The 144,179-nt window shown below is 41.0% G+C and overlaps 3 long non-coding RNA genes and 2 pseudogenes across 3 annotated transcripts; 1 reads left to right on the forward strand and 4 right to left on the reverse strand.

Annotated features, from left to right (window-relative positions):
- Positions 1–352: 352 nt before the first annotated feature.
- Positions 353–2,739, reverse strand: LOC123587479 (annotated as a pseudogene).
- A 6,652-nt stretch (positions 2,740–9,391) lies between these two features.
- Positions 9,392–30,719, reverse strand: LOC123587570. Its single transcript, XR_006707391.1, has 4 exons — positions 30,674–30,719; positions 14,048–14,160; positions 10,735–10,855; positions 9,392–9,961 (listed from the first exon to the last, which is right to left on the reverse strand). It is a non-coding gene; the product is annotated as an uncharacterized LOC123587570 (long non-coding RNA).
- Positions 30,720–34,974: 4,255 nt separating this feature from the next.
- LOC123587724 lies at positions 34,975–103,534 on the reverse strand. Its single transcript, XR_006707483.1, has 8 exons — positions 102,709–103,534; positions 101,992–102,145; positions 97,464–97,708; positions 92,125–92,273; positions 54,266–57,841; positions 53,935–54,111; positions 35,142–35,185; positions 34,975–35,049 (listed from the first exon to the last, which is right to left on the reverse strand). It is a non-coding gene; the product is annotated as an uncharacterized LOC123587724 (long non-coding RNA).
- Positions 103,535–120,636: 17,102 nt separating this feature from the next.
- LOC123588078 lies at positions 120,637–121,427 on the reverse strand (annotated as a pseudogene).
- A 14,038-nt stretch (positions 121,428–135,465) lies between these two features.
- LOC123587898 lies at positions 135,466–142,503 on the forward strand. Its single transcript, XR_006707595.1, has 3 exons — positions 135,466–136,484; positions 137,562–137,571; positions 142,493–142,503. It is a non-coding gene; the product is annotated as an uncharacterized LOC123587898 (long non-coding RNA).
- Positions 142,504–144,179: the final 1,676 nt, after the last annotated feature.

Below are 144,179 nucleotides of genomic sequence, written 5' to 3' on the forward strand. Positions count from 1 at the left end.
TATCTCATTCGATGTTCTGAGATAAAAGGGTTAACCATTGGGGTGCCCAGGTGGCTCAGTCGGTTAAGTGTCTGAATCCTGATTTTGGCTCAGGTCATGATCTCACCGTTTGTGAGTTGGAGCCCCGCAATGAGCTCTGAGCTGACAGCATGGAGCCTGCTTGGGATTCTCTCTTCCTCTCTCTCTCTCTGCCCTTCCCCTGCTTTCTCTCTCTCTCTCTCTCTCTCTCTCTCTCTCTCTCGGTGATAAATAAACTTAAAAAAAAAAAAAGGGGGTTAACCATTAATTGCATTATAAGTCCTTTTTCTCACACTGAAATCTGACGGTAATTAAATTCTGATGTTTCTCCAAGCTACTGTATGAAGAGGAGGCTGAAGGCCAGAACTATATGGCACACTGCAGCATAAGGACCCTGTCTTCCGTTCACCAATTCTGGCACATTTCTAAAAGGTACCCAACAATCCAGTTTTATTTCTGTCCAGGGGCCTGGGTGCCAAGGATCAGATATAAGCACAGGTTCATTTAAGCAGCAAGATTACAATCAACAGACTCTGAACATTGAAAATGGCAGACTAGCGAGGCCAGTGAAGCCCCAGCCTCACCCCTTCTGGGTCCAGGACCGAGCAGGCATCGCCACAAACTTAACGATGGATTAGTCTCAGCTGTGAGGTCACAGAAATTACAGAACACGTGGTACCTGGATATCCAGGAATGGTTCGCAGTTCTGCTTCCTGCTTGCTGTGCAACGTTGGACAAGACAATATACCACTCTGCATCCCAAGTGTAGAGATAAAAATGAAAGCGTTTACTTCATTGGGTTATTTTGAAACAAACAAACAAACAAACAAACAAAAAAACACAAAAAACCATCATAATGTATGTGAACAAGCATTATTAACTGGCAGAGATATTGCTTTTAGTTATTGTTTGTTTCGGGGGGCCAGTTAAATGAAAAATACTTTGAAGGTTGAATTTGCAGACACTTGCTGCAAAAAATATGTTTCTAATTTTTATTATACACAATGATCATTGGAAAATAAAAGCGCCAAACACATGCATGCCCTCACTCTTCCAACGTCAGAGTGTCTGTCTGGTGTGTCACTGACAGTGTCCTCCCCCCTGGCTTCCAGGCAAAGGAAAGCAGTGACACATTGACACTGCACATCCCTTCTTGATGTGGAGCATAATCTGTCAGCATTGCCCTTCCGCCTTCTTTCCTTGCAATCCTTCTTAGGAAGCCCTTCGCTCAGGTTGTATCTGTATTTTATTCTAGAAGTCTGAGCATTTCTTTTACAAATATTTAAATTATTAGTCCATCTGGAATTAATCTGATATAGGGTGGGAGAGATGTGTCATATTTTTGCAAATGCTAAGCCATTTACAAAATAGATATTTTTGCAAATGGCACTCAACACCATTTATTGAATGACCCAGCCTTTCGTCACTGATAGGAGTTGCAAACTTTTCCATATACTAAGTTACTAAATATATATGAGAAGGTTTCTGGATGAAACATTCCACTGAATTGTTCTTGGCCCCGTCACTACCACATATTTTAATTAACTTTATAGAAGCTTTCCTGTCTAATGAGTGAAGCCTTCAACCTTGTTTTTCCAACATCCATTGGCTTTCCGGCATGCTTATTCTTTCGGAAGGTCTTTAGAATTTTTTTATTTTCACATTCTAGACATCCATGAAAATACAGGAAAATCTCCAAACTCTCAACAATATGATAATTAAGGTGACAGACAATATAAAACCAGAAGCAGGATTAAGATTTCTGAATCACAAGGAAGATGGAGCTGTATTTAGAAAACCTCCCAGCCACTTGGAAGATCCCGTAGCTTTGCTGCTCTGAATATGCACACCTCTATTACTGCAGTTGGTTTGCATTTTATTTTTTAAATGTTGGCTTCCCCATCGGAGTCTGAGCTCATTTAGGGCAGGGGCTATCTCTTAAATATCTTTTGTACCATTGCACAGTGATAGGGACATAGTAGATGCTCGAAAAATATTTAGTGAATTAATTCACAGTACACAAAATTTCCATTCGGCAGTTCCACGGCTGTATTTTCCCTCTGTCTTTGCTGGAGGGCAGGATCCCGGAGTACCTGAGACTCGCCCCGCTCCAAGATGCTTTCCTCCCCAACCTGGCACACAGTAGGTACTCAGAAAATGTTGCCTTCTTCCATTTCCATAGCCTCTGTTTAGCTCTCCTCTCCCAGGGGCAGGGGAGGAAAAACAAGGCCTCACGTGTAGTCCACTAACATTTTCAAAAGAAAATCCGGATGTCTGCTGGAAGGACATGACAAGTTAAAAGGAAAACATGGTTCCCAACTGCGGCAGCTTCCACGCCCGGGGGGAGACTGACACCCTGAAATGCCCTCCTGGAGGCCAGTGTACCCAGCCTTACTTTTGTTAAAGAGTGAAGAAACGGGACCCTTGAGTTTGACTTTGAAGTTTGAAGTCTCTGGAGGACATGGGGAAGAAGGAGGTGCTAGCTGATGTCCGTGGGTGAGGGCGCCGGGAACAGCACATTATTCTTTTGAAGTCGCTCTCCCTGGGGTTCGCTTTAAAATGTCCCGGGCAGCTTTCCTTTTACAGCTTCTGGGTACCCTGCGTATGTTAAATAAAGAACGAAGGTTTTCTCTTGCACCACAGGATTAACTGGTCACGGACGCCTCTCTGATCGCGGACAGCTGCGGAGATGCACTGGTAGAAAATAACGTACCAGCCCATGTTGATGCCCACTTCCCCTTTGTGGCCGGTTGAAACTTTGGGAATGCCTCATTTAAAGGAGGAAAGAAAACAAAATTGTGTGACTGAGCTCTCTCTTTACTGTCCTTTCTCATGTTTTCATAGCAGTTTTGGGGGGGCTTAGAGTTGATCTGAAGAGAATTTCCTAAAACCCACCAGAAGTCAACCTGAGGCTGGAGACAGTTTGGGGGGCTTCTCATGCTTCCGCCAAGGATATCTTCCTTGGTCTAGAGGCAGCCAAAAGCTCTCCTGGGGATCTCTAGGACAGAACTCACATGTCCTGGGCACGGGAATTCCCACCCTTCCTTCAGGTTTTCCTCCCCAAAGTGCTTCCAAACATTCCCCGTTCCACCTAAGATGAAGAGGCCATACACAGACCCAGCGGGACCGTCACCTGCCCAGAGTGACCAGGAGCCTGGGCCCAATCTAGCTTCCTGCTTTGCTAGTTTGCTTGATGTTTGCAAAGGAAGCCTTGATTGTTCAGCTTGTGGGAGAGAATATTCTCTCAGGCTCTTCTGGCCTGTTTCTTCTGTTGAACAAGGACAGGCTCAGTACAATGTTTTCTTCTCTAGCATAGAAAGCAAGGCTTGAGGGACCTCTTTTGGATTAGGGGCAGGTACAGAGAGCTCATGGGCCTGGGGGCAGCAAGAGGGGTGACTGTGCTGCCCTCTATTTAGGTGTTGAGCTCGGACCTTGGGTCTTAGGAGGGTGTGCCTTACGGTTTGAAGAAGGGCCCTACCTCAGTGTGGGCAGGTCAGCTTTTTTTTTTTTTTTAATTTAATGTTTATTTATTTTTGAGAGAGAGAGAGAGAGGGAGACACAGAATCCGGAGCAGGCTCCACGCTCTGAGCTGTCAGCATAGATCCCATTTGTTCAACAAATGTCTGAGAACGTTGCGTGATTCCCTGTTTGGGTCCCACTCTGCTCCCGTTCTCCCCAGTGGAGAATGACGGACACTCACGCAGTGCCCACGTGCTCTTGGTCTCAGATATTACCTCGTTTCAATCTTACAAACCCTGCTGTCTTACAGAGCTTACAACATTATAACCTGGGTAGAACCAGCACTCATTTTCCCTTTCCTTTTTGTTATATTTTCCACTGAAGAAACTGAGGTTCAGAGAGGCCAGTGACTTGTCCCATGGTCACAAAGAACTTGAATCATGTCACAGGCTTAGAAGGAGGTCTGTAAATGCTTGTGGGTGGTGAAATTTAATTTAAAGAAAAGTAAAAGGCAAGTGATTTTGTGGTTTCTTTTCATCCATTATTTATTTGTTACTACCTCTCAGGTAGTAACATTTCTTTCTCCCCTAGAGGTACCCATTTCTTTCTCCCCTAGAGGTACCACACTACTCTGTTTGGTACGTATCCTTGGGTCTGTGTCCTTGAAAATATATGTGTAGCATTATTTTATATAGAAATGTGTGCTAGATTGTATATGTGGCATTGCACTCTCTGTTTTATTCTATTTCTTATTTTTTACTTAAAGATTTTGAGTTCTCTATGTGTTGCTTTATGTCCATTTAGCTCGTTGCTTCTGAGTGCCTTGTTCTATTCCACAGGATACATCTACATTCCCCCGATGCTGGGTACCTGGACACTTTCACCTCTAGCTCTCTGCTGCACACATATTGGTGTAGAGCATCCTTGAACGTGTGAGAGCTTCTCGGGGGCAAGTATCAAGTCTCTGTACTTTCTGTGGCGGGTCAAAGCCTGAAAGGAGAGCTGGACAGCTGGAGATGGTGGAATATTTATTTTAAATGCAACCAATAGGAACCAGAGGGCATCCCCCATTAAAGGGACTGCTCTGCTCTACAAAGAGAACCATTAAAATGAATGTAAATCACAGTAGCCTCAGGGACTGTTTAATAACAATCTGACTTTTTATTGGGTGAGCAGGAGATGTGCCAGCTTTCTCCTTACAGAGTCTCCTGGATCTTTTACAGAGGGAGAGAGAGAGAGAGAGAGAGAGAGAGAGAGAGATCCTATCTGAACTGCTATGGAGATTATCGAGGGCAGAGGGCTGCTCAGGGAGTAATGGCCATAAATCCAATTAGTAACTCACTTTCTCTTTTGCCACAGGCTCCATTTCCCCCAAATACATGGAAGATAATTCTACACTCTGGAACCGGTCTATCCCGAGGGCTCCATGATACCATGCCACCAAGACACAAAAGTTTCTTGCATGGGAAAAGGACTGGGATGATCCACACTAAACCAGTGACAGCAGAAACCACGATTGTTCTGGAGTGGCGTGGGAGCCTTGCCACACTCATGTATCACTTCCAGCAAAAATCATGTTCCTGTCTCATTTGTGAAATAAGGAAATGGGAGAAAAACTTCAGGGATTTTCCAGAGAAATTTAAGCAAAACTAGAGATCACAGGAACCCCACTTATTTCTGGGTGGGGAAACTAAGGCAGCAGGAGCACCAAGACGGTTAAGGGATCCTGCTCCCAATGAGGAGGGCAGACACAGGGGCCGGGGCTTCTATGTCTCCTGACTCTCCCACTCCAGTCCCGGGTCAGCCGGTGAGCTCAGTCAGCAGAACCACTAGGGGGGCCAGGAGCCCGAGTGCTGAGCCAAAGAAGGGTCTGGGATCCCAGGCCACTACTTGTTTGGGAACTTGCATACTTAAAAGACCAGATTCTTTAATGACAAATCTTTATGATCCAAAACAAAGAATCGAGATGCCTGGGGTAAAAATAAAATAGGTACCAGCTTAATTTTGTTGTTTAAAAAAAATACTGCATGACTGCTTCACTTCTTTTTTCCTCTGAGGTTAAAAACAAAACAGAAAAACCAAAGCAACAACAACAACAAAAAACACGTTGAGAACAGCTCATCTAGAGGATGCACACAGTCATACCAGGTTCTTTCTTTCTCTTGTTGCACATACACTTGTTACAAACATGCTTCTTTGGGGTTTGTAGTTTTGTCAAAATTATGATTGAAATCAATATATGACGGACACATTAGCATGAGTTGATAGAAAAAACACAAAGGATTTGAAAAAATTAATTTTTTATTTATTTTTGAGAGAGAGAGAGAGAGAACACAGTGAGGGAGGGGCAGAGAGAGAGGGAGACATAGAATCTGAAGCAGGCTCCAGGTTCTGAGCTGTTAACACAGAGCCCAACGCGGGGCTCGAACCCACGAACTATGAGATCATGGCCCAAGCTGAAGTCAGATGCTTAAAGAACTGAGCCACCCAGGTGTCCCAACAAAGGATTTGGATTTGAATCCCTGACTTGTCATTTACTAGTAACCTTTAATAAGTGATCTAACCCTCTTAAGCTTTAGTTTATTACCTTAAAAATAATATGAATAATATGTAATTCATAAGATTCTTGTGAGGATTAAATAAGATACTGTAAGGAGAGCTTTCAGTACAATGTCTGGCACATAGTAAGCTCTCAATAATGATACCTATAGTATTTAACAGGATCATATTTATTACTGTTACTTTCCCTTGTATGATTCCAGGGATCAATGAGGTGTTTGTTAGGTAAACTAATATCTTGAATTCTTCAAAAGCAGAGCCTGAGACAATGATTTGTGTGCAGGATGTTTATTCAGAAGGTGATCTCAGAAGTAGAGTGAGGAAGTGAGCCGAGAAAGAGAAGAAAGCCTGTAAACGTACCTCTTTAGGCAACGGGACTCAATCCTCTAGACCTCCTGTGGGACTGTGTGAAATATACTTTAAACAGCATAGGATGGGCACCAATAGTGCCTCCTGCAACTATATAAATTAAGTCTCCAATTAGGTTTTGAGTATGTATCACCTTTGTGTTTAAAATTTTTGTTGTTTTTGGGGCACCTGGGTGGCTCTGTTGGTTAAGGGTTTGACAGCTCAGGTCATGATTTCACGGTCTGGGAGTTCGAGCCCCGCATGGGGCTCTGTTCTAATAGCTCGGAACCTGGAGCTTGCTTCAGATTGTCTCCCTCTCTCTCTGCCCCTCCCTCGCTCGCACTCTGTCTCTCTCTCTTTAAAGAATAAACATTAAAAATAATTTTAAGGGGCGCCTGGGTGGCTCAGTCAGTTGAGCGTCTGACTTCGGCTCAGGTCATGATCTCACAGTTTGTGAGTTCAAGCCCCGCATCAGGCTCTGTGCTGACCGCTCAGAGCCTGGAGCCTGCTTCAGATTCTGTGTCTCCCTCTCTCTCTGCCCCTCCCCCACTCATGCTCTGTCTCTCTCTGTCTCAGAAATAAAACATTAAAAAAAGTAATAATTTTGGGGCGTCTGGGTGGCGCAGTCGGTTAAGCGTCCGACTTCAGCCAGGTCACTATCTCGCGGTCCGTGAGTTCGAGCCCCGTGTCAGGCTCTGGGCTGATGGCTCAGAGCCTGGAGCCTGTTTCCGATTCTGTGTCCCCCTCTCTCTCTGCCCCTCCCCCGTTCATGCTCTGTCTCTCTCTGTCCCAACAATAAATAAAAACGTTGAAAAAAAAATTAAAAAAAAAAGTAATAATTTTAAAAAATAATTTTTTTTTTTTTTTTTTTTTTTTTTTTTGTGGTTGTAAATCAGACAATTGTCTCCATTAGCTGACTTTCTCCTTGTTTGGAGGAAGCCGCTCTACTACTGTAATCTGTTTGCTAACTCCTTCTCCACCAGGTGATATAAGGCCTGGTTTATGTTGCAAAATGTTTCAGCGTGGTAAATACATCTGTCACACTAAGCTTAAATTCACATGTTTACCATTCCATTTAAAGTTGAGGTAGCTTATCTCTTAGACCCTAGTTCTCAAAACTTAGGTGAAGGAGGAGCTTCTGGAAATCACGGAGCTCTTTATAGAGAGCACCACACTAATGGCAGAATACCACATAATTCTGACATATTTAATTCCAAAATGTAAGTAGAAAAAAATGATTGCAAGAAACATGTCATATTACAAAATTTTAACATGGACATGCAGACACACGTATCAGTTCAGTGTAAATGGTTCTTTGAGTTTACACTAATATTTGTTTGATAACTAATCATTAACTTGTTATCCTCTGGAATTTGCTAGCAGATAAGCAATAGTAGGCACCGTAGGTATCAGAAAAACGTGTAAACAGAAACATTAAACATGGACAAAATTTTACCCACTTTTACATTAATCTGAGACAGAATCCGTGACCGTCCAATTTATAAAACACTGGCATTTGAGAACCCACTTAAAAGGCCAATTAAATCACTGAACTGCCAGTTTGGGGCAATGTTCACCAATCAAAATGAGGGAGGTACCATGATTCCAGGCTACTTGGAAGTTTCCAAAGGAGGAAGAGCACATAGAAGCTATGTCATAGCCACTGTGGAAGCAAAAGGTGAACTTCTGACCAATACATAATATGTTGCTCTTTTTGGGAAGTTTTTTTTATTTTAATATTTTGCTCTAAATTAAGCAAGAGACGACTGAATATAATGGAAATAGCTGCCTCCTTTGCTTATACTATCCCTTACTTCTAGACACCCATTTCCCAAAACTGGAATGCCCTCTCCCATCTTTACTTAAGGCTTACCTCAAATCTCTTGTCCCGACAAAACCGAATCTCAGCCACCTGCAATCAGGCCCTCTCTGGAATTCTTAGGATAGTTTCTGTGCTGCTCACTCATTACTCAGTGCCACCCTATACTGGTGGTGATCTCTCTCTCTCTCTCTCTCTCACACACACACACACACATCCCATACACTCCTCCTAGCTTCCCTAACTAGACGTAGCTTACATTCTATCACTGTTTGTGCCCAGCAAGTGCCCTGTACACAGTGGGCACATGCCAATATATTAGAATCATACAATCAGGCATTACCCCAACATTATTTACACTACACTCCAACAAACATCAATGTTTCTCAGGATCAAATCCCATAGAGGTCCCATAAAGAAAAAGAAATTTGCACACCTTTAGTGTTGGCTTAAAACTTTTAAGTATTAAATGTACTCAAGTATAAAATAAAGTATGAACTCCATGTGCTTTTATCTCTAATACAACCCTGAAACTAAAACAGTTTACAACTACATGCAAATAAACCCAGTGCATTCAAATGAACATTAATACGACAGATGATGCTGTTTAGCTGAAACTAAATTGCTGTTCCGGATGTAAATTCGATGTTGACTGCTGTAACGCAGGCTCTTTACAACTCAGCGTGCCTGTTCTGAGGTTTGCTCTGTCACCACTCCATTTTCCCACCCCGAACCACTTTGAAACCACCATTTGTACAATTAAACATCATGTCATTTGCACTTTCCTTGGCACGAATGCATCCGTTTTGTATTAATTCCAACCTCTCTTCCTTTCTTATTTACTTGTGACAATGCACGTGCTTCTTGGCATCAACGTGGCCTTAAATGCAGATACTGCAAAATCATGTGGTGATAACTTCGTTGTACGGTGATCGTCCAAATGACAATGATGATAATAATATTAATAGCTGATATTTACAGACGACTCACTACGTGTCAAGCACCTTTCTCTATCTAGACTATCCCACTGAATACCTTTATTTACTGCTTGAGAAAGATGCTATTGTGATCACGATTTTATAGATGAGCAAACTGGGGCTCAGAGAACTTCAATAGCATTTTCAAATCCATGCCATGTATATAGAATTTAAGCCCATAAAGTCTGACTCCAGATCCTGAACACAATACTTCTATTAATTTGTTTCATTTATCATTAAAATGAACACAAAATTAGAACAAATGTTGTACAGAATAACGCACTCCAATGTTCGATATTTCTATACACTTACAATTCATCACAGGCTCAGTAATCATGCCAGTCAATTTGTTTTGAACCACTAGGTGCATGTGTCCTTAGAGCTGACCAAAACATGAAAGAACTCAGCTTCACGTCCGCAATCAATAAAGTGCTTTACTGATAAAAATACATAACTTAATTGTAGTTCTCAATAAATGTAATATATTCAAAAGAGCAGAACAGTATGCGTTTCATGCTCGTCTATTATACTTGTCAGACAATGTCTTCATTCAGAAGTCCATTGATGTCCCCAGTGATCAGCTTGGTGCGAGCTGTCAAGGACAGCAGAGAGCAGAAGACCCACAAGGCAGAAGAACCTATGAATCCATAGTTTAACACGCAGAAGCCAAGTTCTTCTGAAATTGGAGTTTGAACTTTTCTTTCAGCTTATTGATTCAAGCTCTCCAGAAGTCAATGTGTCCTCACCCAACGTGGGAAATATGCAGACTGCTTTATTCCTTCTAATTGCCAAAATAAACAAAATAAACTCTTAAAATATGACTTATTACCAGAGTCCTTCCTTGTTCAATTGACTGGTTCAGTCAGAAAAACATTTGGACAAGCAAAGGATGTACCCTTGGTTGCACTCTCCCCCTAGCCCCACCCCAGATTCAGCAACACAGTACTGTACATGTTTGGTCAAATCTCTTGCCATTCTTTAAAAAAATAATAATAGTGTGATTAATTTATTGGCTTCCCAAGTAAATAGGCAACTTAGGAATGAGGAAAGAGTTTGTGCATTTTACACCTGCAAGGAACAATGATCAATTTCCTCCCAATACTGCAAAAGATGTTGATTTTCTCTGATTTGTCATCTGTTGCATGCGCAGTACCTTGCACTCACCAAGGGGAGACCCAATGAAGTACAAGCTAAGTTCTCTAAGCTTATGAACATTACCAGTTATTGTTATATTTGGAGTCATGCACATAGCTACATTCAGAATTGGACTACCATTCCTTCCATCTTAAAAACAACTTGGTTAGATAAACTTTGAGTTATTGTGCTCACGTAGACAAGGCTATTAGGGCACAAGAGGTGAAATCTAAGGTCATACAACTAATTAGTGACTGAGTCAAATTCCGAAGTTAGGTTTCTTTGCCTTCAGTTTCTCCCAGTAGATCAAATTGCTTCTTCAGAACAATGCAGAAACAGCATTCAAGAAGGCATTTAGATTTATTTCTAAAGTTGATCTGGCTCCATCATGAATATTAAAAAAAAAAAAAAACAACCCACCTGATTTGTAATTGGAGCCTGGAGAATCACCCATGGCCTGAGTTGATGATTTGGTTACCAGCTGCTGGAACACTTCAATGGGAAGACGTGAAATTCCTGCAGGAAATGACTCCAGGCAGCTCTGAATTAGTAAGGAAATTAAATGACTAACTTCAATATTTCCTGGCTTTTGTCTATCTTAATTAACAATTTATTTTGGTAAAGGAAAAATTGAACAACTTTCTAATAGTCAACACGTAAAACTTAATATTTGTTTATAGTAAAAACACGATTCCCATGTCTGTTTTTATTTAAAGAAAGGAAAAACATTTTTGAACAATTTGCAGTAACCATACTTATTAAATCATTCTTAAAAAAAAAAAAGAATCCAACAATTACAGCATATGTGTGTGGGAAATATCAATTTCCTTTTCATAGTTCCCAAAGGTGCACTTGAGAAAAATGTGTTGATTATTAACAGGGCTAATATTTTTGTGGTAATGTTATTACTGAACATCTACAATAACTGGAGTTTGGGATTGACAGAGGTATTTTAGCCAGCATTTATTATTGATTTCCATGTCACATTGAATATAGCATGGACCTAGATGTATGTCATTATGACTTTTGATACATATTTTGATATGACTCTTATTTTGCCTTCATTCATTTATTCAACAATATTTACTGAATGCGTGCTATGTGCCATTCTTCTAGGTGCTGAAAATACACGATAAATTAAAGCTCTTGCTCCCATGGACCTCACGTTCTAGTTGAAGGGAGGTGGATGATGCCAAAAGGCAGGGGAATACATCAGGTAAATGGTAATAAGATGAGAATGCGGGGGTGGGGGGTGCTTCCTTAGATGGGGTGGAATCAGGGAAGCAGAAATGTCCTGCGTCAGAGTCTTTGAAGAAACTTGATGACGTTAACGCTTAATTCATCATGGACAAGTATCATGTCACCTGTCCTGTCCTGGACTCCACAAATGTTTAGGATAAACTTCTGAGTTCAAGGATAATGGAAAGCAATTTCAAGAAAGCTGCTTTTTTTTTTTTTTTATAACTGTGTGAATTTTCTTTCTTTCTAGCTTTCTTTACTATATAACATCTCTTAGGAATGAGGAGAATGAGGCAAAATTAAGATTGCCATCACAGAGCTAGTCAGCTGTATTGCCAAACAAACTTGTATGTGAACTTCTATTACTAGTTAAATTTGGAGGCGCCAACTTTATTTTCACTAAAATTGAATAAAGGCAAAATCTATTTGATGTCTTCAGCATGCCTATGAACAGCAACAACAGGTGGTACCTTTCGTTGAACGATATAATATGCCAAGTACAGAACTTCTCATACATTTTTTTTCTTATTCTCACAAGATCTCTGCATATAGTATGATTGTTCCCATCTTATAGGTAAGGAAATTGGGACTCAGGTATGTTACATATGTTCCCGGAGGTTCCAGAACTAATAAGGCCACACATAATTGGAGTGCCATGTCACTTCTGCTGGACCCCACATCGCTGGGAGGAATGAAGGAGGTTGTCGGATTTAACATCATTTTACATATAGGCAAATGGAGACAGCCCTTGTGACCTGCCCAAAGTCACAGAGTCAGTGAGTTGGTGGCAGAGTTGGGACTAGCTCCAGCTGACACAGGCTGCCTCCCCATGAAAGCTGTGAAAGCCAGACCCTGTAACTCACTGCCTTTCCAACAAATGTCCAGGGCAGTGGATACTCATTTGGGTCAAGAATCTTGACCCCTCTCCCATAACATACTTAAAAAAAAATCAATTCCAGGTGGATCAGTGATCGATCTAAACATGAGAGATAAACAACAAAGTTTTTAAAGGAAAAAATAGGGGAATACCTTCATGACCTCAGGGTAGGCAAAGAAGTGCTGACAAACATGATGGTTAAAAATAAGTACATTGAATTACATTAAAATTGAGGATTTCTGTTCATCAAAGGGTACTATTAAAAAATTAAAAATGTGGGGCGCCTGGGTGGCGCAGTCGGTTAAGCGTCCGACTTCAGCCAGGTCACAATCTCGCGGTCTGTGAGTTTGAGCCCCGTGTCGGGCTCTGGGCTGATGGCTCAGAGCCTGGAGCCTGTTTCCGATTCTGTGTCTCCTTCTCTCTCTGCCCCTCCCCCGTTCATGCTCTGTCTCTCTCTGTCCCCCCAAAAAAAAATAAACGTTGAAAAAAAAATTAAAAATGTGAAAAGGGGGGTGCCTGGGTGTCGCAGTCTGTTAAGTGTCTGACTTTGGCTCAGGTCATGATCTCATGGTTCATGAGTTCTAGCCCCACGTTGGGCTCTGTGCTGACAGCTCAGAGCCTGGAGCCTGCTTTGGATTCTCGGTCTCCCTCTGTCTCTGTCCCTCCCCCGCTCACACTCACTTTCTCTCTCTCTCTCTCTCAAAAATAATTAAACATTAAAAAAATAAAAAAAAAACAAAAAACAAAAACAAAACAAAAAATGTGAAAGGGAAAATCACAAAATAAGACCAAGATATATATGAGGCGCTTGCATAGTTCAGTCGGTTAAGCATCTGACTCTTGACTTTGGCTGAAGTCATGTTCTCATGGTTATGAGATAGAGCCCTGTGTCAGGCTCTGCTCTGACAGCATGGAGCCTGCTTGGGATTCTCTCTCTCCCTCTGCCCCCAACCCCCTCTTGCACACATGCTCTGTCTCTCAAAATAAATAAATAAACATAAAAAAAAAAAGACAAGATATCTGCAATACACATATCTAGCAAATGGCTCATATCAGTGTGTGCATGTGTGTGCACTCATTTCTACAAATAATGGCGAAAGGTGGTTAATCCAATAGAAAAATGGACAAAAATCTTGAACAGGTATTTCACAAAAGAGGATATACCACCAGCTTGTTAACAGACGAAAGGGTGTTTGATATACTTAGTTATTAGGAAAATTCAAATTCAACCTACGATTTGATACTGTTACACACTCCCAAGAATGATTAAAACGAAAAAAAAAATCAAATATTCAGTTGGACCATATGAAATTGCAATTTTTTGCAGGTCAGAAATAAGCACGTATCAACACTTTCATATAGTTTAATCTATACCAAGTATTGAGGAGGGTGTGGGGACCCCAGAGCTTCAGACACCATTGAAGTGTGAGCTGGCACCATGCTTTGCAAATCATAACTGAGAGTATGGCAGTTAGCTATTGCTCTGTAACCAACTACACTAAAGCTTAGTGACTTAAAAAACAAACAAACAAACAAACAAACATGTATTAATTTATGCAAGTTCTATCAGCCAGGTGGGCAGCTCTGCTGGTCTGGGTTAGGTTCAGTTAATCTCACCTGGGCTTGTTCATGCATCTGTGGTCAGCTGGCAGGATGGCTGGGGGCTGACTAGTAGGATGGCCTTGTCCAGGATTACTCTGCCCCTCTCCTCATGGCTCCCACATCTTGGACTTGTCATCACAGGGAAGCAAGGAGAGAGCAAAAACACAGAAGTGCTTTTATGAGCTTTACTTATATCAACTTTTCTACTGTCCCATTGGCCAAAACAAGTCACTGACCAAGCTCAGAGTCGGCATGGGAGGGCAATATGGTGGCATGAATGCAGAGATGCATGAAAAATTGGGCTAGGATTTCTTCAAACTGGATAAATATGTGTATACCCTATGACCCAGCAATTTCCCTCATATGTACCCAACAGAAAGGACTACATGTGCTCACCAAGAGACATGTACAAGAATATTCACAGAAGCACTATTTATAACAGCTTCAAGCTTAAAACAACTCAAATATCCATCCATGTAGAGTGGATAAGCAAGCATGCTGTGCTATATTCATGCAGTGGAACAGTACACAGCAATGAGAATGAATGGGCTACAATAACATGTAGATAGATACATAAGTAGGTAGGTAGATGATAGATGATAGATTTTACATATATACATATATATATATATATTATACATATGGATGTATATATGTATATATACATCCATATGTAAAATATATGTATAATATATATATATATATATATATATGTATATATTCCTGGGATTTTAAATATCTTAACTATTTTCTTGTCCACCTGTCCCCTTCCTTTGTGATTATTCAGTCACACAAAGCATTCTTAGCAACTCCATCTACCTTTGTTGTTTGTGTTAACTGCTGGTTTCCCTCTAACGTCATCACATCTCTTTTGTTATTAGTTGTCTACATAAAAAATTCAGAGCATACTGGGTAATCTCACAAGACCTATACAATGACTGTCAATTCCCTCTATTTCTATGACATGGAACACCTTCATAAGCGTCTTGTTAGAGTTTTGGCGGCTTGCCTTCTCAAGATCTGTCATGGATTCTTACAGTGCACTGTTTGCTGTCACTTCAGGGGTTTGTAGGTGTACTGAGAGGGTGTTTATCACTCCCTAATGTCAACTCATCTACCAAATATTAGTATTTCAGATAATAGCTGCCATCCTTTTTCTGGCTCGCTCCTTTCATGGACCATACTTCATTTGTCATGTGGATGTTTAGAGGAGGGTTTTGTTGATGTCAGAGAGACCAGTAAGTGAGGTGTCATCTGAAAAAGCCGTCAGCTTACAGTGATACCTTCTTCAGACTCATCAGCACAGTTATTTCATTAATAGCAGTAACAAGGCACATGACATTTTTCCAAAGCTTGATGAAAAGGAAAATAATTCTTTACATTTAGTTTTCCACTCAGGTTTCTCTCCATGTGACAAGGATATTTATTTTTCTTTTCTTTTTTCTTTCTTTCTTTCTTTCTTTCTTTCTTTCTTTCTTTCTTTCTTTCTTTCTTCATTTTATTGTGGGAAGAACACTTACCATGAGGTCTATCCTCTTAGATTTATAAGTGTGGAATACAGTCTTGTTATCTCCAGCCACAATGTTGTACAACAGATCTCTAGAACTTAGTCATCTTGAATAACTGAGATTTTATAGCCATTGATTAGCAATTACCCATTTCCCTTGGCAGTCACTGGAGACCTATTTCTTTGTTTCTATAAGTTTGGCTATTTTAGGTACCTCATATAAGTAGACCCATATACTATTTTGTCCTTTTGTGACTTGCTTATTTAGCACAGTGTTCTCAAAGTTCATCCATGTTGTCATATATTATAGGAATTCATTATTTTTAAAGGCTAAATAGTATAATACAGATGTATGTATTACTTTTTCTTTATCCATCTGTCAGATATTTCCATTGTTTCCACATCTTGACTACTGTGAATAGTGTTGCACTGAATATGGGAGGGCTAATAACTTGTTGATATCTTGATTTTTCAATTCTTTGGATAAATGCTCAGAAGTGGGATTGTTGAATCATATGGTACTTCTATTTTAATTTTTTGAGGACTTCAATATTGGCTTCCACAGCAGGTGCACCATTTTACAATCCCACCAACACTGTTAGTGTGACCGCTCACCTGAGCCCTGGACTCCATTTTCCCCAGGTCCTCAAGCATCCCCTCTGTATCTTGCATGTTCGGTCTCCCTTGCCTGCAAAAACCTCTGCTCTGCTCACAAACATGCAACTAAGGGATGTTACCGTGGCTATAAACCGTGCCATTTTCTTAGGCTCCTTGAAAACATGAGTGTCTTCCTCAGTGATGAGTCCTTCATCATGAAATCACTTCCCATCTGCCTCCTCATTCCCAAATCAGTGTTTGTGCATAAGTACCAAATAAGGGGGGGGGGAGGCCAGAAGCTGCCAGTCTCTCACCTTTTCTTTATCCCTCAGCCCATGGCCCCTGTTTCCCTATCTTTCCTTCTGGCCTCTCCTGAACTCTGGCTCTCAGGTGGGGTTGCTCTCCTTGAGGGTGCCATCCCTACGCGGGCCTCAAAAGGTATCGTGCCCTCTCCAACACCCCAGTCTGGATGAGGTCAGAAAACACCTTTAGTGATTCCCTGAAGAACAACTAAGACCATCCAGAAACATTTCAACAAGACAGGACTGAAGATTTGGGGTGAATAAGGGAATAACCCGAAGCCAAATTATCTGCCCAGCAAAGTAGGCTAGGCTTCCCCATAGACCTTCAGCCCGAGGATGCCTCCCTGCTAGTTCCCTGTGGCAAGGAGCATCTTTCTTCTATCTAGGAGCTTCTTCAAGTCCTTCTCAAACTCCTCTTGAAGTCCAGACTTAAGAAAGTGAGACCCAGAGATAGCTAACGATCCTCTCTCCTGCTTGCTTTCAAGTTTCATTGTCCTTGCTGAATTACCACCTTTCCTGATGCCCAAATGTCCACCCTGCTCATGGTACGTGGGTCAGGCCTTGGCCTGTGGCCTGAATAGGCCAAACCCTTCCAGATACAACATAATAAATGCAACCTCTATAGGAGACACAGGCATAGCCAGGCAAGTATAATTTTGTTATAGAATCACCATTTAAGACTATCATTGACCCCTCAATTATTAAATTCACTGGCCTCTTCTTGGTTTTCCTTCTCTTCTCTTCTCACTGAGGCACTGGACCCCACTGCTCCCATTTGACACTCTTTCCTCTCTTGGCTTCTGTGACACTGTTTTATTCTGGTTTTTCTCTAAACTCTTTCTCTCTGTTTTCACTGTGTATACTTCCTCCTCTTACACATTGGCATTGCCCAAAATTGGGTTCTTGGCTGTCTTCTCTTTCTCTTTCTCCTTCCAATCACTCAACTGAATAGGGTGTTGGAACATTGGAATGACTCTTCTCTGTACAGACACAGCTCCTTTCTCCCCAACACACTTCCTCTTTATCCCTAGGACATCTGAAACACCACCCTGAAAAAAAATTCTATTCTTTCCTTATCCACCTTCCCCTGCTCTAATGTCACTTCTTCCTTTGAATGCATGATGCATTTAAACATTTTATTATGTGAAAGGCACCTTTCCAAGGTGTTACATCCTCACAACACCTATTGACTGGATATTATTATCTCTACTTTTGAATGGAGACCAGGCTTTGCTGAGGTCCAGCAACCTGCCTAGTGTCACCGCCTAATGTCACACGATTAGTAAGTGGTGGACCTGGGACTCTGAATATAAAATAGCCATACAGCCTTATTTGTGCCCTCTTGGGGCACCTCTCTTACTCTGCCTTCTTCTTTTTTTTTTTTTTTAATGTTTTATTTTTGAGAGAGAGAGGAAGAGATGAGTGGAGGACAGAGAGAGAGGGGACAGAAGGTCCTAAGTGGGCTCTGTGCTGACAGCAGTGAGCCCGATGTGGGGCTCGAACTCACCAACCATGAGATCATGACCTGAGCTGAGGTCAGATGCTCAACAGACTGAGCCACCCAGGCATCCTTCTTACTCTGGCTTCTATACTTATTTTTGTAATTATTTAATTCCTTTGCATGCAAACTCTTGAGGACTTTCTTATTTTTCTTTTCAGCTCCTGGCATCAAGTTTATAATTTGGAATTTTGGAAGACAGTCTCAATTTCAGATATTTTATCTCACCATACAAATAAGTAGTTTTGACCCAATTTGGGGCTTGAAACTGTGGTCAGTGTATACAAATGCCTGGAGCATTGCAGGAAATCAATAAATATCTATAAAATTGAATTGAATCATTTGGGCAAACAAGCTGGGCTTATTTCAGATTTGAGTGAGAGAGATAAAAAGAGAGAGAGTAAATGATCCCAATCCAAATATAATGCTTTATTAAAACAACAAGCATAAATTTGAAGTGGTCACTGATTACTAGCACCTGTGTATGCTTTGCAAGACTGATGCAATACAGAGTAAGAAAGAACAGCTTTCTGCATCATTTCACTTCCAACATCAGAACAGAAGCGGGGGGAGAAGTCTGACCATGGTCTAATTCCTCCGTGACTGGTCTGCGACTATCTGTTCTAACCATAAAATTCTTGTTCTTGTCCAATTTCTCCTCTGTTTAATTATTCTTTAATTTCAGGGTGATTACATCCACCAATTTGTTTAAAAAAATGCTAGTATTTTCTATGTCAACACTCAAGTATAGTCTTCTCAATCCACTCCTTATGGGAAGTAGGCCTTTTTCTAGACATTTCTAGAAATTTAAAATTAGAGGTATGAACTTATTTCCTCGCTCAATTAGCACCAATTCCCTGAGATTGTACAAAGAGGCCTCCTGTTCTCATCTATACCATTTCCCAAATCAATGGCTTGGATGGCCAAGGGTTAATCTCCTCGGTACAATGTGAATTCTTACTAATTGGAGACAGACCAGGGTGTACTATCTTTATCATGACCTTTTCTCCTAGACCTTGGGCCTATTTCACTTCAGGGTTCAGAGTTCAGCTTCTGCTCTTAAATCTCAACACGGAGTTATTTTCTTCAAACGCCAAACTACAAGTGACTGTTGCTCTGGAAGGATATCTGCCATGTATTTGTAAATAATTGTAGGGTTTTCTTCTTACCCTCTACTCTACCCGCCTCTTACCTTCCTATCATTCTATATCCCTCCCCCGCCTTTGAAGTAAGATCAGTTTTTGTCTTAATAGATGAACCCGAGAACAGTTCTCAGAAGGTCTGACAACACAGCAATGGATAAAATAAATCGCACTACATGTTGTCATTCAGCAAAGCCGTTTACAGACAGAGCTATTTTGAAGCCATTAAAAAATGCTATTCATCTCGAACTTGCCATCTGCCTTCTGTTTCTGGACTCGTCTATTGCGTTAGCTAAGAGATTAGTCTCAGCGGCCAGCTTCCCTCTAGCTCTCCCGTGACACTCGGGGAGACTCTTATGGGAAGAAGGCAATTTATTTTCGCCGAACGACCACATGGCTAACTATACACGGCAATTATACAAAGCAAATGTATCAACTTCTGCCACTGGAGGCAGGGGTTCCCTTTCTGGTCATTAATAATGAATGCTCTTCAGTAAGTAGGGAAACATTTACCAAATAAAATGGCCTGTTATAGATGATCCCCCAGGCAGCTGAGAAACCGCATGGCCATTGAGGAAAGAGGGAAACCGACAAGACTGAGCTGCCTCACGACCGCGCTTGGTTGTCCTGGAAGCATCTCCAAACCGGCAGAAGATGTGACCCATTGGCTCTTTGTGCAGAAAATGTCTAGTCCGAAAAGAAGTGGCCTGGTCTTTCTATATTGCTATTCCATTGCTTCCTTTCCTGGCAGCTGCGTAATTGGGAATGCCGTGAAATCAAAACGAGGAGCAAGTAAATTAGAGCCGGGAAGTGTCAAGTTGATCTACTGTGGCTTTGTGGGGCAGGAGTGCCTGGCAAATTCAGATTTCTCCCTGAGCCCCCTCTCACCACTTCACCCACCATTTAAAATGCTTATTCCTTGTGCTCCTGGATCTCTCTGGAGCCTCCTGTTTGCTCTAATGCTTAGGCTATGACTTGGTCCACAGTCACTCATTCAGTGTACTCCTTTGCAGGCATTTTAATGAACAAAATCCCTGAAAAGGTGCTGACATTTTAATGCCTCCTACTGATACTTTATATTGAGGCAACAAGCTTTGTACTGCCTTCAAAGCCCTTGCAAATCCAAATGCTCTGGGGTCTTAGCTACCTTGCTCACACAGGGGGTGTAATTAAAAGAGACATGGAACATATGCACTTACACCCCGTTTTCATATTGAAGACAGCTGACCATTGCCTAATTAATTTTCAACACCCTTACGAGGTAAGTGTATATTGCCCTTCCTTTACAGATGGAGGACTTCAGGCAGCGGAATGATAAAATCCAAAGCCTCAGGACAGAAACTGCGCCTTTGATGAATTCTGCAAAGGGCCTAATGGTGATTGGTTAAAAACAACACCAACAACATTAATAATAGTGTGATGAAACCTGTGGCTTCTCAGCTGGCCCAAAATGTGAACTAGCTCTAGTGTTTTTCTAAACTCCATGAAAATTTTGGTCTACTTGATCATAGTTTTGTCAACTGAAGGCATATATGCATCTCTTCTGATAAGCCACAGAGGATGGATGGGATGATGAGAACCAACCTGGCAAGTCTACACTGGCCTTGAATTTCAAGGCACTTTAAAAACTTTTGAAATGTTACTAAGTTTTTAAAAAATTAGTCATGAGACACATATTCACAGAGGGGCAATTATGTGCAAAGCACTGAGCGAGGTGTTTAGTCTCTTTCTTATTGGATGTACTGTCCGATGGGAGATAAGACATAGGTGATCGCTCTGCAAAGTAATTGCACATAAGGGCAAACCCAGCCTGTTATGGGAGTGGACTCTTATGAGGAACACCTAATCTAGGCTTGGGCAGTAGGAAAGGTTTCCCAGAGAAAACCATATCAAACCATATCTGATAGCTTACGGACTGGTAGAAGTCAACCAGGGAAAGGAATGGGACTTTGGTAGCGGCATATTGGGCCTGCGGGCAGTCATTTTAAAACTGCAGAGGAGACAATGAAAATGCAACATTAGTAAAGGCTGTTCAGTTGGGTTAGGCCAAGTGTATCCTGTTAAAAAACAACCCTCTTGCCTTTAGAAGTGAGGTCTCCTTCTAAAGGAGATGGTCCAAGCAACTGATTTCAGAAATACAACTGATGAGGGGCGCCTGGGTGACTCAGTCAGTTAAGCGTCCAAACTTCAGCTCATGATCCCACAGTTCGTGAGTTTGAGCCCCGTGTCAGGCTCTGTGCTGATAGCTCAGAGCCTGGAGCCTGCTTTCGATTCTGTGTCTCCCTCTCTCTCTGCCCCTCCCCCACTTGCACTCTGTCTCTCTGTCTCTCAAAAAATAAATAAAACATTAAAAAAGAAAAAAGAAATACAACTGATGAGAACATGGGGCTTCTCTATATGCTCTCAGGAAAGAAGAAGTATAAAAGGCAATTAGTGTTAAAATTGTGTGAAGAAATAAGTTCATACCTGCAATTTTAAATTTCTAGAAATGTCTGGAAAAAGATATACCTCCCACCAGAAGCAGTTTTAGAGGAACATACCAGAGAGATGCAGATTTCCCTTGGAAGCTAATGGGAAACTTAAATGATCACAAAGAGAGGAGGGAAAAAGAAAGAAAAGAAGGAAAGAAAATACAGGATTGGCAACCCAGTTCATATGTAATGTGAGTAATCAATGTGGTAAGAGAATTTGAGAAAAACCTTCTGAAAGAAGCAAATAAAAGTTGACCCTTAAAATGGATTTCATACTGGTTCATTATTCATTATTTCAACTATTTTCTCATCTTATGAGAGCATAATTCATAGAAAAAAAACTTAGTAGTAGTCATTCAACAGAAGCAAGCATTTCTTTCTCTTTGTTACAGACAAACAATGTCAGACACAAGGAATTAAAAGGGCATTTTAAATTTCATTCAGGAGACTTCTGGGGAAAGTTGGAAAAATAGATACAAGATTATAATACTTCTCGGAGCGCCTGGGTGGCTCAGTCGTTTGAGCTTCCAACTTCGGCTCAGGTCATGATCTCACAGTCTGTGAGTTCGAGCCCTGCATTGGGCTCTGTGCTGACAGCTCAGAGCCTGGAGCCTGCTTCCGATTCTGTGTCTCCCTCTCTCTCTGACCCTCCCCCTTTCGTGCTCTGTCTCTCTCTGTCTCAAAACTAAATACACATTGAAAAAAATAATACCTCTCTCATCCCAAACTTAATGAAATGGAATGGACAATAAATAAATACCCAATAAATGGTATAGGAGCATTGTTTTAACTTTGGAAAGTGTCTAGAAACAGAAGACTGTGGAAATTGATGCCTGCCTCAATATAAAATCCCTCCAGAAAGAATTCTGTGGAGATAATGCACAGACAAAAGTCTCCTTAATTGTGCCCTCTCCCATTCTACTACCATTTTGGAAATGGGATATGCCACCCAGGGGTGAAAATGAATCATGCCTTTCCAGGGAGTTCTTCCTTGGCACCCTAGATAAATAGTACTCAGGTGTGAAGGAAGAAACCAGTATGGCTCCCCATTTCTTTTTCTCTGACTGGAAGGAAAGCCCCAAGGATGGAATGAAGGTACATCATATCCAAAACCTTTACTTTCATTATTTCACTCAAACTGGGAGTGCAGAGGCATTCACAGCTGGGGAGAAGCATGTAAATCAGGAGATCTTTTTTTATGTTTATTTATTTATTTTGAGAGAAAGAGAGAGGCAGAGAGAGAGAGGGAGAAACAGAATCCCAAGCAGGCTCCCCACTGTCAGCACAGAGCCTGCTGCGGGGCTCAAACTCATGAACCATGAGGTGATGACCTGAGCCGAAATCAAGAGTCAGACGCTTAACCTAATAAAGCACCCAGGTGCCCTGCCAGGGGAATTTTTTAAAACTAGAGCAGATTGTCTCCAACAGAAACAATGATTTGGTGGCTAAGCTTGAATTGGGGTAATACTTCAAAATATGAGGGCATCTCTCAGGAGAACAAGATGCACTAGAACTTTTAACAGAATTCCAGGGAACAGGACTGAACCAGAGATTAAATTCACCAACTGTAATTAAATATAATCCTGGATACAATTCCTCTTGCTCCAGCAAGAGGAAAAGAGAAAGTAGAACACAAGCTTTCAGAACACAGACAGAGAGGGGCGCCTGGGTGGCTCAGCTGGTTGAGCATCTGACTCTTGATTTCAGCTCGGGTCATGATCCCAGGGTCGTGGGATCTAGCCTTGAGTTGGGCTCTCTCTCATTCCCTCTGTCCCTCTGCCTGTCTCCCCTACTCACACACGCACATGCTCTCTAAAAACAAAACAAAACAAAACAATACAACACTGACAAAGGTAAGAGATGGAGAAGACGTCAGAGAAAAATGTGTAATAATTGGGCAATTAAAATATCTGGATAGAGCTGTCCCCATCAAATAAGAATAAAATAAAAAGAAATGACACTACAATTATGCAGCGATACTCTAGCAAAAAAGAGAAGAAGCTTTGAAAGACATATGAAGAAATCATTCTTCAGGAAGACAACAGAACAGGAATACTTTCTGTTACCAATCCTCTATATCCTCAAAGTACCGACAAAAAGGATAGGAAATCTATAAAACAAAAGTTCCAAACTAGATGTGGAAATTTCTTGGTTTAGAGTGAAACAGTTTTTTTTTTTTTTCCCCCCAACGTTTATTTATTTTTGGGACAGAGAGAGACAGAGCATGAACGGGGGAGGGGCAGAGAGAGAGGGAGACACAGAATCGGAAACAGGCTCCAGGCTCTGAGCCATCAGCCCAGAGCCTGACGCGGGGCTCGAACTCCCGGACCGCGAGATCGTGACCTGGCTGAAGTCAGACGCTCAACCGACTGCGCCACCCAGGCGCCCCTAGAGTGAAACAGTTTTTAATAGTTACGTAGTATCCCATCATCCCATTGATACATACTGATGTAGTTCCCATATTTTTTGTTATTTAATGACTTCACTAAAATGTAAAGGTCTCTGTATGACAAAAGAGCTACAAAGATTAAAAAAGTAGAAACTAAAAATAGAACTACCCTACAATCCAGCAGTTGTACTATTAGGAATTTGCCCAAAGGATACAAACACACAATTTTGAAGGGGGTACATGCAATCCAATGTTTACAGCAGCATTATCAACAAGAGACAAAGTATGGGGAAAGCTCAAATGTGCACCAACTGATGAATGGATAAAGAAGTTGTAGTTATATGTACAATGGAATATTACTCAGCCATCAAAAAGAATGAAATCTTGCCATTTGCAATGACACGGAGCTAGAATGTATTATGTTAAGTGAAATAAGTCATTCAGAGAAAGACAAATAACATCATTTAGCTCATATGTGGAATTTAAGAAACAAAACACATGAACGTAGGGAAAGGGGAGAAGAGAAGAGAGGAAAACAAACAAGAGATTTTTTTTTTGTTTATTTATTTTTGAGAGAGAAAGAGCAAGTGAGCACAAGCTGGGAAGGGGCAGAGAGAGAGAGGGAGAGAGAGAATCCCAAGCAGGCTCCACATCGTCAGCAGCAGAGCCCGATGTGAGGCTCCAGCCCACGAACCACGAGATCATGACCTGAGCCAAAACCAAGTCTGAAGCTCAACCGACTGAGCCACTCAGGCGCCCCAAGAGACTCTTTTTATTCTTTTTTACTTTTTAAAAAATGTTTATTTATTTATTTATTTATTTATTTATTTATTTATTTGAGAGAGAGAGCACAAGCAGGGGAGGGACAGAGAGAGAGAGAGATAAAGAGAGAGAGAATCTGAAGCAGGCTCCAGGCTCTGAGCTGTCAGCATAAAGCCTGATATGGGGTTTGAATTCACGAACGGTGAGGCCATGACCTGAGCCAAAGTCAGATGCTTAACCAACTGAGCCACACAGGCACCCCTAAGAGACTCTTAGAGATAGAGAACAAACTGGAAAATAGTGTGGCAGTTTCTCAAAAAATTGAAACCTTACTCTATGAGCCATCAGTTGCACTCTGCATTTATGCCAGAGAAGTGAAAAGTTGTGTCCACACAAAAACCAGTACATGTTTATGGCAGCTTTATTTACAATAGCCCCAAACTGGAAACAACTTAAAGGTCCTACAGCAAATAAGTTGAATTAAAAAAAAATTTTTTTTAACATTTTTATTTATTTTTGAGAGACAGAGCAGGAGCGGGGAAGGGGCAGAGAGAGAGGGAGACTTAGAATCCAAAGCAGCTCTAGGCTCTGAGCTATCAGCACAGAGCCCACTTGGGCTTGGACCCACGAACTGTGAGATCATGACCTGAGCCAAAGTCAAACGCTTAACCGACTGAGCCACCTAGGCGCCCCCTTATGGCAAGTAAATTATTAAACACAGTTCAGTAATCTATACTATGGGATACTACTCAGCAATAAAAAGGAACAAATGATTGATAAAAGCAACAACTTGGTTGGATCTCAAGGGTGTTCTGCTGAGTAAAAAAAGCCCATCTCCAAAGGTCATCTACTGCATGGTTATATTTATATAATATTTTCAAAATGACACATAATTATAGAATGGAGAACAGAAGTAGCAGTCAAGGGTTAGGGATGGTAGGGGTGGCAGGCGTGACTGTAAGGGGCCGAGGAGGGAGATCTTTGTGCTGATAGAATAGTTCTGTATCTTGATTGTGGCGTGGTGGATGAATCTCTATGTGCTATAAATGACATGGACTATACACACTTTATATCAAGGTCAATTTCTGATGTTGATATGGTACTCTACTCACGTAAGCTACAACCATTGGGACAAACTGACTGAAAGGTACACAGACCTCTCTGTACTATCTTTGCAACTTGCTGTAAATATGTAATTATTTACATATTATTGAATTATTATTGAAATACAAAGAACAAAAACCCCAACAGAGTATGATTTGTTTAACCCATCAGATCGGAAAACACTTTAAAATTTGGTAAAAGTAACTGTTGGTGAAGTGCCAGAGAAGAGGTACAGTCATTCCAAAGGGTAATTGATAGTGTCTATTACAGATAAATATAGGACCCTTCTAGCAGATCTCAGGTGTTTCAAAGAAACACCCATGTACAAAGGAGAGGGACACACCAGGATTCCCTGCAGCTTTGCTTATAAGGGTGAAAAATTAGGACAACCTAAATGTCCATCAAAATTGGACTATTAAGAAAATCATGGCATGTTCATATAATTAAACATAGTAGTTCAAAGGAATTAATTGTACTCGTATGTAGCAGTACGAGAAGATTTCAAAAATACAATGCTGCTTTAAAAAAGCCAATTACAGAATGGCACATATGGGATAACACCATTTTTAGAGCAAATGTATAAAACGATGTACTACATTTTCTTTAGGTAAATATATATGAATTAAAGATACTAAAGTCAAAGGTATAAAATACCTCACACAAAAATCCTAACTGTGCTCACATTTGTTAAGAAGAAGAGGGGAACATGAGAATATATTCATCAGGCATCACTTGGGTAATTGAAACTAAGATGACTCTAGAGTTATTTTTTATGTTTATTTTAGTTTTGGGTTGTAGAAGCAGTTCACCCCAAAACAGAGAGTATTGATATGTTGTGTTTTTCCTTTCGACTGTTTTCCTGCGCATATTTTAACTAGTTTTGAAAATGTGTGTGTGTGTGTGTGTGTGTGTGGTGTGTTTGATTTTGAATGCAGCATTTGTAGAAACTTAACAAAAGCCTTATTCCATGGTATAAATACTGCAAAGAAATTATAACAATACTTATTATTAATTGAGCACCTATTATTTACAAAGTTACTGTCCTATGTGATGCACACATTATTTCTAAATGTCACCACAATCTTATAAATTGCTATTCTTTTCATTTTCTTGTGGACAAACTGAAGATGATACTGAAGCCAGAAGAGCTTAAGCAATTTATGCAAGGTTGTAAATTTGGCCAGAGCAAAGAGCCTGGACTTCTCTCCAAATGAGGTGCCTTCAAGTTCATGCTAGGGCTTTAAGTGAGTTTAGCAGTCTTGGTCCCCTGTAGATAGTTTGGCAACATTAAAGCTGGAACACTTCCTCAAAGCCAACTGTGCAAATTCCCATGATTCCCTGCCAGTTAGATGCACCAAGGAGGGAAACAGACAGATTGCCTCTCCTCAGATGGGAAAAAGGGAATGCCACAACAAGACTGTCCCTTGAGGGGCCAAACCTTGATAAAAATCATTCTTCTTAAGCATCCACTTCACCACCACTTTCCTCAGGAGACAGCTGAAGGAAGTAGTAGGTGCCTCCTGAAAACAGCCAATAAAATATCCAAGAGAGAATATGGAATAGTCTCCATTGACAAACACCCCCAAGAGGGGATGTCTTTTTATGAAAAAAAAATTTTTTTTACATTTATTTATTTTTTGAGGAGGGGGAGGGGCAGAGAGAGGGAGACAGAGGGTCCAAAGTAGGTTTGTGCTGTGAGTGCAGAGCCTGATGTGGGGCTTGAACTCACAAACTGTGAGATCATGACCTGAGCAAAAATCAGGAGTCAGATGCTTAACCAACTGAGCCACACAGGCGCCCCTTGAGATGCTTGATAACTAATAGGTTTACATCGTCCTCCAGGTCCTTGGCCTAACAAGGACAGTGGCGACGAAAGAAATGACAACAAGAGCTAGTACTTACATGTGCACACGTGGCAAGCAGTGTTCCAAGCAATATTAATAGGGGCACATGACACAATAACATCACGCATAGTACAGTACTGTCAGAAGCAAGAACTTGTTATCCATTATTGGCATACTTTTAAAAAATCGGTCAAATTACTAGCACATAGGCTCTGCTCAAAAGGCCCTACACAGCTGTCAGTCACCCACACACCTATGGGGAGAAATGATGACACTGCGGCTCTGACGTGTGACTGCAATGACATGATCCACCTGTGCCGAGAGGGTGCTGTGCAAAGTGTCCATCTGGGCAGGCTCAGGGGCAGCCATGATGTTAGTATCCATTGCCCCATTTAGCATTTGCAGCCTGGATGGCGATTCTGAATGATCTTTCCCTAAGACACAGATAAAATCGCTGCTTTCCAGGCAGGAGTTAGTCCTGTGGGTGCATGTGAAACTTCCACTACTCAGGGTGGGAAACCAGCCAATCTCACATTGTGCTTATCTATTGTGCTTATGGTCTAATTTCATACAGGTGCTGACTGTTAGCAGTACAATCCTTTCCCCGAAGAAATAATTATGCAAAAAGCAAGAGAAGGAGCAAGCAAACGTGCTCATTCAGTACCACCTGTCTTCTTGGAGGAAATAGGAATGTATCTTTTCTCCCTTCTTGAGGGGGATCTTCTGAGAAACAAAAACTCTTCTTTTTTTCCAAATAGTAGTTGGCCCGTAATTAGCCCCATTTATCCTTTGGAGATATTAAATATCGTGTTTTCTCCACTTAACAAATGAGAGAATTAGTAGCTTGTCTTCTCTTACACAATCAAAAGTCAGCTCTAGGAAGTCTTTGACCTTGAGACCAAACCATTCAGCTAAAGTGGAAGGTTGAGCAATGATCTAGCTCACTTGAGTAAGTATGTAGACAGTCCATGTAGGTCACTGGGACCAGAATTCCAACAGGACGAGAATTCCTTCGGAATCTCAATTCATAGATCTCTCTCCAAATGTTCTAGCAGAGTGATTCACACCCCAGAAGAGGATTCCCCCTAGCCCCCAGAAAGCATATCAGAAATTCAGGGAAGGAGGAAAGTTTGAAAATGCAAGTCAATTTCATGTATGAAAAAGGAAAGAAGATGCCTATTGATTTTATACAGGAAGATGAGTAATCAAAATCAGTCTCTTTGAGGATAGCAAGACATTTTGTTTTTTCCAGAAGTGGGCGTTGGCTTAGAAATACTGCTCTAAAGTTTAAACGTTCAAGTCTAGATTGACACTTGATGTGTAGGAAGCTCAGAGATTAGGCATGCAGGCTTTGGAGCCAGACTGTCTGGGTTCAAATCCTGGTTCTACTGTCTGAGATAAGTTGCCTTAAACTTTCAAAACCTCCATTTCCTCACCTGAAAGTGAAGACGTAGTAATAAGGTGTCTTGGGAATTAAATGGTATGATGTATGTTAAGCATATAGAAAAGTGTTGCACACATAGGGAATATTCAATGATTATAGCCATTATTACTAAACCATTACTTGATTAATAAAGCATTATTATTAAACCTTGATTATTAAATCATTCTTTGATTTCCTGTTTTGCCCTTGTCCTATTAAGTCTTTCCAGGATCTTCAAGTTCTTGTTGAATGTTCAGGGCTATTCAAAATATATTTTCTCTAGTTCTTTTTTTTTAATTTTTTTTTAACGTTTATTTATTTTTGAGACAGAGAGAGACAGAGCATGAACGGGGGAGGGTCAGAGAGAGGGAGACGCAGAATCTGAAACAGGCTCCAGGCTCTGAGCTGTCAGCACAGAGCCTGACGCGGGGCTCGAACTCACAGACCGCGAGATCATGACCTGAACCGAAGTCGGCCACTTAACCAACTGAGCCACCCAGGCGCCCATATTTTCTCTAGTTCTAAGAAACACATAGGGATAGAGAAGTTCATCAGACATAGTTCTGGTGATACAATAATATACTTTGTGTTCTCTGTACTTCTCCCTATTTGTAATGAATACATTTTTGAACCCCCTAATTTTTCCTTTTACCCACCATGGTTCAGACACTATTATTTGTCTACCCAACATTCACTCTCCAATCCTTACATCCTTGTTAATGGAGCCACTGGGCATCTTCCCACTGCCATTTACCCCAGGGGAAATTGAGCCTTATCCCCAGCTATAGAGGATGGATCCTGGGTAGTTAAAGCTAACCATGATAGTTCCATTTCCCATGCTGAATCTCAGATGATGTGAGAGGAAAAACTCGAGTCTCTTCATTAACCATTAGCCCCAGACAACTATTGCTCATGGGAAGATATGTGAGAGCAATACCACAGCAAACACCACACAGATCAAAGCCACTTCTTTTAAATTTCTAATCTTTTTCTTCCTCTACCTCCACCCCCAAATTACTCTCTTTTTTTCTGTAGCTCGTGTCCATTTGGATAAACACATAATTGTTTTCCATGAGGCAAAAATAAAATAAAATTAGAAAGATGTGTAACATGCTGAGAAGTCATTGGGATCTTCTACGTTCTTTACTTCTAAGAAAAATACACAGAAAGGGATGCCATTTCTTCCCCTTGTCATTGTCTTGCTCTTGCTTGTATGTGACACCTGGAACTACTGTTGCCATCTTAAAACCATGAAGATAGGCCAGGTGAGGGCAAAGTTGACAGCCTGAAGGTGGCATAATGGAAGGATGTTAAGAACCTGGGACCTTGATAACATGCTCAACCACTGAACCAACCAACCAACGTGAAGCCCTTAACTGCCGTTGGTCTTATTCTTAGGTAATGCATTTCCTTGTATTTAACCCAGACTGAGTTAGTGTTTTCTATCATTTGTATGTTAAAGCGTACTAACACATGGCATATGAAATCCACATTAAAATGTCTTAAAATAAACTAGAAGTCAAAAGTGTCTCTCTTAGGGTCTTAACATTGCTCTTGATTTCTTGCAATACCCCCTTCTGTGCACATCAACCGTAATCCTACCAGTAGGGAGCCTCGGTGGCTCAGTCAGTTGAGCATCTGGCTCTTGGTTTCAGTTCAGGTCGTAATCCCAGGGTCATGGAATCGAGCTCCACATGGGGCTCCACGCGGAATGTGGAGCCTGCTTGGGATTCTCTCTCTTACTCCCTCTTTCACTCTCCCTCATGCCTATGCGTGCTCTCTCTGTCTCTAAAATAAAGAAAAAAATTTTAAGTAATCCTCACGGCAATCTTCCAAAACATGTTAGAATCCAGACACTTGTCCTCAGCTCCACTGCTGTCATTCTAGTCCAGGACACCGTCATCCCTCTCCTGTACTACAGCAATAGCCTCATAGCCAAGCCACCTGCTTCCATGCTTGTCCCCATTCCTATAATCTATTATTTTCAAGATTGAGATAAAATTCCCATAACATAAAACTTACCATTTTAACAATTTTAAGGTATACAATTCAGTGGGTTTTAGTATAGTACCAGTGTAGTGCAACCAATCACAACTATCTAATACTAGAACATTAATATCACCCCCCCCCAAAAAAAAAATCCCATACCTCATTAACAGTCACTCCCCATTTCCTTCTCTGCCCAGCCCCTGCCTGGCACTAATATGCTTTATTCTTAGCACAGCAGCTGGAGGGATGTTTTTCAAAGATAAATCAGATCATGCCATTTCCCTGCTTAAAACTCTCCCAATAACTCTGAGCAAGTTTCAGATCCTTAGCTTGACCTAGAAGACCATTCATGGTCTGTCTACCTCTCAAATGTCATCTTGCTCCATTTGCTTGCTAGGTTCGGGCCATGCAAGCCCTCTATGTGTTTCTTGAACACACCAGCTGATTCCTACTTCAGGGCCTTTTTTTTTCACTTGCTCCCATTCCTCAGATGAGCTTTCCCACTTTGTGGATGGGTGCCTTCTCATTGTTCGGGTCACACTTGGACTGTTCCCTCCTCAGAGAAGCCTCCCTGACCCTACTGCTCTTCGACATTCCTCCTTTTAATTTTCCTCATTTTTTGGTAATATGAAGTCCATAGTTGATATAAATTTCTTTAGTTTTTGGGGTGGCTGGCTGTCTTGGTTGATAGTGCATGTGACTCTTGATCTTGGAGTTATGATTTCGAGCCCAATGTTGGGTGTAGAGATTACTTTAAAAAAAAAAAAAGAGGCAAATCTCCTTAGATTTTGCCTCATGTCCTTTATCTTCTAGGACCCCGTCCAGGATTTCACATTACATTTAGCTATCATGTGTCCTTAGGCTTCTCTTGGCTGTAACAGTTTCTCAGACTCCATTTTTGATGACCTTGACAGTTTTGAGGAGAACTGGTCAAGTATCTGTAGGATGCCCCTCTAGTGGAATTTGTCTGGTGTTTTTCTCATGATTAGACTGGGGCTGTGGGTTTCTGGGAGATATGGCTCAGAGGGAAGGTGGCATTTCATTACATGATGTCAAGGGTTCACATTCATTTTTATTAGCTGTCGCTCCCACTGTTAGAATGTTAAGTTCCACAAAAGTAGAGACTATTTTGTTCATAGTTTTATTCCTAGAACCTTGAATAGCATGTAGTACATAGTAAACCTCTTTAATTATTAGTTGATGGGATTAATGAATAAATTGGAGAAAAATGACCAATATACTGCCTACTGCTTTTGCATGTGAAATGAAATATGGGTCAAGAAGATTCGTTGAGCATAGGTCAAAGGCACTAAAACCCTTTCAAATAATATGGCATATCCGTGAGATAAATCTAAACCTTCATGCGAATAAATAATTAACCCGAGGCCAATAGTACACTCAAAATCATTAATGAATATTGATTTTCCTTCTCTGTAGGAGCTGCTTCTCTCTGCTGCACCATAATGCCATTTACAGAGCCAGCCATGATTCATTGTGTTTTATTTCATTTCTACCCAGGGTCTTCTTTTTCTTGAATGATGCTAGCCTCTGTGAATTAAAAAATGTATATCTATTTGGCTGAGTTGGCCTATACATGAGAAGGGTGATTTCATGTAGGTGAGTTTTGAGAGGCAGAACAATGAGCTCATGCATGATGGGAAGCTTGGCTTGCCCGGGAGAGAATTCAGGAAGAGGATTACTGAGCCCCTGTAGCTGCATCAAGGGCTCAGCCAACTGACTTCATGGATGTACAGGAGCAGGAGGAGGAGTCTGTTGGCAGCCAGCTAAATGTCTTTCCAGGAACACGGTGGAAACTGATTAAATATATATACCATCATATGAATTGATAGAGGGAACCTGGGGGATGTCTCCGGCCATTAGAACACCAAACACCAATGGGGGCTCCCTGGTGATCATGAAGGAAGTTTGTTTTCTGGCATGAGCTCTCAGAGAATAAAATCCCTGAAAGGAAGAACTATTTGTATTCCATTCAGATTTCATTTAACCTTTTCTTTTGGAAGCCCCAGTAAGAAAGGCACATTTGTCAAGGCTTCAGGATGAATGGGGAAAGCTTTTGTGCATTAAACTTGCAGATATCTAGAAGGACTTACTGGAAAGGCAGCCCTGGGCTGGGAGTAGGAAGACATCCACTCTAGCTGGCCAGGCAGTGGGGGTTCTCAGCTATTATCACCTCCATTGAGTCAATTTCCTGACCGAGCATAATCCCCCAACCAATTGATTTGAACATGAATTCCCTAGGTAATTAACAGCATTGGGTATGGCTGGTCAGAATATTTGTTTTTCCCAGCATTCCTCAGAGTATGTGACTTAAAGATCAAATACTAGAGAGTTATCGAAGAAGTTTAACACATTTCGCTTAACTCATACTATTATGACATATTTTGTGTTTGCGTGACTCTAAGATGCCATTGGCGGTGGCTCTAGGGATTTAATACATAGCCTTTGGGGGAAAACAATCACAACAAGACACATTCCAGTTTCAGAAATGTTAGTATGAAGGAAATCTATGATATAGAGCTGAAATTTGGGACGTCAAACAGCAACAGAGTGCTTGCAGTGCTTCCTGGGACCTCAGTCTGCAGGGCTCATACATCTCACAGGCAACCACAGTGCTTCCTGGGTGCCGACATTGATGCTTAGTGTTCCAGGTTTTCCAGGATTCCTCAAATTTAGCTGGTCTTGGAGGCTGCCTGGAAAACCATCTTGGTGCCACCTCCCCTCTGGCTACTCTGCTTGCTCCAGCTGGATAGTAGTGGTGGTCTGCTAGGCCTCTCTGTTCCTAAACCCTCCCCTAGAAGGTACAAGAATTCAATCCTGCTGTCACTGCTGGCCACTTTCTGTTTCTCACCTATCTGGTTTCTTGTGTCGACCAACATCAGTCTCTACCTTCAGTGAATTCTCTAAGGTTCCCTCTGTCTATTCAGTCTTCAATCCCCACCATTCTCTATATTGTATCCTTTACTGCATTCCCAATGCATTTCCATTTTTACCCAACATAGGCATTCTTTCTCTTCTATTAAAAAAAAAAGAAGAATTCTGGGCTTTTCCATATTTGCTATAACATACTAAAGCTCCACTAACACTACCACACCAACAACTAGCATTTACTGAGCACTTACTGTGTACTAGACACTGCGTTATGTGTGTATGGCCTCATAATTCACTGTAATTCTGAGGCAGATTCTATTATTATCTTCTCTCACACACAAGGAAAATGAAGCATGGTGTGTAGGTCACTTGCCCACATTGATACAGCTAGAAAAGGAAGGGCCAAGATTCCACCAGGTCTGCCTGGTTGCATGGAACAACCTTATAACCAGCACTCTGCAAGACTTCTCCCTCTGCTAGAGGTCTGCAGCTGTTGTACAAATAGCCTCTGTGAGTGGGCTCCTTGGCTGGATGGAGAGGTGAAGGAGAGAGAGGATTTGAAGATAAAGCCCAGGTTCCCAGCTTGAATAACTGAGTAGATAGTGATACCTTTCATCCATGTCACAAATTCAGAAAGAGGTTCACGAGGACTTTGGCATATACCTTCTCCACTGTGAATCCCATCATCTTCTTGAAGAATTTCAAGTTCAACTCACAGACTGACCTCACACTTCGGCCAATCACGTTCTTGACCTCTTTGTCCGGTGACCTTTGGGTGGACTCCATGTCAGCCATGTGCCTTCTTGGCTGTGCTTGTTCCTTGTCTTCCTCAGAACTTTCCGTATAAGAACTCTCACGTTTGAACAGGGAATGTACCCCTCCTGTGTCCTGCCAGCACCCTCACTGTAGCTACTCACGCCACACATTCTTCTGCCTCAGTAAGACCACCAGGACTTCAGCCTATCTTTCTTCTCTGCATGTGTAAACTCTGTCCTGTCTTACTTTTTTTCCAAACCAGCCAAACCCCATGGATGGTGATTTCTACTTACTTCTGCAGCCTCTGCTTTTGCCATGGCCTTGTCTCTCTTTGTCTCCTTATTCTGGGTAAAACAAGAAGGAAAACAGAATTGTTTTCTGTTGTAGAGGGATTATGTAGAGGGATTATGACACTTTCAGTTCTAAAGCTTCTCACAGTCTCTTTGGTCCCCATTACTCTTCACATACTGCTCCTTCTGTCTGAAATAGAAACAGAAATAAAAGGGTAAATGATCTAGTCTATCCTTTTAACAACAATATAACACGGATATTATTATCTCCATCTTATATGAGTATGTAACTAAAATAAGTTTTAGAAACTTGAATTTCTTTTCTCTCTTAAGGTTACATAGGTAATAAGGAGAATCAAGTCTCAAACATAGGCTTTCTAACTTCAATTCCTATTTGCCTTTCATTCGGCCTCAACATAGCCTGATTCATTAATCCCTATTGGTCCTCTAAGCCTCCCTTATAGTACCTGACACGAGAAGCCCTTACTGACTGCCTTTTCCAGATACAGGGTTGACTCAGTGCCCTCATCTGGGCTTCCTTAGCACCTGTGCATTCCTCAGACTTAGCCCTTTCTGCACCCTTTGGAATGACTACATATAGTGGTCCAGATCACATGTATTTGTATCTTTAAGACCATCTTGGGCTTAGTACATGGTAGACATTCAAACACTAACAGTTTCCCTTCCCTAAAGCCATGTAAAGGCCCCACTGGGCACTGCAACTCTGTTTCATCTTCTTGGGGCCATCTGAACTATAAGAACCACACAGATGTTACTGTTCCTTTCAAGACCTTCAAAAGCTCCCAAGCCTATGTTTTCAGGAAGCCTTCAACATTCACCTTAGAAAATTCTAATCAATATTGCAAATTAAATGTATGCTTTTCTGGCCAAGCTACACTGCAAATGGAGGTTTTCACATCACACCTGAAAAACCTGTTAGCTGGGGAGGAAAATGACTGTCTCAGTTGTTCAGTGTTTGGCCCTGGCTTTTTAAAAAGCCCACAAGTGAATTTTACTGGTACGAGCAAAGGCTTGATGATAGCATAGTCTCCGGGGTAGAAGTGGTGATAGGGGCAATGGAGCAAAAGAACTCTTTCCATGTATTGCTTTCTTTAAAAGTACTGGCCTGGCCAAAGCCCTGCTTAGATGACTCATTGATCTCCGCCTTTGGCTCATGCCAGAGCCTCGCCTGCTGGGTTTTCTGAGTTTCTGGTGAAGCCTTCAGTGCGCCATGCAGGAAGTGAGGTCATGATTGTTTTGGCAGTTTGGGTGGCGTTTGTCCCCTGGTAGCAGCTGAAGTTTATCAGTAGGTTTAGCCTTTGCACTTTGAGAAACCAACTATTATCTCACCCACAATTTAGAATAATAAAAAAGTCCATGGCAGCAAAACGTGCAGTAAGTAAAGATAAAGAACAAACGAGGGAGAATCTGGTGTCCCTGTCGACATCAGCCCCCAGAGCACACATCCTATCCATGGTCTGATAGAGTCAGCAAGAAAGCTCCTCCTGCATTCTCTTTCTTTCTGGAATAAGCTTCAGATGAAGAAAATTTTTAGAGGGCAGCTGAGAGCAGAGAAAATGATGTGACAACTTTAGTTAATAATTTAGATGCAGTTGCTTCCTGAAGTGACCTGTCATAGAGACACTAGGTTTAGGGATACTACTGTTCTTCATCCTGGAGGCTTGTCTCCTCCCTGGGCATTGTCAGCAGAGCAGCTAAAAGATGGAGTAGGGCCCCTACAGTAGTTGCTAGAACTGGCTGGAAGAACCTGGGGACTGTGGGTCGGGGATCCTGCATGGACTGTTCCTGCACCAGGAGGGACACTAACTGGATTTCCGAGTTGGTTCTAAGAGTGAGATTCTATAAGCCTGTGCGTTATACCAGGATTCTCTTTGTAACATTTTGCCCTATAGGAACCGCAAAGACTACAAAGTAACTAAAAAAATGTATTAAAGTCATTTCATATCTTACTTTAACTATCCAAAGCAATGGAAAAGTAACATTATATTGTCATCAAAATTGTCTAAGATTGGTTAAATAGCTGAGACACTACACTCTTGTTAACTGGAGAACAAACACATAGATAAAAGCTGTTGAATAATTTATGATAATTCATCAAGCAAGTGGGGACTCTTTATGCAAATGCAGTGATTCTGGCTTGACTTCTTCAAGTGCCTTTGTTTAGTTTTAAAATCTGGAATATATTGTGGGCCTTTGAACATGTAGTTATAAACCCAACACACACACATATATATGGATTTATAGTTTTGGGGGGGGATCTAAAGGTTATTGTAGAAATGATTGAAGGTTCATCATGTTGGAAGATAAAAGAGAAGCTTGATACAAAGTGTGGACCTTACAAATCACCCTATGAACTTATTCATTCTGTGAACACGCTCACCTTCAAATCTCTTTTCCTTCTCTTTCTCCATTGTCCTGGCTTGGAAAACCCCCAACCCGAGACGGACCCATCAAGCCACTGCTCAGGGCTTCGCCCTCATTCTCTCACCTGATGGGTTGGAGAAATCACTCACACAACCTTCATGCTTTTCCACCCTCATCCTTTCCAGCTGCCAGCACCGTTGACCCAATGACTGCTCCCTTCTTCTTGACTTCTTACCACTGTTTAAAAATATACTTTAAAGTTTTTTTGCCACATTGTTTCAATGAAAACTAAGGCTTTTTCCCCCTTTTCACAGGGCTAAGATAAAGCTTTTCACAGAAGCAGAGCACAGTGATTTTACTGATGAACAAACCACTCAGAGAATGGACGCTCTTTCAAATTTTGGACAGAGCCCTTCTGATACTGTCTCAAACAGAAGACCTATATTGCCACTATAAATGCTAGTGTCTTCAAACTGTGGTTCTTGAGTACCTAAAGAAATTCAGGGGGTGAGGTCAGCAGGCCCTGTAACACTCTGGGTCAGCCTCGGCGTTGACCATCAGTTGACTCCTCTTCATCACTCCTCAGAGGTTGAGACTTGAGGAGACAAGTGGGTTCATTTCACTAGTGAATCACAGGGCCTCAGAGAGAGATTTATAAATACCTGTGTGGTTTCCACTAAGGTCTACGTAGGTGTGGGTGGGACAGGGGAATGCCCAGTGTCTAGGGTGTCGACTGACAGGGAGCAGACATGATTCATGGGCCTAGTCTCTCTGGGAGGGAAACCCAATAGCTACCACACTTCCACAAATGCTTATCCCATGCACCTTCCGCCTGCAAATGCCTGCATTCATTTGCAGAGTTACTTTTTTACAGTATCTTTTACAGCAATTGTTAACTTCCAGCTCTAGAAAAGAGTATGAGGGAGTTCAAGTCACTGCCAGTACCCCTGCAGGAAAAAGAACCAGCCCTCAAAACTGAGTTACTCACAATGTGAATTCATTGAGTAAATAAAGGCTGAATGATAATGGGAAGAGTTACTCATATACGGTAACAGACACTCACTGCCATCTGGCCTCTTCATACCCACATTGCTCCTTCCTCTAAATGAGGTTAATGGGAATTAATACATATGTATTAGGGAAAGGAAGAGTTCCTTGGGGACGTGAGCTAAATACCAGCACAGTGCTCTTCACTAGGTAGACATCAAGGGTGCTTGGGGAAGCACTGAGTCATGGTTGAAAGATAAATTACGTATAGATTAGTCAATATCTTGCCAATTACTCTATTCCTAAATAGGACATTTCTGAGAAAAATCCTGGCATCCGGCAGTTCAAACAGTGGCATTTTGTTATGCTATTTTACAGGGCAATTTCCTTCCATGTGGACTTGCACACAAATAGACAGCAGGCATTTTGTTTTTACATACAAGTAAAATACTTCAAAATTGTATCTGCAGTAATAGCAGTCATTGAGTAGGGAAATCAGTCATCACACGAGACATTGCTTGGTGAAGAATGTCCCTAAAATGTGTGATATTCTCGGCCAAGTGGTGCATTTCTGTCCTACCCAGTAAGAGCAGAGCATTTGAGCAGATCTTCTTGCATGTAATCTCTCTGATTCATATCAATGCCTTCTCAAGCCAATGCTGTTAATTATTTATACAATGCTCATATTGTGAAATATGTATCATGCATTATGAGCATTGGACAGGGCTTCTCTATGGCTTATATCATAGTGCTCTATCAACCCACTATATAAACAACCTCTCTCAGACATAGGCTTGCATGATTACCCTGATGAATTGATCTTGTTCAGACCCCGTGTACATATTAGAGCAATGTTTTATCAGTATATAGAGATATACACACACTCAATATTCACTGGTGTTAAGATAAATATTGTGACTTTGTGGTGAGGAAGGCCTCATTGCATCAGATGGTCCTTATCAGCCATGCAGATAGGAGTGACTCAGCTTGTAGCTTGGTTTGTCTTATTGTTTGGGGTGCTTCCCTTTCTCATCTAACCCAGAAAAGGGTTCTGTTCTTCATCAGATCAAACTCCTGTGGGATGGTCTAAGCCTGTGTCTACTGGAGAAATCTGAAAGCATTCAATCAGTCTAATTTGACTAACGTCTCTACTCTGTTGACTTGCATTTATTGACCACTTAGCGGTGTATCTTGAGCACTGTGGGAGATATTAAAGAACAATAATCCTTTAAAGAGTGTAAGCATGAATTGTTCAAGATCGAAATTGTTTTTTAATAGCTTGATTGTGATATAATTCATATATCATCCAATTTATCCATTTAAAATGTACAATTCAATGGTTTTTTAGTGTACTGAGAGCTTTGTAACCATCACCACAGCCAACTTCAAAATACCTTAGTACCCATAAAGATAGACTGTGTACTGATGAGCAGTCACTCCTCAACCCACTCCTCCCAAATCTCCTAGCCCCAGGCAAAAACAAATCTACTTTCTGACTGTGGTTTATCTGTTCTGGACATTTTCTACAAATAGAATCATACAATATGTGTTCTTTGTGAGCGGCTTTTTTCACTGGGCATAATGTTTCCAAGGTTCATCCATGTCGTAGCATGTATCAGTGCTTCATTCCTTTTCATTTTATTCCTTGTTAAATTTTTTATTCCTTTTTTTTTACAGTGGATGTGGATATACCACACTCTACTTATCTATTCACAAATCAGTAGATATTTATATACTTTCCATGTTTTGTTGCTATGAACATTTGCATACAAGTTTTTGTCCTTACGTACAGTTTCATTTGTCTTGGATATATTGCTAAAAGTAGAATTCCCGGGTCATATGGTAATTCTATGTTTACTATTTTGAGGAATTTCCAGAATGCTTTCCAAAGTTACCGCACCATTTTTCATCACCATCTGCAGTACATAAGGGTTTCAATTTCTCTGTCCTTTTCAACACTTGTTATTATCTGTCTTTTTGATTACAGCCATCCCTATGGGAATGAAGTGTTATCTCATTGTGGTTTTGATTTGTGTCTCCCTAATATCTGCACTATTAATGTTGATCATCTATTCATGTGCTTATTGGTCATTGTATATCTTCCTTGAAGAAATGTCTATTCATATCCAGTATGCCCATTTAAAAATTGGGTCATTTTTCTTATAATTGAGTTGTAAGGGTCCTTTTTGTATTCTAGATACAAGTCCCTTATCAGACATATGATTTTCAAATACGTTTTCCTGTTTTATGGGTTGTCTTTTCACTTTCTCAATGGATTTCACGGAGGCACAAAATTTTAAATTTTTGTAAAATCGAATTTACCTAGTTTTCCTTTTGTCACTTGTGTTTTTGGGGTCATGTATAAGAAAGCTCTACCTAACCTCAGGTCATGAAGGTTTACACCTATGTGAAAGTCCTTGTTGATCTTCTTCCTAGTTGTTCTATCTATTATTGAAAATTAGGTATAGATGTCTTCAACTATTACTTTTGAATTGTCTATTTCTCTTTTCAATTCTGTCAGCTTTTGCTTCATGCATTTTGGGTCTCTGTTGTTATGTGCATATATACTTATAGTTGTTATACTTTCCTGATGAATTGACATTTCTGTTATAAAACATTCTTCATCCCTAATAACAATTTTTGTTTTAAAGTCTATTTTGCCTGGTATTAGAATAGTCACTCCAACCTTTCTTATACTTTCTGTTTGCGTGCTATATCTTTTTTCATTCTTTTAGTTTGCATTCTGAATATATAAGGAACTCTTATAAAACAATAAGAAAATGGCAAACAACCTACATGATTCCCTATGACACAGCAATTGCTCTCCTAAATATATACCCAACAGGAATAAGTGCATATATTCAAAAATCAATGAGCCCTAGACTGTTTGCAGAAGCAGTATTTACAAGTTTCAAACTGAAAATAACCCAAATGCTCATCAACAGCAGAATGGATAAGCAAGCTTTGGTATATACATACAATGAAATGCTATATTTCAATGAGAATGAACGGTATATAACCACACACGATAATATGGCTAGATTGCACAAACATAATAGTGAGTGAAAGAAGACTAATAAAAAAGAGTGCATTTGTATGAATCCATTTAAATAAGGTGTAAACACAAATAAAATTAGTCTACGCTGTTGAAAGTTAGGATAGTGGTTACCCTGAGACGGAAAGGAGAGTTACTCTCACACTCTAAGGCTAAGGTACTAGAAGGAAAAGTGAGGGGGAGATTTTGGGTGCTGGTTACTCAAGTATGGTTACTTTTGAAAATTAATTGATATATGTACTTTTCTATATATATACTTCAATAGCTTTTTTTTTCTAAAAAAGAGGACTACAACTTGAATGAAATATAGAATACTTTGCATTTTCTATTAAAAAAAAACTAGCATATACTGGAACCTGACAAAGATGGCACAATTTTTTTTTTTTTTTTTTACTAAGCTCACTTATGGATAGATACAAAACATTTAATTAAAGTACTGGCAAATCGAATCTAGCATCATATTGAAGGAATAACTCTCTAGGAAACTGAATGATTTCATATTAGGAAATCTAAAAATAACATTGGTCACAACAATGAAACTTTAAGTTCATCTTGACAAATGTCAAAAGGCATTTAACAATATTCAATATTCATTTGTGGTAAAAAGTTAAATAAATTGCGTATAGAATACCCCTTAAGGGTGCCCGGGTGGTTCAGTTGGCTGAAGTTCCAACTCTTGATTTTGGCTCCGGTCATGATCCCAGGATCATGAGATTGAGCCCTGTGTCAGGCTCCACACTGAGCATAGAGCCTTCTTGGGATTCTCCCTCCCTCCCTCTCTCTCTCTTTCTCTGTCTCTGTCTCTACCTCTACCCCTTTCCCCTACCTGAGTGTGTTCTCTCTCTAAAACAAAGCAAAGCAAAACAAAACAAAACAGAAAAAAAAAAGAATACTCCCTCAACATGATTAAAAAGTTATCTCAAGCCAAGGAGCTTACATCATACTTAAAAGCAAAACAATGGAGCAGTGCTTTCCAAATTTATTTTGTCAAGGAACATGATTTAAACCATAATATACTGAAGCACTACCAGTAGGAGCCCATGACATATATACAACACTATGTTAAAATGGGACTTTTCTTGTTGACTCGGAGTTTCAGTTGAGGTCTCAAAATTTGAGAACAAATACAATTGTTGTTTAATATCTCCATATCCCGCATCCCTAGGAAGATGCTAGACTGTCTATGCAGGCAAAGGCTAAGAAATTGTGAAATCATCTGCCAGCATTAGCCTGTCATTACCTCTAGGCTATAAAAGAGAAGACAAATGAGTCATTGTAATTGAAGGTGCCTGTGTTGACTATTTTTTTGGAATCGTTAGTAGGCCATGTATTTCTCCTGTGGAGGAGGAGAGGAGGGTCCTCAAGTCAAGAAATAGGGCTTCAAGAGACTCATTTGAAAACTTTGACATGGGTCCCCTGGCTAGAGAGACTGGAGCTGGTGTCTGATTGATGCCTGAACAGTTTAAAGGGAAGAGGCTGTGACTAGTCAGGAGGCCCAAGATAGTGAAGCCAAGGGAAGCTGTTGTGTTGGAAATAGTCTAACTTCCTGAGCTGAGCAAGGCAAAGAATGTGTGGATTCCCATGGGCCAAATGGAATGGAGCTGGATTGTATCATCTTGAAAGGGACTCTGGCCAGTGTGATTCCAAAGGAAATCATCGTACTGGTCATTAGCAGTTGGAGGAAGGGAGCTGTTGATGAGAGATCCTAACAACAGTCATGGTGAGTTGCAGAAGAGGGAGCCTGAAGAACTCACAGAAGGACATCAAGAATCAGTGTGTCATCAAAGGAGTCTACCATATGGAGAGGGCATCTACTCCAGGTTCCAACTGCACCAGCCAAGCAAGACCCTTCTGTCCCTTAGTTGTCCTTCCTTGTTCTATCTTCCTCCAAACTCCCAGCCCATGCCCAACCTGAGAAGGGTTGAAATAGCAGCTTGCAAGTAGATGAGGTGGTAATGCCAGATATGGGAAAAGAAGTCAGCCAAAGCTCCCACTCCCGCTCCCTGCTCCCACAGCAAGATTCCAAGCTACAGAAAAAGGGGAGACATTTTTCCTCAGATGACAAACTGGAGATAGGCAATTATGATACTGGACTGAACTTTCATTATCTGAAAAAGACCAGATAAGCTATGGACAAGGTTGTGATTTAAGCAAGGAGGAGGAAGAACAATTGAAAGAACAGCTCTGAAAGGCCTGTGGTGAGAAAGAATAAGCTTGCCTTTTCTTAATTCCCTAAGTATGCTAGCTCATTTTGAAAATTCAGTACATATACATGCACATATTGGTGCATTTACAAATACATATTTTTATAAGAAATTATTAAAAAGTTGACTTATATACATTTTGAAACATTAGAACAGGACTGAACTCAGCAATAAGAGGAAATAATTTTTAGTTGTTAATAAGCACAAAATATATCAAAAATAAAGACATCTTTTATTTTGCATTTTGTGCTATCCAATAAGACCCAAGTGATTCAAATAGGAAAACATTGTTTTTGTGTCTGTTCAGCTCACGTCCAATTACTACAAAGACTAGTGCTGCGAATTGCATCCTCACATAAAATACCGTATTGCTGAGACACCTGGGTGGCTCAGTTGGTTAAGCATCCAACTCTTGGTTTCAGCTCAGGTCATGGTCTCACACTTTCATGAGTTTGAGCCTGCTGGGATTCTCTGTCTCCCTCTCCTTCTCTGCCCCTCTCCCACTCACACTGTGTCTGTCTCTCTCAAAATAAATCAATACACTTAAAAAAAAATACTGCATTGACTCTACCTCTGTATTTTTTCATTGCAGCATTACACAAAAATCCCATTTTTCACAGGTACCACAAGTAGTACAGAGAAGAAAATCATTAACATCAACATTGTCTTCCAAAGTCTCTGGAGGCTTAGTGGGGTGTAATGGAGAATGTTCTGTCCCACAATATGCACTGAGCATGAAGTACCTCTCTATTTACAGCGGATACAAATCCTGAGGACAAATAACTTTTATTGTCCCTTACTGCCTGATATTTATTTGTTCACGTTGGGTATTGTTTCTTCTTGGAGAATTTTCATCTGTGTTTCTAGAAACTACAGGATGACATAGATAAGCTTGTCTTTGAAGTATTCTGACTTTGGGCCTGTTCGATTAAGATGGTTTGAAACTCCTAATACTGATTTTCTTTTATATAGCAGGCTTCCTTCTTTGACTTGTGCTGAACTTCATTGTATAAAGAGAATAATACTTATTCATTGTTAAGTATCAAATACTGGCTAAATCTCTTATAATTAGGATTTAATTGAATGCTTAGACCTATAGTAGACACCATTATTTGCCATGGATGAGGAAGCAGAGGACAGAGAAAGTAATTGTCTAGCCAAACTCCACCACTGCCCTATACGGTCTTCAATAAAAAACCAAAAAAAAAAAAAAAAAAAAAAAAAAAAAAACCCACAAAGGAAAAATTTTTAAAGTGTATTTAATAAACAATAATATTTAAGTAATAAGACACATAAATGTTTATAACATGATCAATCATAATTAGGCAACAATAGGATAAATAATGAGGCTTGTGTAACAAATATAAAGATTAAAGATCATTCATTTCTTTATTTAGCCATTTGATGCCCTCCCCTGCAACTTTCTAGTGTTCTCAAATATCCACAGAGATTTTTGTACTACAAATTAGTTTATACTTTAATTTAATTTTGGTAGTAACAATTAATGTGGGATTTACACATTTAAAAGGTTTTAAGGTGTACAATATAGTATTATCTATAGGTGCAAGGTTGTACAGCAAGTCTCTAGAATTTATTCATTTTGCATAACTGAAACTTTATACCCATTGAACAGCAACTTCTCATTTCCCTCTCCCCTCAGCCTCTGGCAGCGGCCACTCCATTCTTTGCTTCTATGAGTTTGACTACTTGAGACACCTCATATAACACATGGAATCCTGTAGTATTTGTCCTTCTGTGACTGGCTTATTTCCCTTAGCATAATGTCCTCAAAGTTCATTCATGTTGTCACATATTTGTAAGTCTGATAACATTCCAGGGTGTGTATATACCACATTTTAAAAATCCATTCATCTCTCCATGGACACTTAGGCTGTTTCTATATCTTGGTTATTGTGAATAGTGCTGCAGTGACTACAGGAGTGCTATTATCTCTTAAAGATCCTGATTTCAATTCTCCTGGATAAATGCCCAGAAGTGAGATTGCTGGAGCATATGATTGTTCTATTTATAATTTTTTGAGAAACCACCACACTATTTTCCATAGCAGCTAGACCATTTTGCATTCCCATCAACAGTGTACGAAGGTTCCAATTTCTCCACATCCCTGCCAACACTTGCTGCGTTTTGTTATTTTAATAATAACCATCCTGACAGGTGTGAGGTGATATCTTACTGTGGTTTTGATTTGCATTTTCCTGACAATGAGTGATGTTGGGCATCTTTTTATATACCTATTGACCATTTGTGTGTCTTTGGAGAAATGTCTATTCAAATCCTTAGCTCGTTTTTCAGTTGGGTTAGTTTCTTCACTCTTGAGTTGTAGGAGTTCCTTATTTTGGAAATTAACTCCTTATCAGATGTATGGTTTGAAAATATTTTCTTTCATTCTATAGGTTGCCTTTTTACCCTATTAGTTTTTCCCTTTGTTGTATAGAAACTTTTTTAGTTTGATATAGCCCCATTTGTTTATTTTTGCTTTTGGTGCCATACCCAAGAAGTTTTCAAGATAAATGTTATGAAGATTTTTCTTTTTCCCATGTGTTTTCTTCCAGGACCTTTACAGTTTCAGGTTTTATGTTTAAGTCTTTAGTCCACTCTAAGTTAATTTTTGTTTATAGTGTAAGATAAGTGTCCAACTTCAACTTCATTCTTTGGCCTGTGGGTATCAGTTTTCCTGGCACCATTTGTTGAAGAGACTCTCCTTTCCCCCATTGTGTGTTCTTGGCACTCTTGTGAATGGATTTATGGATTTATTTCTGGGCTTTCTATTCTGTTCCATTGGTCTATATGTCTATCTTTATGCCATGCCATACTGTTTTGATTACTGTACCTTTGTAATATACTTTGAAGTCAGGAAGTGTGATGCCTCTAGCCTTGTTCTTCTTTGTCAGAATTGATTTGGCTATTTGCAGTTCCATATGACTTTTTTCCATTCCTGTAAAATTGTCATAGGGATTTTGACAGGGATTGCATTAAGTTTGTAGATTGTTTTAGGTAGAATGGACATTTTAATAATATTAAGTCTTCCAATGCATGAGCATGAGATGTCTTTCCATTTGTTGATGTCTTTAATTTCTTTGAGCGATATTTTGTAGTTTTCAGTGTACAAGACTTTCACTTCCTTAGTTAAGTTTATTCCTATTTTATTCCTTTTGATATTTCTTTAAACGGGACTGTTTTCCTAATTCTTTTTCAGAATATTTCTTATTAGCATATAGAAAAATAACCAATTTTATATGTTGATTTTGTGTCCTGCAACTTTACTGAATTCATTTTTTTGTCCTAGCTGGCATGTGTGTGTGTGTGCGTGTGTGTGCATATGTGTGTGCGCATGTCATCTTTAGAGCTTTCTATATATGATATCATGTCATCTGTAAACAGGGACAATTTTACTTTCCACAGAGTTTACTGAAGGCAGATCACTGCATAATAAAGTTGGTATCATAAATCATTGAGGAAAGAATAGTTTATTCAATAAATTGTGTTGGGATATTTGGCTATCCATTTGTCAGGAAATGTTCTTCAAACCATACATCAAAATAAGTACCAGATGATTTAGCATTTAACTCAAAATAGTGAGCCATAAAAATTCTAGAAGAAAATATAAATGAATGGAAAGTACACAAAAGGCAGAAGCCACACATTTAAAAAACGACAATATAAAAATTAATGCATTTCAAAACCACTGTAAACCAAAAATGAAAGGTTAACAAAAAAAAAACTCAAGGATAACCATAACTTTCATGGTAGGACAAGATCAATATCTTTTATAAAAAATAAATTTATGATTATTACAGTAGACAAGTTTCCAATAGTAAATTGGGCAAAGGACATGAACACATATCATAGGAGGAAGATCACCAGCGGTGATGAAAATGTTCCATTCTACTAGAAGTTAGAAAAATACAAATAAGAACAACACCAACAGATAGATTCTTCCCAACTGTGAGGACGAGGACATGGAGAAAATGGCAGGTCGGCTGGGACCTGGGAGATACAAAAGTCAGGAGGTTGGAGATAGAAGTAGGGACTGCCTCCAGGCAGACGTAACTACAGAGCAAAGGCAAATCAAGCCAGGCTCCTCTGGGACTATAGCAAACCTAGATATTTGGGTGGTAGAAGAGACCAGAAAGATACACAGGAAGTTTTCAATGGTGTGTTTTATTATTTTCTTGAAATGACTTACTGATTTTCAGGGGTTGGCCAAAAACAAACAAAAACTAATACATCAGCATATAGTGAAAAATAAAAATAAAAACAAGCCAATCAAAATATGCAGTTTCCAGGGGTTTTGTTTTTCTAGAGATTTTAGCTAAAACATGAAAAATCTCATTCTCTTTAAGAAATAGTTTTGAACCCAAAAGGCAGTGGGTGGACCAGACCAACCCCCAAGTTGTATGGGTTCTGCTCCTGGAGTACCTGGTGCCATGATCCTCAATCATGGCTCTCCAAGAGCAGGGAATCTTCAGACCCTTCTATCCAGGGGGTCATTTTCTTTTATAGTAGTGTTTGGGTGCCATAATAGAGCTCAAAAGCACAAATGCCATTCATGAAAGAATGAATGCTCTTCAGAGTTCTTTAAAAGTTCATTTTCAACATATTAGCTTTGTCAAAGGACCATTTTATATTTGCAGTACTCCAAGAAGAAGCCAGCAACTTCTAAAAGTTTTCTGAAGATGAGAAATACGGGGAAGAGAGAGAGGTGATGTGAATGAATAAAATAACTAAGAACAACTGCATAAATGTTGGTCCTGGGGAATTTCTCTTCCAGATCGGCATTGCAGGAGTCTGCTGCATTTTTCAGACTCCACGGTCTGAGATGCAGTCCATTTTTGAGGCTGATTTCTGTGTGTGGCCACTGACAATCCTGCGTAGCTGTGGCCTAATCGATTTCCTTTCCAGTAGTAGATCTTTTCTGCTTTTCCCTATCTTTTCAAGGTGTTTTACAATAACTTAGGTTAATTAATCTTCTAGGTATTCATGTCGCCAAAAGAGGAATCTCATCCAACTCTCCTACAAGGATTCTTTCAAAATTCCTCAAAATTTGGATGTACCTCATTCCTTAACAGCAGTTTTCCATGTTCACAGTTCTGTCTCATCTTGGAAATTAAATTCAGCCTTGCAAAGAGGTATTCTCTCCTTTCAGTAAGGGGCATGTAACATGGGCACCAACCTGTTTATATTGATAGTTCAAAGCCAAATTGGCCCCAAAATTTACAAATGATTCTTAGCTAGTAGTTTATTAAGAATGTTTTGGTGAACAATAAGCTACCCACTCTGACCTCTATACCAAAGGTTTATAGAGAAATTTTAACAGGATTCTGTCACTCCAGACCCAGCATGGCCATATTGGATGATGGCTGAAAGACCAATTTTTACTTTTTAATTTCAAAAGCATAGGTTTTTAAAAAAAAATGTATTTATTTGGGGGGGGGGCACAAGTGGGGGAGGGGCAGAGAGTGAGGGGGACAGAGGATCTGAAGCAGTCTCTGTGCTGACAAGCTGACAGCAGTAAGCTGGATGTGGGGCTCTAACTCACAAACTGCAAGATCATGACCTGAGCTGAAGTCAGATGCTCAACCGACTGAGCCACTCAGGTGCCCCTCAAAAACACAGTTTTGTGGAAGTATTCTCCCTATGTCCATAGAGCCCTCATAACTATCTCAAAGATTAGAAATAAATCTTGTTCTCTGTGACTTTTCTGTAGCCAACTGTGACAAAAATATATTAAGCATGCAATAAACATTTGTTATAGATTGAACCTGTGGGAGCAATAATCACTTTTCTTGAGTACCTGCGTATTTCAGGCCAAGTGAAATCCTGGATTTATCCACTCTCTTCCAAAAGAAACAATCATTGTGGTAAGATATTTGGATTAATAACATCATTTCATGTTTTAGTTTGCATAGTACTCTTCCACACCATCAATGTGCTGTGCAACAAGGCCTCCTTATAATGTTTTCCAGAAGGCCAAACTTTCTCAAACCTGAGGAATTAAAGTCTGGCAGATTGTAAGCTACTCCTCAAAAGTTAGTTAGAACTTTGTGAAATTTCTTTGTTGAATAGCACTGAATTCATTCTCAATCAGCTTGAAAATGCATCACCGCCCTCTGAACAGCCAGTAGCAGATTACTCATTAGGTCTGAAATAATCTAGTAAGATAGGACATGGAAGGTAAGTATTAAAAAAAAAAAAAAGAAAGAAAGAAAGAAAGAAAAAACCGGCCAACTGAAAAATGCTTATTTTGTGAAATTTTAGGTTTCAGTGACTTAAAATGTTACCTATATACACAGATTGGCATCTGAAGGTTTTTTTCTCCACTGTAAAAAGCTATGAAGACAGCAAACATACTGTTTTGATCAATAAAGCAACAAGGCTCAGGAAGGCCAGAGGGTTAGGGTGACCAGCTGGGCTGAAGTGTTTTCTGAGAAGCAGAACTTTGGTGCTAAAACTAAAAAGGTCCCTGGAAAACCAGGCCGATTGGTCACCCTAGCACGAGTACTAACTGAGAATCCTTACCCTTAGATTCTAGTCCCAGCCCTACCTGTAGGTTGGCCCTGCCCTGGGCGAGATATGCAATCCTATTTCCTTACCTATAGAATGAATAATCAAATGGTAACTGATGCTTCTATCAGCTTTGAAGTGAATAGTGTTCAATATTCCACGAAATATATATATATATATATATATATATATTTGTCTTTAAAATATATATTTGGTCTTTGTCCACATTCCTGGCACAAAGCTCCTAAAACCCTTGGGATTTCCTAAATGAGAAGTGGGAAAGAGTCTTTTTTTATGTTAATGAGGTGACTTTTGAAAAAACCCTGGGTAACCTAAGGATGGGGACTGGTTACCAGAAGAACTAACCTTGTAATTAGAGATTGGAACTTTTAGTTCCACCCTCTCTGACTTCTGAGGAGGAAAGTTTAGAGAGTGAGTTCAATCACCAATGGCCAATAACTTAGCTAATCATGCCTATGTAATGAAGCCTCCATAAAAACCAGGAAAAGGACAGGGTTCGGAACACTTCCAGGTTGGTGAATGAGTGCAGTGCTCCAAGAGCATCGCAGCCCCAAGCTTTCCCCACACCTGGCCCTGTGCATCTCCTCCATCCGACTGGTCCTCACATATATTCTTTTATAATAAACTTTTATATTCTTTTATGTTTATTCTTTTATAATAAACATAAGTAACGTTTCTGTGAGTTCTGTGAGCCGCTCTAGCAAATTAATTGAGCCCCAGGAGGAGGGACCTTCCGATCTCTAGCCCACAGGTTAGAAGCACAGGTGGGTGACAATCTGGACTTGGGATTGGCATCTGAAGTAGGAGGGGGGCAGTCTCATGGGGCTGAACCCTTAACCTAAGGGACCTGACACTACCTCCGGGTAGACAGTGTCAGATTTGAGTTCAATAGAAGGTCACCCGGCTAGTGTTGGAGGATTGCTTGGTGGTGTGAAAACACACACACACACACACACACACACACACACACACACACATACATTGGACTTGGTGTCAGAATTGGAGTGATATTCTCAGGACTCCCATATTCTATGAGAATATGAAGGGGAAAAAAAGGTTAAGTAAAGCTTGCTTGCGGGGTGGGGGGTGGTCACTCAATTACAGCAGTGAGCTGATGGACCATATCTGTCCCACCCTTGGCCGGTCTTTCCTAAGAATTCTGGGGGCTCCTTAAGAGAGGGCTGGGAGAGAGCAGAAGCCAAATCAGCTACGGGTCCCCTCGTTATTGACTGACCACACTTGCGTCTTCACAAAGCAGTGAGGAGCTCCTCACTGGGTCTCAAATAAGAAAAGGCCCAGGCCCTGCCTGTTTAAGGGTGTGCATCCCAGTGTGTGCCCTGCAAAAAGTTGAAATGCAAAAGAAAATTTAATATGATCAGCTTTTTCACACAGATCTTGGACACTTTCAACCCAGACTGTGACTTCACCACAGCCATGGCCCAAAACCTCTCAGAATGAGGAGGGCAGGAGTGATCACAATTTAACAGGCTGGGGAGCCAGTGCTCAGAACACCCCCCACCCCCGTGGAGGGGAAGACTACCCCCCAGGAAAATGTAGAGCAGGAGAGGGAAGCCCAAAGGAGGAAAGGAACAAAGGTTGGTTCTGCTGGCAGGGAGAAGATAAAGTTGGGAGTGGAGAAGGAGAAAGGTAGTGTCAGCCAAAGGCAATAAACAGGCCTTCCACAAGTGCCTCAGAGCAGCACTGGGGAGGCGAAGGAAATTAGCCCATTAATAAAGGAGAAGGGAAGGAAATGACTGCTTCAAGAATGTCTGGGGCACTCAACTATTTAAAAATATTTTTAGTAAGAAATCTAAAGAGGCCCTGCATAAAGAGCAGGCGATCAGCGTCAACCTGACAGTCCTAAGAGGTAATAATGCTAAGTGAGGACAGCTGAGAAAGCCAAGTAGCCAGGAGCCTGCTTGTCAGACAGGTGGGGTAAAGAAAGCTGTCATCTTAAGGAAGAAATCCGTCAAGCTGGTTATTTTCTTCTGGGGAGAACATCGTAGTAGCAAGAGGATGGGCCTTCCATGGGCTTAGATACTCCAGGTCTGAATCCTCTCTCTAATTCTGAGACCTCGGGCCATGTTCCTAGACTTTCCACTTCAAAGTTTCCTCATCTGTAACATGGAGCTGTGAACAGTTCCCTCCCATGCAGGTGCATATCGGGATCCCAGGAGACCATGCGAGGGCGCCAGAAACGGCAGCTATTTGCCTTAACAAGCCTACAACCTCTTCTTTGTGAAACCCCAAATCCAAAAACTTCAAAACCAAAAGGGTTTTGATAACTCATTTGGCAACAACAACCTCATCTAGAATTACTTTGACAGTCCGAACTAACCCAAATTGATTATTTATGTTTTCTACTTACATTATTTATTATTTTAATATTTATATCTATATTATTTTAAATATGTATGTTTACATTATTTGTTATATTATATTGTTTATATTGTGATAATATCAGACTATTTATGTTTTACATGTATCCCACTTAAAGTGAATATTTATATATTTAGCTATGGAAACATTAATGTGTTTGATTAGGGGGTGCTGCCTCAGACCCCTGTGGGAGATGTTACGTAATGTGCAGCAAATGCACATATCTTCCCTGAAGTCTAAACAATTCTGAGTCACAGCGGTTCAAAGAGTTTTGGAGAAGGGCATATGGACTCACACCTTGGCGAGTCTCGGATCCACCCCCTCATTAAGAATGGCACAGCTCCAGCGTGGAATCCTGACCTTATAGCCCAAGTGGAGGATCAGACCCAGAGTAAGTTCCTCCCAAATTCCGTGAGGACTTGACTCCGCCAGCCCTGCTCAAGAAAATGGCAGGGGGGGAGCCTAATTTATTAGCTGTTAATGTTGTTACGCAACAAACTCGATCTCCAAGTTGCAAAAACCCAGTTGGAAGAGGTAAAAATGTAAAGTGATCATAACGACCAGAGTGTTAAGCTCAGAAGATATATGAGTTTCATGGGAAGAAGTTTCCAGAAGTCAGAATGACACTGAAGCTCATGAATTTGTTTTTTTAAAGTACTACTTCTATTCAGCATTAATTTCCTTTTCTGTTGTGGTTTAATTTCAGTCTTAACAAATTCAGCCAGGATTTTGGGCATGAGGATAGGATAAGTAAGCTGAAAATTTGGATATGCAGATAATGGAAAGGAATCTGCTCCAACTGGGCAGTCAGGACTTGGTGGGGCGGCGGAGGGGGGGGGAGGGGGTGAAGATGGCAAAAGGGTGGTAAGAATGTGTTAAGCAAGGAATCGGGCAAGGAGAAATTGGTGTAGAAAAAAGAGGTGTGTGTGAAGAGAGGCAGAACCACCCCTACCAACTTGCCTGGGGCTTCTTGTGAACTGGTGCGTGGGTGGGCATGGACACATCTGTGTGTGCTATGCAACACCTTACTGGTCCACATTCCATCCCTCACCAAGTCTCTCTCCTCTTCCCCACGAACATACTGTAATCTCCACATCTCCACCCACCATGCCCGAGCGGAAAATGCACTTTCGACAGCCCTGTATCTCAGGCCTGGGACGAGGCATGTGTAGCTATCATCCAAGTTCACCTAACACGGCGCTGCATCCTCTTTCCCAGTTGCTAAGGTCCCCCTGCAGGAGGCGGGATGGCGCAGTGGTTAGGAGTGTGGCCCTATGCTGGAGTGTGAATCCTAACCCTGTATGAGTTTGGTGGTCACTTAATATCCCTGCATTCAGTTTCCCCTTCTGTAAAATGGGACAACAGCCACAGTGCTTTACTCACGGGGCTTTTTGAGGCTTAAATGAGGCAGTTCTTGTACAGCTGACCACAGGGCCTGGCTCAGCGATTTCTCCGTCCGGGGGCCTCGTGCCCTGTGCTTACGGCAGCTCCAGGGCTCCCAACTATGCCAAGTAGCCTGTCTTGCAGAGACATCTCCAACCCCTGCTTAGACAATTGAACCTACAATAAAAACAGTATTTTATGGTGAGGTCTCTCTGGCTAACAGCTGTTAATTTGGGGGTTCATTATTTTCTTAATCATATTAAGCCCTCAGTCTCCAAATCTCTCAGCTAAACTGCCCCGCCACTTCCTGCTTTCCCACAAGCAAACTTACTCCCGGCTCCTTTGTCTGTTCTTGGCCCTCTTGTCAGTTGTGGTGGTGTGCAGGGTAATCCTAGTTGTGCAGATTTGGTTCCATGGGACAAACAGGGTGGGACCCGGGCCGAATCTACAGGCAACACGGCAGCCTCACGTCTAAGTTGCTTGCCCTGTTGGTGTTGTTGCAAAACTTCCAAGTTTTATTGGCAGAAAGGATTCCAAGAATCTTTTTTTAACTTCAGATAAGAAATTCTGGAAGAGAGACCATTCAAATGATATCCCTTAGAATTTGAAAAATGTTCACTGGCCTGTCTCCTACTATTATTTATGTACTTCTTATTTATGTTGAGAGTTGATCCTTTGATTGTTGGAACGCTGTCCTTTATTTCACGTATCTAGTGCAGTCTTATCGTCAAAAACCAGGAACAGTGGTAATATAAGAGGACTCCGAATACAGCGCGGGGCAGGGCTCCTGGACCGCCCGGGTCTCTGCCACTGCCCCCCTCTGAAGCTGGTCAAGATACAACAAAGGCATCACTTAACATGGCCTTTATCCCCTCTGGGGATTGTGAAGCTCTGAATCCTCTGCTGAAAGGAGAACTGAAATTACTTCAGTAAAATGAACATAAAGGATTAAAAAACAATGGGTAAGAAGTAGGAGAGGTGAGAGAATAGATCTGTGGAATACATACTTTAGCCAAAATATGAAATTTCTTCACTTCAACACTTACTAGGATGCCATTCAGAGATAATTACACCATTTATAAAGCACTCCCTGTGGTGGGCAGAGCAGCAAGCCCTTGGGACATTAATCTATTGTGAATCCTAAATCCTGCAAGGTGAATATTATGGCTGTTTGAACGGCCTCATACAGAAGAGAAAACTGAGGCTCAGAGGGGTTTAGGAGGCCAGTAGACCATGGGGCCAGGATTCAAGGTAAAGACCATTCGTCTCCAAAACCAGCAATTTGCCACATGTCATCACACCTTTTTAGGATTGGTTTCAGTCATAATACAACATCAGCAGTGAATGTGGAAATGTGACCAGATTTTCTTCCTTGTTTTTAAATTTTACCATCTCCTATGTCCTGATGATTCCCTTTTGCAATTTCTATTCATTTATTCACTTATGTATTCATTCACTCACTTATTTGACATGTTCTCTCTCTCTCTCTCTCTCTCTCTCTCTGTCACACACACACACACACACACACACACACACACACACACACACAGAGGAATTACTATTATAATCACTGTCCTTGAAGAACTTGCAGTGGAATCAGACTTTGCTGTAGTGAAATTTGCTACAAAGTATAGATTTATGCATTTTACCAGAAGATAAAGCCAAAAGAAATAGAGGTAGGAAAACAGTTTGCAGACAAAAGTTAAAGAAGACATCTTAGCAGCATACAAGGCGGCTTAAATTAAATGTTATTTATGCTTTATGATTGCTGTTTGACAATCTCCCCATTGTTTATCAGCGGCACTACAAATTACTATGAAGAAAAGCTTCTCTGTGCACGGGGTAAGACAAATTCACTTTCTGTTTCTGTTGACAAGGGAATCAGAATCTGTTTGGTGCCATCTAAGGTCTTCCAAAACAACATGAACACTGTTCATGTGCATTTTCTGGGAGAAGGCAGAAGGGGTTAGTATGTTTCTGGACTGAGGGCCATGATAACTGTCTACCGACATTTAAAGGGTGTAAATGAAGACCTGATTGCTTTAAGACATGTTGGTACTAACTTAGTTTACTAAAGATGCAGAAGAGCCAGGTGAGGCATGACTGAACTCCAGACCCCCCCAAAACTCTGTACTGGGGGCCTACCAGATATAACCCAGCAGGGAGTGAGCCTTGGGCTCTGAGAGGAGAGAGCCCTTACAGATTGTATCAGCGAGGAGGTGACAAAGATAACGGTCTATCTGGTGGCCTCCAGAAAGACTTTATGAGGGAAGATGATTGCAATTTAATGGCATTCCAGGAGAAGGAAACTATTCATGGACCCTCCACCGAGGAGAGAAAAAAACAGAAGTACCTCCAGCTTTAAGAAGAGTGTAAAAGGCAGACTCAAGCTCAGGGAAGTGGATGGTTGATTGTACAGTTTGTAATCACCAGCCCTCACTTCGTTTCATTCTCCTCTGACTCTCCACCTTTCCTCTGCATCTCTTTGGAACTTCTCATGGAAGCGTGGGATGGGAACAGAGTAAAGGCTCTCAAAGTAGTTAAATTGTATTGTTTTTTGGCAACTCTAGGGAAAGGCTCTTTAGATTAATTTAGAGCTATTAATTATTAAGAAGTTATTAAGGTTAAAGTTTCTTGGAACACTTATGGATATCATTTATCCAGATAACAGGTCCCAAGTTTATGTGGGTAATTGGATTTTGGAGCTACATACTCTAATTTGGGGGTGAGAGGAGGGTATTGTTGCACAACAGGATGGAACCATGTAGAAAGAGGTCATGTTAAATGTTATCATCTACAACGAAGGCTAACTCTACAGAATTTAGATTTTTTTAATGACCTATAAATGCCTTCAAAAAGACAATGAATTGATGAAGTCTTTTGATAGGTGTAAGTCACAAAATTAAGAGACTGTTTGTAACAGACGCAACCAACGACAGGGCACTCAGAGCAGACAGAAAAACAAAAACAAAAACAAATAAAACAAAACAAAACAAAAGCAAAAACAAAAACCTCTAGAGCAGAGGGCATGAAGATGAAAAGAACTTTCCTTCTGCCTTATGTAAGAAGTGGCTGATGATTTCTTTACAAATACCGAATAGTATAAGTCCTAAATAAGAGGCAAAATGTCTCAGTTTCATCCAAATGCTATAAATGTAGTTAAATGGGAACATACGGTTATTTAACATTTCTATAGGACTGTCTGTTTGCCAAAAGATTTATAATCACTGTTCCTGAATATTCACGACATCTCTCTAAAGCACAATTTCCCATACAGGGACTATCAGGCCGTGGGGATGGTGGAAGAATTCCAAAAGAGTCATGGGGATTGGAACTGTAGTATTTCAAACAGCTATCTGGTGGTGATGCAAAATTGGGGGCTAGAGGAGGGAGGTACAGAGATCCCAGCACCCTGCGTTCCCTGGGCAAGTCTCCCCCTGGACCCTTGGCCCTTTCTCAGGACCAGGCCTGACCCCCTGCAGCATCCTAGGCTCCGCCCACTCTCCTGTCCTCTGGAGCACCAGGGGCACCTGAACCCCTTGCGAGCATAGTATAGAAGGGGCTTTCAGAATCTATTTGAATCCCAGCTTCCGTCCTTGCTTGCTGGATGGCTCTGGCTGGCACATTTCTTACCCATTCTGAGCTTTGAGTACTCCATCTGCAAAATGTTAGCTATTCATAATGCTGTGCAGGGTTGTGATAAAGAATGAGTAGGAGGAATCACGCAGGCTTATTTCACTTAGCATAATGCCCTCAAGGTCCCCCATGCTGTTGCACATTGCAGAACTTCCTTCTTTCTTGAAGGTTGCATAGTATTCCACTGTATGTAAACACCACATCTTCTTTATCCATTCATCTGTCGACGGACATGTAGGTTATTTCCATACCTTGACTCTCGCAGATAGTACTGCAATGAACACAGGAGTGCAAATAATTACTCAAGATCCTGAATTCAATTCTTCTAGAAAAATACCCAGAAGTGGGATTGCTGGGTCATATGGCAGTTCTATTCTTAATTTTTTGAGGAGCCTCCATACTGTTTTCCATAGTGGATGTACCAGTTTGCATTCCCACCAACAGCATACAAGGGTTTCCAGTTTCTCCACACGTGTTGCCTTATGTTTTCTTTGAAAACAGCTTTGCTGACAGGTGTGAGGTTATATCACACTGTGGTTTCAATTTACATTTCCCGGGTGATTAGTACTTATAGTTACCAATAATGTGCGGTACACTTAAAAATTTGTTAAGAGGGTAGATTTCATGGTAAGTGTTGTTATAACAATAAAATTAAATTAAAAATAAAGTAAAAAATATTTACACAGATAAAAATAAAATATAAATTAATTTCAATGTATAAACTACCTATAACACACTTAACACATTGTAGGAGCCCAGGGATTAGTAGTAACTCTGTTCCCACAATCTCTCCTGGTGCTTCTTTGATGTTTCAGGGAAGCAAAAACTTTTTCATTTGGAGAGCTGAACTCTGAATATCTCTGACTAAAACAAATAGGAAATGCATACATACATATCTATAAAAATAAATAGATAATATTGCAAATACTTAAATATATAGTATATAGATATAATAAAGCTTGATAAAACTTAAGTCTTCTCCCAGTCATGATCTTTGGTTTATTCCTTCTGACTATCTTGCTGGGATAGTGCACTGGAAATCCCATTTGACCCGTGCCCCTACTTTTATTCCCCAAAGCCCCAGCTATAGCAGAGTCTGGTGACTTTATTTTCTAGGATGGGCTATCTTCCTGGAGGATATAACTGAAATATGATGAGACTTTTTTCAAGAACAATAGGTAACTTCTTATCTCAAATAGAAGATTTAATCTTTAGGTATTTGGTGGCCATTCTATCAGGACCTTCCCCTTAACAGAAGTTATACTATTCTGGAAATTTCTTCACCTTTCACATGTTCCATGTCCTAGTCTTTTAAGTGGATTGAAGAAGGAGGCTGAAGCTACAAGGACAGTGATGATGAGGGTGGCACCTGAAGATCAAATGTAGTCCTTGTTTTGGAGGATCATTATCCCAAGGGTAAGTGTTATGTGATCACAGTTCCAGAAAACAAAGCAATTTGATGACTCAGATATTCTAATAGTGAAAAAGTTCATTATTTAGTCTATTGGCCAGTCAGGGGAAGTAGGGAGATTTCCTCGTGTGCAGCCTGGTGACCGCCAATCACTGCAGGAGGAGAGGCTACAAGTTGACAACGAAAAGTTGTCTCTCACCATCTCAGCCTCATGTTCAAGGTGAATTCCTTTTAGCTCAGAATATGGCCCTGGGCTCTCTCCTCACATACATTTCTTGCAAATAGCTGATTCAGGAAGCCTCACCTCACTTAAAGATGAATAACCAGAAAGGAACCAGCACAGTACCTATACATGAGAAAGGCTGAAACAAATGAGAAAAACAAATGAAGAAGATTTGAAAAAGATTCAGTAGAAAAATATTCTCACAAAACAGATGAAATTTGGGACCCAAAAGACTGTCATGAATTTAAAAAGAAAAAAAAAAAAAAACCAACAACTTAGTGAAGCAATCATCTTCAAAGAAACAGGAGCTCAAAACAAAACAAAACAAAACAAAACAAAAACCCAGAGCCCAGATAGACAACAGTTCAGGAAATATTGAGCAAGAGAAAAGGAGATGAGACAAGAACTGGCAGAAAAAGGTGACTGAGAAATAAAAACTACAATGGTGGCCACAGAAGGGAGGTAGATTCTGCTGGACGCATGCCAGGTATTCACAGGATGGGAGGGAGGAAAGGAACAAAATGGAAATGAACAAAGGTTTGTTAAGGATTAGCAGGAAAGCAAACAGTAGATAAAATAGACCTGAAAAAGAAAACAGAAAGTGTGCAACAGGACTAATGTTTTAATATATAAAATGTTAACCCTTTCATATATAAGACTGGACTATTCAGATTGAAAGGGGTTACTCCATTGCAGGAAAAATTAATGCAAAACCATCAACATCAAGTCAAATCCTAGAAACATTTTTGGATTGTAAGGATACATAGGAATCCTTTGAACTTATTCATTGCAAGACCTAGTCACCTATAAAGAGACTTGAAATAACTCAGGCTGGCCTTAGGTTTCACCATAGCAACACTCAGAAGAGCTAAAAGACATTGAAACAACGTCCACAACATATGACCAAAGAATTTTATACCCAACCAAACCACTTTCAAGACAGAAAGCAGAAGACAAATATTTTGGGTATACGAAACTGATAAAATGTTAAGTTTCATGTAAGAGACTTTAGTTCCCTTTTGTTATGCCTTTTAGTGCAAATCAACAAAAAATGCAATTAATAAAGTAAATTTAATTGATACACACAGCTTTCTATACTATGAGAATATACTTTTCCAAGTACTCTTGGAATAGTCAAAAAGTTGACTGTATAAACAGGGGCACAAAGAAAACTTCAATGAATTACAAAATTTAGAATAAGCATAGAAACCTTCTCTGATCACAAAGCAATTAATTTAGAAATTAATAATAAAATTAGGGGAGAAAAAAATCCTTCCACTTGGAAATGCTAAAATACTCTTTCGTGTACAATACTACTATCAGGGATGGGTTTAAATAATGAAATAAAAATAATTAAGTTAGCATATATCAGAACCTATAAAATAGAGCAGAACTCTGAGGAAAATTTCTACATTCAATATTCACATTTATATAAGAGAAAGAAAGCATGTAGGTATAAATTTAAACAAAAACTGAAAATTTAACAAAAACATATAAGCTCTGTAGAAGGTGACATCTTTAAAACGCTGTTAAGAAGCAAAAGACTTGGGGGCACCCGGGTGACTCAGTCAGTTAAACATCTGACTTTTGATTTTGGCTCAGGTGATGATTTCATGGTTCCTGAGATAAAACCCCATGTCAGGCTCTTTGCTGAGTATGGAGCCTGCTTAGGATTCTCTCTCTCTCTCCTTCTGTCTCTCTCTCCCGTCCCCTGCTCATGCTTGCTCTCTCTCTCTCACTCTCTCTGTCTCAAAATAAATAAATAAACATTAAGAAAAAAGAAACAAGATTTGAAGAAATTGAAAGGTATACCATATTCTTAAACAAGAAGACTTTAAGCAAAAGCCTCAACTCTCTAAAAAAAATCTATAAATGTGTAGCAAATAAATATATAGGATTTTAAAAACTAGAAAAACTGTTTTTAAAGCTTATAAGAAAAATCAACAGGCATAATTCCATTTCTGGTAATAGTGGGCTCGGTTATTTAGATTAACCCTTCCACTGAAAAAAAAATGAAAAAATGAATAAAATATTAAATAAAATTGTTCTTAAAAGTATTGAAAAGTTGGGGCACCTAGGTGGCTGAGTTGGTTAAGCATCTGACTCTTGGTTTCAGCTCAGGTCAAGATCTTGAGGTTTGCGAATTAGAGTCTCATGTCAGGCTCTGCACTGACAGTGAGAAGCCTGCTTGGGATTCTGTCTCCCTCTCTCTCTGTCCCTCCTGCTCTCTCTCTCTCTCAAAATAAATAAACTTTTTTTTTTAAAGCATTGGAAAGATGACAAATAACAAGAACCTACTGAATGATCAGCATCTGACATCAGTGACTTTGTTGATCAGGTTAAATTGAGTTGGCTCTGATTTTTAATGGAGCCTCAGGATGAAAAAGACAGAACTCAAAGGCCAGGATGCACCCAAGGTCAGAGGAAAGGTCTCATAACAGACTCTTGCCCCACATTAGCTGGGACTCCCAAAGTTGAACCAGAGATAAACCTGTTCCCCTTGCCTCTACCTCAGGGACCTTAGGGAGAGTTGCCTGTCCACTAAACAAAGTAAGGAAAAGAAAACAACCACCACAACGACAAAAAACACATGTCTCTGTTAGATGTCACTATTAAGCCATTGGCCAGCATTCGCACTTATTTACCACCCAAAGGCATATCACTGGAGTGGCCCAAGAATCTTCAAGCTATGAATTTGGTTTAAAGTGATACCAAACCATAGTGCTTCCAAGCACAGGGCGGAAGCAAACGCTAATCATCTCTGGGAGCAGATGCTTTCATCCTAGGCCTCGGGGATTTTGTACAAATGATTTTTCATAGGCAGTAAGCATTGCAGTTGAAGACTAGTAAACACACTAGAAAGCAAGGCACCATTAGTTAATGCCAGCACAAAAAAAGAGACAGAAGAGGTGATTCACACAACTTTGGCTCTTTAAACACAGAGCATAAACAGTTATGCCAATTTTATTTAAATAAATGGAAGAGAAGCTTCCATTTATCTGCAAGGAATAGGAAACAATAAAACATGACATGGTGGGTTGGAAAACCAAATAGAACTTCTAGAAATGAAAGATAGAGCAACAGAAAAATACAGTAAAAAAAATCAATCGGGTATGGCATTAGATTAGACACAGTAGAAGAATTAGAAAACTGAAGATAGTAAGAATAAACTATTTGGAATTGTAGTGCAAAGAAGCTAAAAAAGAAAATATGAGAGAATAAGAGACACCAAAGATAGAGAAGTTCTCTCTTCTCAAAGAAAGTCTCTCTCAAGAGAGTAAATGGTGTGTCAGCTGGAGAGAAGAGAATGGGGTTATGGATTGGTGAAGGAGTAATATTGAATCTTAAATCTGAATGAAAAGAAATTTACACCGGGGCGCCTGGGGGGCTCAGTCGGTTAGGTGTCCAACTTCAGCTCAGGTCATGATCTCCCTGTTAGTGGGTTTGAACCCCACATCTGGCTCTGTGCTGACAGTTTGGAGCCTAGAGCCTGCTTCAGATTCTATGTCTTCCTCGCTCTCTGCCTTTCCCCTGCTCACACTCTCTCACTCTCTCTCTCAAAAATAGGTTAACATTTAAAGAAAGAAAGAAAGAAAGAAAGAAAGAAAGAAAGAAAGAAAGAAAGAAAGAAATTCATATCAATACACATCACAAAGAAACTACGGAATGTTCTAGACAAAGAGATCTTAAAAGCAGCCAGAGTTGAAGTGGAGTGGGATGTGACAATTATCGAGTAAGACTAGCTCTACCAGATGTCATAGTACATTGTAATGTGCTATCAACGAATACCTCATGGCATTGGTACATGAGCAAATAGATAGATCTATGTAACAATAAAAGACCCAGAAATAAATCTATGATATATGGGGATTCAGTATATGATAAAAGTTAGCAACTCAATAGGGAAAAGATGTCTTATTTAATAACATACTGAGACGTATAAGCCTCTGGGAAAAAAAATACATGCTTGGATTCTGACTTCCCACATTATTACAGTTAAACTGTACATGGATCCAAAATTTAGAAGGGAAAAAAAAACCAAAAAAAGTTACTGGGAGAAAAAATAGAATATACTTAAAAAAAAAAAAAAACTTTTGAGTAGTAGAAGCTTTCTGTGTATCACAAAAAGAAAACTGAGAAAATATAATTTTGGTAATTTTGGCAATTTTTACTGTACAACAATTTTTAGAAGTGTGTCTTGTGTAATAATAATCATAAATGAATAAAAAATAATGAGCTGGTAAACGCATGTGCATGCAGCTCATATCACTGATTAAAGACAGTGTGAATAATTTACACAAATCACTGTACAAATAATAAAATATAAAATGGATGAAAGCTCTAAAATATTTCACCAAAAAACAAACTAAAACTGGCTTCTAATGCTATGAAAAGACGCTCAACTTCATTCATAAACAGAGAAATGCAAATTTAAACTAAAAAGTAATGCAACTCTTGGGGCACCTGGGTGGCTCAGTCGGTTAAGCGCCTGACTCTTGTTTTTGGCTCAGGTCATGCATGATCTCATGGTTTGTGGGATCGAGCCCCAAGTTTGCTGTCAGCACAGAACCTGCTTGGGATTCTTTCTCTCCCTCTCTCTCTCTGCCCCTCCCCTACTCCCACACGCATGCTCTCTCTCTCTCCCAAAATAAATAAATAAACATTAAAAGAAAAAAGTAACGCTATTCTTCCATTATCAGATTGGCAGAGATGAAAACATTCGGTAGTACGCTGTGTTGGCAAGAATGTATGGAGAGCATTTGGTTCTATGCATTGAGATTTTACCTCTTGTGGCCTTTGACCCAGGCCCTTTACCTCTGAGCATTTCTCTTACAGATATGTTCATAAATATATGAGATGGAGTGTTCAGGAATATTTATTACAACACTGTAAAAAACAAAAGCTTGGTAACAACTTAAATCCTTGTCTTATCTATGGGGAACTTATTAGCCTCCTGCCAGCTGTTTGCTTTTCTGTCTCTCTCCACTTCATGTCCACATTACCTGGTCCACTTATCTATCTCTCAGACCCCATACACATGGGAGACCCTGTGGAGGACTCCTTCTTGTTCAGAAACACAGCTCTTCCTTCCTCCTGTGGGTTGTCTTTCCTGGCACCCCCACCCACTTCCAGGGCGTTCGCTTGTCATTTGTAATGCCCTTACATCTTTCCATTCAAGCCAGCCTGTGAATTTTACCTCAATTTAAAAAATGGGTTTTAACATAATGCCCTCCAGGCCCATCCATGTTGTCTCCAGTGGCAGGATTTCCTTCTTTCTCATGGCTGAATAATACTCCATTGTGTGTATATATACCACACCTTCTTTATGCTAAGTGAGATCAAATCAGACGGAGAAAGGCAAAAACAGTAAAATAATTCATAATTGGTGAGCATAATTCATTCTGGAAACATGCTTGCGATCCAAAGCACTTGTATATCAAAGCGAATTTCAAGAACCATTGGCTCACTTGTGATCATGTGACATTCAGCATCAAGTACTACTCATGTTGTAAGACTTTGCTCATTTATCAAGTTAAAATTTATTAGAAATGTTTGCCTGTCTTGAGGAACGCTCGCAGAACAAGTTACTTGCAATCCAAGGTTTTATTGTACTGTATGATCTCACGTATATGTAGAATCTCATGAAAAAGCCCAAGTCGTGGAACCAGAGGGTACAGAGGTGGTTGTCAGGGGAAAGAGTGGGGGAAATGGGAGATGTTGGTCAAAGAGTATAAAGTTCCAGTTGTAAGATGAGTAAGTTCTGGGGATCTTCTGGTGATTATAGTTAATAACACTGTATTATATATTTAAAAGTTGCTGAGAGAGTGGATCATAAATGTTCTCACCACAAACAAGAAATGATAATTATGTGAGGTGATGGAAGTGTGAGCTAACACTCTGATGGTAATCATACTACAATACAATGCATCAAATCTGCACATTGTACACTTAAACTTACACAGTGTTTTAAGTCAATATATCTCAATAAATACAAAAACTAAAAACCTGGTTTTCATTCAATCCCCAAAGCCCGCTGCAAAGGTCCTCTGCGGGAAACCTTCCTTACTCCCTTCAAGCAGAGTCAGCCCACCTCCCTCCCTCTCCTCCTGTGTATTCTCAAGGGGGCAAAAATGCATTGGGGGTAGGCAAAACATCCTACTCTTTTGATGTCCAGAGCATTGATCTATATACAGTATATAAACACATATACAATATAGCTGGGGTATTAAAATTTCACGGGGGCAGGGAGATTAAGAAAAAAATATTTTAAAAGGCTGCTTAAGGGGGCACCTAGGTGGCTCAGTCCACTGAGCATCCCACTCTTGATTTCGGCTCAGGTTGTGAGGTCACGTTTTGTGAGATCAGGCCCCGTGTTGGGCTTACACTGACAGCACAGAGCCTGCTTGGGATTCTCTCTCTCTCTCTCTCTCTCTCTCTCTCTCTCTCTCTCCCCACCCCCCGCCCTTTCCCCGCTCACGTGCACGTGCTCTCTCTCTTTCTCTAAATAAACAAATGAATGAATAAACAAACAAGGCTCCTTAAGGAGCAATAATTTGAAGAAGGTTGAGAAACCCTGCTCTTGACGTTTCCTCCAGGCTGAGAAAGAGACGTGCCAAACCCAACTTGTCCGAAGCCAGATGAGCTCTCCTCCCTCACCTTGCTCCCCAGTCCCTACCCTCCTCCCAGGTTCCTGTCACAGTTACAAGGGGCAAAGTCATTGTCAGTTACCCAGCACCCCTGCTGGGATCCTCAGTCACATTTGGTGAACACCTGTCCCTCACCCTCCATATCGAATCGCACCGAGCCTGCCTCCTGTACCATCTGTCTGCTCTCACTGTTCCAGCCACCTGGCCTTGTTGTCCCTTGCCTGGACCCTGCAATAGCCCCCTAAATGGTTTTCATCCACTCCCCACTCCAATCTGTCTTCCACTCTGTCACTAAAGAGAATGTTCTAAAGCACAAACTGATTAGGGCCGTCTGGGTGGCTCAGTCAGTTAAGAGTCCGACTTCTGCTCAGGTCATGATCTTGCAGTCTGTGAGTTTGAGTCCTGTGTCAGGCCCCATGCTGACAGCTCAGAGACTGGAGCCTGCTTTGGATTCTGTGTCTCCCTCTCTCTCTGCCCCTTCCCTCCTCACGCTCTGTCTCTGTCTCTCAAAATAATAAACACACTTTAAAAAAAATTAAAGCACAAACTGATTAGTTTTCATTTATTCATAGTTATATTCCTGTTAGCTTAACATATAAGTCTATAGCAGAAAATACAAGATGTCTACCACTTCCCGCATTCCCCTACAGACGTGTTCTGTTCTAGCACATTTGACTGTGTGCTTTCCCCAGAACTCATTCAATATTTTCATCCTTCCCCATCTCTTTTGTACCAAATCCTCTGCTCAGAATTTCTTCTCCTCTCTTTTCACTCTAACTCCTATTCCCACCCTAGGGCTCAGCTCAAATGCTACCGCTTCTGTTGAGTCTCCCCTCAGAAGATTCCAGCAGAATTGTTTGTTGCTTTCTTTGCAAACCTACAGCGGGATGTCCATATTCATGTAACAATGAATGCACCACATTGGTTTTCAGCTGGTCCCCTTATTACACTGTGGATTTTTGAGAGCAAGGAGACTTACCAAATCAACACATTTATTGAGAAAAATACTCCTATTTGCAAGGCGCTGTGCTGGGTGTCAGAGGAGCAGTCAGTGAATGAATGAGACTTGCCGGCACGAAAATCTGGTAGGGAGGACAGATACTCAGCAAAGTAATTTAACAAGTAATCATTTAAATATAGTTCCAATAAGTGTGACACCGGAAAAACATGAGGGCAAGGATCCGGGAGATCCACCTGTACCTGAGGAGGCTGAGACAGCTTTAAAGGTGAAAAGACCTCTAAACCAAGAAACAAGAGGGCCAGTGAGTGTAGGGGAGGAGAGATGTCCAGGCAGAGAGGATATCACAGGAGGATGTCCTGTGCTAAGAAAGCCTGAGATCATGGAAGACTTGAAATAAAACCAACAACCCAGCTTGCAAACACACCAGCCATCTGAGGCATGGTGAGCAAGGGGAGCCGGGTGGGAGGTGACACTGTGAATACCCAACAAGTGACTGTTTGGGGGGATTTATGCAGGAAGGAGTTACTCTCAGAACATGAAGGGGGATCTTCACACTGCTCCCTTATGCACTTCTCTGGGCCACAAGAATGGACTGCTGACCTGGATCTGCACGACAGTGCTTTTGTCCTTGTTGTCATATGGCTGGAAATACAGACCCAGAAGTATTTTTCTCTATGACGCCAAAAAAAAAAAAAAAAGACCACAAATTCTGATAGATGATTTATATTCAACACCTTCTAGAAATACTCCAATTTCATTATGCATTACTTTGGGAGCTCAGCCTCTTGTACAAATGACTAACAATCTTGCAAAGTGTGATTTTTCAGGACCTGACCTCGATACCTGGTGCTCGGGTGAAATGGCTCCGGGTTGAGGAAGAACATTTCCCTGTGCCTGAGACTCGGGGGTCAAGCGTCAGTCACATGAATATGAACATGGAGCAAAGACAGTATGCTCAATTCCATGACTGGGCGACAAGTGGGCAGTTTCATCCCACGTCTTGTGTGCTGGTAGTTGTCATTTGTCTGGGGCCCTGGAGGTCCTACGTGCTCACCCCCAGCAGTTTAAGGGGTGTTACAGGTACAGATGGGGTCGAATGAATTGCTTTGTTAAAATAAACCAGTCTTGCGGTCAAGGAGTCATGTGGACGTGGGGCCATCGACAGAAATGACTCACCAAGGGAGGTATGTAGATGGCTGTGGAAAGAGAGGAGACAACTAAAAATAACAGTTCCTTTGAAGGGTGGAGCTAGAGCCTGGTGTTGTCTCATATTTGCCTGCTGTTTCTGAAAATTCCCCCAGTCAAGTGGAGAATGGAATGGTGACTGCAGATACCTGGCCTTTGCAGAAAGAGACAAGCCTACAGATGGCTCTGGCTAGGTCCAGCCTTCAGGAGAGACGGGGATTTCAGGGTCACAAAGGCCTCCCTGAAGCTGATGCCTGACATTCCATACTAGAACCCCACACCTGCACTGGAGACTTTGGTCCCTGATAAATCAGAAGAGCAACACATAGGCTATTATTAACACTACACTCAAAGGTTGTTGGGGTGACAGGGATGTCCAGACTTGGTTTTCTTTTACTTTCTTTCTTTTCTCTTCCTCCCAATTTTCCATACACTCCGTGGGGACTGAGACCCTGTGTGTCCTGCTTTCAGTTCCATTCTCAGTGTCTAGCACAGAGTAGGAGCTAAATAAATATTTGCTTAAGGAAAAATGGAAGGAATGCATCTAGCTCAGCCCTGTTAGCTTGCAGACAAGGAAACTGGGCAGGGAGCGGAAACTTGCCAGGGTCATGCAACCGGTAGGCAGCAGTGGGAGTGAAGCCAAGTGGCACTCCTCACTCAGTGCATCCCTCACTCCAAGCCATGAAGAGGGCTCAACGTGGCTACACTGGTTGAGGGCAAGGGAGACTTGCCACTTGAGTGGCAAAGTCCACAGACTGAGGAATACTGTGTAAGAGGGTCCTAAGGGTGCCCAAAGATGGTGTGAACCTATATAGGGAGGTGGCGGCATCGAGGGCTGCCCAGCACAGCCCCAAGACTGCAAAGGTGCACCTTTCTTGGGCATGCTGTGTTTGCCTAAATTTGTTTTTAATCAGACTTTGGAGAAAGCAGACATTCTGGAGTGGCAGAGGCTGGTGGCTTGTTGTTTGCATCGGACCATGGACTTGACTATATGTGGACAGTCCTACAGTTGTTACCACTGATGGCGTGCATGCTTTTATGTATTTTGGGGTTTTTTTTCTTTTAATAATCAGACAATAGTTTTCATCTGTACGTTGGCAAGGAGCCACAAGGAAGAGCATCCAGACAAAGAGGAGAAAAGCCACACTGGCAAGTGGGGGAGCTAGGAAAGAGAATCCAGATACTTTGCCTTCTGTCCCTGTGGATGGAAGGATTTAAAGTTCACTTTGGGGGAAGGGGAGACAAGGGGAAGAGAGGGCCTTTCAGGAATCACTAGTGGATGCAAAAATGGTTATGTTAAAAATCCATATGCATTTAGTCCCATGTTGTCTTATTGTCTTAAAAACTCTCTAAGGCGAAGGGCTTCTGAGAGGTCAGCAGCAGTTGTAGGGGCGGCAGGGAGAGGCCCGGGGCTCAGGAATTGAGTGGGGGAGATGCAAGAAGGGCAACCACTTATGGGGGCCTCTGGGCCCCACACCCCCATCTGTGTGAATCCCCCTACTCTCCCCATCTGCATCCCCACAGCCTTGGAGGAGGGAGCAGAGCCCTATCTGGCTTGCCATCCAAGTCCCAGAAAAGATGGATTCTATTTCATCCCCAGCCAATGGGGTGGCAGGATTTGGCTTTGAGTCCTGAGAGAATGTGCCAAGCTCCCAAGTCTGGGGCCACTCTGGACTTTGGTGAGCCCAGGTTTGCACAGAGAACAACACCAGATATTCGACTACAGCCTTACATTGAGTCGATCCACCCAGTCTGTATATTTGGACACAGAATTAACAATTATTTGAAAATATCTGCTTCTTTGGGGTACTTGGGTGAATCAGTCGTTAAGCATGTGACTTTGGCTCAGGTCATGATCACACGGTTTGTGAGTTCAAGTTCCACATCAGGTGAGCTTGAGCCTCGCTTTGGGTGAGCACCTACCCCACTTCGGGTGAGCCCTGCTTCTCTGTCTCTCTCCCTTCCTCTGCCCCTCTTGGGATTCTCTCTCTCTGCCCCTCGCTCACTTGTGCCCTCTCTCTCTCACAAAAAAAAAAAAAAAAAAAAAAAAAAAAAAAGGAAAGAAAATCTCTGCTTCTTTGATCAAGCTATTGAATGGGGAAAACCACAAGGATTGATTTACCTGCAGGTTTACAGCCAAAGCAGATTTTGGAAACGGGTGTTCAAACAGCTTATAGAATTTCAGCTTAGAGGTCCTGAAGCTCCATCAGCTGAAGTCGGCGGAGACTGGTTAAGGATATCCATAAAGCAGAAGTAGTTTAGATTATTATTGGTTTTTAATTTTGATTTTAAACTTAAAAAAATGTTTTTGTTTACCTATTTTGGGAGAGAAAGAGTTTGGGAGGGGCAGAGAGAGAGGGAGAGAGAGAAAGAATCCCAAACAGACTCCGCCCTTGCCAACACAGAGGAGGACTCCATGTTACAAACCATGAGATCATGACCTGAGCCAAAATCAAGAGTCGGACTTAACCCACTGAGCCACCCAGGTGCCCCTGATTTTGATTAAAAAAAATTAACAATCAGGGGCGCCTGGGTGGCTCAGTCGGTTGAGCATCTGACTTCGACTCAGGTCATGATTTGACGGTTCATGAGTTGGAGCCCCGCCATCGGGCTCTGTGCTGACAGCTCAGAGCCTGGATCCTGCTTCGGATTCTGTGTCTCCCTCTCTCTCTGCCCCTCCCCCGCTCATGCTCTGTCTCTCTCTCTCAAAAATAAATACCCATTAAAAAAATTTTTTTAATTAACAATCAAAAATAAATAAATTAACAATCTGCTAATCGTTGACAACATTACTTGACGAGTCTGAGATGCATATTTATTTCTAGTCCAAGTTGTAAAGCAGAGACATCCAAGTCAACAGAACTCCCACACAAACCTTAAGGACACAGGATTTTTTTGTCTGTTTTTAAAACATTTTCAGCATAAGAACATATTCTAAACATATAACAAGTAAGGGTGTACTTGTTAGTACTAGTAACGGCGATGACGACATTGAGACAGAATAAAGAAGGAAGGAAGCAGAAAAAAAAATGAAGGCAATACTGACAGCTACTCAGATGGCAACCTACATAAATTAGTCAGTTTCCTTATCAGAGATTTACATGTTAAAACTGCTTGATATAACCCAGCAGGAAATTGAACAAGTGATTCTATGTCCAGACTTGGAAACAAAAATAACCGCTCAGGGCCTACACACATTAGTTTGTTCAAACTTGCGCTGATAAAAGTCTTTTTGGCTGGAGCTGTAGTGTGCAGTTATGAGACTGGAGGGTTTGGTTGGTGGATGATTGACACTAAAACAATTGCAAGTGCTTAATACAGGAAAGCATGTTTCATGGAAGTCTCAGCTGATCCATGGTAGCCACTGAGATGAGGCAGAATGTAAGATACTGCACGTGATTTAGCATCCTCCCTGCTAAAGAAGAAAGAAAACCTCCTCTGTCAGCACTGCAAAGCAAGGTTAACCTATGAATTAGGCTTACAGTCATCTCACGTTCACATATTCTCGTTCATACACACAGATACTTCGCTTTCTCCTCTTACATTTGTACCCATTCCAACACTTCTTAGTGTTTCCCCAAGAATGAGAACGGTTTTGGAATTTCTGACTTGTAATGTTAGGGACAAGCAGACATCTGCCGGTTGAACCCTTTGGGCCAGGACCCCCCTGCTCCCCCTGGCAGGCCCTAGACGCTTTTCCAAACAGTCTCTCTCTGCTCTCTGCGAGTTCCCTTGCATACCACATGCATGTTCTATTTATATGTTTCTTTGTCCTGAACAAGATTTGGCCCCATTGTGTGGGAGCAACACCAGCAAAGAAAAACAAAATCCATCCACTGAGAGAAAATGGATATTGTGGGAGCTTGGAGAAATTTACATACTTTGCTCATTCCATTTTCTGGTGATGTCAGAGCCAAAGAATATGCCTTTAAAAAAAAAATCACACACACACACACACACACACACATTAAAAAATGCTGGAGCTCACCAGCTCTGTCCATCAAGTGGACTGTCATGAAAAGGAGAAATGTAAATACTCCCTTGCCTGTCTCCCCCTCTTCCATTTCCCTCATCAGCCCCCTAAAGAATCTAACAAATTTGTCCAGACTCCATTTGGATGGAATTAAGGGCCTGTCTGCAAAAGGATGAGGGGTATTAATGGAGATGGGCTGGGGTTGGGAATAGCAGTGGGAGGTGGGAATGCGGTGCCTGAGTCTGGGGTGCCTCATGGAGGCAGAGAGAAGGGCCGACTGACACTTTACAGATTGGGTGTAATGTTCAGGGAATTTGGCATTTCTGCCACAGGGCTCCGGCTGCTCTGCTCACCACTTTCTTTCTCCCTGCTGGTAAAAGTGCAGGAGAAAAGGGTTAAATAAATGTTTGTGATATGATAAGGTGCTTGTTTATTCAAGGAATGACAGATTATTGGCTCCAAAGGCAGCCCTGAAAAATAGTACAAAGGAACTGGCTCTCCCCTCTCGGATGATGTGATTTCCTCCTAGATTCTGCTCTTTCCTAGGAACGGTTTGCTTTGGGAATGAAGAAGGATGATTTTCCTGCCGTTGGAGACAGAAGGCTGGAGCCCCGGAAGCTGGCCGGGTACTGGGATGGCTTGTCTTGGGGAGCGCTTGTCTCACCGAGCTTGGCACCAGCATCCCCGGGCCCTGCTCACCGTCCCAAGGAGACTGTGCAGCAGGCGGCCTCCCGCCATTTCTTGGGCTATGGGAAAAGCATCTGCCAGCTCTGGAGGAAAACTTCTTCCCCAGGAGATCCCGTGTGCAAGGTCTTCCTCCAGACACAGACCGCCACGTCCATCCCAAGACCATCCTGACACTCCATGAGCATACACATGATCAAATGCACATTTGTGTAGTTATATGCAAACACGGGCTAGACCCCAGGAGCTTTCTCTCGTTGGGCTCTGGTGATTTCATAGCTGGTCCTGGAGGAGAATTCAGCTCCAGAGCCCCTAATTTCTGCGCACTTATCCTGGGGGAGGAAACACCACTGACTGCCAACCCTGAACATCACAGAAAGGCCTGGCCTGGGGAACCTGGAGGCAGACACCACCGAGTGTGCTCCAGCGGCCAGACCCACACTCTGCTGAGTTGCTCAGTCCATGTCCTGCTCCCAGATGTCGCTCCAAGCTGGCTCCTGCCTGCAGAGAAAGAGTTCCTAGCTGCCCGTGTTTTCTACGGAACTCTCCCTGCCCGCCACCCCCCCCCCCCGCCTCCCCCTTCCCCCTGGCAGGCTACAGAGAGGTTGTTTGCATATCTGCCGAGTGGAAGGGTTCGAACAAGATGTTTGGCATAGTTCTCATTTGAAAAGAACTCAGTGCCAAAGTCAAACACCAAGGAAAAAAACCGTTGTGATTGAACTGCTGTTTTTCCACGATCCTGGGAACTACTGTGTGATTTTCACAATAGCCTGCCGCCGTCTTATCAGCCAAGGTGCTTGTCTGAGAGACACAAGGCACCAGCCTAGGGAACCCAGTGCCCTTCAGACACGATGACTAAGGCTGACTGCAGGGACATTATCAAATATCCACGTTTGGGCTATTTTTATGATTGCATTCAGTACTAATGGGGCTTGTTGAGGGTACACAGCCATGCGCTCATTCTTGAACTTATACAAGATAAGATCCCTGTCCCAGGGAGCTTACTGCCTGACTTTTGCAAAAACCAGATGGCAGAAAATGGTTTCCCTCTGCCCATCAGCAATGATGGAAGGAGTGGAGATGAGAAGGGGTACAGTCAATTCATAACTCTCCCAGGGTGGGACCTCTGCTTTGGCATTTATCCCATGTGACATTTTAATTGTGGACTATCTTTTCCTCCATCATCTGCTACTCCATAAACTGCATCTCCTGGGGGCTCTGAGAACTCAAGCTAATTTGAATATCAGCCTAAGTAAAGCATTGTTAGATACATAAAGATGCCTTCTACCATACACAGACACATATATTATGCATAGACACGCTCACAATAGATCATGGATTCCCAAACTAGGCATTAATTGGTTTTGGTCTGCCAGTGGGGACAGCAGAATGTGTAGATGTGACCTAATGTTGTCGATCATGTCTGAATTATAGGCTGTGATACTGGAGTAGGAAGGGACAGCAGGACACCCCATCACATCCCCACACTCCAGGACAGCTTCTGTCCGAGTCTGTCTCCAGCTGTGAAGTCAGCAGAGCAGCAGGAACAGGCCACCCTGTCACACACACCAGCATCATTGTCCCCAGAAGAACCTCCTTGCATGTGAGCAGGTCAGTGGACTTGTGTTTCAGGATAATCCCCTACCTATTAAGGCATTTGCAATCGTGCGGGTTTTCTTGAGGAACAAAAATCTACTTTTTATGTTAATGAGGGAACAATCTTAGCAAAGGAGCACGCCCCAGATGAATCCCAGGAATGAGGCAAGTGTTTGTTACTCCACACATGCTTATCCTCGGAAGCCAATCCTGACACTGGCATTTGAGTCGAAGGAGTTGATTTGGGAGGTGACCTGGGGGAGAGTCAGCAGAGGAGCAGGGAGGGAAGACCAGACACGGTGTGGGCAGTTACTGCTGTGGGTAGCTGGGGCTCAGCCCCGCTGGGGACATCTGAGGGATGGTATAGGATGCATCCAGAGCTCTAGCTTTCTAGGGGCAAGGCAGCTGGAATATCAGTCCATCAATTCCTCTCCGCCATTGGCTGAGGGTTATTCCAAAGACTTGCAGCACCCAGGAACTTCCAGCCTAGCTCTGTGTACACACTCAGCACACTCCTTTAGCCAGAAATGGCTCTCAGGCAGAGTTGCAGTTGCTTGCAGGCTTGCTAGTGTGCAAGAAAATGGTGGGAGCCAAGGACACATAAACAGAGATCAGAGTCTCTCATAGATCCCCTCCCTTGCTCCCTCCCTCCTTCCCTCTCTCCTTCTTTCCTTCCTTCCTTCCTTCCTTCCTTCCTTCCTTCCTTCCTTCCTCCTTCCTTCCTTACTTTCTCCTTTATTCCTTCCATTCTTTTTTTTTTAAGTTTATTTATTTTGAGAGAGAGTGAACAAGGGAGGGGCAGAGAGAGGGGGAGAGAGAGAACCCCAAGCAGGCTCCATGCTATCAGCACAGAGCCCATTGTGGGGCTCAAACTCACAAACTGTGAGATCATGACCTGAACTGAAACCAAGAGTCGGGTGCTTAATGGACTGAGCCACCCAGGAGCTCCCCTTCCATTCTTTTAATAAGGAACTCCTTTGAGGTAAATTGTAAGTATGTATAAATTTGCTTGAGGAGGAAATACATATTGAGAAGTCTAAGATAAACAAACAAACAAATAAACAAACAAATAAGAAGAGAGAAGAAAAACAAAGGGTCCAGTTCAGCATTCATTTCCTCTGGGAAATCCCCAGGCCTCTCCTCCCATGCCCTGTCCCTCAGCCTGAGTTAGGTGCCCATTCTGTGGTTCCAGTACCACACTGAGAGCACCCCACCTTCCCCTATTACCCTGACTTGTAATTGTGATTCATTTATGACCCTTCCAAACCAAGGCATTCTTTTGTTTGTTTGTTTGTTTGTTTGTTTGACTTTCTGCATTCTCTGTACTAACATGCTTGGAGATGAATAAAGCCACTCTTATCTCTACCCAAAGTTTTAGAGTTTAGCATTCAAGAAGAGAACTTCCAACCAAGTTACCTTGGAGCTTTTGTGATTGAGTTTGAGAGTGCCTGTCCTGAAAAAAACAAAAAACAAAAAACAAAAACAAAAAGAGGACTCCCCATGGAAGTAAAGTGGAGAGCTCAGGTACTCAGGCTGAAAACTGTTCCTGAAGGTTCGTGTCTAGCAAAAGGTAGTAGCTCATTAAACATTCATGTCCAACCTTGCAAAGAGAAAAGCAGGGGAAGCTTTATCATTTATCATTCTTCAGAGAGGAAGAAAAAGTACATAACAGGGCACAATCCAGTCACCACCTCCAACCAAGGTGGAGAAACCTCTCCCTGTCTCCATGATTTGAGCCAAGAGATGCATTTCTCTAGAAATAGATCTCTTCTCTGTTGCAGATGATTTGAAGACACTGTGGTGACCTTCACCCCTAATTCTCCCCCAGGAGACTCTACCCTGCTGGAACCCAGAGCACATCCCTTCCTCACATGTTGCCCATCTCTGGGTTTCCTGCTGGCTGACCAAAGATCTGAGTCATTCCAGACAGGACTTCCCTGGGCCTGTGTTCTCTGTACTCGGCAGATCCCCATTAGAGCTCCTAGAATTGTCCTTGTCATCTACAAAGGAGAGCAGTCATTCTACTCCAAGGATATTCAACATCCACACCATTGACATTTTAGACGAGAACATTCTTTGTGGTGGGAGTTGTCCTATGCAATGTAGGAAGTTTAGCAACATCCCTGGCCTCTATTCACTAGATGACAGTATCACCCCTTCCAATCACAACAATCGATATAGATATTGCCACATGTCCCATGGGGATAAGATCATCCCTGGTTGAGACCCATTGGTCTAACACAAGCCTGTGAGGAACTGGGAAACCACGACCTCTGGCCTGCAGCCTATTTCTGTAATGCTTATGATTAAAAATGGTTCTGACATTTGTAAAGATTTATTAATAAAGAAAAATCAAACAAAGAAAATAGATGATAGAGAATATGTGTGGCCCTGATATGGCAGAAAATGCACTGGGGTGGAAGGACACAAAAGAAGCCCACCAACTTTGGGCACAGGGTAAAGCAATCCTCTGGACACTAAGTGTCTTCAGTCAAATGAAGGACCTGGACCAGCTTCAGGAGTTTGGGGGTTGACATACAGTATCTAAGGACATGGGAGGATAGCTGTAGGACCAGAAAGAGACCCCCTCATATGACCACCACATTCTCATCACAAAAGATTTTGATCTTTAGTCAGACATTGTCTTTTCACAAGACATGGCACGGGCTGTCTTGGAAAGAACCCGGGGGAATGGTTGATTGTCTCATACCCTACTGGGTGAGAAAGCTTCTAGAGAACCTCACTGCCATTCTACAATGTTCATGCCAGGATAAGCAGAGATAAGTGACAAATGGTTCACTTGGGGGAAGGTAGACAGGTCAGCAGAATTTAAATTCAAACAACAGTGGTTGCAAACATGTTATGCCTAAAAACCAACCTGAGGGATCCCAGAAGGCTTTCCAGGGAAGGTGGAATTGTCTAGGAAGTGGAATCAGGAAGGCATTAGCTAAGTGAGGGGTGCTTTTAGAGGAAAAGGAAGAAAGGCAGGGGACGTTGCTCTTCAAAAAGAGCACAGCAAGAATAAAGGCTTGGAGCCTAAAGAACAAGGTGTATTTGAAGACCTATGGGGAGTCTGGTATTGCTAAAGGGGAAAGTGAGAAGTGAGGAGCTGGAGAAGTAGACACGGGTCATAAAGGGCCTCATAACACATGCTGAGGAACCTGTCTTTTATTCTGTAGGCAATGGGAGGTCATGGAATGGATTTTTTTTTTTCACAAGTAACATGATAAGTTTTGGATAAATCATTCTCCCTCATTATGTTAGAACAGTCCCACAACTGTCTTCTGAGGAAAACTCTTTTCTCACTCTTTTAAATGACAAAGGTAACACATGTGCATTGCAGAAACTCTGGGAAGTACACCAAAGCATAATCAATAATAAAAAAAAAATTACAAATAAACTCCTCATGCAGAGGGAACCATTAAGAACTTTTTGGAACACATTTTTCTAATCTTTTTTGTACTTATATTTTTAAGTAGCTGAGATTATACATACATGGTACTTTGTTGTCATTGTTTTTCTATTTGTTTCATATCTATCTCCCAGTCTCTGAAAATGAAGCCAATGAGAGGCTTCATGACTGGTCTCCCTCCTTCTACTTTTCTTACCCCACAATCTCCCCCCCAGCCCATTCTATTCTCAACACAGAAATCAAAGTACTTCTGTCAAAATGTACAGAAAACTATAAATAACAATAAGAAAAAAGTTACATATACATGCACTATCCAGAGTCTCACTGTGCACATATTAATGTATTTTTTCCGTGTCTTTTTTCTGCGAATATTTTTAAACAGCTTACGCCACATGGAGCACAGTAATTGCCGTTCATTTTCTTGTAGCATAAGCCCAACTGTTAATAGGAAGTCAATTATACAAACTAATATTTACTAAGAAAAACATTTGCCATTCATACAGTCCTCCAGATAATCTAGATCTCCCCTTCTTCCTTCAGCCCCAGATCAAGAGAGGCTACCACAGAGAAGCAACTTGGTTGGATTGCTTACATCCACTGCAAATTTTTTGTTTTAAATTACTTTCTGGTGTTATGTCCTCAGCTTGTGAAAGGAGATAGCATTTTTAATATGAAATTTGCTGTCGTGTTTGCAGTAAGGACATGATTGGGGTCTTGTCCACTACGTCAGGTGATGTCTCCTGTAAGAGGCCTCAAGAGAAACATTCTTTTCATAGCTATTGCTAAAAAATGTTTTGCTCCTCAACAGAGAGCATGAGTTTTAAGAAAACTCATTGACAGTGTAATCCAGGTAACTCAATGTATTCTTTTCTTTTTATTGGCCACTAGAGACTAAAGCTTATGTCTAGTATAATAACTAGTATATATTATATGGTATTCTGTAGGGTATAGACCAATATTGCCTTTTTTTATATATAAAATCTTTATTACAGGCAATACTGGTCCACACACAACATAGTACCAACGGTATAAGTTTAATCTTTCAAAATCATCAGTTAGACAACAAAAGACCAAAAAATAAAATTTGAGTCAATATTTAAATATTATGAGAATATTAAAAATATTCTCAATGCACATTATCCTCAGTTCCCTTATTAATCATAAAACATACAAGTACAGAAAAGTACCTCATTTAACATATATTAGTGCTTCATACCAGCCACCATGTAGAAATTTATAGCATAAATTTGTGTCCTAAACTTTTATCTATCCTTGTCTCATTCTATCCTTATTTCCTCTTTCCCTTGACTCTCTGTATAATTATAATTATGTATAATATTCATGCATGTACAGGCACATATATCCATATAAAATGCATATGTACACATATATTTCTACAATGCACTATCTCTTATGGTATAGTAAATTTATAACATTTTTGGAATGAGAAAAGGTCTCAATAAGCAACTGTTGTACAGATAAGTAGGCAGGGCCAGTCTGGAGACAGGGAGACCAGGTAGAGAAGTATGGCAAAGTGACGGGCAATTCCAGTTTGACCTAAGGCCACAAATGTTCAGATGCACGGAAGGAAATAGAATGAGAGATATTTGTAAGGCAGAAACATCTCAACCTGATGACTGGTTAGTTGGGATGGAAGGAGAAGTGACCTTGAGGCTTCTGGCTTAGACTGTAGAGTTACCAGTTGGAGCAGGGAGTGTTCTATGAGGAAGCTTGAAGCACTCATTCTTGAACACATTGATCTGAAGGAAACTGTCCAGGACAGCTGGATGGAGATGTGAAGCCTTCTTTACCACTTCACAAATTTACATTGATGTTCATTTGCTCCCACTACTTTTCTCTGCCTGGAAAACAGTCACTTTTGCTTCTACTACTGACCTAATTTGAGCCATCTTTGTGGGTCCAGTTGAGTTCCTAAACTTCCAAGAAGTGTGTTTGTTCACTTCTTTCTTCTGACCTCCCATAGCTCTTATTATTAGGATTCCACTCAGAGCAAAGGTGTGAAGTTGCCCCATGTTGCTCTTGTTCTAGGTCACAGGTGAAAATCACCTACTTATTCATTGAATGAATATTTAGTGGGAACCATCCACACATCCTGGCTAGGTGATGAGCACACAGGTGACTCAAGCATGGGGCATGATCCTGGCTGTCCACTGGAGGAGGAGACAACACACACTATACAAACAAGTCCCTGTATGCCTCCTGAGGGCACACAAGCTCCATTCTCTTTTTTATACTTTCTCATGGTGGCAAGCTTGCTCAGGTTACACACAGAGCCAAGCTTCAACAAATAGCGAATCAACTGATAGATTATTGATTCAAGCTGGCAGAAGAGAAAATCCATAGCAAACCTTGGTGGATCAAATCTGATCTTTTTTGAGCCACCAAGATTCCCTTATACAATTTGAGTCATGACAGTTAATAATGCAGCCCCCATCCCTAAAGTGTGGCTTTTATCTGCTTGGCCACGTTAGGCCGGCTCCTGTTGCTCAGGCCCAGGAGAGGCAAAATCTCATCTGACACTCTGACGTGGCCAGCAGGTTTTTGCTCTTGCAGAGTGGACCTCATTTTTACTAGTAGCCAACAGGAATTAGAGCCATGGCAGTAAGGACTGTCTCTACTCAGATACATAAAGCAGGTGAGGTGACTTAGTAGCATTTCACAAGGTACTGAACTGGGAGTTGGGAAGAGTTGTCTTCAGGCACTGAATCTACCCTTAACTAACTGCTTTCACTTGGGCCGGTGGCAACCTGCCCTAATTCATAAAAGAAGGTAGCAGGAAAGGTGATATTTCAGAACGTTTTCAGCTCTTTTTCTTCTGTTTTGTTTTGTGAGATTAAAAGAAAAAAATGTCTGTGGTTAAGAGTTTTCCAGAATGACGGTTACTCAGAGTGAGGTCTCTGAGTGCTCCAAGCACATCAATGGGAAGATCTAGATATAGAAACTACCAGGTTTAGAAGTTAGGCAATATTCGGGTGTTGTCTTGGAGAAACTCTTCCACTGCATGAGAATGATTTATCCAGAAAGGACAATGTGCCTGGGTTGAGGTGGTGTCCTAAAGTCTCAACACCTCCAGCTTATTGCCTGGAGCATGAAGGCGTGGCTGAGAGTCTTCAACTGGGCAAGATGGAGAAAGCCCTAGGCCTGAAATGAAAGACGTCACTCTTGGTCCCACCACTTGCTGCTGATGGAGCTTGGGACAGAGTCTGAGATCTCTTTGACCTCAGTCTCTTTGCTTAAAAAAATAAGGGTTTCTCTTCAATTTCCTGTCTACCTCTAGCATCCTATAACCTCTTGTAAACTGCATGCACGTGTGGGTATGTGTGTGGTTTGCAGCAAATGCTTTGTTTAAAATTGTGAGTTCTTTTAGTGTTCATAATGACAGTGTCTGACGATTTCTAACATTCTGGAAACAAACAGCTTCTTGGCTTTCTTCAGCACACCACACAGTTGTGAAAGCACACAGGCTTTGAAGCTGAGCGACCTGGGCTCACAATCCACCACTGCCACCTCTTAACGGTGTGGCTCTGAGCAAGTTACGTTATAATATCGCTGGGGTACACTTTTGCCGTGAGGAGGGCCTGTACAGAGCGCCTGGTACATAGTCCATCTTTACTCACTGGGTAATTCTCCCATTGTAATGTCTGCAGGATTTATAAAAACATTTGAGTCTACTAATCAAATGGATAATGGATGAACAGTGCTGTCATAGTTTGATGTATTCCACAAGATAATGAGGTAAGAGTGTCTTAATGTAGGAGATAAAAACAAATGCACAAACTCGACAGGCTCCGTTTCTTCATTTATGAAATCAGGGGCTGTACCAGATTATTATTAAGACCTCTTTATGAGTTTACAATTTTGGCTTATAAACTGGATCTGGATGTAATTTCAAAGCAATTCAAAGAGATAAGTTTCAAAATGGGGCTTTAAGACTAGCATCATCATTGCAATACATTAAAGTATGACTACTTTAGAGGACAGTGTTCATTTGGATGTGTAATTCGAGTCAGATTATTTTAATACTATTTATCGGATGCTTACTTTGTTACATTCCAGTGGCTTGGTTACTTTTGTAGCCACACCTCAGACATGTGGGAAGAACTGGAAAAGATGGAGGAAGAGATGGAGACAGAATGAGGTAGCAGGTCAGGACAAGAGCAAGGACCAGGCAAGGCTGGTGGTGTTTTCGGGCCGAACAATGCCTCTTGCATACGGTAAGTCGTACTTTATGCCATTGTTCCTGAAAGTAGCTTAGACGCACTTGTAACTTGACTCATATTCTATTGAAAACACTTCCATGACAAAACTTGTTGTCAAAAAGATGTTATTCCCTAATTCTAAATCTATATTGGATCTGCTTAAAGGAAAGTTCAATTCTAGTTCTTTTCCTGGAGAGGAAAAGTGATGTTAAGCTACCCTGATGAGAGCCCGGTGTGGGAACAGCTTGTCTGGCCTCCTGGGCTCTCTGGGGGAAAGTAGATGGAGAGGAGGAACAGATACATATTCCAGAACTGGACTTTGAATGGGACTTTGGCCAAACTTGGCCCAATTTCTCAACTGAGAGAAAGCACTGACCAAAGCTGAATGCTGACTCAGAGCCAACTTGCTCCGGACACATTGTCCTCTGCCAGGCAAGCTCAGTGCCCTCTCCCCAAAGCACTTATCCAGCCAGGGGGAGGCAATGCCGGGAGCAGAAGCTTCGCTGTTCCCCCCTTCCTTACTGCCTGGTGCCAGCTTTTGTGCAGCTCTCATGACTAGGGGAGGGGTGGGGGGAGGAGAGCGAAGGAAAAGAAGGGCAAGTGGAGAGAGAGGAGATAAGGCCACCCATGAAGATGCAGGGTGAGAGAAAGCCAGGAAAAGCCAGGAGGGAGTCACCGCAGGAAAATAAAGCAATCTGAACAAACTTGGGGACTAAGGGAAAAGTGAGGAATGGTTTCAGGGAAGCCTCATGAACATGATGGAAAACAAGGAGGAAGGGAAGGGTCCCAGGATGGAAAGAGAGTTGGGAAGAGATAGCAAGGAATTGGATCAAGTCAGAGCTCCTTCAGGTGCTGACCCAAACCTCAAGTTCAAACCTTCTTGATTTAGAAAAATGTCCTGTGATTAACTCTTCAATACGAAGCCCAGTGTGTAGGAATTTCCTTTAACTGTTGCTTCTTTACATACTTCTGGAATGACAACGAATTTAAGCACGATAGCTCATTTTCCAGGAAGATTCATGGCAGGATTTCTAATTCTGCAGAGACTGCATTTGCAGAAGTTGTAACAGGAATGGCATGCTGAAATGTTGGTGGGGGTGGAAGAGGGGGAGGGGTTAATATTCAAAGTGAGGTTGGCATTCATTTTGAAGTCACTGCCTTAGTTTCAATAGAAATATAAGGAATCAAAGAACCACGTTACTGGGCGATCAAGGTTCTAATGTCCAACATGCCCTGTCCTGGGGAGAACACAAACACATGGGACTCATGGCTAATTCAAATGTCCACTCAGTACCCCATTTGTCCAAGCAGTTATGTCAGAGAATAAGATTGTACAAAGTGAATCTTAATTCTTTCGCAGTAGCTGTCTTCTAGAGGTAGACTCTTCAGGCTGAAGAAACAAAGAGCAGAATCAAATGGTTGATGTAACCTACACCTTATGTAAACAACCTATGGGAGATAAACAAAAGTAAGAGGCAACACCTGTAATTGCTAAGTCACAGGATCGGCCAATCCAATTCCACCGTGGACATAAACAGCCTCTATCAGCCCTACAGATAACACCCCCAGAGCAGCTGATTCTTCTTCCCAGAGGGGTGTGCACACTTGGACCTATGAACCTAATCATTTAGTAATTATTCATTTAATATCTGTCTTCCTTTCCAGACTTAAGCCTGTTGAAGGGTTTCACAGCTCAACAAACTGGAGATGCCCAACAAATCTTGGTTATCTGACTACAGATACCACACCAGTGAACCACACAGAAAATGTGTTTCTTACTCTGTTGTGGTTATTTTTAAAAAATTTTTTTAATGTTTATTTTTATTTTAGGACAGACAGAGCATGAGTTGGGGAGGGGCAGAGAGAGAGAGAGAGACATACACAGAATCCGAAGCAGGCTCCAGGCTCTGAGCTGTCAGCACAGAGCCTGACACGGGGCTCGAACCCATGAACTGTGAGATCATGGCCTGAGACAAAGTTGGACACGCAAGCAACTGAGCCACCCAGGTGGCCCTTGGCTAATTTAAAAGAAGTGACATAGAAAGTGGAAAAGCCCTTGATATCAAGACAGTAGCTCTGCTCGTGCCCCAGCTCTGTTATTAACTTGCTGTACAGCTTTGGTCAAGTCACTTCCCCATCTTTATCCCTGACTTCTTTGCTGTGAAACATGCCCAGATTAGATTTAATTACCTCTGAGGCAATCCAGCTCTAATAGTCTGTGATTCAGCTTCCCTATAAAGTGGACAGGGGAGGTTTATTTCTGACCACAACAGAACATGAGGAACTCATAAAAATGCCAAACACCACCTAAAGGAAAAGTGGGAACAAGATTTTGTATGAAATATGCTAGGGTTGCATGATGCAAATGTTTCTTTTGTGAGAGAAGGAAGGCCATAGGATATGATTACTTAATCTACCACCAAGCTTCCTGGGCAGCTCTGGCCAAGCTAAAGATACCTATCACTCTTGTTCAAGGTCCATTTCCTACTGAGATGTCACACTGTTGAATTATTGTTGAGTTGAAGTCCAAAAGGGGAAATATTTTGCAATCTAGGGTTGGACCCTGGAGCTATACAATCATGATTACTGATACAGAGTTTCCCAGAAATACTCTGTGCACCAGGGCCACACTGAGGAGCCCTCAGGTTTCAGTGTGCCATTTTGTGAGCTTACTCCGCTAGCGGTGCTGTGTTCCATGAACATTTTCCAAACGAGGTAGTGAAAAGATTTCATTTTGCCTCTTGTTGGACCATTTCTTTTCTTTAATTATATATGAAATAAAGTTTTAAACAAGACTCTTCTTAACAGCTCATTTTATCAACGTTTATTTATTTTTGGGACAGAGAGAGACAGAGCATGAACGGGGGAGGGGCAGAGAGAGAGGGAGACACAGAATCGGAAACAGGCTCCAGGCTCTGAGCCATCAGCCCAGAGCCTGACGCGGGGCTCGAACTCACGGACCGCGAGATCGTGACCTGGCTGAAGTCGGACGCCCAACCGACTGCGCCACCCAGGCGCCCCAACAGCTCATTTTAAAAAGCACTTTAGGAATAAGGTCATATTTGTCTTCACATATTTGTCCCCCTGTGATGAGCCAGGGGATAATAAGCCTGGAGCTTCCTGAATCTTAACACAGATGCTGTTTTGATGGTTGTTGACTCTTAAAACTCCCACCACCCCAACAGAGTTCTTCTTTGCAGTGGTGTTGGTACACTTGCAATTATGGACCTAATCATTTATAATAACGGCAATAAAAGGAATTATAACATGATGTGTTCAAAGATGCCTAGATAGGCATTCAGAAACCCCACTTTCCCACCAATTAGTGTATGACCCTGAGGAAGTCCCTGTCTCTCTGAGCCTCAGTTTGTTTCCCTGTGAATGATTCAGCATGGTGCCCAGAAGCTCCAGGTTCTATGGAGAGCCTCTGAAGTTAAGGTGAGAGGCAGGGGAAGAGGAGAAGAACCAAGAAGCAGATGGGCTCTGGTTTTCTGTAGCAGAAGGTCATTCTTGTCTTTTATGTGTTCAGAGGCTGCAAAAAATTTCACTGAAGAAAGGATTCTGCTGCTTATAAAGAGTTTGAAAAGCACAGGATTTGATGATCTCTAAAAAAATACCTTCTGAGTTCATGTTCACATAAGTTTATGAACTCAGGTATATGAACACACACATTTGCACACCCTCTCTCCACAATGCAAAAAACCCAAACTGGTTAATGTCCCATGGATCATGATGAAAAAGAATCCTGGTTTCATTTTTTCTTTCATGTTACCAACCCCCAGGCCAACACCAGGTGGAGCCGGGAATTGGGGAAGCACTGCATTTGACTGAGTCTTCAGTTGAAAACTTAGTTAGAATTAGAACTTTAACTTTTAGAAGGGAAGCTTAGAGCTCATCTGTCTACCCCTTCACTTTGTACAGGAGAAATCCAAGGCCTAAAAGGTGAATGACTTGTCCAAGTTCATGTAACCAGGTTGATGGCAAAGTCATCATCAGAAGCCAGGTCTCTAAATCCCAGCCCTTGGCCCTTCCCAGTGCACTATGCTCTTGGAAAATGAAAGAACCACAAATGGGATGTATAGATATCTTCTGTTGGTGATCCAAAATAAAAATAGTCTTCATCTGCCTCTGTGGTATAGGTTGATCTTTAGATCTATCAAGACCCCCCCCCCAAAAAAAACCCAAAACAACAACAACAACAAAAAAAAACAGTGCATGCACACACACACACACACACACACACACACACACACACACAGGCACTTTGCCAAGAGGGATAGGGGTAATGAAAAATCCTTGGCAACTGGATACTTCAAAGCTTCAGAGGGTTTATCTAAAGAAGACTTTGAATAAAGTACAATGTTTTATGGGTTCTCCTAATCCCCAGTAAATGTGCCTTGCTGAATAAGCAGAAACATTTTTAATGACTACTGGAGAGTTATAGACCCAGATCTGTGACTGTGTGTTAGAGCTCTGTTTCCTAGGACCTTTAGTCTCCTACATCACAAACCTAGAACATCCTTTAATCTCATTTTAGCCTCACATTATCCCTGGGAGGAGTGTCATATGTGAATCCAGAACCTGTTCTCCAGCTGGGAAGTGAGTGTTGGGTGAGCATCAGAGACAGGCACACTTTGTTGAGTTCAGGCCAGGAGGGGGATCCCACATCCAGGGAAGCTCAGGGGGATCAGGTCATGATGTGGGAGACTAAAAGTGTAGAAGAAACAGAGGCCCAAGGCCCTGTGGTTCAAGATTCTGGGAAGGAGACTAAGGGCAGAGAGAGTCCTGGATGCTGAGGGGCTATGAGGGTGGCAAAGCCAGTAAGCTCTTCCTCCCTTGCTCTGTTGCTATTCCTGCCTGTCCTACTTCTGGGGCCTCAGGCCATTCCATTTGAGGCAGCAACTTCAGTGGGGTTGGAATTATAAGAATTTATCCACTATGTTAGAGCATACACTCTATGGGTGTAATGAGCAAATGGGGGCATTTGCAGGGCAGGTAAGACTTGAGTCTAGGCTACAAAGTCAAGCACTGTGGCTTTCTGAGGTCCCTTTCAAGGCTCACACTGGGTCTTTTAAACTTACTCTCCCTTTTGAAGCAGTTCTACTTTTGAAAAATTCATGTCATGTTCTCAGTTTCATCTCCCTCTTGACAATTAGAACTCCTTTTTAGGAGATGGGGGGTTTAATTGTCACTTGACCACTGTATAGATTGCTGTGACACACCAAAGCAAGCCCAGCATGGTTCAACAAAACCTACCAAAGAGCAGAGGATAATAAAAGGTACCAAACACAGAGCGTGAAGTGAAATAAAGCAGAATTGCTGTGGTCTCTACCTTCTGCAGCAAAGGAAACAAAACAGGAATTGAGAAGAGTCAAGGTTAGGATGGGCCTGGCCTCTTCCAAGGCTATATATGTAAAAAAAAAAAATGCTAGATGATGGAGTGAAAATTCAGGAAGAAGATAGACACACTTTAAAAATATATAGTAAGTTCCAAAAATGATTCATGTAGGACATCTGACATTTTTAGTGGAAATTTGAAAGAAAAATCAGAAAAATGACAACATCCTTCTACCTGAAGTGAAAATAACTCATGTACTTTCTTCTGACCTCAGGTCTGGTAAGTCTTTACCCTGCAAAATGGGGTAGAAGAAAAATAGCTGTGAGTCATATCCCATGCTGAAAGCTGAAAGATTTTCAAGACAAGAGAAGGTTATTGGAAGGCCCATAGCTCAGAAATAAAAGGCAAACAAAAACTTTGGTAGTGAAAAAAGAGGCAGAGACTGCCTGGGGAAAGACAGACAAGGGGGTAGTGAAAGAAAGTGAAGGGGGGTCCACATAGAACACTTTATCAGCCAAGGAGCATTCATATGAGGGTACCCATAAAGGCAGTAAGGCTCCACACTTGCATATAAAGCAAGAAGAATGATGAGATATACAGAGCCTGCATCCAGCTTTCCATGCCTCCCCATAACCCTCCCCAAAGCCTAACATTGAGAACATCCTCGAAGTTCTGGGTATGTGCAATCTTGGGCCAACCACTCACATTCCAATAACTAAGATTTTCAGTGTGGATCTTAAGGAGGCCTAGGGAAGCGTATCTTTTGTTAGGAGAGGAATCCAGAGAGATTTGGCAGATGTGCTATAATAAGGTTCACTCACTGAGCATATGCTTTAAGGCCACTTACTGTAGAATCATAGGGCTCTGTGGGTTTGGAAGGTGGAAACATTAGGTATCTATTGTTGTATAACAAATTAAAAATTGTGACCCAACTGTATTCTGTCTACAAGCAACTCACTTCAAATATAACGATACAGTCTGGTTGAAAGTAAAGGAATGGAATAAGGTAGGTCATAGAAACACTAACCAAAGAAAAACAGAAGTGGCTATATTATTACTGGATACAGTAGGCTTCAGCACAAAGAAAACTACAAGAGATAGAGAGGGGCATTATGTAATGATAAAAGGGTCAATCTACCAAGAAGACATAATAATCCTGAATGTGTATGCACCAAAAAACAGAGCTGCAAAATATGTGAGCAAAAACCAATAAAACAGAAAGGAGAAATAGACAAAGCTACAATGATAGCTGGAGACTTCAATACCTGTTTCTCTCTCAACAACTGAGAGAACAACTAGTCAGAAATTAGCAAAGATATATAAGAACTCAATAAGACATTAACCAACAGGATCTGACTGACATTAATACCACCCAACAGCAGAATATACTTTTCAAGTCCTTAGGTAACAGATATGTCTTTGACTGTTTTCATAGCACAAGCATATCTCACATACAGTTTATGTATCTTTATGTTTGACATAGGATATATTCTTCTATTTGCATATGAGTGAATAAATAGAGATAGGAAGTTGCATATACATAAATTAATTTATTCAATTTGCATCCTTTCTCGTGTATCAGGGACTGTGTTAGATGCTTGGTTACATGAAGAACTCAGACAATCCCTGACCAGAATTACTTGGGGAGTCAGAGTTCTAGGTGGGATAAAAGTAGAGTGAATGTTTGGAGTAATGTAGGGAAACAAAGGGATAGATTCCACCTGGTGTGGGTGCCAGGGAGAATAGAAAAGGCCTCAGGGAGGAAGTTTCACTTGTGTCAATTCTTGAAAGATGATTAAGTGTGATCTAGCAATCCTGAGACAACCAAAGTGACCACACCCCTCACACACACTCTTGTGCATACAGAGGGAGTGTGTATATATATACATATGTATATATATATATATACATATATTTTAATATCCCAAGTAGCCATGCCAGCCTTGTAGCTGGGGAGCCCAAGAAAGAAAACCCACTGCACCTTCAGATCATTCCTATCTATCTCAGGAGGTCTAAGGGAGGTGGGAAGAACCTTCTCCAAGTGCCTTCCTCATATTATTCCTCCGTTCTCTCTTCCAGCTGGTGAGCCCCAACAGCCATGGATCTTCCAACGCTAGTGAAGCCAGGATAGACTTTCTGATAAACAGACATTTAAGTTCTTTACTAACTTTTTCCTGTAGGTTCTAGCTCTTATCCTCTGACTTGTTTCTCACAAGCTTCTGTCAATCTTATCAGTCAGGTTAGCTGGACACAGTTGTATATCATGTGTCCTTGTTTTGCTTGTAGAAAATAAGAGTCTGTTACATAACTCCTCCATCTCCACAGAAACACAGATGAGCCCCTTTTGTTTTTTGTGATGCTTTCGGAATCTTTGGGAAAATATTCCATAAATAAACAGATTCCAGGGCATTGGAGTACTTGATGGGAGGAAATCATCTATACAGAGAGTGAATTTTGTACAAATAGCAACTATGAAGGGGAAGATGATATCCATGGATACTCATTCATACTCCCAGCAAAATACAGAGATCTGTTTATCCAGAGTCAAACAAATAAACATACATATATTTCAAGGCTCCTTTTCCCTGCCTGTGGCTGAGGAGGAAGAAGGCTTTCATGTCTACAGACTCCCAGTCACTCCTGAGGAGCACACTCACATCATGTTTACATATCACAGCCTTCCTGCTACTTCACCAAACGCCTCCTAGCCTTTGCTCAGTGAGCCAGCCAGGCTCCCAGAAAATCCTTCATTCTTTCCCAACTGTGCCTCCTAGGACAGATGTTCTCTATCAAGAACACCAAGTCCTGTCCTGAGGTCGTAGCCAGCAAAAACTCATGAGTGGCCCTTGCCTTTGGGAGATGATGTCATGCATTGTGGAGATGTGTGCTACAGTCTTCCCCCCCCCCAACCAAGGCAGAAGATAGCATGGACAGCATGGGGGCTAGGGTGGGGGATTGGGTGAGCCACCCCCTCTCCTGTGATGTGTGGCTGCAGTGCATAAGCTAGCCTGGGAGAACATCTCTTGTCCCAGTCATCTCCAGGAGAGGATTGTACAGCTCCTTGGACAGTTCCCAATGCCCTCTGCCTGCAATACAATCTTCTTAAGGTAATGCTGCAGCATAAGCAAGTGTTCTCTCCCATACTCGGCAGGCTTTCAGCATGGCCCCACCATCTGTACAGAGAGCAAGGTTTCACATGGCTGTGGCATCCTCCGTTGAGAACCCAGCAGTCTGGGGGAAAGCAGTATGAGCAGCAGAAAGGATGCCCCAAAGCTGAGCACTCTACATGACAGGGCAGGCTTTGAGGGCCTTGCTTACTGTACGTACACTAACACACTTATATGCCCTAACAACACTTCGATGGACGCTAACATGCTCTGATTTCTGAGCCCACAGCCAACAGTAGTCAATCCTCAGGGGATCCTAGAGCCGGCAGGGACAGGCCTAGTGACATTGCCTAGCACAAAGAGTGTACTCAATACATATTTGTTGAACAAAATAATGAGCAAAGACATCAGAAAAGGCCCAGCTAACAGGAAGAGAGGGCTCCCCAAAACCACTCAATCTGCTAAAATTGATGCTCTTGTGCCTGAGGTCTATTAGGAGAAGGAAAAGAACTCCAAACTGCAAACTGCCTGGTTAGTGCTAGAAACTTAATTTATTATCTCAACTACTTACACAGTTATCCTGTGTAGTATAAGAACACATTTTACAGACAAGGACATGGAAGCACGGAGAAGTGGAGTGGTTTGCCCCAGGTCCTTCATCTAGGAAGAAGCAAGGCCTTGGTCCCAGCTCGGATCTGCCTCAAAGGCCTGTGCCCTTGACCATATTTTACTACCTCATTTTAGACATCACTTCAAACTGAGCTCTTCCTCTTCTCCTTCCTGGACCAATTCAACCCTCCACCTATCCCTCTGTGTTGTTTTAACAGATATCCAACTGGTGTCTCTGTTTCCAGTCTCTGCCCACCATCATTCCATGCATCATTTTTCAGGCTGTACCTGAGTAATCTTTATCAAAGCCAATGCAGATCATGTCATTCACTGTTAGAAACCTCAGATACCCCTCGCTGGCCTGGCACCCATGGTCCTTCCTGGCTGGCTCCAGGGTGCCCTTCCAGTGTCACTTCTGCCACTTCCCACAGCACTGCCCATTGCCTGACCATTCTTATGCCTTGTTTATGGGACTTGGGAAGCTTCCCCTTCTTCTCTCAACCCAAAAAACAGCACCCTGTCACCCATCACCACCTGCTACCAACATCACCTTTCTCCCTCTACCATCAAAATCCTCACCTTATCCATGACTCCTTCTTGGACTTGCATGGAACAGCCCCTGCCCTGAATTCCCACAACACAGCATATTTACTGAACATATTAAACTTAGTATTTAAGCATATTTTTTCCTTATAAGCATATATTTTCTATCAGTTAGGTATTTTGCTTGATATAGTCCCAATTCCTGGCATAGAGCCAAATACATAATTAATAATGACCAACAACAACAAAAAAGAATTAAATTACAATCTGAGAACTTCAAAAAAAATAATAATAACCAACAAATGATAGAAAACAGTCCATACTCATAGCATTGGAGTAATCAGGTTAAATGCTGGTAAGAATGCAGAGCATGCAATTTATTTTAGAATGACTTACATTCATGAACACTTGCATTTGTAAAAAGTGTTGGGTTTAAAAAAGGTAAAGTTCAATTTTATGGAAATATACTTCTATGGCACACCTCATTCCCCCTCAATTCCAGATGAATAAAGTCATTATTTTAAGTAGTAATGTGCACTTTAAATAAACTCCAGGCACTGGTCTATTAGTTCACAGGTGATCTCTAAATGACCAGAAAGATAGAATTTATATATACAAATTCTATAAATTCTATACACCATGTACCTTTTTGATGATCATCTCTGCAGGCAATCTGGATTTATTGGGATGGCCCTCCAATGGAGGCAGGCAGGCTAAGGAACATGTGTGATGTGGGCTGAGTGGTTCTTCAATGTATCACCTGCACAGCATGCTTTATGGCTCAGTTTCCTCAGCTATAGAAAGGACACAACATTGCTTATCAAACAGGATGATTTTAAAGCAACACAATTAAATCCTTTGGATTAGCATCTCATTAAATTTGAATATGGATGGGATCTAGGGTGAAGTTTACTTTTGTACTATTCATAAAAGAAAAGGTTTAGAAAATCAAGAGCCATATAAACCACACTGCTGGGTGGAGGGATGTGAAAATATCTAAGCAAATAAACTGTCTTTAAGCCACTTCAAACATTAGGAAAGCATTTATTTGCATATAGATGAATGATACGGCTGCCTCTGCCCGGAACCATTTTTCACTTTCCCCTTTTGCCTAACCAACTTTTACTTACCCTTCAAGTCATGCTTTAACTGTCACTCCCCATGGAAGCCTCCACTGACCCCTAGACTAAGTGACTCACTCCTATTATACTCTTAGATTACCCTACATCCTCCATTATTTTAATTGCTTGTTTATTAACTGTCTTCCAGGCCAGGCAGCCAATTCCACAGGAACAGTAGTGGCAATGTCCTTAGCACTTCCCACAATCCCTAGCACACTCCCCGAAAATGAGTCAATGATAGGCTAATTACAAATCAGAGGTTTCACTAAGACACTTAGCTGAAGGAGTCACTGAAACAGTCACACCTTTAACCATCCTCTCTTCCTCTCTTTCTCTTTCATCAACAATTTATCAAATGCCTACCTTGCCTCAGATTCCATGTTAGGTGAGGATGTAGACCCAATTTTCTGTGCAAAGCAACTCACTGCATCCCGTTCGTGTGTATGCAGAAGCCCCATAATGCTTTGCAGCACTTATCAATGGAGGTATTGTTCTCCTCAACTAGGTTGTAAGCTCCTAGAACTCAGAGTTGGGGTCTTATCCATCTTACATCACCAGAGTACAATGAGTGGCTCAGAGTAAGTATTTCATAATTATATATGGAGTAGTGAGAACATTTTTCATTCCCTCAAAAAGAAACCCATATCATTTGCAGTCATTTCTCACTTCTTACTATCCCTTCCCCTGGAAACTACTAATACACATTACGTCTTTCATATAAATAGAATCACAATGTATTGTCTCTGTCACATGCTTCTTTCACATAATATGATATTTTTAAGCCATGTTATAGCATGCATCAATATTTCATTCCCTGTTATTGCCAAATAATATTCCATTGTGTGGATATACCGCATTTTGTTTATCTATTTGTCAATTGATGAACATTTCAGATGTTACAACTTTTTGGCTATTATAATCAATTCTTTCCTGAATATTCATGTGCAAGTTTCTCTGTAAAGATGTTTTTAACTCTCTGGATATATATCTAGGAGTGGAATTGCTGGGTTATATGGTAACTAATATTCCCAAAGTGGCTACACTATTTAATATTGCCACTAGCAAAGACCAAGGGCTCCAATTTTTCCACATCCTCATGAACATTTGTTATCATTTTTGTCATTTATTTTAGGCATCCTAGTGGGTGTGAAGTGGTATCCGATTGTAGTTTGGGCTTGCACTTCCCTAATGCTAATGATGTTGAACATCTTCATGTGCTCATAGCCATTTGTATATATTCTTTGGAGAAACGTCTATTCAAATCCTTTGCCCATCTTTAATTTTTTTTTAATGTTTATTCATTTTGAGAGACAGAAAGACAGAGCATGAGTGGGGGAGGGGCAGAGAGAGAGGGGAACACAGAATCGGAAGCAGGCTCCAGGCTCTGAGCTGTCAGCACAGAGCCTGACGCGGGGCTCGAACTCACAGACTGCAAGATCATGACCTCAGCTAAAGTTGGACACCCAACCGACTGAGCCACCCAGGTGCCCCTCCTTTGCCCATCTTTAAATTTGGGTTGTCTTTCTGGAGGCGTTGTTGCTTATTTCTTCTGGATAAATTTTCTTATCAGACACATGATGTGCAGGATTTCCTCTCAGTCTATGGATAGTTTTTCGCCTTCTTTATGCTATCTTTTGAAGCACATTTTTTTTTTTATTTTGATGAAGTCCAATTTATCTGGTTTTTTTTTTCTTTTTTCATGTGTATGTTTGGTATCACAACCCATGGTCATAAAAATTTGCTCCTATGTATTCTTCTAAGAGTTTCATAGTTTCAGCTCCCACATGTAATTATGTTCCATTTTGAATTAATTTTTGTACCTGATGTGAGGCAGAAATTTAACTTCATTCTTTTGCAAGTAGATATCTATTTATTTCAGTACCATTTGTTGAAAAGACTATTCTTTCTCTATGGAATGTTTTTACCATGTTTTTAAGAGAAATTAGAGATTCTTTAATAACACGTGAAAACAGAACCAAGGAAATAAAATTATTTACTACTAATGTAGTGTTGCTATATTTAGAAAATAAAAATTCAGGACATCTAGTTAAATTTGACTTTCAGGTAAATAATGAATAACTTTTTAGTATCAGTATGTCCCAAATATTGCATGGAACACACTTATATTAAAAATTATTTGTTGGGCCACCTGGGTGGCTCAGTCAGTTGAGTGTCGAACTCTTGATTTTGGCTCAGGTTGTTATCCTACAGTCGTGGGCTAGAACCCCATATCAGCACAGAGCCTACTGAAGATTGTCTCTCTCTCTCTCTCCATCTGCCCCTCCCCTGTTCACTCTCTCTTTCTCTCTGTGTGTTTCTAACAAACAACAACAAAATTATTTGTTTTTTATTTTAAATTCAAATTTAATTGGATGTCTTATAGTTTTTCTGCCAACTCTATGTAATGTGTCTCCCTTTTATGAATCAGGCTGCTAAGACCTGAAGGAACCAGTTACACATTATTCAGAGATTGCTGGAAATGTCACTGTCACTGGAATGTCCTCCCAGCATCATGTCCATATATCCAATACTATGTGACCTTGAATGTGTGTCTCTCAATAACCTAGTTTCTCCTATTGCAAAATTGAATTCTTACTAGAGATAAGAAGAGCCAGTAATTGTATGTAAGGTCTCTTTACACAGCATCATATGCTTGCTAATTTAAAAAAAATGAATAATAATAAAAACCCTATCCTGTGATTTTTGAGGTTTCTTTACACTTCCCTGACAGTTTTAGAGTCAGCCTTCCCCTTTCTTCTCCATTCCATTTGTCTTTTTTTTTTTTTAAGTTTAATATTTATTTTGAGAGAGAGAGAGAGAGAGCATGAGCACATGCGTGTGGGAGGGGCAGAGAGAAAGGGAGAGAGAGAATCCTAAGTAGGCTTCACAATGTCAGTGCAGAGCCTGATATGGGGCTTAATCTCCTCAACCATGAGATCACGATCTGAGCCAAGATTAAGAGTGGAACGCTCACCCAGGTGCCCCACCATTTTGTCTTTTTTAAGGATAGGAATTGAAAAGGACTGGAGGACTGAGATGTGTAGTCTTGATACATTCTATAACTAACATATATTCTCTTCAGGAGGAAAATCTCTACTTGACCTTCGAAAGTGGCAAGCAATTTTTAAACAAGTCCAACATTCTCCCTTCTCCCAAGAGAGGACAGAATGTCCATTAGCTTCCAAGTAAACCTGCAGCCATGCCCCTCAGGTCGGGTGTGGCTAGTTATCTAAACAGCCTGTGAACGACGTAGCAGAGGCCACATTGAAGCAAGCTGTGAGAATGGCTCTTGGTATACCAGATTCTATGTCAGAATTATGCTGCAGACCTTGACCTTCACAGGTTGAAACCAGAAAGCGTCCTCTGCCTACTTTGTAAAATCCATGATTTAATAGATAGCGCCACTGTACATCCATAAATGGTCTACTATTTTCTCCATTAAGCACACATGTTCGAAGATTTATAAATTGCTGCATGACTCTATAACAGATCTGTTTGATCCTTTTGGTGGACAAAACTTAAGTGCTACAGAAATGAGACATTTATGATTTTCTGATAGCATCTTTAAATAACAACAGATCTAAATATCCTTTTAGTTTTTTTTTTTTTTTTTTTTTTTTACCATTTCTCAAGATTTCAGAGCAGATCCTTTTATACAGAAAAGATTGGAACATGTATTATCTTTTAGCACTTGCTAACACGCCCTCTTCACAGCTGTTCCTGCTGGAAAAATTCTAAGAAAAGGTAATGATTCTTTACAGGTTTTTACCTGATCGATTCATGTGGCATCTAAGTATAATTGTGAGATATTTATGGGGTCTCAGTTCCCCTTGGAAAAGTCCTGATAATGATTATAATAAAACCTTAGTAAATTTTAATGACAGGGGCCAAAGAAAAAAATAATCCCAAGAATTTAAAATTCACAAGGTTGGATTGTTGGAAATTTTATACATGGACATCTAACTAGTTACCTAAAAATAAACATGTTATTTCTTTTGATTATCTCAGAAGTGTTATAAGAATGGTCCTTAAGAGTATGAGATTTTTTCAAAAGAAAAAGTTCTTATTTTCTTCTAATTACAAACTATAATTTAAAATACAAACTATAATTTAAAATAATTTCAATACAGTTGGTATTTCAACCAAGGTATTCTGCTTTAAACACAACCACACACAACATTTAGATGAAACATTATTAGTAACCAATATCGGTTTAATGAGAGTATATGGCTTAAATTAACATTAGCAAGGTTAACAACTTTGGCATTGATGGCTTTGGTGTGGCTGATATTAACGTCAATAATAAATAAAGAGAATGTTGATTTTGAAAGAAGCCTAAGACCTTGGAAAGCAATAAAAACTTCGGCATGCAAGGAGGGCTCCTTTCTGAAGGACACATTTACAAGAGGCATGGCAGTTGGTTGATAATCTGAACCATTGCCAGGACGATCACATACTCAGGGGTGTGTGGGTAAGGATCCATTTCTTCTAGCAGCCAGGGCTCAGACACCCCAGACTGTGGTTATCTCTGTCCTTGATGTTACAGCCTCTGGGGTCAGGAGTCCAGATTGGAAACAGCTCCTCAATTACCCATTTACAGGAGGCTTTCAGTATAGCACCCTTGACATATCCAGATTTCATGTTATCTTCCCTTTGATCTATAACAGTGTTTGAGCTTTGTCAAAACACAGGAGTCAGTGGGGAATCTTTTCAGGTTACCGTAAAAGCCAAGCTAATTAAGTCATTCAACCTTTCATAAAAATCACGCATAATGGTAATTTGGTCTTCATTTAGTTGAATAGAATCAAGAGGAATTCCAGCATAACTAGGAAACTACATCCAACATCTAAGTCAAGTACTTACCATCTCTGTCTCTCTCTTTAGTTCTACTTTTAAAATACGCCTTAGAGGTTGGGAAGCTTTCAGATCAAAGTATACAAAAGGACCATTCAGTATCTCTCACTGTAGATTCTGTTCCACATGAGCTTCAACTTGTACAGGAGAATTCAGTGGAGCAGTGGGCTCCTCTTGCAGGCTTCGCCTAGAGAATTCAAATTCATCCTGGTTTTGCCTCATCTCTTAGCCACTCTGGGGTCCACTTTCTTTACCTGTAAAATTAAGAAATTAGATGAAATATTAGAACTCTAGATAATTTCCCACCTCCAAATTCTATGATCTCCAAATGATTTTTGGTAAAATCACTTCCCACTTTTACTGAAGCTCTCCTCCTGTCATTTATGGCCAAGTGGAGGATGGATGTGTTTGAATGTTGGAGAGTGGAAGGTGAGGGAGGGGCCAGGAAGGTGAGAAAAAAGCTCAAGGTCAATCAAAGCCTAGGCTGTGGTTTCCTGTCTGTCCTGGAAAAGGGGATTTCCCAAGCTTCAGAGCCAGAGCCTTCCTTATCACTTGTTACTCTATTATGGATAACAATCAGCATAATTAACAATGGGTGTGCACCACACAATCGAAAAGACCCAATGCTATTTGGCAACAGAAACTTTCATAAAGGAACTGTTGGCTCCCTTTTGTCTGAGCTTAGGTACAGATGAAAAATAGAAAAGTCAATTAAAATTATCCTACAAACTCTCCACTACTTAAAAACAAGCAAAAAAGGGGGTGAAATTGATTCCAGACCATATAATGCATTTGCAGATATTAACTAACAGTTATTAGTGTTTGCGGGATGTTTACTGAACTCTGAAATAAACTGGTTGTTTACAGAACTTCCTCATTCCCGAAAGTTCTCTACCTAAGCAGTTTGTCCCCTATGTGCAAAGGATGTGTTTTTTGAGCACACAAAAGAAAAGGCCATCCAGTGTCTCCCATGAGTTACTGTGTGGGAGGGAAACTCAGTCTTAGCCAAATCACTGTCCTACAGTGAAGCGCCTTACATGACCTGTGGGAGAATGAGTCAAGAAGCATCAAATCCATGAGAACAGCTTGTATTTATTTATAGCAGAAATCAGAGGATTGAGAACACATGGCTGGATCAGGAGCCAGCGTACCATGTATTAATGCTGAGTGCCTACTAAGTGCCAGGATTACTCTAGGCCCTAGGGACTCAATGAAGAAACAAAGCCAACAGGGTCCCAGCCCTTAACGGAGCTTAGAGTTTAGCAAATGGGCAGATGTTAAAAGAATAGAGCCAAGCCGTGATTTCCCATCGGTGCAGATATCAGGATTTCCCAAGCTTCAGAGATAGTTGGTCTTAAACATACAACAAGTGCAGTGAGGGAGAAGTACAAGGTGCAAAAGACAAGTTGGTCAGTTTTTGGTGGCATGAGACCTCACACAACATCCATCCTCAGGACCTCAGAGGGACTCACAGAACCCTCAGGGTTAATGATGGGAATGAATGGTGCCATTTTCTGGGTGTCAGTGTTTACTAGTGACCAGGTACTTCCACACATTATTTCATTTAAAACAGGGGTCAGACACTGGATTCTCTCTCTGCTTTTGAAAGGTTGATTATCCATAATTAGAGCGTGGGGAGGGGCTTATACTCAGGATTTAGATACAGAACATACTCTCATTTGCAAGAAAAAAAAATGAGATTCAGGATCTCATTTGCTAATGCCTTATTAAATTTTTATAACATGCTATTTTTCACATGCAAAATGTGGTCACTGATGGAGCCTTAATACCATATAATTGTGGTGTTTCACTAGTAATGAGAATAAGCATGGGTTCTTACAGGGTCTCAGATGTAGATGAGATGGAGGCCAAGGGGCAGCATGGTGTCATGGAGCACAGAATCATAGCCTGGGTGTCCCAACTCCCCACCCCAGTATCTCTACCTCTAATCAGGGGCCAGAGGCTTTGGGGAGGTGGGGGAAGAATATGCAAATGATGTGCCTTAATAACAAGCTCAGGAATGTGGCCTTATTCTCCCTGTCCTTCCCCAATACAGCTTCTTAGATCAGACATCCTATCTTGGAGGCTTGAGTGTGGGGACTGTGTAATTTTACTAATGTCAAGACAGTTTTTTAAGCCACTATGTAAAAAGTTAAATTCATGTATTCAAATCCCCACTACACACGGATTTCCCTGGACAACTAACAAAGCAGTTCAGTACACTAGGAGAAGATTTAGTTTTAGGAGGTCTGAAAATAAAACGTGCCACTAGCATCTTTACCCAGTAAAACTAATGACTAATAATAGATTAAAAGGAGAAATTCATTTGTGGGATATTTATTAGTATACATGCAAAGCCATTTGCCAGTTCAATTTCCCCATTTCCCATTTTTCTTCCTTCCACAAAATTTAATAACAGGAAAAAATATAACATTAGATGACTGGGTGTTGTATGGAAAACAATTTGACAATAAATTTCATATTTAAAAAAAATAAGAAAAAATATAAAAATACTTCTGGCACAGGGGTGCCTGGGTGGTTCAGTCAGTTAAGCTTCCAACTCTTGACTTTAGCTCAAGTCGTGATCTCACAGTCGTGAGATGGAGACCCACATCAGGCAGGATTCTCTCTCACCTTCTGCCCCTCCCCTGCTTGCTTCTCTCTCTCTCTCCCCCTCTCCAAAATTTGCTTGGAACAAAAGAGAATTGGGAAACCATGTGAACACTCCAACTGTCTGAATGGACAAGGTAGAAAGTGGGAGGCAGATAGAATATAGGGTAAAAGTGTATGATACATGTCATTGATAAATAGTTGCCCTTTAAACTAAAAATTTTCAATAATGCCTAAAATAAATCACTGTCCATGAACTTAATATGGTCAAAATATTTTCTGAGTCTCTCAAATTATCAACCAGTATTTTTTACTTCTTTTGAGTAGGTTTTTTTTTTTTTAATAGTTTAAGAACTTTCATTGAATCCTCTCCCACATAGCATTTAACTCTTTGACATGTGGTCACTTAAAGGCATTTTGGATTTTACTAAATATTGGCAGTGCAGCAGTGGGTAGTAGAAAGAATTAAGGTTGGGGAACATTGATCATCTTTGTTCCCTTAACCTATGGGCAGGTCCCATTGAGACCTTCCCCTCTTCTGGAGGAGCCTGATCTGTTACAGTCCCATTCTCCTGCTCATCCAGCCACCCCTTTGGTCATTCAGGTTTCCCTCTCCTTTTTTTTTTTAAGGCAATGAAGGAGAAACACCAATGGTTCATGTGTGCTGAATTACAGGTAGGGTTTTGATAGAGGTGGGGGGAAAAGGAGTGTGCATTTCATGAAGGAGACAATGTGAACAATTGTGCTCATGGGTCAGGAGGATGGAGCAGCTTACAGTAGTCCAAGTGCAATGACATGAAGAAAAGGAAAGGAAAGTAGGTTAGGGCAAATTGGTGAGATCTCCACCACAATTAAATGATATGGGCCTCAGGCATGTCTATAGGCTAATTCATCTGTCAAACTGTAAATGTGGAATCTACTTCATGTTTTTTTCCCAACTCACATTTCCAATGCCACACTACAGACTTGAATATTGACAAGAAGAGGTTTGTGGAGTTTGAGATACAAATTCAAGAGTTATTTACATAGAGGCGACACTTAAAGCAGTGGTTGGTGAACTTACCAAAGGCTAATGTGCAGAGAGAAGACTAGGGGACCAAGAGTAAAATATATTCAGAGGAAAAGAGAAAGAAGTGGATCACTAAGAAGATTAAAGCATTGTATGGAGAGGAAGAAGGACAATCAGGATGGGACCCTCCCAACAGGGTCATTACCACGAGAAATTAAGAAAAGATGGAAACCGCACAAGGAAATGGGATTTGGCACTTAAGGTCTGATTGCTGATCTTTAAGAGAACACAGTTCTTAATAAGCATGACTAAGAACAAGCAGCCCATAGATCTGGACCACACTGAGAATGACAAGGTAAGATGAACTCTAAAACCCCTGGTTCTTGGATATAGCATTCCAGGTAACATGCCCGATGTCTTGAAGTACGTAAGCTTGCCAAGATCAAGAAATCCAGATGAACGGAACTGAATCTCCTCAAGAGGAACTGAACAGCTCGCTCAACATTTGGACTCCCTTCATACCATTAGAGTTAGCTGGACCAAGGCAGGGTGGTGGTTAGGCCCTGCCCATCTCATGATTCATTTCTTGCCTTTAATGGAGAAGAGGGCTTACAGTGGTGATGCCTGATTGAGGAAGAGCCTGAGTGTGTGTTACCTAGTGCTCCCTGGTGCAGCCCTTTCTTCAGAAGCAGGGAAAACAGAAAAATAATTAGGAACAAATTGAGGTGCCAAAGAGGAATAGGAAGAGGAAGGTTGGAAGCAGGCTCTTTGCAATGACCCTGAATCCTTGGGTGACCATCTCCCCACAGAGATGAAGTGATGGAGCCATCATGGGGAGCCAGATCCCTGGAAGGGGTGGGTGCTTTCCTCCCCAAGTCATTCATACCCAATAATAAGCACATACCAGATAACACTCACCTTGAAGGCTGCGGGCTGTTGGAAGCAGACACAGTGTGCCTTTGGGAATCCCCTGAACCAAGGCATGAGAAACATTCTTTTCCTTAACACCTGCAACACGCTCCAGGATGACTGTTTCTCTTAAAGCCATAGGCGTCTGTTTTCACATTTGTTCCTTAGAGACAGAAACAGGATTACGATATATAATGTTTTTTTCTCATTTCCTGCTATGTGCTGTTTTAAGTTTCTGTGGCAGCTCTTCTATGCTTTCCTCCAAATGGTGAATCTATGTCTGGTCACCACCCTGCCCCCAGACCCCCACTCCATGTTGATGGCTGGGGCACAGACTTATATAGGAATGTTTAAGACATGGAATGTTCTATAACCAGTGATTTTTCATCTGCTATTTTTGAAAAAAAATCTTTATACAGATTTCAAGCCCACTTTGCTTGTGCAATAGAATGATCAAATAGAATCTCTTTGAAGATTTGGAATCACATTCAGTCTCAGAGTCATTTAGATCATCATTGGGTCATCACTGACCTCAGTGCCATGGGCCATGGGACAAGCACTGAGGATCAGAGCCAGAAGATGTGGGTTTGAGGATCAGCTCTACTTGAGGAGCTGTGAGGTTCAGGGCAAGTTGCTTTAAAAAAAAAAAGCCAAAAAACAAAACAATAAGCCTCAGTTCTCAGTTTCCTTCTCTGTAAAGTGGGAATAAAAAGCAAATCCACTTACTCCACAGGATTACGTGAAGATTACAAAAATCTTCCATGAAACCTTTTTCATTAACTTAAAACCTGCAACTACAAGGATGTTATAATTAGAGATGTAGTTCCAGGAGCATAGGAGTTCAGGCTAAATCTTCACAGGTGAGTTTGAAAAATTGGCTTATAAGAGAACCCCCAAAATTGAATTTGACTTCTTGTTATTTATTTTTTTGTCCTACAAGTGGGATGCTAGAAAAAAAAATAAAGTTGGTTTTCAGTTAGCTGCTGGTACCCACATACAACAGATAAGGAAACCAAGATTTAGAAAGGTGTTGTATGTCTGTTTTTAAGTGACTTGTCCCAAATCTCACAGCTAGCAAGTATAAGCCCAAGAGTCACACCTGAAATTCAGGCCTGCAGAAATAGGCTGCTTGAGTTCTATTTTCATAATGGCTTAAACTAAAGAACATACTCAGTGAGATAACACAGGGAGCATCTGAGGTAATGCCCAATGGCAGGACCTAGACCCTGAGATTAGGGCCACCCCATGACTCTGGGGTGGAGCCCTCAGGAGAGGAGCTCATTCTGACAGGAGAAACCTTAACTGGGGTGTTGGTAGGAAGGATGCTTGTGGATGCCACACTGGGTAGGCACACACCAGTTGCCTTCTAACTGAACCCCTTTGGCAGCTTGGGCTAAATCCCTGAGCAGAGAAAGACGGCTATAGCTCAATTCATGGGTCAACAAAGTAATAACATGGAGTTCTGTGAAAAATGGACAAGGATAGGGCACCTGGGTAGCTCAGTTGGTTAAGCATCCAACTCTCAATTTCCACTCAGGTCATGATTTTGCAGTTCATGTCGAGCCTTGAGTTGAGCTTTGTGCTGACAATGCGGATCCTGCTTGGGATTCTCTCTCTCTGTCCCTCTCTGCCCCACCCCAGTTTGTGTGCATATGCACATGCTCTCTCTCTCTCAAAATAAATAAACATTTAACAAATGGACAGGGCAAGTCTAAAAAAATTCTATCACTGGTGGGAGATGGGCTCTTCTCCCACTCAATCAGCCCTGTGGCTGACAGAGACAAACCACCAAGGCCATGGCGGTGATAGCTACATGCATGATGTCACACGACATGGCTGGGCCTCCAGTGACGACGTGACCCATTACAACTCTGGATGCTCCACACAAATGAGTTACACAGTGTTATTACCACATATGGATTTTCTTCTCTCTTTACCAGATCCCTTTGCTTCCACCAGCGCCTGTGTTCGAGTCAACAGTTTAAAGTCTTAAAGTTTGGGTATAAGTTGTTCTCATTATTCAGCCCTCTAAATGTGACCTCTGTTTTCCTTCTAGCTATGCCTCACCTGCCCTGAGAAGATGAGGAATACATAATGCCGTGGGTATGAACAGAGGCTTTACGAGCAGACAGAAGTGGGCCTGGCCCCTGGCCCTGACTTTTACCACCCCTGAGACTTCAGAAAGTCATTCAACAGCAGGTTCTTGTGTTAGATGAGAATAACAGGAATGCAGATGTCATCCAGTTGTTGGAGGGATTCTGTGCAATCAGCCCGACCACACTTTGTAGGCACCCACTACATGGTAGCTATTGTTATTAATAAACAGTAAGATGTTTCCATTAAAAACAGGACTGAAGATGACTCTTCAACCAAATATCAAGGGATCATAATTTTCTGTATAAATAATAACCTAATTGTGTAAGAATTGTCACACAGAGTCAGTTTCCCATTCTCTCTCTCTCTCAACCTCTCTCCCTCCCAAAGCACCCAAGATTTCTTCCTCACCCACCCCACCTTCTATCTTTCTGTTAGCTCTCCCCAAACTTTTCTTCAAAGTTCAATTTCACATCATTGTTTACTACCTCACCCCCTTCGAACATCTCGCCAGAATCCCTACCTTGGCAGTATAGTTGGTTTTGTTGTTGTTGTTATTTTGGGGGGGAATTTACATTTTCCTGTTAGGAAATCATGAACTTTACTGGCCACATATGAACAAATCAGTTTCCCATTCATGTTCCGCTCTCCTGGGATGTTGGGAGAATTTGTTAGATGAAGCCTGCAAGGCATGGCCTGCTCTTGGAGAAATATGATATATTAATATCACATTTAACAGAATGTTATTTTCACAAAAGGCAAATTACTGGCCATCCACCTGTTTTAAATCTGCAGAATGCTGCCACAGGAGACAATGCCTGTGAACTTAGTCACCCACAGCAGCTTAACTCTCCTTTAGGCACACACGTTTCCACTGAACAGTAGTCATGTTTCTGATAAGCAGTATTTCCAAATTAGTCGGATTCTTTACTCAAATGTGAATCTAACAGGTTGCTAAGAAACATACTCAAATTTCCCTGTCCAACTATGTTCTTACTCTGCCTGTCTTTTCCCACCATTCTGTGGGAGAGTCCCAAATCCATTCCAGAAAAATCGAATTTTGTTGTAATGAGAAACCAGGTCAGTTAGTGTCAGTGGCAACTATTAATATCTATGAAGGCTAAAAAATAAATTCAGTATTTGGTCATAGAATTGGCCACAGTTATTATTATGTAGTATGATGATGATGATGATGATGATGATGATGATTATTATTCGTTTCTTCTTTTTTGTGTGCTATTGTACCTGCAACTCCAGGCCGGGAGGAAATGACTTCTGGAAACTGACAGTTCTCAAAAAAAAGGAGAGCAGGTTGACATAAGCAGTCAAAAACCATCTTCTTGATAAAATGCTGCCCTTTCCCTCTAAGTAGGAACAACTGCAAAGGCATAATTAGCTTAGTCAAATCTATTGGAAGGAAAGCATCACTTACTCTCAAAAGGCAGATTCTGAGAAGCTGCTGCCAGCCCCAAACTCAGCAGCCTGGAGGTCCCAGATCCCACATGAGGGGCTGGACAAAGTCTTCCTCTCCTGGAAAATGAGTTTCTGTTTAGGCCCCTGGATGTGACCGGTCACTCCCTCTCTTCCTTTTCTCTTGCTCTTTGATTCTCTTTCCTGACGTGGTGAGTGGTACCCATCTCTTTTTGCTTTATGTCTGTTTTGTTCTTCTCATGGAGGAAATGAGAAGGATAGGAGGCAGGCCATGAATGATGTCCTCACTTTGTGCCTTCTCCTAGGTGACAGTTCACACGAGGCCAGGAAGTGGGTCATTCTCAGAATTGTTCCCCAAGAGCTTTCTTTGTTCTGTTTCCCTTATAAGCCTTCCTGACTTATTTTTGCTGTTGAGAAATTTGAACTCTTCATGGAATGAATATGAGGAAAACATTTTCTGTTTGTTTTCTTTTATTTTGTTTGTTTGTTTTTATTCTGGGCCTGCTATAAAATCTCTCAGAGAATCATTATGTTTTCATAAGGAAATCTCAAGCTTTTGTCTAGTGATCCTTCTCTTTGTTTCTCTACAAGAAGGAGGGGCTGGGAAGGTTTCCTGGTACCATCAGGGGACATCACTGACCTAGCAACAGGTCACTATGGTGAGTGCATGATGACAGCAGAAAGGCTGTGAGTGGAACAGGGATGTCGAGGGTAACTATTCAGGCAAGCTCTCAAGAAAGAATTCCAATGGGACCCTTTATCTCCAAAACAGATTAAGGTGCTGATTTTGCTGACTTCAAAGCATGACAATTCTGGCCAAGCTTTTCTCAATAAAGCCATCAGAGCAGGCAGAAGGAATCCTATTCTCTTGATGCAATTGGAGACATGATTCTCAATACCATGGGGTGGGAGAATATACTTTTTCAAATTACATGTGGCCCTACCCACAGAATCACTGCCCTTGAGGAGAAAATGCTGCTCATTCATGGGGTGAGCTATATGCTTGATGGTGAGGAGGTTAAACAAAACAAAGCAAAACAAAACTGTTGGGAACCATAAGAATCTGCCGTGTGTGTGTGTGTGTGTGTGTGTGTGTGTGTGTGGGGTGTGTTTGGCCCATGAGAAAAAATTATTCCCAGCTCGTAGACTTTCCTGAAGTATGAACAATGTTAAGATGTCCAACTTTTGATTTGCACTTGAGATTTTAAATTTAATGTGACATATTAATGAAAGCAATGTGCGGTATTTACTCAAATCACAGTTTTCTTCAGGGTAGTGCAAGATTCAGTCATGGATAAATCAGGAGCGTACTCCAGACTCTGAAAGACAACAGACTAGAAATCAAAATGATGGGGGGTGGGGGAGGGGAGGACAGAAAGACACTACTCAAAAAAGAATTATTAAAGTTTGAGAGGTGAATGATACTACCTGAGGGAAGTATTAAAAGCCATGCAAAGTCATAAACTCTATGAAGGCAAATAGTTGCATACACTCTGCTCACCCTCATGGTGTGCAGTATATGTAGCAGCACTGGGGACCCTCATGGAGCTGGGGCCTGTGCTCTTCGTCACTGAGCGTGCTTCTTTCCTGAATGTCAAGCCATTTGATGGCTTGACCCTGTAGACACATTCGGATGTAGCTAAGTTGTATGAGTGGTAATTAAAGTGAATTGAGAAACATACAGACTGAGCCTAACTAACATTTTAGTGAGGTTCAATAACACTGGTTTGATTTAAAATTTTTTAAATGTTTATTTATTTTTGAGAGAGAGAGAGACAGAGACAGAGACAGAGACAGAGTGTGAGCAGGGGAGGGGCAGAGAGAGGAGACACAGAATGTGAAGCAGGCTCCAGGCTCTGAGCTGTCATCACAGAGACCAATCTGGGGTTCGAACTTATGAACTGCAAGATCAAGACCTGAGCCAAAATCTAACGCTCAACTGACTGAGCCACCCAAGTGCCCCAACACTGGTTTGATTTTAGAAGGACACACATTTTTCTATTTAAAAAATTTCTCTGAGGGCTCTAAAGGGTCAAATGCATTTTTTATAAAGGTGAAAATGTATTCTTAAGCAAAATAAAAAAAGTTGAGACACAAATGTGAAATTTTCCTTGAAATCCAGGTACATGGAATTACAAAGATTCCATAGAAACTTTCTGGGAGCTACTATTTACTGAGTGCTCGCTATGTGCCAGACCAACTGAATGAATGAATAAACGAACGAATCAACAGCCCTATAGAATACTTATTAATATTTCCTTTTACCAATGAGGAAACTGAGGCTTGGAAGGCTGTAAGAAGTCTTCTTACACCCCATCTGTTAATATTCGAACAGAATTCAAACCCAAACTTTCTGACTTTATGAAATGTAAGAGAGATTCAAAACAGGGTGCTGGGAACAATCACATATCCTAAAAACCCCTCCAACTTAGGCTGGCTGATGAAGACAGCTTTTATTTTTCTCCTTGAAGTTCCTAACTTCCCCCAGTGAGTGCCAATGTCCTCATTCATTTTCTCACATTACTCATGTCTTTTACCCACAAAATTCTGGTTGAAATTAGTGGAATCTTCGTGCTTAAGAGCTTCTAATGACACAGAGAACTGGGAATACTAACCCAATGTTCTGATCTTTTTTAAAAGTCCAGACAGAAAAGAATATTGGCCCCAGCGGTCAAAACCCAGACAACTCCAGTTTTGATGGGACAGCTCCCAAAAAGTTCAGATGCTTCCCTGAACTTATCCAAACCTTGGGCGGTCTCCTGCTTTTCCGGAGGGAACATGCTTGGTGGATGATGCACCAAGTTTGAAACACATGGAGAATGCCCTCCATAGGGACTCTTGGGTCTTATGTGAGGTTAAATCCCAATTGCACATCAGGCTGCCATGGTATTTTTTCCCTGTAGAAATATAAGCAGGCTTTGTTGTGTTGCAAATGAAATTTCAACCACACAGCAAGCACTGGAAGTTATATTAGGTGATGTTATCAAACTTCTGTTTACGGTCTTCATTATTAGGCACCTACCACATGTCAGACACTTTCCCAGATGCTTCACCTATGTTACTTTCTTAATCTTTTCAGCAAACCCGCAACATAGTTGTTATTTCCATTTAACAAATAAGGAAGAAAAAAAATGAATAAGGAAACTGAGGTCCGGGTTGATTAAGTAACATTCCCAGAGTCATGTGACTCGTAGGTGGCCGTTGACATTGGAACCAATTCTGCCCATGCCCAAAATTTGTGCACTCAACCACTCCATGATGTCCCCTGATCCACCCAGATCACCTGACACACCCAGAAAGACATGAACGAAGATTACATTGTGGATGGATTGTACTCTAGCTTTATTCCCATTTGACTGCAGCATCGTCTGGTCCATTCCAGAAGCAGAGATGGAAACAGTGGAGCTGGATGGCACCTCTGGTTCTTATATAGCAAACATGGGTAATGTGGCCAGGTTGCTAGGCAGAGGTCACCAGCTTCAGGCTAAGTGACAGGAGTTAATGAGTTCCAAGGCAAAGCAAACCATGAGGTTTGCAAATCTATGAGGTTCTCAGAGTCTGGAACCTCTGAGAAGCCATCAAAAAATTCTGACCAGACAGACTAAGAAATTCATGGGTTGACTTTAGAAATCAGAAATAAATCAGGAAGAAAAAAACAATCAATGTACAAGCCAATTCCATAAACACTAGAACCTCATAGAATCATTAAAAGTCCCCATAACTTAGGCCTGACTGAAACTGTGGTCCCTTCACTGTAGTAATTTAAATCAACTATTTATTTTGGCTTCTCTGCTCAATGACTTGTTCTAATCGAAATGCTTTGATGAGATGTACAAAAAGAATAAAAATATGATTGAGAAGCCAGAGAGTAATATCTTGGTTTAAAACAATTGTGAACATAAATTTTAATCTTTGGCCATATTATAGGGGCCATTTTGACTGACTAGGGCAAAGACTTCTAAGGTCTTATTTAGAAAAGAATTTTGGGTTTTAGAGTGGGTGTAAATGCATTCTAACACTATCCCTACAGAACATATTTCCACCAAAAAGACCTCTTATTCTGCTTATAAATCAATGTACATTTGATATCTAAAACTATGTATTTTGGAGGCTTTTATAATAACCTATGGCTAAGAAGCTAAGGTCAACTTCATGCTGAGTTTGAGCAATATTTGTGGGACTTGGGTTCCTGCTTTTCCTACAAGAAAACCAGTATATTTCCTTCCTTCTTCACATGAAATACCTCCATTAATCTACATAAAATTCATCTCTTGGTAGTGTGCTTATCTGAATTGGATATTATCTTTCTGAAGCCAATAGCAATAATAAATGACAAGAGTTAATATTTGTTACAATATTACCATATATCAGGCATCCTCCAGCAGAACTAGGTTTGAAGCCTGGCCAAGCTATTTGACAACCTGGGGGCCATGGACAAGTTACTTATCTCTCAAATCATCAGTTTTCTTACCTACAAATTATGATAATAATACATTGGTTTAAAAAAGACAATTACCGTATGATTTCACTTACATGTGGAATCTAAAAAAACAAATGAACAAACAATCAAAAAGACTTTTAAATACAGAAAGCAAACTTGGTGATTGTCAAAGGGGAGGTGGGTGGGGGATGGAGAAATAGGTGAAGGGGATTAAGAGGTACAAAATTCCAGGAATAAAATAAATAAGTCAAGGAGATGAAAAGTACAGCATAGAGAATATAGTCAATAATACTGTAATAATGTTGTATGGTGGCAGATGGTGACTATGCTTACCATGGTGAGCAGTGAGTAATGTATAGAAGCATCATCACCATGCTGTACACCTGAAACAAATAGAACATTGTATGTTAATTAAACTTCAATTTAAAAAAAAGAGAGAGAGATGCAAGTGGAAATTGAAAACTAAAGGAGACTTAAAAGACTAAAAACCAAAAGCCCCAATGACCCAACATTTGTTTGTGTAGAAAAGTCAATGAGATAACATATGTTGTATTAATTTGCTAGGGCTGTCCTAATAAATACCACAGAGTTGGTGGTTTAAACAAAGGAAATTATTTTCTCACAATTCTGAAAGTTAGAAGTCATAGATGGAGGTATCAGCAGGGTTGATTTGTTCTGAGGCCTCTCTCCTTAGCTTATAGATGGCTGTCTTCCCTCTGAGTCTTCACATGGTTTTTTCTCTGTGTGTGTCTGTGTCCTAATCTCTTCTTTTACTTAAGACCAGTCAGGTTGAACTAGACCTATCCTAATGACCTTGTTGTAACTTAATTATCTTTCTACAGACCCTGTCTCCCAATCCAGTAACATTCTGGGGTACTAGAGGTTAGGATTTCAACATACGAATTTTAGGGAGAAAACAATCCTAAAACATAGGTGAAATGCCTAGAACATCGCACACTTTCAATAAATGCTGGTTCCCTTCTCTTCCCCACTTCCAAGGTGGGTGTAAAGAAGACACAGAGCATGTAACACATGCTCTTTGAGTGGATTGTTCAGATTCTTTAACAGATACTAAAATAATCCCACTTAAAATGGAATGTTCATTGCTGTTCATTGGAAGGCCTTCAGTTTAAAATCAGAGGCAAACTAGATTTCACTTTATATCTTAAAAAGTGCACATCAAGGTACAAAGACGAGTTTTTACTTCCTGAGTTCTCAGCTCCCATTGATTTAACTTCTAATCAAGGGCAAGGAAAACACTAGAATATGGTGACAACGATGATGATGTGACAGGGTGATAACAGCAGCTCACATTTACTGGGGGCCATAACATATGAAGCCTTTTAAATGCATTCTCCCATTTGATCTAACACAACTTATACAAATGATTAGCTGTGTGTGGTCTTTCAAATAAACTGACGTGTGTGTGTGTGTGTGTGTGTGTGTGTGTGTGTGTGTGTGTGTTTAAGGAGAACACATTACAAATTTCTACACTAAGAAAGGGTAAAATCAATGTTGATTTCATGAGAGGACCCACCAACCTAGATGATCATTGCCACTCTAACTGTGGTTTTGCTGATATTTAAGGACACATACATTATGTCTGAATTGACTAGAAAATGCTGACATCCACTTTTGGAACTGGAGCATATTCTGGAGTACAGAGATTCCTTGATAGGTGTTAACTGACCAGGAGAGATGAAGATAACCAGCGTTCAAGTCCTTCTCTACCTAGCACACTGCTCTGCATGGTATGAAGACAAAAAAATATTTGTGGAATGAAAGACAGACCACCCCACCAGACTTCTGAGTTGCTCTCTCTTTTCAGGATCAGCATGGCTAACAGTTCTGATGGGCTCACTGATCAAACAGTTGTCTGTGCCCCTCTTCACTCAAGAGACCCCCAAGAACACACTGCTGCAGAATGAGGGGGGCCAACACTTGGCTCCTTTGTAATTTACTCTCAAGTGTTTTAGGGGTTTTGAGCAAGAGTCTTAGTCATGTGAACATATCTGTAAAACTATTGTTGGGAAAACAGAAAGAACAAATACTGAAATTCCCAAGTTTTTATTTAGTGGCACTTCTACATCCACCTCCCAAGAGAAACAGATGTGGCAGCTGTCACTGACAGTGATGGAACCACACATTTAAAAATGTTGTAAATCACAGAAATATAAAGGCCACTGTAATGCCTATCAGATTCTACTTTGCCTCTGTCGGAAGAGGCAGGCTGCCTCTTCCTCGTTTAGAGGAACCAATGCAACTGCCCATTAAAAGGGGTCAAGTAGGCATATTTTTTGGTAACTCTTCCAGACTTGAACGAAGGCATAGAGGAGACAGATGCATGCAGGATGTATTCAGAGAGTTGCTTTCTGTCAGCTTACTCTCTGGACATGATCAGGCCTGCAGGCAGGGTTTTTGAGTTTCTGGCCTACTGTCAACCCCATTGAGCAGCAGCCTTGGCTGGGTCATACACAACATTTTTTCTGTCTGAAGGATGACCTGGTTAGCAAAGGACAAATAGTAGGGCTCCCAAAAAATAATTAAGCCTTTGGACCCCTTTCTGCAAACACAAATCTGTGTGAGGTTTTCTGGAGAAAATGCTGTAGACTGCATTCCAAAGGCCAAAAGGCAAAACACCACGCTGGTCAGTAACCCATGTTCTCTCCATAAATAGCACCATGCCTTTCTGAAGCAATGAGACAGAATGTTAGACAGCCCTATTTGTGGTACCAGCCGAATGGAAGCTTTAACAACAGACACGAATATGACCAAGACAATGAAAGGGATGGACAGAAGACAAATTCAGCCAATGCACAGTCTGAACAAGTCACTTAACTTAACTGCTTAACTACTACTTGGGGCCTCAGTCTCCTCAGCTCTAAAGTTAGGCTAATAACTCTGCTCTATAAGGTAATCCATTTAACCAGAACACATTCCCTGAGAACCTACCACATGTGCGGTTAATGGCTGGTGGTGACGATCAAATAAAATGTGAGGATCCAGATGAGCAGCTGCTTCATAAAAGGCTTTCCACAAATGTTTGTTGACTATGGAGAGGGGTTGGGAAAGGAGGAAGCTATGGACTTCCTTTGAAAATGTGGGTATTTATTCAGATTCCTGAATTATTTATTAAAAATATTAAAAATCACTTTCTTCTATTGGAATAATGATTAAGCACTAGAAACAGACAACAAAGACCCTGGGAACAGAAAATTATGACAGGAAGAATGAGCTCTTTTCCAGCTCAGGGGGACCTTGACTGAGCTTTGACATATGTGAATAGACTCCCAGGAGACTCCATGGCTTCAGATCTAGGTCTAAGTAGGTAAAGAGTGGAGGGGAAAGGTGCTGGGGTGGGGGTGGGGGAGTGATGAAAGGGGAAAAGTAATATATTGCAACAAAAAGTATAGGATAATTCCTAGGAACAAACTAACAGACATGTTTATCCTGTCAGAAGCCTTAGTGATTTCAGTGGTTGGCTGGAGGGAGGGGAAAATTGAGCTAGTGTTAATCACGCTCCCAAGTTCAACTCTAGCTTCTAACAAAATAGACAATAACTGGTAACACCATTCCTGATCCTCACAACACCCAGGGTCAAGGCCTGGCTGGAATTACCCAACAGGATTTCAGACTAGGCCTGGAAACATGTGCATTTAAGCTTATTCTGTAATGCACACTCCATGTAGAAATGGATTTTTCTCAATCTAATTTTAAGAAAATCTGAACTTAATAAGAGTAACTGGGTGCTTTAGGTAATCCCATACTTTTTTCGTAGGAGAAGTATTTTGTGGCAAAAGCCAGACAATGGCATCAATCACACCTATCTCAGGCCCAAGTTTGGATAGTAGCTTTTTTTTTTTACTTTAATAGAAAAATAGAAATCTTGGGGCGCCTGGGTGGCGCAGTCGGTTAAGCGTCCGACTTCAGCCAGGTCACGATCTCGCTGTCTGTGAGTTCGAGCCCCGCATCAGGCTCTGGGCTGATGGCTCAGATCCTGGAGCCTGTTTCCGATTCTGTGTCTCCCTCTCTCTCTGCCCCTCCCCCGTTCATGCTCTGTCTCTCTCTGTCCCAAAAATAAATAAACGTTGAAAAAAAAAATTAAAAAAAAAAAAAAAAAGAAAAATAGAAATCTTTTTTAACTACCATATACCCTTTAGTTGCCTTTTCCTTGTGTTTTGTGATTTCTTTTGTCATTATTGTGCTCCTCTAAGGGTTAACAGAGGTTAACAAAGATGACCTTGGGGAGCTGGAGGAGTTAGTGCTTCTAAAAATCTCCTGGGTGGGGACTACAGATGGCAGGTCAAAATTGACATCATTCTTCAGCTGCCTGGTATGCACCTTATGAAACCAGGCACACCCATGCTAAAATAACAAATTGGCCCATACTCAGGGAAAATCACAAATGTGTTTCTTCTTCCAATGATATATGTAGTAGAAGCAAAGGGTGGAGGTTGAGTATGGAGAGAGTAGAAGAGGAGGTGAAGGCAAACCAGAGCATCCAGTGCAACCAATCTGTGATGAGACCCTCCAAATGCTGGAATGTCTTCCATGCAAAGATGCTCAGGATGAGTCCAATTTTAGCCCAGGAGAAATGAATCATCTATAGGGCAAAAGGTTTAAGGAGAAAAAAAGTATTATTCCAAGTATGCAGTGTTGTCCGCATCCAAAACTTCTAGGTCAAATACAGTGAAGAACTGATGTGGGAAAAAGAAAGCAGCCTGAGCTCTCTGTGCTCTGGGTTGGCTGGCGGCTGTCCTCGTCCTCACACCACTGATGTCCCGGCCCTGTTGGTGGGCTATGGGAGGAAAACTCAGGCCTTGTACCTCTTGATGCTTGGGAAATGCAGGCTGGGGAGTTTCTGACTTGTATGCACTTTAATTAAAGGGAATATGACCTCTTCTACAATGGAGATGATGATAATAAAACATCCCCAAAAAGAATGGGGGCATACACAGGCTTATATATTTCCCCAAGCTTTGTGGAAGGCAAGAGGGTTAGAAACAGTAAAATCGTGTTTGCTCTTGCAGCTCTGAGTAACTTAAGGGAGAAAGAGCTCAGAAAATAATTGATTAGATGCCAATTCACATAGCTCACTTAGTCTGCTTTTTATTATCAGTATTTCTTTAAAAGGCTAATAGATCCTGTTCTTGACAAGCATGAAGCCAGAAGGTGGGCTCTTATCCAGTGTTTTCATTTTTCAGCCCTCAAGAGGCAATGATTAGATCTTACTATTGAATGCACAAACCACACTCACTGTGTGAACTCTCTGAGAGCGCTCTCCACCTAGGGATAAAAAAAGTAGAGAAGTTTTATTGGAAGGATTGTAAAAGGAAGAGGGAAGAGCATTCTGGGTCTCTTCAGGCCAAATGATTAGGGATGAGTTGACTTTCTTATGATCACTCTAAATCTACTCTCCCAGGGAGGAGGGAAACCTGAGAAGACTAGACTTCAGTGATTTAATTCCAGGTCTAAGAATAGCCAAACCTGGGTTGGACAGGAGCAAGCAAAAGTCAACCACTGAAAGAGCATTTGCAAAGTAAGCAAAGTCCTATGAATCCTAGGTAATTGCTGTCAGTGGAGTTTCTCTCTTCCACATCTCATAAACTATAACTGAATTTAGGAGAATATGCCAATCAATGGATGCTCTCCACAGATTACATGATCTAAAACTGAGCTACAATGAGCCAAACACGATTAAAATGTGCTTCCAGTCATAACTTCATGGCAATACTTCTCAGAGGCATTGTCCAGTCCAGTAAGCCCTGGACACATTTTATTCATTACAACGCAGTCAACATCAAGTTGCCACACACCATATCTGTGTCTGTCATGTATATACCCTCAACATATACTAAAAGTGCAGTGCTCTCTCCTTCAGAATGGGGTTGATTAGTGAGTCTCTGGTATGCCCTTGGGGGTTACCTATCCACTTCAATCATAGGTCCAGTGAATGAAAAGAGAAAAGATCTTTTCTCCAAGGAGGAATACATGCCAAGGGAACGGATGGCCTAAAGCCTAACTCCTGGGATTAGCTCCTAGATAATCCCAGTTCCTTCTGATGGCAGATTCTTCCTGTGAGGTGCTGGAAGGGTGGCTGAGCTGGAGCTCCTTTACAGTATCTGGTTGGTTCAATGAAAATACTTTTCAGTATTTACAGAATAGTATTGAGAACATAGCCTTCAGTAAAACCGATGTGTAGAAATGACAACGTAGATGAGTCCAGATATGAAAAAGGCAACACACAAATCAGTCTTATTATTTTAAGGGCACTTTCCATGTTGCCTATCAGTGCAATTGTGCACTGAGGGCGAGCCCATTTGTGTTCCCTGGAAGCCATGGGAAACAGGTGGGTAACACTCAACCCCAGGGAAGGTGACAGGTGAAGTGATAGAATGCAAACCCATCTTTTCCATTCTGTGAGGGGTAAGATGCCATGAATAGCACTTTCCCCAGAGTATGTCACAATATACTATTTTTTTTCAGGGAGGTTAAATCTGTGTGAGCCTTGGAAAATGTGTTACTATAACCATAGCAAAGCTGATGTGAAACCCAAATATCATTGTACTTTATTATTCTGCTTTGTCTACTATGTTTTTCCCATGGATCTTACTACGGAAATGCTTGGCCAGGTTCTCACCCTTTGCCACTCAATGGGATGCATGTATTTGAAGGCTGATAGGCAGTTGGGAAAGGTAGCTGTCACACTTTTATGCGGAGTTTAAAGAATTGACGCCACTGTGTCAACTACTAACACTCTGTATTAAAAATGTTTCCAAATATTCTAATTTAAGCCCTTTTATTAGATAGGGTTTGTTCATTGCCTGGGGTCTGTTGTCTTCTCATACTCTTGGCTGACTTACCTTCACCCTCTGGGCACTTGGGAACACACTCCCAGCTGGGTGGAGAGGCCTCTAAGAGCTGCCAGATTTAGAATGAGCATGTCCTCCACAGAAAAGTAATTAAAATGTTCCAGTGTAGTTCCTCTGAGAGAGCTAGAAACTCTCAACTTCTCTCCTGCTAGTTTATCAAAAAACTCCTGGGTAGACATTGAACACCATTAACAGTGCCAAACATAGAATGTTTTTTTTATATAGAAATAATGTATGTATTTATTCTTAAGGCCAAATGAAAGTCCACTATTCTCTTTTTAGACATTTTTATTTGATGGGGTGTATGCATGTGTGTGCTTGTGTGTGTGTGTGTGTGTGTGTGTGTGTGTGTGTGTGTGCATGTGTGAGAGAGACAGAGACAGAGACAAACAGCCACCCCATAGGAGAGCCAGATGGTGTCCTGGTCTAACTGAAGTCCATGTTGTATGCTATTTTTCAAAGAGGTGCAGTAAGAATCCTTGAGAATTCACCAGTCTCTTCCAATTTTTATCATTTCACAGTTACTTTCAGAAGTGGCTTACTAAGAGCATCTCATTTAAGCCCAGGAGTAAGTTAATATATCAAGAGAAACATTCAAAACCTTGATGCCTTTTGTTTGTAATTTCCTTGTGTGTTTTATGTCCCCCAGAGCAGATAAACAAGGGATGTTCACTAATTAGAGTCAGAAACCTCTCAGCCCAAAATGTCTGGAAAATCCTATGTTCTGTTAGTTCTAATATACATGCATCAGCCATAAGGGATGTCTAATAGTGCAAGACAATAAAATCCCTTCATGTTTTCTGTTTTAGGGAAATCCTGCATGGTTGCATTAGGGTCATAAAAAATTACTAATGTGTTTTCTCATGGCGCTGGGCCATAACATAAGGCCCTGTGCAATGGTATTGTAAGCAGCCTGTAATCACAAACAAATGTATTCCACCAGCAGATGAGATGTTATATGAGAAAGTGTGAGAGGTTAGAGTTTGAGCCTTGGTGTCAGCTATGAAGCAGGTCCCTCCATAGTTGAAGACCCCAGAGGCCATGCAAATGAAAATGACAGTGCCTGGGAGATGGGGGTGGGAAGGGGGATGCCAAGAGAGATGAGGTCATCACAAAGAACATCCAGTTTCCCTCTGAATGGAAAATAAGAAAAGGCTTCAACTCTGGTGCTATCAGGACTGAGAAAGGAGGTGGAGTTGGTGGGCCAGGTTGAGGGAGATTTGGGAATCTCCATGAGGAGGAGACAAGTGACAGGATGGAGGATGGGTCAAACACAGAGCCAGAAGTCCTGGAGCCAGCCTTGTATCAGCAAGTGGAATGGGTTGGCTGCTTCTGTCACCACTTATCTGACATGTGCAATGTCAGCTTAGTGCGTGAGGAGGTAGACCATTAACATAATGGCAAGGGGTGTTCCCCACTACAGGTCTGGTTTGGAAGGACACTCAGGGCTCCTTTCATAGACCAAGCATCATTGGCATCATTCCGTCCAGATGAAAGGAAACTCTCATGAAGAAGTTGATGCGTTTTATCTTAGCTTCCAAAAAAGAAGTTTTGAGCTGTGAACAGTGACATTTCTCCAGGTTAGTTTCTGTGACAAGGAGGAATGTTTTCCAGAATTCTCAGATGTAGGAGGAAAAAAGCCATAGGAGCAGTACAATCAGATTACTCAGAAACAGTGCATTTACCCAGAAACAATGGTGTGCAGTGGAAACATACCAGTTAAAAATCCTGGCTCCACCACTCCCTGACTGATTTTGAGCAAATTATTTATGCTCTCCAAACCTTGCTTCCCTCTTCTGAAAACAGGGAGAGAAATATCTGCCTTAATGATTGTTGTAAAAATAAATCTCCCACTTTAACCACTACTTTTATGCCAGCAACTTTCAGGTCTTTTCTCTCCAGCCCAAATTTCTTTTCCAAGTTTCATGTCCATACACTCTAACCCATGTCCCACAGGCTTTTCAAAACCAAATGTTCCAGACGGAAACCATCATCTTTCCTCTCTCTAACCTCGCAGATCTGTTTTCTACTCAGTTAAAGATGCCATCAGGTGTCTCCAGAAAACTTATCTCTTGAATTTCTTTCTCCCTGTCACCACTCTCCAATCAAATAAACTGCCAAGTTTCAGCTCTTGATTCCAGCTCTCTTGAAGCTTAGTAGCTATATCTCCATCTCTAGTTTGGGTGCCTAGATCATTGTAAGAGTCCTCTGTCCCTAAGGTTGGCCCATTCTCCACAATCCATCCAGAGACATCTTTGGGAAGAGCAAGTCATTTTGGTTTACTCCCCTCCTTACACAACGTCTCACTGCCCTCAGGATATTTCTCACCCTGGCTGGCAAGATCCAGTCCTTTCTTACCACCCTGGCATCATGTTTGGTCTCCATAGTTCTGGCATTGTAAGTTCTCTCTATCCTGAACACTGTTGACTTTCATTCACCTCTGGGCTTTCACAGAGGTTGTTCTCTCTGCCTGGAATCTGCTTCTCTCCCCGTGTCTCCCCTCTCCCTGACCTGACTAATTGCCACTCATCCTCAGGTCAATGTAGATGTCACCTCCCATAAGAGCCTTTCCTGTGCCCTCAAGGCTGGATATGTACTCTATCATGTGCTGCCACCATACCTTATAATCTCCTTATCACAGGCACATAGACTTCACAATACTGGACTACCCTACAACTGCCAGTCTCCTCTACTAGACAGTAAACTCTTTAAGGACCTTGTATCTTCTTTAAAGGAAGGAAGAGAGGAACGGAATAATGTGACATGTTAAGCATCTAACACAGAATCAGTCACATGAGCACCCAGCACAGGATCAGTCATATGCCAACAAATGCTAGTCTCCACTCTATATTGATAAAATACACATCTTTACTTTTCCGAACTGGGGCCCATAATTACTTTTTCACACTGAGCAAAGTGGTGAAGTCTCTTCACATCCAGGAATGCTAAATTTCTATAGTCTGCCAAGTGTGCCCCAAACTCAGCAGGCTGTATCAGTTTCAGAAGCTTCCAGATTGAAGGTTTTGTCTGACAAGGTCTTTATTCTCCTTCACTTTTTTTTTTAATTACTAGACTGTATTTTTTAGAGCATTCACTGAGTGAAAAATACAGAATCCTCATATACCTCCTTACTTCTCACCCACACACAGTTTCCCCTATTATTAACATCTTGCATTGGTGTGGTACATTTATTACTATTGATGAACCAATGTTGATACATTTTTATTAACTAACGTCCGTAGTTTACAATAGGATTCACTCTTTGTATCGTACAAATTTGGGGGTTTTGATGAATGTATGACATGTATCCGCCATTATGATATCATACAGAATAGTTTCATCCTAAAAGACTCCAGTGTTACAGTAAGACTCCTTACCCCTTCCCACATTCCCAAACCCCTGGCAACCACTGATATTTTTATTGTCCATAGTTTTGTTTTTTCCAGAATGTCCTACAATTGGAATCATACAATATGTAGGCATTTCAGATTGTCTTCTTTTACTTGATAATTAGCTTTTAAGGTTCCTTCCTGTCTTTTCATGACTTGATAGATTATTCCTTTTTATCACTGAATAATATTCCATTCTCTGGATGTACTACAATTTGTCCATTCACCTGGTGAAGGACATATTGGATGCTTTTAATTTGGAGCAATTATGAATAAACATTTATGTGAACATTTCTGTGTAGACATGAGTTTTCAATGTATTTGTGTAAATATCAAGGAGCACAATTGGTGGATCATATGGTAGACTATGTTTGGCTTTGTAAGAAACTGCCAAAATGTCTTCCAACGTGGTTGCGTTATTTTGCATCCCCACCAGCAGTAAGAGCTCCTGCTGCTCCACATCCTTGTCAGTATTTGGTGCTGTCAGTATTTGGGATTTTTGCCATTTGAATAGGTGTGTAGCAGGATCTTATTGTTGTTTTAATTTGCAATTCTATAAAGATATAATATTGAGCATCTTTTCACGTGCTTATTTTCCATCTGTATATCATCGTTGGTGAGGTATTTGTTTAGGTTTTGGCCTACTTTCTGTTGTTGTTGTTGTCCAAGGTTTATTGAAGATAATACAGCCCAATAGAAAGATTCAAACAGATCCACGTGGTGTTTTGAAATTGATCCAAACTGTAGACTGAGTGTCTACAACCTGTAGATTGGACAGCTGCCAAAGTACAAGAGTTTCAGCATTTCCTTAGTATCAGAATCTACTTCAATGATCTCCTGATCCAGGGCTGAGACCTCAGAAACATAATTCTTTCTTCTCCTCCTGCAGTATGGTGAGATTCCCCTCACCAGGCCTCTCTGAATCCACTTCATTAGATGTGTGACATAGCTTGCGATCTTGTTGTGAGCTTCTTGCTGGGAATAATGGTGATCTCCTCACACATGTGCTCATTGGCGTGGAAGTACTTCCAGGAGTGTGTAGTACTTCTCAGTGATGACTCGGGTGGCCTTCTTCATGGTTTTGGTGTGAATGCAGCCTGTGTTGGTGGAGAGGGTAAAAGAGTAATTTTGGCCTACTTTTTCATTGGGTTTCATTGTTCTCTTATCATTGAGTTTTAAGAGTTCTTTGCATATTTTGGCTACAAGTCTCTTATCAGATGTGTGTTTTACAAATATATTCGTCCAGTCTGTGGCTTGTTTTTCACTCACATAACCTCCTTCACTTTTTAAAAAAGTTTATTTATTTATTTTGAGAGAGAGGGAAAGAGAGGGTGAATGGGGGAGGGGCAGAGACAGAGAGGGAGAGAGAATCCCAAGCAGGCTCTGTGCTGTCAGCACAGAGTCTGACGTGGGACTCAATCTCATGAACCATGAGATCATAATCTCAGCCAAAATCAAATTGGACTCTTAACTGATTGAGCCACCCAGGCACCCCATCCTTCATTTTTGAATGACAGTTTTGAGGGATATAGAACTCTGGGTTGGTTGGTTTTTTCTTTGAACATTTTAAATATTTCACTCTTCTCTCTTGTTGCTTGCATGGCTTTTGATGAGATGCCCAATGTAATTCACACCTTTCCTCCCCTATATGTAAGATGTTTTGTTTCTCTAGCTTCTTTAAGGATTTTCTCTTGGTCATTGATTCTCTGAAATTTGAGTATGATATGCCAAGGTATATTCCTTTTGATATTTATCCAACCTGGTATTCTCTGAGCTTCCTGAATCTGTAGTTTGGTGTCTGTTCTTGGCCATTATCATTTCAAATATTTACTCCATTCTCACTTTCTTCTCCTTCTGATATCCCAACTATACATAAGTTTCATCTTTTGTAATTGTCTCATGGTTCTTGGATGTTCTGTTTTATTTCATTTTCACTTGTTTTTCCTCTATGCATCTCAGTTTGAAAAGTTTCTATTGACATATCTGGAAGCTCACTGACTCTTTCCTCATTCATATCCAGTCTACTAATGATTCCATTGGAGATATTCTTCACTTCTGTTACAGTGTTTTTTATATGTAGCCTTTCTTTTTTATTCTTTCTTAAGAGTTTCCATCTTTTTGCTTACATTAACCACTTGTTTTGCATGTTGCCTATTTTCTTCCATTAGAGCCTTTAACATATTCAACATAATGATTTTAAATTCCCTGTCTAATAATTCTAGTAACTGTGTTATATCTATGTATGGTTCTGACACTTGCTCTCTTTCTTCAGGCTGTGTTTTTTTTATTTGTTTTGCCGAGTAATTTTTTGTTAAAAGCCTCATGTGATGTATCAGGTAATAGGCCATTAGTGTGAGATTTTGTGTTAACCTAGCTAGGAGTTGGGCTGTGTTTAATGTTTGCTGGAGCTGTAGGTGCCAGAAGCTTCAAAGTTCTCTTACATCCTCGTTTTATCTCCCTTGTTAACTTTGGGCTTTCCTAAGTACTTCACCTAGAGAAAATCTGTCTCTCAGAACTCTTTCAGCTGTAGGCCACTGTTATTATACTGAAGCCCTGTTGGTGGCAGTTGTGGGGGTATATGTGGAGGAGGGGAAGCATTCTATAATCTTATTACTAAACTCAGTCTCTAAGTGGGCCTGTGTCCCTGGGCAATGCCCTTCAGAGCTATCTTAGCTATCTTCCCTTCCTCCTTAGACAGGCTAGAGAGGAGTCTGTGAAAATTAAGTGTAGGGAAAAACTGTTTGTTTGGGGCCTTAGTGTACATCCTCTGCTCCTAGAAGCAGTATTGGGATCGTAGGTGTTGAAAAGAGTGAGAAGGACAAATCTTTCAGGAGACCTAACTCTGAAGAAAGGCTGGAGATTCTAGGATTGACTCAAATAGAATTTGGAGCAAGAGGGTGGTGGCTGGGGTGATAATGTGGTGATATTAACTGGCTGATGGTTTCTCTATGGGTTAAAGAATGAACAGGGAAGTTCTGGACTAGAAGACAAAATGCAGGTGAAATTATTAAGGAAGGTTTAGATGATTCAAGGATTGAGAGAATGAATGAGTCAACTAGACAGAAACTGCAGGTTATATAAATCATGGTCAGTGAGCTAAACTACACTAAGGTACTGTGAGTGACCATGTGTATCAACTGTAACAAAAACTGGCATGTGTCTATGACTAGTAGAAACCAGCCCATTAGAGTGCATTAAGCATAGACATTACAGATCCACACTGGCTGTTTCGCTGACATGCAGGGTGAGAAGGATATAACTGAGAACTTTCCCCAACAACATAGCATACAGATATTTAAATGTTATTTGAAGCATATCATGATCCTAAATTAGCAGCTAATACACCCAGTTGACACATTCAATCCAGCTAGAAGCCCCATTCCATTTCTACCCTAGACTAACCAGCCCAGTTTTCTCAAGGTCAAGAGCAGGAAAAAAAATTGACTCCTGGTTTTTCAAATAGTTTGTTTTTTATAATGGAAAATCTCTGCTTCAGTCTCATTGCTTTATACTTATCTCTGACGTACAGGCCAACTCTAAGATTTATTTACATTTTAGCAAGGTAGTTTTCCTCTTTAGAAAGAACAGACTATACTATGGTGGAGAAACCACATGATGGAGGGAGAACAGAGCAGAGTAAATGGGAAGGGACAGCTGTCCTGGGATACAAGGACAGGCTGTATACATTGTCTAAGGACATGCTTATACATTATACAAGGACATGATGTATAAGGGAATCGAAACAAAATAAAGCAAAAACAATACAGCTTCTTGTTCTTTGGGGTAGTGTAAGCAGGTAAGTGGTCATGGAAATCATTTCCTCAGAGCCTTGTGTTTGAGCTTTACTTGAGATTTGTTTCATCACATGGCCTTGAAGCAAGATATGACCATTCATTCAAAATACTTATTAATATTTTCTAGCCTACTATATGCCAAACATTATTCTAGGTGCTAGGCATATAGCCATGAATAAAACACACCAAAAATTCCCTGTATACATGGAGCCTACGTTTTGTGGATGAGAGGGAGAACATCACTAAATAAGTAAAATAAATAGTATATCAAATGATGATATGTGCTATGGGAAAAAATTAAACAGGAAAAGGGAAGAGAGTGCTGGGATGAGAGATACGGTTGCAATTGTAAGTTAGCTGGGGAAGCTTTCTAATAAGGTGATACTTGAGCGAAGACCTAAAGGAGGTATGGGAGTGAGCCACATGGCTCCCTGGAGGGAGAACACTGCAAACGAGGGAATAGCTAGTTTAAAATTCCCAAGTTAGGGGCATTCCTGGAACGGTGGGGAAACAGAAAGCAGGTGTGTGGCTGGAGAGGCATCAGAACAGAAAGAATAGAAGATGAAATCAGAAAACTTTTAGGTGCCAGGTCATGGAAGGCCTTGTAAGTCATTGCAAGGACTGTCTTTTACCCTCAGTGAGATGGGGGCTATTGGACAATTTTGAGCAAAATATGTCATTTCAATATGACATGAAATGACATATTTTAAAGACTCACTGTGCTGTGTTATGGGTGCATTTTAGAGGTACAAGGGAAGAAGCAGGGAGAAAGCTACTGGTAGCTTCCAGTAAAGAGACATGGTGACTTGGCCAGGGAAGTAGTGGAGGTGGTGAGAGGGTTCACATCCTGGATACATTTTAAAGACAGAACTGACAGAACTTTCTAACAGATAGGATGTGGAGTGTGAGAGGAAAGAGGAGTCAACAATGACTCTGAGTTTTCAGCCTGAGCAACTGAAAGGAAAGAGTTGCATTTCTGAGGTTGGGAAACAGGATCACAAAAGGTATGGAGGAATGGTCATGAGCTTGGTTTGGCTTCCAAATATTAGGGTGTTGGGGAGATGAAGAAGAACCAGCAGAGGACAACGGAAAGGAACAGCCAGGGAGGTAGCAAGAAAATGCAGAGAATGTGGTGCCCCAAAAAGATCAAGTAAAGAAAGTGTTTCAAGGAGGAGGGGTTGATAAATTGTGTCAACTGTTCAGATAATGCAAGTAAAATGAGGACTGAGAACAGACCTGTGGATTTAGCCATGGATGATATGAGCAACCCTGACAAGCAGTGCCCATGATCATGTACGGTAATACTTTAAGCAAGAAAAGAAAAATAAGCTGCATATAATTCCAGGTTGAGAAATGAGGAAATGGGGTCATTGTCAAAAGGCTGAAGTCTACTTGGCAAGTTCTCTGAACGGTAAAGGTGTGACTTTGGTCCTATCTCACCTCTATGCCCAATCATTGCTCATTAATTATGGTTCACCTTTGCTGGTGAGTTCAGGTATAGGGTCCATTACTTCATTATGTAACCTTGAACCATGCCCAAAATTACTTAGATTTCCTCACTGTGAAAACAAATATAATGGTCACCACTAAACTAAAATATCAAAGCCTGGGAATTGCTGGCCTGAGGGAACAATGCTGGCACTGGATTTTCTGAAAAGGAAAGCCACATTCCACGACTACCTTGAAGTCTTTGGAAATGGAACAATTAAAAAATAGAGAAAAAGAAAACTGCCAATCCAAATGCAAAGGGTGGATTAGATGGCTCCTGCATAACCAGGGACTTTCTGATAAGAATGGACATTCCTCACTAGCATAATCACCTGCTGCCATTTGGAATTCAGGAAATGTTTTATAAGCAAGTGAATAAATGAAATGAATCAATGAATAGGATTCACTAGTTACAGTGCAATGGCTCTCCCTGACTCATCTGACCACATGCTAATCATTATTTCTTGTTTCTTTGACCCTACCAAACTTGATTCTATATTTCTTGAGGACTATATCAAGACTTTTATTTCTCTCTATTCTTTACCACACTTGGTTTGGTATTAGACCTATTACTTAATGTATTAGTCAGGATTCTCCAGAAAAACAAAACCAATAGGATATATGTTATAAGAGGAGATTATTATAGGAACTGGTTCACATGATTATGAAGGCTGAGAAGATCCATGATATGCCCTCGACAAGCTGAAGAACCAGAATCTGGTGGTATAATTCAGACTGACTCTGAAGGCCTAAGAATCAGGAGCACCAATGTCTGAGGGAGAAGAAGATGAATGTGTCAGCTCACACTGAGAGAATTTGCCCTTCCTCTGCCTTTTTGTTCTAGACCCCAGCTGACTGGATGATGCCCACCCTCATTGGTGAAGGCAGTCTTCTTTATGCAGATATGGATTCAAATGCAAATCTCTCTGGACACATCCTTGCAGACACATCCAGAAATAATGTTCTACCAGCTATCTGGGCTTTCTTCAGTCTGATCAAGGTGAAACATGAAATTAACCATCATAATATATCCTATTTGACAGAGGAAAAAAAAATTATTTTTAAGAAATTGAACTAACTCAAATCAAGGAAATAAATTTAATTTAGAATGCTCCTGACAAAGAGACAAAGGAAACAATCCAAATAAACCTTACCAAACTCAGGCTATTATGGTTTGTAAGATTTAATAAACTGGAGCCATATTTGTCAGACCTTCCTTATTTGTTTTGGTGTTAAAGGCCCTTATCAGAAGGTTTCTAGCATTAATCACCAACTATTATTTGCCGTTGCCAATCACTGGTAAAGGACTCTACATGGCTACAACTTCATACTTCCAAGACCCCTGCATAACTGGTGTGATGTTTTCTCCCAGAGAGGCTGGCTGTTTTCTTGGTTGCATATACTTTGGGGTATCCCAATGAGATGGTGTGATTTTAGCTCCCACCACACACACACACACACACACACACACACAAACATATACAACATGAGTCCTTATGTACCACAGGGGATCTTAGCTAGCATTCATTCTTGTTTGTTTACCCCAAAATAGGTTTATATCACTGCTTAGGTCAGTAACAGAAAATAGACATAGGTTGACAGGTTTGATGGCGGTCAATCCTAGCCAAAGAATCCTCAGTAATAATTACTCATTCACATTCAAGATATGAGTTGTTAAAACTGTGATCTTCAGTAATGGCGTTGATCATAGGAAGGTTACTTTGGAAAAACAAAATGTTAAACGCTAACCTAAGACATAATTTGTGATCTTCCCTCCTTGCTGCATTAGTAAAGCAAACATTGTGAGCATTAAAACAATAGAGATGTGTATTCAGAAATAGAATGTTGCTCTCTGTCTTTACCTCGGCTACGCTATTGGTAACATGATACTAGAGGTTGTAGCAGAGCTTCCAAAATAAACTTGATCTTTAGAGTTTTACAATGATAGGTGAACCTCACAAAGTTCAGAGATTCTGTCCAAATGGAGAGTTAATGTTCTTGTGCCAATTTTCTTTACCTCTGAGTTATTGAGCTAAAGTTTTCACAACAATGGCAATTTCTTGACTGTTTCACACTGATAGGACACTACACAAAAATAACACATTTTCTCAACAGCCATTCGTCTATTCAACAACAATTCATTGTAGTTCCCAGTGTTTTGCCCGAGCCTAAATTAAAAACACTGAAAATAAAAAATATGGTGCTCAGGTTTGGAAAGTGGGATATGAAACCCCATTCTTTATAGATTGGTACCTAGACACACCCAGTCCTCTTTTGTTCCTCTGTCTTTGATGGAGGCCATCCTCCAGAAACACTCCTAGGTTGTCAGCTAAGCTCATCAATGACAAAGGCAGATTCTACAGCCAGGGCTTATCAAGAAATGGGGAGGGATTTCCTATTCTTACCGTTTGTTTTATACACACACACACACACACACACACACACACACACACACAAAACAAAACAGATGTCACTAAAAGATGTTTTCATAACAATGGAATCAAATCCTAAATAAAATTCAAAAGGTCAAGCCAGTATTCTTCTAGACATGGGAATACACTATTGGGATCTCAGAGCAATGATAATAATGACTTAAATTGTAGGACAACTAGTCCTTCCCAATACACTCACATGTTTACTGCTTTCATGGTGACGTCTCTGTGAGAAGGATGGAACCAGCATAAATGCCCAGCACAGAGCTCTGAGGTTGAGTCTTTACCACCACACAGACAGCAAACTGCAGAGCTAAGGCTTAAGTCATGATTTCCAGCTTTTTTTTTAAATTTATTTAATTTATTTATTTTGAGAGAGAGAGAGAGAGAGAGAGAGAGAGAGCAGGGGAGGGGCAGAGAAAGAGAGAGAGAGAGAGAGAGAGAGAGAGAGAGAGAGAGAGAGAATCCCAAGCAGGCTTTGTATTATCAGCGCAGAGACTGATGCAGGACTCAAACTCAGAAACTGTGAGATGACGTGAGCTGAAATCAAGAGTCAGATGCTTAACTGACTGAGCCACCCAGGTGCCCCAATTTCCAGTTTCTAAATCTGTATCATTAGTCTGCTTCTGGGGAGAAATCTTGAGTTATGTCAAAAGTTTCTTTTTATTTTACCAAATAGTTTGAAAACTGATTTTGAGTTATAGAGCATTATTTGTGCCTAGGTTAAATCCTGAGATTGTTGCATCAGGAGACACTAATGTAATCTCTTTAAATATTAGTCTCCACGACTATAAAAGGGGATTAATAACACCAACTTCTTAGAGTTGTAGGAATTAAATAAGACAATGAATGAAAAGTATAGAGCCTATAAGTTCTCAATAAACTATGGCTGTAGTTATTGATAATAATAAAAGAATTTGTCCATTGTAGACAATGCATCCAAGTGTAAAGCAGAAAATAACAATTATCTGTAAATCTATTATACCTATATAATCACTGAACCATTATGACATATTTTCTGCTTTGGGGGTGCCTGGGTGGCTGAGTCAGTTAAGCATGACTTTGGCTCAGATCATGATTTCACGGTTCATGGGCTCGAGCCCCGTGTTGGGCTCTGTGCTGATAGCTCAGAGCCTGGAGCCTGCTTCAGATTCTATGTCTCCCTCTCTCTCTGCCCCACCCTGCCTCTCTCTTCTCTTTCTCTCTCAAGAATAAACGTTAAAAAAAATCTTTTTTGTAGATAATGCCATATAATACATTTCTTTATTATGAAAATCTTCAAATATATATAAAATGTAAAAGATAAATACAATGAATACCTATATATCTTTGATTTAGAGATAATATTTATAAATACTTTGCCATATTCGCATTAACTATCTAAATATATGTATGTGTATATTTTCATATGTACATATGCATTTTTTGCAGACATGTTTGAAAGTAAATTGCATTCATCATGTCATCTCAACCCTAAATATTTCAATATGAATCTCCTATAAATAAAGACACTCTCACATGTACTCGTAATACCATTATCACAATAGAATATTAATGATTATTCCCTAATGACATTTAACATCCAGTTCATAGTCACATTTTCTTAATTGTCTGCAGAATTACTTTTTCCTGTTTTCCCCCCACCCCCACCCCAAACAAACTTATGCATTGTGTTTGGCTATGTCTCTTCTTTTCTAAAACCATTTTCTCACCAATTTTAAATTACTCTAAGCATATTTTAAATTATTCTAGGCATATTTTTAATGATGTGTACCTTCTAATGTAGGCATGGCCATAGCCAATTCTTTGGCTTTAGATGTACAAGCGGTTCCCCTTTTGTTCCTATGATAAATCATGCTAACATGAACATTTGGTTCACTAACTTTTTCACCTTTTCTGATTACTTCCAAATATTTATTGTTCCTAAAACATAAAAAATATTTAAGGGGAGCCTGGGTGACTCAGCTGGTTGAGCATCCAACTCTTGATCTCGGCTTAAGTCATGATCTCACTGTTTCTGAGCTCAAGCCTCTGTGTCAGCACAGATCTTGTTTGGGATTCTCTCTCCCTCTCTCTCTACCCCTCCCCTGCCTTCTCTCTTCCTCTTTCTCAAAATAAATAAATAAACATTTAAAAAACTATTTATGAACCTCTTTATATATTAACAGATCACTTTCCAGGAAGTTTTATCTACTGCTGTCCCTGAAGTATTTAGTGTCCCTCAAGGGGACACTTCATGGCTATATACACTGGGTGAGCTTCTCTGTCTTGTTTCCATAATGCATCCTTCCTGGGATTGCTTCATTATGTGGCTCCTCCCATACAGGAACAAGAAATCTCTACTTGAAAAGGTCATAATTTTTCTCCGAAACTGGAAGCTCAGGGAAACTGATTGATTGCTTTTTATATTGTGCTGATTTTCATGAACTTTTAACATAAAAACTTCTGGCTCTTTAATTTTTGCCAACACGATACACATTAAGATTAAATATTACCATATGTACATTAAATATTGTCAGTACTTTGAAACCAATGAAAATTTATCCATAAGGGAATCCTATAAAAATTCTTATTTAAAAAAAATAACCCAAATAACCAATATTAGGTGAGTGATTAAGTAAGTGTGGCAAATCTATATGATTGCACAGCCTGCAGACATTAAAAACAGTACTCATAAAAAGTTTATAATAACATAGGGGAAATACTTATTAAATGGCGTGGATAAAATAATTGTTAGAAATTCAGAGTAATAAATATAGGACAAAGAGACTAGTAAGATCTAGTTAATGCTGCAACTATAGTTGATCAAAATTACTTTTCTTAAGTGTTTTCTTTCATTCTATCCAAAGCAAAACAATGAAAGAAGGAACTTTGGAAAAATATTATTTAAGCATCCATGGCTCCTGTTTACCAAAGTATAAAATCAGAAAGGAGTTTTCACTCATGGTAATTTCTAAACTTTCAATCTGATTTTTATAGCATGAAATGATAATAGTTCTTCAATATATAGAGAATGTGGCAAAAATAAAACAAACAAGCAACCAATCAACCATCAAATAAATCTTTTGTAATTTTCCATTTCCTTCTGAAGACTTTTTAGCCATGTCTTATTACAATGACATTTATAATTATTCCATTTTTTAATTTACAGGCCACTTGACAAAACTTATTAATACCTCTATTTAATCTGATGAAATGCACATCACTATCCAAATGACATAACAAATGCCAGGTTATTTCACTGTTTTCATCTTGAGCAGTAATTAAAGAGCACTTACTGAGCATTACTTGAACCCAGCATTATATTTGCTGTTACATAAAGCAGCTTGCACTGTAGACTTGGCTTGAGCTCTAGAACCTTACAGCTAATGACCTGTGATCAACAGACTCATCTTTCGTCGAACCACATGACAAACCTCCTGGACCCAAAGCCAAAGGAATTTACAGCTTTCCAGGGGAACATGATATTTGCTTTGACAGTTTCACATAGCTTTATCCTGAAGCCAGACAAAAAGCTAAAGTTTCATCTTCACTCGCCTTTCCTGGGATCAAGCCCTTTGATGGAAGAAGATCATTGGGAATCCATCCCTAGGCCTGGAGGTGTTAGAGGTAGAAACCAGACATACAAATCCTGCTCTCTTTGGGCCTCTGGGAAAATACCTAGCCATCACTGCCCTGATCTACCAGTCTCATGTTGTCTATTCGGCTCCAATGTTAGCACAAGTCCTGACTCCCAATACTGTGTGTGTCTGGGAGGTGAGAGAGAAGAGGGAAGGAAAGGGCAAGAGGTATGGAGAAGAGCCAGCTAGTGATGCCTGCCCAGAGCACTGGCAAACCTCATTAGGCTCTGGGGTGAGTTTGAAATACTCCACCACTGCTCCTCCTGGCGCTCGAACCCCTACCATTTTAGAGCTAACTTTTAACATTCCCATCTTCTCCCCAGTCCTGCAAGGTAGGATCTGTGCTCTTTTCACAGCTCCAACATCAACACTCTCTTTGAGCAAAACTTGCATAAGCAATAGATGTTCCTACTGCCAATGTATCTTAGCCAATTTCTGCAATCAAAGTGAAACAAAGAAAGGAAACTTCATAAAAATCGGTTTTGTGGAATGTAACCAGACACAATAAATAACTGCCTAATAACCTAAAGGCTTAGCATCCCCAGGATTTCTTGAGGTGTCATGAAAAGATTTTTGAGAGGGAGATGGCATTTTCTAATTCAGAGCCTACAGCTGAGTTACTCTCTGAAACACACATAGTCAAATAGAGCATTCAAGTTGCCATACGGCAAAATGTTAAGAAATATCTAATGATGAACCTAAAACACCTTCTCAGAGTGGAGACATGACTCGTAGGATATAAATGAATATGAAGCGACCAGGCATGGCCAACATGGCTGTATGTTGGAGTTCCTCCATCAGGCAACATGTAGTGTGTTAGAAGAACTGAAGGAGGTTTAGACTGGCTGGAATGTAAGTGGGGGAGATGGTGAAGGTTATTGTGAAAGACAAGAAAAAAGAGGTAAGCCAGACAAGTTCATGAAGGGCCTTACAAGTCATTTTTAAAGAGTTGACAAAGTGTTTAAGCAAAGTTGTTGCATGATCAATTCAGGCTTTAGAAAAATTACTCTTGAAGCATGGAGAATGGATTAAAGGCAGGCATAAGTAGAGGCAGGGATACCAGCTGCAATATCCAAGTGAAAAATGACAGTGGCCTAGATTGGGGTAGTGGCCATAGAGGTTGAGAGACTCTGTGGACTGGGGGGGGGGGGTATTTAGGAGGTAGAACTGATAGATCTTGGTGAATAACTAATAAGTCTGGATGAAGAGAACAGTGAAGAAGAGAGAGGAGACTAGAATGACTGCCAGACAGACTGTGGCTGAGGCACCAGACATGAGTGGATGGTGGCACTGAATCAATGAGGGTGCTCAGGAGAGGCACATTCAGGATGATGATAATCAACTCAGGCTTTGGTGGGTTGAGTTTAAAATATGTTTGGAAAATCTCACAGATAGATCTCAGTGAAGAGCTTTACCACGCAGTTGGAAACATAGATCTAAAGATCTGTGTTCTACTTCTTGTGTTGGGAGTCATCCACATATACATAATGATAGCTAGGCCCTGTGCTAAGACCTTCATATTGCTTTTTTGAATTTCGTGTAATCATCACAGCAATCCTACGTAAAGTAGGTACTGTTATACCCATTAAATATATATATATATATATATATATATATATATATATATATATATATATTTTTTTTTTTTTTTTTTTTTTTTTTTTTTTTTTTTTTTTTGAGAGACAGCATGACGGAGGAGAGGCAGAGAGAGAGGGAGACACAGAATCCGAAGCAGGCTCCAGGCTCCATGACGCAGAGCCCAACGTGGGGCTCCAACTCAGGAACTGCAAGATCATGACTTGAGCTGAAGTCAGACGCTTAACCGACTGAGCCATCCAGGCGCCCCTATTATCCCCATTTTGTAATAGCAAGAGCAAAACTTGGTCACTTTAAGTAACTCTGTGACTGCTGTCTGATATGTTAGCTGCTAGCTACATTGGCTATTAAGGACTTGAAATGTGCTATGGAGGGACTTAGCTTTTAATTTTATTAATTTAAATTCAATTTTATTTAATTTTAATTCAATTTAAAAACGAATACTGGATTCAGTTATTGGAAAACGTTTAAGTATGTTTGGAACAACTTGAACATCTGAACCAACTTTTCCAACTCTAAGTTTTATGAAATCCAAATACAGATCAAGTATTTCCAATGGAAAAACTAGTATCCGAATTGAGATGTGCTGTTAGTGTAAAATAAATACTGGATTTCAAAGACTTGGTGTGACTGGAAGAGTATAATATATCTCATTAATAATTGTTTATATCGATCGTGTGTTGAAATAATATTTTGGATATATCAGGTTAAATAACATTATTAAACTTAATTTCAGTTTTGTTTTACTTTTTCTTACATGGCTATTGGAAAAATCTAAATCCCCTAAGTGGCTGGCGCGGGGTTTCCCCTAAAGGCTGACAGAGGGGGCTTATGCCCGGGAAGCAAGGTCCCAACGACTTCATATTTTAGGGAGCACGCCAGCAAAAGTGCGCGTGCGCACGTGCGCGTCTGTGCCGTCCCGCCGCGGGTGGACCGAATCTCACCCGGTGCCCACGCCACGACTAGCCGGCTTTCCTGTTTGCCTTTTTGAACTCTGTTTTCTCTGAGCTTCGAAGAGCCAGGGGCTGTGATGTCACTGTATAAACAGAGGGAAGGGTGGGGGCGAGAGTTGCGCTGGAGAGGACCGGGCAGAGGAGGCCGGGTGGGAGGATGGGGGTGGGGACGGGAGGTTTTCAAAGGTGGCTTGGTCTGGAGTGCGTGGGAGCAGCGGGAGACTGCAGTGCCGATAAAGAAACATAATGGGACTGCCAGTCACTAAACTGGGGGCGGGGATGGGGACGTGGCTGCAGGAGACGGGGGGTTTGGAAAAATATGGGACGCCTAGAGCTAATTCCCCTGATTAAAAATGCATTAGTTTGGAGGTGTGAGGGACACGCAGCTGTTTTCAAGGAAAGCCTGGCTCCAAGAGGTCCTCCCTGGCCGGGCCGCCTGGCGGCTCCATCTCGGAGTGGATGTCAGCGAGCCCCCGGCCCCGCCGACGCTTGTCCTCTCCCTGACAGGGCCCTGGCCAATGTCCTGCTGCTGAGGGTCGTGGTAATTTACATCCTCTCTGTGTACATTAACTTATCTGCAGCCGCGCTGGCTGCGCTCCTTCAGTCAGCCTGTCTCCTGTGCAGCCTGGGAGACTTCCCCCACCGACGGCCGGCCGGGGGCTGCAGGCGGACTGGGCCGCCAAGTTCCTGCGCCCTGCGAATCACAACAAACGCCTCCCGAGGTGGAGCCCCGCCGCCTGGTCCCGACCCGGGCCGCGGAGCGCCGCGCGGGGCCCCCGGCGTGGGAGGCTACGTGGGGACAGCCCGGGCAGGGCAGAGGCAGGCGGCCCGTGGCTGCAAGCGAAACACTTAGTGGCTAATTCATGACTCATGACTCATGTGCAGGCTCCTCTTCAGTGACAGCCGGGACAGTTACTGGTTATTTGTAGTCCCCCGGCTTTCATTTCGCTGTAATTAAGCAGTCATTTGAGGGTCATTTCATACCCGTTATAGGTTTCCCTGTTTTAATAATGTTTTAAGTTCCAGGGGGGCAACAGGGAGTGGAAGGGGAGGTTGGGAAGGAGGCGTGCAGGGCAAGAGGGTAATCGTCTCTGAGAACGTGTGCACTTTCCATAACTCTTTCCCTGACAGGCCCCAGAGTGGGGTTTCCTCAGATGCCGACGACGACTGACTCGAACGTTCTGTTTCACAGCGCGCAGGCCAGATCCTCTTCCATGACATGAACGGTCTGCCCCGAGAAGAGGTCTGGCCGCGTTTGAGTCAGATGTTGGATTTTCCTCTTTCCCCTCTGGCACCACACTAATCATTCTCTTTAATCACTGTAGCTTTTTAATGAGGCCAAGTAGGTATTTATGGAGCCGTCTACTCTCTAAAAGCTAATGCTTGATAAGTCATTTATAACTTATCGGTGGGCTTTGCATGGCCAAACCCAGAAGAAAGGAAGTGAGAGTAAAATAGGGTCTGGAGTTTGCTAGGAAAAATGCAGCATATCTTCAGGTCCTAGATGGTACCAAGCCCTTGTGGGAAATGTTCAATCCGTCAGGCGTAAGAGTAAGGAACAACCAGTCTGTCCCAATTTTGTGAAAATTCCAGGGCTGTCATTCTCGCTGTTTTTCATTCCCACCACTTTCTCCTTTGGCTGGTTCATGTATCTTTGGATATCACTGGAAGCTTCCACTCTAAGGCCAATTCTACAAAGTTCTGTAAAGAATGCCGGGGCTGTTGCATTTGGAGGGTGCACAGAGGCAAAATGAAAGAAAGGACTGGAAAGAAAGAAACGACAGAAAACAGATTTCCTGCTGTTGCAAAAGTAGGTGCCACATGCTCCAAACTTCAAGAGATGTTAAAATGAAAGTTAAAGCTGGTGTATGTAGTAGTCCCGGGGAGGGAATGTTGTTGCCTTCATACAAGAAGAGAGAAAACCCTCCCAAGGGAGGGTAGGAGAAGGAGTGGTGAGGAAGAAAGCAAGACAGGACCCCACAGACTACAAAACAAAACAAAAGTCCGTAACATATGAGTATTTAATATGTGTTAAGGAGACTTTTAAAAAGATTTCAGCCATAAAAAAGCAATGAAGCGCTGATGTGTGCTAGAACATGAATCTTGAAAACATTATGCGGAGTGCCATTTACAAAACATCACATATTATATGATTCCACTTATATAAAATGCTCAGAATAGGAAAATCTTTAGAGACAGGCAGTCAATTAGTGGTAGCCTTGAAAGGGGCAGGGAGTGGAGAGAGGGAGATGTAACTGCCAAAGGGTTTTGCCAACAGGTTTCTCTCTGTGGCACTGAAAATGTTCTAGAATTGATTGTGGTGGTGGCTGTACAACTCTGCATATACTAAAAACCATTGAATTATACATGTTAAATGGGTGAATGCTATAGTGTGTGAAATATATCTCAATAAAGTTGTCACCAAAAGTTTTCAAAAGTTAACCAAAAGTTAACTTTTTAACCAAAAGTTAAAAACAGACCAAAAAAAGTGCTATTAAAAAATTATCTTGGGGCCCCTTGGGTGGCTCAGTCGTTTAAGCGTCTGACTTCAGCTCAGATCATGATCTTGCAGTTCGTGAGTTCGAGCCCCACGTCAGGCTCCACGCTGATAGTGCAGAGCCTGCTTGGGATTCTTTCTCTCCTTCTCTCTCTGCCCCTCTCCCACTTGTGCATGCATTTGCTGTCTCTCTCAAAATAAGTAAATGAACTTAAAAAATTATCTTGCTAAGTACACTGCTTCTTTCTCCAAGACAGTGTAGGCAGGAGGTAATGTACATCAGGGCAGGGACTTTGGTTCTCTGTTTAGCCCTTAGTGCCTAAATCAATGCTGCTTACGGAATGTACTCAATAAATACCTGCTGAAAGAGAATTTGCAAATAATCCAAACTAGCCTAGCTCAGATGTGTACCACACTCACCCTACCACTTCCTCTCTGCATCATCTAGCTTTCCAATATACTTATTATTACTATCAATACAGCTAGAAAATATAACTAATTAACAAAATTATTTTTATCTGTTTTCCAGGGACCGCACATATGTTTGTATCTTTGTAAAACCCAGCAATGTAAAACCTCTGAACTCAGGTCTGTCTGGCTTCCAAAGCCTTAGTCTACTATAAACACTGCCTCCTAAAGACGCTAACAACAAAGGCAGGAAGGAGCACTGATGAACATACACAGACACCCAACCAACGTCACCTATAAAGCAAATCAAAGTACACAATTTGGTTTTCATGTTTAAACTGAAAAAAGCATGAGCACATCACTCAATGATGGATTTTTCTTATTTAAAATCATTCTAATTTTATAATAACTATGGATTATATATCCAACAAATGCAGAGTACTTACCACGTCCATAGTCCCTAGTGCAGCACCAGGAAGAGTTACAAAAGCAGTTAACACAGGAGCTTATACTCACATATACTATAAAAGCCATTGTCCCTTTAAAAAAAAAAGTACTATTGAGTCTATTGTTTGTCTAAATAGTACACTAAAGGTTTTAACATACATAATTGGAAAAGTCTTGGTTTCCTGAGACCTCTTCTAAAAATCGAAACATTTTTGTGGAACGTTAAGGACAAGTCCAGAGCTCTGTCAAGAGCTGCTTAAATGACTGCCCTCCACATGTGGCCGGACTAGAATACAAGTAAGAATACATCCAGACTACATGAAAGCTACTGTGGTTTCTGCGTGGGCTTGGGTCAGCTGTCTAGGTGTCCATTAAGTGGTTCGTTAGTATTTCTCGCATCAGTAATTCCAGATCCACATCACAACTGAGACAGTCTCACCAACTATCTCATACATTTTAGTTGATATAGTAAGGTACCACCTGGAAAGACACACAACCTTCTAATTAAAGTTTCCACTGTCCCCTATTTTACAATAAAAAATTTGACCTAAGGTTTATAGTAAATGGCCCACATTTTACAATTGGGAAAATCAAGTAACCTTGGAAACTACTCACTGAAACTATCCCAAAGACCCATAACAGTATCCATAAAAGATCCCAAATAATTGGCAAGTTCTCCTTCCAACTGCTAATACACCTATCCATCTAAACTGATGAGAGGTATTACCTCTACTTAAAATAAAACTATATATACACTATATACCTTTTTATATACTATAATATATATATACACACTAGTATATATGCATTTTCCTTAGTGAAGTACAAGAAGGAGGTATAATCCAGCCCATAAATGTGGAGAAAATTCATAGCTACCCCTCTTTCCCGCATATGGGAGTTTCCAGAAATGGAAGTCCAACCACTTAGGCTGATGAGCTTCAAGAAATGACTCCAGACTTTGGAATGTGCCTAGGTACCACCGTGTCTACAGAAGGACCATCCATCCCCAAGCATATGTGGTTGTCACCCTCTAGTGGATGATCTATGATAATAATTGGCAGTCTCCTGTGGGGGACAAGAGCGAATGTCATCCAAGACTGACTTATCTCAAAGAGGTAGATGACAGATAAGCCAGCGCCAGAACTCTTAAGTCTTGGACATGTATTTCCCAGGAAAATGGGTGTTTGTGGGCTGTTTATTCAGTCTGCAGTTCCCTGCTTCTTTTGAGTCCACAGTGTTTCCTATTTGTATTGTGGCATTTTCAAGAACAATACGTATTTCCTTAAGGCAGACTTCTCCTACAATTGAGATAGTTCTAGGCAATTGATTCACAGAAGTTGTGCCCCTCCAGACTGGCCTCGAAAGCTTTCTCTGTCAGCCTACTGAGTGCATCCGACTACTTAGCTGGCAATATGGAACTTGCCGACTGCACACCAGTCCTGTGTTGAAAGGTTTGATCTGCCTAGGGAAGTTGTAAATAAATAAATACTGCCTTGATATTTACTGTTGTATAAGGAGCCTAAATGTAACTCTCTAAATAATGAAGTCTGGCCTCGGATACATTCATAGCATGAGATTCAAAATATAATAATATGATTTTCCTGTTTCCATTTTATCAGGTAACCGAAGAACTGCATTTCTAAATCTGGATGGGAATTGAATTTCTACATCATAGACAGCTTCCAGGAGGGAAGGATTATGGGTACAGGAAATACTCCACATTCTCAAAAGCCTGCACTGTTGGCACTTGCATTTGCTCTGTGAGAACTTACTGAAAGAAACCGTTTCTCTGGAAGACAAGTATAGTTTCCTGAAGATCTGTTTATTCATCAGCAGACATGTTGAATGTTTCAAGTCAAGGATGATCTTGGTTCTAAATCTGCAGTCAAATGGGAATCAGAGCATTGTAGAAATGAAATGACCCTCCCCTCATCTTACCCATTTGACAGATGAAGAAACTGAGGTTTGCATAGGTTAACAGTGCTAATTACAGAGCTGGTACCCAATGAGAGTTTACTCTACAACCCTTCTTTCCCCCACATCACTGTTGTCTCCCAGGTAGAGCTTTGTTACTGATTATGACGAAATCCATTTCCTAGCTTTGTTTGTAGTATATATTCTGTTTAGTTAGAAAGGTTTTTTTCCCCCATGGTGACAAAATGTATGTAATATGAAATATACCATTTTAACCATTTTTAAGTGCACGATTGAGTGGCATTAAGTACATTCACGTTGTTGTGCAACCATCATGACCATCTATCTCCAGAACTTTTTTACCTTCCAAAACAGAAAATCTGCAGCCATTAAACATAAACTCCCATCCCCTCCTCCCCCAGCCCCTGGCAACCACCATTCCATTGTCTATCTCTATGAATTTGAGTACCTCATAAAAGTGGAATCATATGGTATCTGTCCTTTTATAATTGGCTTATTTCATTTTAGCATAATGTCTTCAAGGTTCACCCATGTTGCTCATATGTCAGGATTTCCTTCTTTTTTAAGACTGAATAATATCCCATTGTAAGTATATATCACATTTTGTTTATCTGTCAATGGACATTTGTCGAAAATATTTTTCAAGTATACAAGAAAAATAAATAAAAATCTCTTTTAGGAAGTAAAAGCGTGTATGCAAGAGACTTAAAGCTATATTTTTTAAAAGACTACTGGGGATTGGTAGAGTAAAAAAATAGCTTAATCATTTTATGGAGCTTGTTTTCAATTAAAGCTACAGAATTTGGTTTACCTAGCATTATAGTCTCTGCCGCCACCTCCCACCCCATCCGAATGTCAGCATAGGGTCACATGTGATGGGTACACAATAAATGTGTGCTCAGTTTCCAAGTCAGACACAGGGAAAATCAAATGAGGTATATATTATGATGGTTTTTCTTAAGATTTCCATTGACTATACTAAAGAAGAATGCAAAGGTTCTGGCAGAAATCTGGTAGAAAGAACATTCTCCTGGAAGAACAATGTATCTGTTGATTTCTTAATTTCTAGCAACAGAAACAAACCCTAATGGAATGAGCCACAAAGGAGTTTATTAAAAGAATATTGCGTAGCTCATGGAATCACAAGATGGATAGAGGGCCAGGCTTGAGGCTTCCAGAAACAATGCCCCCAAACCATGTATGAAACTGGCCTGAGGAGGAAAACACCACCAAAGGTTATGCTGACACTGACCAGGGGGTGTCCACCTTGAACTGCCACCAGGACTTCACTGCACCCAGCCACCACCACACATTGCCATTTCTGCTCTGGATACAAATCTCACACTGTCTGCGGCTTCCCAAACCTACAAACCTGGACCTCTATCTCAATAGCAAAATGGATTCCACAGAGGCCCTTGCTCAAATGGTAAGGCGTGTCTCAGGTAAGTACAGTGATTGATGGGGCGCCTTTATATACACGCCTCAAAGGTGTCTGGGACGTAAGTTTTGTTTCTTCTGAGGGAGGTGGGATGCATCAGGATGATGATTCCCCACATGTAGAAAGGGTTCAAAAGGTGTGGGCAGCCTCTACTGAAGGTATGGGGACTAAGATTATAGGGCAAAGGAACAGATAAAACCCATTCCTAATTATTAGAATCAGCAATTATTTTAAAATACCATTAACACCTGATGTGGAGAAAGTAAAATGAATTGACAAGTTTTCAGAGAGTTCATTTCAGCTCCCACTGCCATTATAAACTTATAAAGCATCACTGAGAACTTCTCTCTCTAGAAAGAGTTTTGGCCTTAGGGCACCTGGGTGGCTCCATCAGTTAAGCATCTCCAACTTTGCTCAGGCCATGATCTCGCAGTTCGTAGGTTCAAGCCCCACATCGGGCTCTGCACGGACAGTGTGGAGCCTGCTGCTTGGGATTCTCTCTCTCCCTCTCTCTCAGCCCCTCTCCTGCTCTTGTGTGCACTCTCTCTCAAAATAAATAAATAAACTTTAAAATAAAATAAAGAAAGAAAGCTTCGGCCTTGGTAAGGGAAACCAGAGCTCAAGTGAGCAATAATTCATAGCAGCTATAATGTTTAAGGAAGGAGCCGTACCGTGTACTTAGACATTTGAGTTATTGTTCCTCCATTAATTCCTGTACATTTTCTTCTATATTTTGATTGTGAAAGATAATCTACATTATTATCTTAAGTTTACATTCAGGTTGGAAAAGTAGAAAATATTAGATCATATCTTAAAACTTCTATTTGTATTATCCACATTTTTTTCATTGACCCTTACACCCTCAACCAAATATCACCAGGCAAAACAGACACGTGCCTGAAAAAAAACTACTGCCAAAGGGCTGGTGTTGGTGGCTCTGACTTATTGGAAATGGCAAACACGCAAGTGGTCACGTGCATCAGCTTGGAGTCAGATGTCAGAGAAAGAACATCGTTTCATCTGACAATGGCTTTCTCCCTAAATTACCCCAAATGGGCCAATCCCTAAGTATCACAGTTGTCATGGGTTGTTTTTTTTTTTTTAATTTTTTTTTTCAACGTTTATTTATTTTTGGGACAGAGAGAGACAGAGCATGAACGGGGGAGGGGCAGAGAGAGAGGGAGACACAGAATCGGAAACAGGCTCCAGGCTCTGAGCCATCAGCCCTGAGCACGACGCGGGGCTCGAACTCAGGGACCGCGAGATCGTGACCTGGCTGAAGTCGGACGCCCAACTGACTGCGCCACCCAGGCGCCCCTGTCATGAGTTTTTAAAAAAGAAAAGAAAAATAACTTCCATGAAAACCTATACTTGCAAGTAACTCCGTTTCTAATAGTTACAGTCACGCACATCAAGGAAATCTACCTACTGGGAGATATGTTTGTTTACTGGCATTTTCCCCAAAGTATTAGTCTTTGGATTCTTCAACTACATATAGTCTACGTCCATGAAAAAGGATTCATTAAATATACTCAAGTTGACCAAGAAAAAAATTTTAATCTACAGTTGAAACTTCCAAGTATCATGGTGAACTGATTTGGTTCATAAAAATGCTATTTGGCAGAATTTTTCTTACTTTAAGTTGCTAAGGATACTATAAAAATTGTATCTTCAGGAAGATCTGTGGCAGTCTAATGAATGTACTATTAAAAAAGAAAGAAAGAAAGAAAGAAAGAAAGAAAAGAAAGAAAGAAAGAAAGAAAGAAAGAAAGAAAAGCATGGAATCCAAAGTAGAAAATGAAAATCATAGGCTAGAAGAATAATTTTTCGCCTGAAAGAAAGAGTTCAGATAATCTAATCTAGGGTTCACAAATACATGGGGGTAAGGAGAGTTATCTTCTTAGTTTCTGTCCAAGGAAGACACAAGGCAGCAGTTTCCAGCTGAGTCCACACATACATAGTCTCATAATCCTTCTTACAGACCTCTGGTAGCCTCTATCATACACATATGTAAAGAAACTATTTGCAATCCCTGGTATTCTGAGCTCCTCAATTGACATACATGTGAAAGCTGAATAGCGGGTGGTGACTAAAGTCTTGGCCAATGTCATGCACCTAGGAAAGACTCAGCATTATAACCCTGATCATCTGTGCATGACTTAGATTGAATACATAGAGCCATAGAATACACCGCACTCAACTGATTGCAATCAAGGCTCTGAATTCCCAAGTTTAGTAATCGTAATGCTCCTAAAAGAGGTTATATTATCAATTTTATTATTTCCATTATAAGAGAAGTACAATAGGAAAAAATAACATGGCTTGTGATTGAGTCTGTATGAATTCATTTATTGTTCATAAAAAGGGAATTTTATTCTTTTTACCATGATTCAAAGGAAAATATTAAAGCTTTCCCTGTACATGAAATTATGATTAGATTATGGGTGTTAAATGTAATACCCTTAAAAACAGGGGATGGGATGTACAGAATTGGGACAGAAGAGCTCTTTTGCATGAAATTTTCTTTGTTACAACAATGAAAAATTCAGAATATACCATTAGCACATGCAGTTTGAACAACTATTTACCTCCATATAAAAACAATGATGATCATAAATATCTTTTGGATTTAAGAATGCCTTGCTCCATCCACTAACACAGCCTCGTTATCTTGTTTAAGTTTGATGTATTGTATCCATCACTCCATTCAACTCACAAGTGAAAATAAAACCTAGAAATTAGATGCCTAGCAGTAAAAGTGCCCAGAAAGAAGACAAATAAAAGAATCACTCTTGGTTGTAATAATTCACCTAAGATCAGAGAAGTCTTATATAGTGACACATGCTGTTTCTAGACTTTTTTTCTCAAGTGTAATTTTGTTGATTTTCTTTTAAAAAGTTTTTATCAATATAACACACACACACATACACACACATACGCACGCACACACACGTTACACCCTAAAACCAACTACTTTTCAACTTTTTAAGCTGTTGATTCTAGTATTTACTCCTGTATTTCTAAATAATATGTCTTGATTTATCCATTTAGGGTTTATCCTTTATGGTAGACAAAAATTTTACCTCCCCTATATATCTTTTTTCTTTCCCTTTGCACTCTCTCATTTTTTTTTTTGTTAGATCCATAATCATTATTATAACTACGGAAATATTGTTACTATATTGCTGGATCATCTAGTGTTCTATGATTTCTTTCTTGTAAAACTTTGTATTTTTCTTAAAGTTAATAGTTGCCTCATATACTCATATATTTAGTTTTCTTTGATGGTATGGCCAAATCTTCCAACATTTCCCTACAGCTTTGTAAAATGCCTCTCAATACAATTTTCCACAAAGTCAAAC

This window comes from Leopardus geoffroyi, chromosome D3, assembly GCF_018350155.1.
Source record: "Leopardus geoffroyi isolate Oge1 chromosome D3, O.geoffroyi_Oge1_pat1.0, whole genome shotgun sequence".
In the NCBI taxonomy this organism is placed as follows: domain Eukaryota; kingdom Metazoa; phylum Chordata; class Mammalia; order Carnivora; family Felidae; genus Leopardus; species Leopardus geoffroyi.